This window comes from Melanostigma gelatinosum (genome assembly GCF_949748355.1).
Source record: "Melanostigma gelatinosum genome assembly, chromosome: 3".
Taxonomy (NCBI): Eukaryota; Metazoa; Chordata; class Actinopteri; order Perciformes; family Zoarcidae; genus Melanostigma; species Melanostigma gelatinosum.
The window spans coordinates 27,158,724-27,271,532 of NC_136636.1; the positions used below are offsets into that span (position 1 = coordinate 27,158,724).

General features: G+C 42.7%; 2 protein-coding genes and 1 long non-coding RNA gene across 5 annotated transcripts; 1 reads left to right on the forward strand and 2 right to left on the reverse strand.

The window, feature by feature from the left end:
- Positions 1 to 279: 279 nt before the first annotated feature.
- Positions 280 to 32,915, reverse strand: mtmr14 (myotubularin related protein 14). 3 transcript variants are annotated; one of them, XM_079297157.1, is made up of 19 exons: positions 32,100 to 32,915; positions 30,939 to 31,087; positions 29,818 to 29,926; positions 28,396 to 28,471; positions 22,734 to 22,788; positions 20,893 to 21,015; positions 18,965 to 19,038; positions 18,086 to 18,156; positions 17,925 to 17,999; positions 17,347 to 17,413; positions 16,776 to 16,861; positions 16,385 to 16,461; positions 13,795 to 13,831; positions 13,062 to 13,132; positions 12,765 to 12,820; positions 9,217 to 9,349; positions 7,424 to 7,600; positions 5,760 to 5,966; positions 280 to 4,206 (listed from the first exon to the last, which is right to left on the reverse strand). In XM_079297157.1, exons 1-19 carry the CDS (start codon positions 32,232 to 32,234, stop codon positions 4,026 to 4,028), a joined length of 1,959 nt encoding a protein of 652 aa, XP_079153283.1. In that variant the 5' UTR covers positions 32,235 to 32,915; the 3' UTR covers positions 280 to 4,025. The 3 variants fall into 3 exon arrangements, with proteins under 3 accessions (XP_079153283.1, XP_079153282.1, XP_079153284.1); XM_079297156.1 differs by having other exon boundaries at positions 12,765 to 12,823; XM_079297158.1 differs by lacking the exon at positions 20,893 to 21,015 and having other exon boundaries at positions 12,765 to 12,823.
- Positions 32,916 to 39,121: 6,206 nt separating this feature from the next.
- lhfpl4a (LHFPL tetraspan subfamily member 4a) lies at positions 39,122 to 90,939 on the forward strand (the record flags this gene model as incomplete). Its single annotated transcript, XM_079296281.1, has 4 exons — positions 39,122 to 39,527; positions 69,353 to 69,589; positions 73,626 to 73,642; positions 90,886 to 90,939. The coding sequence occupies 4 exons, from the start codon at positions 39,122 to 39,124 to the stop codon at positions 90,937 to 90,939; spliced, it is 714 nt and encodes a 237-aa protein (XP_079152407.1).
- On the reverse strand, positions 80,713 to 81,836 carry LOC306797670. The gene is made up of 2 exons (XR_013773139.1): positions 81,412 to 81,836; positions 80,713 to 81,312 (listed from the first exon to the last, which is right to left on the reverse strand). It is a non-coding gene; the product is annotated as an uncharacterized lncRNA (long non-coding RNA).
- Positions 90,940 to 112,809: the final 21,870 nt, after the last annotated feature.

Sequence of the window (112,809 nt, forward strand, 5' to 3'; positions counted from 1 at the left end):
CGTTGAATTTGAACATCTAGTTATATAACTGCATTATGCAATCACGCTATATTTTATATTATTGAATTCTCATTTGTCAAACCGTACTTCGAGGTCTTATCTGTGTTACGCCCACTTAGTCATCTTAGCTGCTAAGGGTAGTATATCATGTGGTGTAAATAGTTAATACATCTCCATGAATAACAAATGTATCAGAAGCTACAGAGATGATCTGCAAAAGCAAATTCATTGAGCAAGAAACAAATAAGCAAGGCACAAAAATGTTTTTTTGTTGTTTATTCACAATTGCCACCTGCTGCTCAGTTCACTTTTCATTTGTAGCGTGCCAACAATTAAGAGCAATTAATAACAAAAGAACTAAAAAGGTAGAATTACTTGAAAATGCTTCAACTGTACAAAGAAGAAACCTCTTCACACCGAGGAGATCAGGACGAGTGCAATGCAGCATTTTAAAAAGAGATTCTGAAATAAAAATGAAAGGATGTCATGCAAAACCGGTGAGTGAAAAAGTGACGACCAGTATTTAACTCCGGAGGAGATCTTCTTTCTGATAATGCCTGTTTTCAGCACTGTGAAAATGACAATGTTTTTGCAAGTGTCCTGTGACTGGCTGCTTAACAGCTGCAAGCGGACAGAAGACATGACGCCAACATAAAAACAAACTATATGAAACCTCGAGTGAATTAGAACTCCTTTTCAGGACCGATATGTTCAGAAGAAAGCTTCAAACTGGACAGGGAGATGAGGCCATGCCTGAAAGCCAGGCAGATTGTTCTACTGTCAGTTGGTGGAGGAATACAAAATGAAAACACTTCGACTGATACATGCGGCCATGTGAACCAAATGCTCACAAATTCCTTCATGCATCAAGAATAAAGGGATGAAACTCCTGTGGCTTAAAAACAACTCAGCAAATGTGTTTTGTGGTACACAGAAAGCAGAATTTGGTTCAGAATGTAGCAGAACAAGTTATAAGAACCCTTGAACATTTTGCAAAATACGTTTATTCTAATGCTTTCTAAATCAATTCCACCTTCATGTCTGAGCATTTAGTACAGAGCCGGAGTCAGAAAGTGGTTAGCCTAGCTTAGCATAAATACTCTCAACAGATACACCCAACAACAGCTGCCTGATGAGAAACATATCTAATTAGTTGAACCCACTTGGCTTCAGAAAGCGACATACCACATGGTGAAAAGCTTCTGAGGTGTTGGTGTGCACATTATTTACCTTGAAACAAAGCTAAGCTAGCCCTGTCTCTATGCAAATCTAAGGTAGATCGGTTCCGGCTCTAGCTCTGTATTCGTCGTGTTTCCATTTCATTTTGGAGCAAAATTTAAGCACACTTTTGAAATGCTGCAAAAAAAGAAAATGCTAATTAGGCGCAGTTTCCATCAACTGGTTTGGAGCCAATGAACTCGGCTACAGAGTAGTTTGGTCAGAAGCTGGAACTATCGGCCAGCTTTGTGCATGGAGGTAATCCACCAGTAACCACAGTAGAAGAAGTAAAAGTTGTGAACCAGAAACAAAACAAGTCGCCTTGGCCATCGAACCGTCTACGATTAAGAAAAAATGGGAGAGGGGTCTTTATAGAGGAGAATTAGTTTCAACTGTGCAAGTTTGAATTATTCTTTGAGTATGGGAACATCTGGGAAGACGACAGCAGAAACAGCTTATCGCTCATGCGAGTTAAATAGCCACTATGTCAGAATGTATTTGACAAAGGCGTTTCTATATCCAATTGAGCGCATCAACTTTCATTCGACGAAGGCAAAAAACATCTCAAATGACCTCAAAAACTTCTATACTTTCCACGATTAAGGAAGTTTTATCAAATTTTGCTGTTTTGATTCGGCTTTTCCAATAAGATCCTTCAAAATCCAAATTAAAATATGCAAAAAAAAGTCATTAACCTTATTAGAGATGCCCATAAGACTCGACAGCTTTACGTTACTATACAACAAAAAAGGGATACAGGGGAAACCCCCGAAAGCTACACCGCAAAGCTAACGCTGCTAATGCTCTACAGTCAAAACTTTCATTAAGAATCAGCCGCAAACACCCCAAGCTCTGAGAACCATTTAAGAAAAAGAACTACACCTGACACTGGACCAGAAGAAGTAGAGATCTGACCCAGTGGTACTGAAGATAAAAAAGGCACAACAAAAGGTCCTGAGGTACAGCAGCCGTCCAAACTGTTTTGGCAACACAGACAAGCTAGTTTCAAATTAAATCTCTCAACAGGATTCTCTTAAGAAAATTACTTAAAAAGTGTGAATTTACACAAAAGCAGCTCAGGTAGAAATGTCACGTTTTTTAACAAATTGCGTGATAACAGCTGGGCAGAAATCACAGGAATCACGTGGACCTCGCGTCACTGGAGTCCGACAGTTCACAGATCTGCTACCACGATGCTCAGTGCCTCTTGTGCTACCATGTCAGTGGTACTGAAGAAGAAGAAATGACTGGATATGGACTCAAGAAGAGGATATGGAGACATTAGACTGGCAATGGCGCAAACGATCGCTTGGGTACGTTCGTCACTTCATTTCCGGGGTTAGGCCAATCAGGAACAGTCCCTGTAAATGGAAGTGATCTAGTTAAATGATGGGATCAGATCTTTTTACAGACCATCTTCCTCATGTCAGATGTAATCATCCCTTCTGTGCATACTGGCTTTTCTCCCAGCCTTCAACCACTCTTACTGACCAGTCTCAACAGCCAGAAACTCTTTTGCCTTCAGACGTGTTCGGACAACCCTTCACACAAACTACTTTGCGTACTTCAGTTGAAGCGAACTGAGGCTTCATGGATTCGGTGCGCTTCAAACTAAATGCTTGACGGATCTCCAAACACAGCGCGGGAAACCACATCCTCCCACAGCGTTAGTGATTTGGAATCGGAGTGCTGCATCTGGCAATTTTGAAACTTTCTTGAAACCGTCAATGAGGCCACTTCACAAAGTGACTGACCGGGGTTGCCAACACACCATGCTAGCCTCCAACAAGAACCACCCTTACCCCTATCTGAACGTTTCCTCTCACCTTCTCTCTGACAGACAGGCTTCAAGTGTGGCATTTCGAAACTGGTTAAAACACTTTTGCTGTTAGACGACATGTGGTATGGACCAGTTTGTTACCTGAACGGTGAACCCTTAACCCCAAGAGGATCTTGCCATCCCTAATCAAAGTATGACGCAAGACCGGGACAAAATACTGGCACGAACTCAAACTGCTGAAGCCTCGTATTACAGACAGAAAAAGGACGATAGGTTGAGTCCCCTAACTTAATAAGGGATCCCTTCACTGCCAGTGCGGACAAAGGAACTATTACTGCAGCCAATGATTCTTTTAGCGTACACATGGCATGTGAGTATTGCATTAAGACAGATTTTAAAAACCCATCCTTATCCTTTGAGTCTCGACCCCAAAGCTGTGAGCTCTAAAACTAATGCCCTTATTCCTTATTCTAAATTTAATCAACAAATTACAAACCAAATGGTGCCATTTCTGTCGGAACACAATAAGTGCTGTATTTATCTAATCTTTAAAATCTGCAGTACACAAAACAACAATTTCAATCAGTAATGAATTTAGCAGCACAAAACATGATCAGGAGAAACACATCACGGCCTGTACATGGGACGGTCTCTGCAGGGACTCTTAGGAGCAGAGGGAAAAGGTTCGTATTGGGCCTGGAACAGGCACAGACCCCATGCTCTCAGCTATTTACATTTCAGCAGCTAGAACGCATTCTTAACATCCATTTTTGATACTGTGGCTGAAAAAACATTTCTCTCCCTGAATGCGACTGATGAACATGGAAGATTAAAAGTCCAGAGAAAAGTTGGAGCATGTAAATGGTCTGAAAAACAAAAATCAAAGGAAATTCAGGAAAATAAATGAATGCTTCACCCCTGGACTGAACAGAGACGTTTGGCACTTTATTGTACTGAGTCCAGGCATGTTGTGTCGACTGTGGATGGATGGAAGCGGAAGGAGGGTCTGAAATCACATTGGGAGGGTTCAGACGATGGCGTTGGTGCCCCGGAGGCCGACCCCGCGGGCAAACTGCTCCAGCAGGCCGGAGATGGCGCCGGAGGGGCTGGGCGCAGAGGACGTGAGGCCGACGGTGGAGCTGTAGGCTGCCAGGAAGACTTCCCGCACCGCCTCCAGGCGGGCCTGACGCTCAGAGGGGAAGGGACACCTGGAGAGGGGAGATGGAGGAGGGAGTGAGATGAGACAGGAAGAAAAAGGTTAGGGGGAGAAATCCCATTTTAAAAGTGCTCGTACAGGAGAAGCGAAGAAGAACAGAATGACGCAGACAGAAGCAGTTTAGATCAACCCCATAAGGTACTTCTGTAATAACCACAGAGCTCGTCATCATCATCTGTCTGCTTCTCTCTGAATAAAGATTGTTAGCGGTTATTAGCCTTTTCCCATTGCAAGTGGTGCTGGCGGGACATTTTGGCAGTCAGGACAAGCCAAAATGAAAGTGTTTTCCCCTGATGGGAGCAGAGAGTGGGAGGATGAGTCAGGGGGAGAACCTGGTGGAAATGGCTCGGTTCAGTGGGGGGACAGAGAGCAGCGACAAAAGGTTCAGACAGGAAACCATCTCTGCAGAACGATATTCATGTTTTACATGGACACATACACAAACATTTGTTTCTTAAAGAATACTCTTGTGTCAGTTTTTGCACATGTCAATTTCCTCTCACTACATTTTCAAAATAAACTTCTGTGTTGACAGGAAAGTACAGAGTCTGGGAAGAGACATGGAGGGGCTACAAAATATAAGGTTGATAAAAAGTAAAATAAAAAAAGATGTACTTTTGCGAGACTTTACTCTATTCCTGTCCATGTCCACTCCTGGGCTCGGAAGGAAAAACGTTGGTTCGCTTAAGGATAAGATCGTGGTTTGGGTTCAAATAAGTACGTTAAGTATGTTACATACATAACATTACGAATCCTTGTTAACTTGCGTACCTTACTTTTACAATGTCTGACCAAAATGTCATCCCTTCATTGTATACTATTGGACATTTTTGTGGAATTGTTATAATTAGCATATGCATTCTTGAGTTATGGCGAAAAATGTGTTTTGTGAGGTCACAGTGACATCATTCATCCTGGAGTCCAGGTGGATGTTTGTCGCTAAATTTAAAGTTACTCCCTCGAGGTGTTCCTGAGATATTACTACATTCACGAGAATGGACCGGACGGACAACCCGGAAACACAATGCCTCCAACCACGGCTATCGCCAGCGTGGAGGCATAAGGACAACTGTAAACGACATTGGAAATGTAGCTGCTGAAGCACAGACTTAAACTCGCCACTACAGAAGCACTTTCATATTGGGACTGTAAGAGAGCTGGATGCAGTGGACACCCAGGGTTCGGGTCTACTCAAGTCTGTGAGGCTGTACGTAAGCACAGGGAGCTTTCAGCTAAGTAATAACGTCAGCATGCTCACAATGAACATGCTCCACACAGTGAGTTCCGGGTTAGGGTTCAAAATAAAAGTAATGATTAACTTCTCTTCTATAGCACTCTAAAGCAGTTGACAAAGAGGTAACAGTACATACATACATAGTATGCTGGCTGATGCTGATGTGACAGAGCAGGGCGAGCTTCTTTTCCTCAGGAAGAACAACAGAGAAAGATGCAAAGGCTTTCCTCCAAAAACTGGTTGGAAAACACTGTCAAACCCAAACCTCACCTTAAAAGTTCCAACAGGAGGGGTGGTACGGTGTTACTTACATTCGGCCGCTGGGTCCTTCATCCTGAAAACTGAAGGGCAGGGGGGAGTCGTAGGCAGCAGCCACAGCAGAAGAGGTGGAGGAGGCCGAGGCCAGGGGTGGAGGGAAGTGGGCGTGGTCGTGGATGCTGCCACAACCCGAAACTATCTGCCAGCTCCCGTAATCCGTAGAGAGGGAGGAACCGGACCGGGTGTAGTCTGCTGCTAACCTGAGAGAGACAGGGGGGACAGAGAGAGGGCGGAGCCGTCAGAGAAGTAAAGACAGAAGACAAAGCACGACAGACAACCTGAATTAAAGACAAGTAGGGTCTTATGCCGTGTTCACACCAAACGCGCCGCGAATAATTTGCGTCATTCGCGCCGCCGGTCTCGCCGGGGACTATTTGTGTTCATTCGCGTGAATTGCACTTCATGGGCCGGAGAGGGGGCGTGGCTAATCACACTTCATGCGCCGGAGAGGGGCGTGGCTAATCACACTTGCTGCGCCGGTGAGGGGGCGTGGCTAATCACCCTGGAAGCCATCAACCATGGAAAAAATAACTTCTATTTCTGCTTAGTACGTGTTGTGGAAGTCACAGATATCCCCGGGAAACTAAACGCGGTCATGTCTGGTTCATAACATTGTCCAAAGGAGCTCCGTGGATTTTATCGAGCTGTATTCCCTGTGTATAGCAAGCCACACGTCGCTGTTTACTACAGCTGTATGAACACAAAATAAACAGATTTTGCTGTGATTCAACTGTAATAAACCGACAAAAAGGGACTCCGAAATAAATACGTAATGATGCCGATTTGTGTAAAAGTCTGAATTCATGTTTTGTTAGTTCTCTCCGCAAGACGACAAGCAAATAACTTTTAAAATACTTGTTTTCTCAATGGAGCTCGGATCGATCGGTGCTATTCTATGCTAACATTGTAGCAGCTCCATCAACACTCACAATAACGTCATCTAGACGTAAATAGGGCAGCGTATTTTTCATTGTTTGTACCATATGGTTTACACACACATTTATACACAGTTTGGTCCGGTCTCTACTAATATGAGGTATCTTAGAGCTCTGGGTGAACACAGACGGCGACAGCATTGGTTTCCTGATTCAACGGCAGGACATCAGTGATGACAGGAGAAACATCTCAACACTGATAGGCCATCGCGCCGCAGCGGCACAGCATTTTTTCGACGAAGTTGAAAAATTTCAACTCACGCGTTTAGGGTGTTTTGTATTTAATCTACTTGCGCGAATAATTCGCGCCGCATTTGGTGTGAACGCACCTTTAGGGAGGTCCGATCGATCGGCAAGCATTCCTTATTGGACGATTTTCGTTCAAAATTGTTTGATCGGTGGTCTCTATGAAGGCTGATCAGAGGACACATCTTAAGTGCAACCCCTACACACTGAAGAGTATGCTTTCTTCTTATTTCAGTAATTTCTGGGATAATGTACTGTATATACATAAAATGAGAAAATGGGTGAACACCACAGGAAGAGAATGTCATGCATGAGCTGCAGTTTCAGGCCACAGGCTCTGATGGTGGCTCCAGAGCTGAAGCGCTGTGCCTCCGGTGATCATCCAAGATCTACATCACCGAAGTTAAGCGCGTGTGTAAAAATAAGGTGGCACGAAAGCTCGGACTGGCTCGTGGGAGTTTCATCAATTCGCTCACCTTCTTCCGGGGACGGCCAATGGGCTGCTGCCGGTGCGCGTGACGCCGTGTTCCGACTGGTTGGAGGAGGAGGAGCTGGAAGACCTTGCCTCGCTGAGTAGGTGGGAGAGGTGCTCGTCCAGCGGGTTCTGTTTGTTCCAGACTACCATCTGAGGAGAGGAGGTGGGGCCTTTCCTCCTGAAGGGGGAGAGAACATGTGAGCTTCCACAGAGCAGCAGGACCACATGCAGCTTGTGATGCAAGTTGGCCTCACAGTTAGGATTAGGTCAGAGAAATAGCTTTGTTCTGATTGAAGTCTATTTGGATTATATAATATTGACTGAAATATTTGACAGTATTACATTTGAGTTCTCTTCAATTAATTCAATGTAACCCCCCCCCCCCCCCCCCCGCCTTTTTATTTTCAGCATTTGTTTTTTATTATACTATTATACCAATAGTATTTTGATTTAGATTTATTAAGTGCCAATGTAGTGTAATGAAGTGGTAATTATTTTATGGTTGTGTGTTTCTCTAATTTTGGAGGATTGAGTACGATTGTTTATGTTTATTGTTTATATGAGAAAATCATCACAAATATTTGAATATATTTCATCTGGCAATTTTTTTAATGTCTAGTAGTGCTCATCCTGGCTGATTTTGTGAAGTAAACATATCTGCTGCTAACCTCACAATCCTCGAGACTGAGCCTTTAAAAATATAAATAATAATAATAATAATAATGCCCACTAACGTCTCCTCTGAGCCAAATCCTGTGGATCATCCCTGTTAAGCATCATGGCTGTGTGAGCTTGTATACTTCAGACTGGTTAATGAACGGTTTGTTATTTGTGGATGTCCTGACCTATGTCAGCATCATAGAACTAGTAACATAGTTACTGTGATAACCGTCCCAAGTTGTAAGATACCGTCTAATAGAAAATGACATAAATAAACATAATAAATGACTGCAGTGTTTTCTTTCAAACTGAACTTCCTGGATCGTGTTTCATAGTCTCGCTGTTACCTGAAGCACGCCAGTTTTAACTGACGAAATATGAATGACTAATTGTAAGAAATTTGAGTAAAAAACTGTAGTTAGTAGATATAATAAAAGTGTTTAATAATTCATAATTAATAATTCATAGTTAGTCATAATCATAAGGGTTTTGAGAATGCATAATTAAGATAAACATAAGCATAAACAAACATGCAGAAGCATGAAACTTCTGCCAAGTGCAGAAGTATAACTTTTATTTTGAAGGATTATTATAGAAGGGTTTAAAACGTAACCGACAGTCATTGAATGTGATGATGAACTCAGAGCCAGACAAGTGAATACGCTCCTGGAAGTTAGCCAATAGCAATTGAGATAGACGGAAGGGGAGGTGTGTCAAACAGGGGTGGGAGGGGTAATTCAAAGTCTTTTTTTCCTCGCTCTCTCTCAGTGCCATGGCTCCCGGACGACAGACGTGTTTCCACCGGAGGAGCCGAGCGAGGTTTTTTGCAAATGGGGTTTTATTGTTTTAATATGTCATAGGAGTGTACACTCCAATGTATAACTGTAATCGTGCTTACATCAGTGGAATTAAATTCCTTATAATTGTAAACCAGTTTTGGTAGCATTATTGGTGCAGCGTGTCGACGGCACAAGGAAGCCGGCCACATGGCTGGCTCGGCCTCCCCTTTGTTATGAGGTAAAAAATACTATCTTAACATAACCTATATCAAAAGGTGCATCTATCAACTTTCCCAAATATACAATTAAAAAGATATATAAGAATTCTGTGAGCCTGTGTGTGTGCGACGCTGACCAGCTGGAGGCCTGGGGTTGGCTGGAGAACAGGTCCACGGTGTCGTTGGTGAGGCTGGAGGCGCCGCCCGCCTCCTCAGTGATGAGGGAGAAGTCACTGCTCAGGCTGGTCACGCTGCCGCGATCCCTCGACTCTGAAAGCAAACACGCAGCGGGACGGTTAGCTCAGCTCCCGACTCCATACACCTCATTTAGACATTAAAAATCCCAGACATTCTGTAACAATGCTGATAACTTCACACCATTATGTCGGACTCTGGATTTAGCTGTGAGGATAACACGAAACTTAGATTTGTTAGCATCACGACTGTGACTGCTCATAGGAAGGACCTGGTACTGTGCAGAGCCATTATTTATGTTATTAATTGCACCTATGCTTTTCCTGTTGTGGCAGGAGCCCCCTGTGCTGTGTTAGGAGCCTCTTAGAGACATATTTAGCAGCTTTTCTCTTCCATTCTTCCTCCAGTTGTGCCAGAAGTGTTTATACATTAAAATGTAAAATAGAAATTACAAGCCATTTATATCTGTGAAGTTGATCAACTATGACATAAGGCAGCATGCTCATGTGAATGCAAGACTCTACTGAAGGTTACGAGCCTGCAGAGCCTAAAGGTTTGTGACGCAAGATGTTCTGGAATCAAGCCCTGCAGATTTCTGAAGAGATGAAAGCTCCGTGTTATCACCCAGAGTCTCTCCGCTTCGTCTCTCAGCGCTCGGAACCTTTGTTATTCCTCATTGCATCAGCCCAGAGGCCAGTGACAGGAGCTCCCACAAGTACGTCACCCAAACATTTGTTATTTTAAGTCAGCACGTTTCCTGTATTTCAATTAACCAATGTATGGAACAGTCACTGTTATAACACCCCCTGGCTCCAGTACCCAGCACCATGAAGCATCCCACCAGTTAGTAGCTTTAACAAGAAGGTGAAATGTAGCTTTCACCAATCAAACATATCTGAGTGCTGCAGGGTTGAGTTCTAAAACATGACAATGAGTCAGCATTTCTTGCCCTTCTGGTTCCTTCGTCTTGAAGTAAACAGGTTCTTTTTTTGGAAGTGAGGCAAAACGCATAAATGCCAAAACCTGAAGTTCCTCAAATGACCACTTGAGGCTTGCTTCAAATCGACTCGATCCCATAGAGCAGCGGTCCCCAACCACCGGGCCGTGGGTCATTTTGTACCGGGCCGCACAGAAAGAATAAATATTATATTATTTCCGTTTTATTGATTATCAGAGTCTGAAAGAAGTTTTATTTTGAAAAATTACCAGATTCTCTCACAATTTCATCTGCCGGTGCCTCTTGACATGTCAAGACGCTTGTCTCGGTCATGCGATACGTTACCTCAAGCTAGCAAAAATGAGTAAATAACTTTTGGAGAGCTTCTTTGCAAAGGGGGAAAGGCCCACTATGGAGACAGAAGAAGAGCAGACAACTAAATGAAAGCTTCATTTAACAGACAATATCAGGAGTCTAATTAAATATCAGGAGTAATTCTGACGCGCCAAGCCCGCTCTGCAGAATATGTGGCGACAGAGGAAGATCAGCTGCTGGAAGTTGTAAATGACGGTGGCCTTAAAAGTATGTCTGAGACAACAACTCTGCTGGTGTTTAGGATTAAAATCAAGGCTGAATATCCTGAGATCGCCACTAAAGCACTGAAAACCCTGCTTCCATTTCAAACATCCTCTTTGTGAAGTGGGATGTTCTGCAGTGACGACATTCAAAACAAAATTACGGAGTAGACTGGATATAAGGAACAGACTTCGAGTGTAATTGTGTCCATTACCGCCAGATGGGACCGTCTCGTTGTAGAGAAACAAGCTCAGGGCTCCCACTGATTCAGCATTATTGTGAGCAGGGTAGGAAATTCACATATTTTTTTGGGGGCAATTTTTGCCCCCACTGACTGAAATCCAGGGGCATTTTCAAAAAATTGGGGGCACTATTTGAAACTTGTGAAATAACATTTAACTTTTGTTCAAAATAATAAATATACTTATTTAGGCTTACAATATATGAGCAATTGTCATCAAATGGCAATAAGACTATTAGGCAGTAGCCTACAGATTCAAAGTGTTTTCTTAGATTTATTTAACAAAAAACAAACATAAATCAGACAATCACATTCAATTTCATTCTTATTTCTTTGTGGTTATTTATTGTTGTTATTAAATGTTTTAAACAACTATTAACATTTATTAAGTCAACGATGCCTTGATGCCTATATACATAAGTCATAGTGTGGAATTTTTGCGAAAAACACTTTTACAGCACCTTAAAAATTAAAAAAATGTGCCATTTGAAGGTACAAATTCAGTTCAGTTTATATTGTAAAATATCTCAATTGACTGTTAGTCAGGTATTATTCATTTCCAGCAACCCTCAAATCAAAGACTAAAGACACGTGACACACAATTTAGGTGTATTTTCCCTTTAACTCACGAGATGCAGGTAGCATGTTTTATACTTAATGTGAATATAATTCATTTAATCTAATTTCCATTATGCAATATGTATACTTTGTTGGCATCTTATTCTGAAAACCGGATGTTCGTCTGAAGAAACCGGATGTTTGTCTGAAGAAACCGGATGTTGTCTCACGGTAATCTTTCTGTTAACTTTCAACGTCCTTCCCTCGCTCCTGATCTGCGTTACCGTGAATGTCAGGATATAGGTGCACTAACATGTAAGTGTCGTGTTTATCCGCCACACCTTGAAGGCCGGTCTGTGAAAATATTGTCTTACATGAAACCGGTCCGTGGTGCAAAAAAGGTCGGGGACCTCTGCCATAGAGTGGATACAAGAGGTGGACGTAGTTTTCGTGATGTCACCCATTGGTTTGTGAACCACGTTTATGAAGCCTTGAGTTTGGCGTTTTGGCTTTTTTGCAACCAGTGAGGGGTAAGTGACCATAGTCACGATGCGCAAGACACTGCGCATCGGCTTCACTTCATTTCAGAGCCTGAGATTGCTGCCTGCTCAATCCCAACAGACCTCCATGTTAAAATGCACAACTTTACAGCAGAAATAAACATGTTTACAGCCGGGTTGAAAAGAACGTTTTGGCGTGTATAGGTAATTTCCCTGTTCATAACGACTGTAAGGGGGGTGAATTTTGATATAAATTATATCAAGGCTTAAAGTTAGGCATAATAAAGGGCGTGGCGTCTTTGAGTGACAGGTGGGTTTTGTCTTAAGTTGCTAGCTGCTAGCCGTCTCCTCTGCTCCACCGAGGTCATGTGACTGTGGTGTAGTTTGTTTATAACCTGACTTTAGCTTTAACTGACACCTGCATTCACACTTTAATAATCACAACGTGATGTTCATTTGTGAAGATTATATTGCTGAACATTACGTGTCAGTGTCATAAACGTTTGTTTGCTGCAGTTTATTTTCTGCAATAATCCAAAATCCAATTAAAACCCCATTGTCTTTTTCTCGAGGGAAGCAGTGCGATGCCAACTACCCTGCAGCACTCTATAATGATGAAATATACTAAATGAATTTGTCTCCTGTATGTAGGCCTGTGTGGAGGGAAGGAGGACTTACTTAACTGGCAGAGATCTTCGACAGTGAAATCACCATCTTTGATGTGAGAGTTCTTCCTCCTGAGAGGAAAAGTAATGATGATGAAATAACAATCGGAGATCAAAAGAAGAGGAAGAATACAGGATTTGCCGAAGGAAGCTGGTTATTCACCGAGTTAGTTATTTACTGTCCAAGTGTTACTATAAACCTTTAGCAACAGACTCGTCTATAGCTTTATGATGAAGACATTCTTAAATACATCATAACAGAAATGCATAGAGCATAATGACACAAAAGAACGTACACGGAGGAACACACCTCTGTTTCTTAACAGCTGAGAACTTCTCTGAGACGATGTGCTTCAAAAAATTGAAACAAAAAAAGAAAATCTGAGGGAGACAGAAGAGTTTGATCAGAGGGGAAACAGTCCTGAAACTCATGGAGCAGTAGTCATATGTACTACAGTTGGCTGTGACCAGCAGGTACAGCACCGTGAGAGGAATGTGCCTGTAGGAACATGATCGCTGACTAGATTTCATTCTGTTGGTAGAAATTGGCTGTTTAAAAAAGAAGCCCTCTCTTTTAGAGTTTCTGGACTGACGACTAAATATGATGCTAATGTTGATATTTTAGACAACGGACACCTTTTCTCCAACCATGTGTATGACTGATAGTACATTCATGACAACAATACCATATCTCTATTATATTTAACCTTTGTTTAACCAGACAAGTCATGCATTGATTTGAATTATTTTTTATAAGATAATTTCATAGAGCATTTGTGACCATGACATGTATATGAGCAGGACATTTTACTTTCAGAGAATAAAATTGGAATCAGTTGTCTTTCTCTTGTGGTACTGTGATGTCTTTTGTCTTGGAATCAAATTAAAAATGTAAAATAATTGTGTCTGTGGTGTGATGAGGTTGATGCGATCTTGCAAAAGCGAAGCCATTTGGTCCCTTGACATAAAACAGATTTTTCGAGTTTTTTTCTCGGAAATTTGCGAAGCTGTGTCATCGTAGCCGTAGAAAGAATAAAACTTACCTCCTCCCCTTTGGAGAGTCGATCTGGCAGCATGTGACTAGAAATAGAAAAAAGAAGAATGCACCGCATCACATGCCAGCTGCCACTTGTTTATGCAAAAGAAACTACTCAACACAGAATCCCATGCTCTCCATGTTAGAAAGTCTTTCAACATGAATGAATCAATCGTGAATTCATCTTTTTTGATGCAAGTAGTTTTAGAGAAGTGGGATCCAAGGATGATTAAATAGCTGGCTAGATAGCAGTAGGGCTGAGAGAGAAAAGGCTTTTTGGAATTAGGACAAACTGGCCCTTTAATTCAGCCGATCAAAGTATGAGTCGAAGACTTCTCTGGGGATCGTGGTGGGTATCATAAAACAGCCATGAAAGAGTGCAGAAATCAAAAAGACTACTCCACAGCTGGAGTAATCTGGAGTCCAGATGTGATTCAGTTGTGATGGCAGCAGCTACAGCACCTCTGGCCACTCCCTCTGGCTCTCTGCTTCATCAGACTCCTTCCTCACTCCATGGCTCAACAACAAGGAATGCCCTGGGCAAGTCAAATGCCACCTCGGGCTGCTGAATCTCACCTGCCTGAATAAAGCACATTGTTTTTTTTCCTGGGATGATGATGGAAGTAGTGAAGCAGTGAGCCTTCTTATAGATTGGATTGTTTAACTTGTGTCGTTTTTATTGTGATCTACAAATAAACTGAACTTGAGCCATCTCGCTTCCTTCTCATCTTTGTTGAGAGTTGCACATGTGCAGTACCGATCGGGCACACGGGGAGAAAATGGCAGCGGGTAAAGGAGATGTTTACGAGCTGAAGCAGAAGCGAGCATTTTAGTTATCCTGGTTTCATTAGATAGAGGATGTGGCCAGAACTCCAATTATGTATCGTGCAGTTCAAAAGCAAGTTCCAGAGCAAAGCGGAAAAACACGACTGTTAACTTCAGTCTTTCGTCTTCTTAACCACAAATAAATAAAACAATCGGTATAGCGGCAAGTAAAAACTGACTTTGGGCAAGAAAGAAAAAAAAATATATATATATATATATATATATATATATATATATATATATATATATATATATATATATATATATATATATATATATATATATTTTAGGGGTGTAACGGTTCACAAAATTCACGGTTGGGTTCGGTACGATACAGTGGAGCCACGGTTCGGTACAGTAGAAAACTATAAATGCCAGAGAAATGTACTTGATTTTAAAATATATTTATTCATTACAACTAACATCATGAAGTTATTCTTTGACTTTGAACAATGATGGAACTATACCTGAGTGACTCATCTTCTGGGGTGTCTTCTTAGCAACACATAAGCATAAAAAACAAAAACTGCTCCTTCATGTTATGTAGTATTGTTACTTACATCTTGCTTACATCTTGTATTGTTACTTACATCTTGCAAAAGAGATTTTTAATCTCAATGGGACTACCTGGTTAAATAAAGGTTGTTTTTGTTTTCAAACGTATTGTTCGGTTCGTCATGCGTACCGAACCGTGAGCCTCGTACCGAACGGTTCAATACGAATACGCGTACCGTTACACCCCTAATATATATATATTAACGTTGAACCCAGCACACACAACCACCCTTCTCTTCTTCTGCTGCTTGGCCAATGTCCCGAGGGCTTGGGCAAGCCTGCTGATGTATAATTACATGGGCTAGCTTTCTATGAGATACCCTGCTGGTAATCATGAAAAGGAGAACCCCGGAAGCGAGAGCGAGAGAGAGATACAGTGATTGTGTGTGAGAGGAGAGTGGGAGGATACAAGATGTGGTCAAGAGCGACGCCAGAGTCGTACTACTCGTCTCATGTTGTCCCGGCCTTCCTCTCCCCTCTGCTTCATCAGCCGGTCACTTCTCAATTATGCGTCGCAGATAAACGGTGCGCCTCAAACCAGAGAGAAGCTGCGAGTGCACCTCTCAAGTATGTGATAGAAAATGTCATTATGCTGTATAATGTTCTACTGTGACTTGATTATATGCTTTATTCACTACTGTACTGAATGTCGGCCACATCTTCCTTCAAAGGAAGAATCTGGAAGGGAGTGCTGCGAGAATGTTTAGATTAGATTAGACTTAAATCTAAACTCTGGTGAGTGTTGTTGTTTAGAGTAGATCAGTGATCACTGAGTGTTTAGCTTAGAGGTAGTAAACCACAGGATCTATAGATTAGGATCTGTAGCAAATGGTTTATTACTATTGTAATACTATTGTAAAATGTGTAGATTAGAAACAATCCAGATGTCTTGGTGAAACACACCTCCCCCCCTCTCTTTTGATGCTCTGACCCTTTAAAAGTGTACTCAAACGGGACACAGGTCACTCTCTCCATCCCACAGACAACACAGGCACTCTGTGTGATGATTGAGTCTTCTCTGAGCAGAGAGTAAATACTTTAAGGACAAACTTCTTTTCTCAATGTTTCTTGTTTCAGTATTATAGGACTCACTCGGTACTATTGAATAGTTTTTTCCACCACAAGTATTCATGTCAGCTAATGCAGCGTGAGCTCATGACATGTTGACGGTGATGATGATGACGATGATGATGTGTGTGATTTTGTGTTTCTTTTACCCGAAGAGGAACCAGTCGTAAGCGATGGTCAGGTACAGGATCTCGGCCGGCTCCAGGCTGGCGTGCACGGCGCCGTCCTGAGAAAGAACACACGAGGAGAATGAGTCACAACAGCCCACGTTAAATGACACGGCGTGGGCCGATCGGCCACGGGATGTCACGCAGCCACGGACATTTCTATTCGGTCTGAAAAGATGTGTGTGTCAGGAGCTTCCAGCATGGAGAGAAAGATTACATATTCATAACATACGGCTTCCATTTTTAATAAAGGCAATGAACACGGAGGCTAATCCAAACGCGTGTTTGAAGAGGTAAATTGGATGTATGTGGAGGAGTCTAAAGTCACGAATGAATATGGGAGGGGGGTGGGGGAGAAAAAGTTGGAACTTACTGCCCACAGGGAGAGCCTGAGGAGAGACACAAAGAGAGGCGTGCGGTCCCAGCCTGATATGCAGTGCACCAGGAGGCCACTGTCATCTAAAACAACACACATCACCATCGAGGTCAACAGCAACTCTGGTTAGAATAAGGCCCACGCTCAGTAAATCATTGTTCAAATAAACATTTGGAATAGTGCAGCTTTAACATTCTGAACCCCAAAACATTCTTTAAAAAACAATCTTAAAAAATACAGCATTTATAATAGCCAGACGTTGTAAAAACAGACATTATGGTGGAGTCCTTAACTTTCTGACGGTCCGTCTGGAGAAGCAACCAAATCAAAACCAAAGCTTAAAGTTGAAGACTTTATATTTCATCAAAATGACTTTATTCGCAAAAATCAAAAGGATAATTTTGTGGGGGAAGTGTTCCTTTTCCATTTCATTGTCTACATGAACTATCAATGAAAGAAACCAATCAGATGAAGTAGTCATCAGCTGCAGAGCTCTGCTACATTCTAACTTTAACACCCAACAATACTTAACTAACATTATCTGCTGCTACTCTCACAAACAACCTACCATCACTGTTGATGATGTGCAGCAGCAGCTTCAGGTAGTTCTGGGTCTGCTCCACCAGGTCCCACGACTGAAACACACACAAGAGTAAATGCACTGTTGGTACAACAGAGAAATTAAATGACAGGGATTTTTTTTTTAACCAGACAATGTTCCTCTTAAAGCAGCACCAATCATCTTCCACCACATCTGTCAGTCAGTATCATACAGTCTATCCTGCACCAGCTTGTTCCAGCTTTTTGTTTAACCAAATTAAAAATCTTAGACAACTCTCCAGGTTTACGCCATCATGGAGACACCATCATTGCTCCAAAAGTCAGCCTTCCATGTGGTCTTTTTTGGATTAGAAAATGAAGGTATGTGGGTTTGAACACACGTTTGGAAGCACAGCCTGAGTCAGTGAGGTTTAAACCGCACTCAAACTATTACTGCATGTGTGCAAGTGCTCATCTGAATCGCGGCCGAAGCACTTTGCGGGGTCGAACAACAGATGGCACTGACGCACCACAAACATGACACAGAGAGAGAGTCCCGACTGAGAAGAGCAGAGCCAGGCATGAGGTGAGAAGAGAAGCGGTAACCTGGTATCGAGTCCAGTCGATGTTCAAGTTTTGAGTAAAGCACATGGGGATTGTCAAAGGAGCGTCCACGTAGTCCTGTCGGAGGAGACACAGTGACGTCAGAATGATACAACAGAGCGGAGCGACTCTTTAATGACGGACTGAACAGACAGTCTCCCTACCTGATTCCAGTTGAACACCAGACCCTCTGCTGTGTAGTCTCTGTCTTTGTAGTCCTTAAAAAACTCACACCCTAAAAAGGGAAAGAAAAAAACAAATTCACACACTTTTATTTTTTAAGCTGAAGCCACAGAATGTGACCCTTATCTTCAAAACTAAAGTCAGAAATAGTTACCGGTTCTGCTTTTTTTACTTTCCGGTCCCGCTACAGGCAAACTACTTGAACAAATCATAAAAGTCACGGGTTGGATCGTAACACAGGCTCGAGTCAAAGATCTCGGATCAGCACACATTTAGAAACAAAAAGGAGAAAACTGAACTTTTTGAGATCCACGATCACGCTGTTTTGTCACCGATACCAACAGCTGATCATATTAGCAGATACAGATTGTTTGGTTTTGTTACAGCAGCTGGTCTACAAGGCTCCACACTATTTGTTTTTCTCCACCATCCCCAAAATCCCTTCAACCGCTCTGAAGTCAGAGTAAACATCAAGAATTCTAAATGTTGTCCTCTTACTTTGTTAGTCATTTATAGCAGGGTTTATAGCAGGATTCAAATGAAAGGAAATCACGGATTATATTTGTATTGATATAACAAATCTTGTCTTTAGTAGTTTTAATGATGTATCATAAGCTGTTTAGAGCGAGTGCTAAACAGCTCACAATTCATCTCTAATATCGGTTTATATTGCTGAGTAAAGAACTTTACAAAAACAGTAAAAACAACAAAATGAAACACTGTTTAGCTGCTGTTTCAGGACAGCGCCGGTCGTTGTACATATCCACAGTGAGCCAATATCTGCCCATAAACCGCATCACTTCTATTTATGGGCCCAGCTCCAGTGGAGTGACTGAGAAGAGGTCACAGTGGGAGTGTACCTGGGTAAGGCACAGAGAGCAAGGTGAAGTCTGCATAGCGTTGGACCTTGTCCGCCTTCTCAGACGACGTCACGCTGCAGAGAAAGATGCAAAGAGACAGGTGAGACACACTGGGAGCATTCAGGGGACATTCAGCATTTTAATACACAACACTTTTACATAACAGAGGGCCATCTTATTGGCCTAAACTGCTGATCTCAGCTAAAGCAGGATCTATGTACGTTTTGGCACATTATGCAAAAAAAACTATGATTGGCAGTGAGACCTTATTTTGTGAAACACTGTCTAGAATTGCAGTTCACAATAGAAATACATTGTATTACTCTTTTTTTTTTTCTTTTTTTTTAATATATATATATATATATATATATATATATATATATATATATATATATAAATATATATATATATATATATATATATATATATATAAATAAAACTGCTCACCGTTTCCTGTCTTCTAGCATAAACATGATTCTATACCATTCCTTTCATCCTTCTTTAATTTGTCCTGTATGTTCACAGCTCTATTGATCATTCCCTGAGCACACTGTATACACCCAGTCTCCTAAACGGTGACCTAGATCAGTGATTTTCAACCGCTGTGCCGTGAGAGATCGTCAGGTGTGCCGTGGGAAAATGTCCAATTTCACTTAATGAGTCCAAAAAAAATATTATTGAGTTGTTGCAAATACGTTGCCATTGTTGAGCGTCTGAGCTGCAAGATAGTGGCTGGCTAAGTAATAAATACTCTTCCATGCCAGTCGGTGGCAGTAGGTAGCGCAGTAATGACGTGTTCATTTAGGACAGTAGAATGAAATGACGCGCGGGAGAGGTTGAGGTGACAAGACGAACAGCGATGGAGAAATATTTGAAAAGTAAAAATGCAGACTCTGAACTTGGCCCTGGACAAAATAACCCAGATGTAAAGCCTCGTAAGGATCAACACATGTAGAGACTTGTCATTAAATTGTCAGCATATATCCAGCCCTCGGTACAACGGCCCGCCAGAAAATATTATATGTTCATCATAACTGGCCCGCCACACCAGAGCTCCGGGACGAAAAGTGCCGATGTGAGCTGACTTATTGTGCAACATAACAAAGCATCTCACTGCACTGAACCTCCAGCTTCAGGGAAGTGTGATCACAGACACGTATGATGCAGTAAAAGTCTCCACCGCTGTGTTCCTGACTGCGCATTTTGCTGATAAACTGGGCGCACTTGGCACTCGGTGATTTACCGACTTTGCAGCTCAGCAATCCGTTTGCAGTTGACGTGGAAAGAGCACCTGTGGAGCTGATACACCTCCAGTGTAATGACACTGAAGGCAAAGTATGACTCTGAGGGCGCTGCACAGTTTCCAAGCTTCATCCCCGAAACGATGCCTTAACTCCACCTACATGCTGCTCAAATGCTCTGCATGTTTGGAAGCACATACCTGTGTGAAGCTTTTCTCTGTGATGATGATGAACAAAAACCCACACAGGAGTCGTCTCACTGATGCTCACCTTTACTCCATCTTGAGGGTTTCCACAGAACCTAACCCCAGATATTAATGAACTGGCAGCAAGAAAAGATGCCAAACATCTGGCTCTGGCACATATGCAGAAAATAATGTAGCCTAACTAAACATGTATTCTTTTTGCACTTTGTCGAATATCCTTTCTATCCTGGTTATTAAATGGTGACTCTATTTGGCCCTCAACATAGTCACAATTTTTAATTTTGTCCCTCCCTGAGGTTGAGTTTGACACCATGGCATATATGTTGTATTATGCTAAAAGGTGTCATTTTGTAACGTTGTTGGTGTGCCGTGGGATCTTTTCAATGTAAAAAATGTGCTGCGGCTCAGAAAAGGTTGAAAAACACTGACCTAGATAACAGAGAGACAGGATGTGGATAAACTAGTCTGTACTGTTCCTTACTTTAGGCCAAACTTAACCTTCTTGTTCTCCACCATCAGGTCACAGATGTAGCGAACCGAGAGGTAACGTAGCAGCTTAATGTCGAGGCCTCGAACCTTGTCAAAGAGCTGGGAGTCCCCGTTCCTGAGGAGGGGGGAGGGGGGGGGGGAATGATGGGTAGGTGTTTTACTAGTCAGTCACATATAACTTCTCAGCACTTCCATTGTTGCGTTTTCTTGTTGTCTAAAGGAATTCGTGTCACACAGTGTCTGATGCTTATTGTACACTATTCTATCTAAAGGTCGACTACATGAATGTTCTCTTCTGGGTTTTTCAAATAGAAATGCCCACTCAGCCGTTACTTGGTTACCGGCATAGACTAATCAATAAGGTTCGGAATATTTGTGAATGCTAGCACTAGCTGAGTCAACGTTAACTGTGCTGAATTTAGAAATAACTGAACGGGTTGGATTGGCTTTTTTTGAGTACCGGTATGTGTACTCAGGTGCTCTGCGAAGTAAAATGACTGTTTTTTGAATGGAGTCTTGGAGACACAACAGCTTCAGTTCCCCGTCAGAAAAGGCTGTAAGGAAGTAAAGACGTTATGGACCTTTCCGACTGGGAACTGAAGCTATATTGTTATTTTCAAAGCCACAAGACTCCATTAACAAAAATAGGAATTTGACCTCCAGTGCTATAACTTTCAGATCTGAACCACAGCAGTACCGGTACATGGCTAAGCTTCCGTGCTGGTACTAAGTTACTGTAGGTAGTACACTGGTCAAGGATATTTGTGTATATATGTAGCAGTGTCATCATGCAGAAACCTAGGTCAGGTCACATGGGAAAGTATTTATAGAAGCACTTGGGAAATAGTACCGGTATTTTGATGCTGAAACATGTGCTTTGACCAAAATTTGAATGTTATTGAATGATATAGAAAGCTAAAAATGTTTAAAAATAATAGTGCAAGGCAAGTTAATGCGTTATTATTGCGTTAACGCATTAATTAATTAACGCCGGCAATTATTTTATAGCACGTCAACGCATTTTTTTATTTTGAAAGTCTGGCAGCGGTGGAGGAATGGAGACTACTGGACATCGCTGTGGTAAAGTCAGCATACACTCAGATCTTCGTGGTCAACTCAGCACACTTACACTTTAGTGCACCTATATGCTGAAATTCACCGTAAACGCATTTAAACGGCACGGATCGGGAGCGAGCGAAGGACTTTGAAAGTTAGCGGAAACATTAACGTGAGACAACATCCGGTTTATTCAGACAAACATCCGGTTTTCAGAATAAGATGCCAACAAAGTATGAATTATATTCACATTAAGTATAAAACATGCTGCATCTCATGAGTTCAAGGGAAAATACACCTAAATTGTGCGTAAAGTGTCTTTATTCTTTGATCGCTGGGTAACCATCATTACCTCGGAGTTACAGCATTATGTTGATGAACAGTAGAGCTGCATTCATATGCTCTGACTGTCATGAAGACACAAGAAATACATTTAGATGAAACGTGCTGAAACATGTTATTCCTGTTGCACAGCAGTGGAACGTTTCACATAAAGTCAGCACACTGAGCACAGAGAGTGAAGAGATAGAACTGCTGCTGTGTGAAGAGAATACTGCTGTTAAAAATAACCTTATTTGTTTAAAGTGTTTACACCAAATGTTATTGACCTTTTGTTCATATAGCAGTACTTTTAAAATAAAAGTGCACAATACACTACTTTTGAATTCATTATTGAACTTTGCCATAACAATGCGATTAATCGAGATTAAAAATTTGAATCGTTGCCCAGCACTAAAAAATAAATGATGGACCTGCCCTTTAAAGTCCTTTGATTACCTGACTGCACTGTCATCCTCTGGAACCTCCTCAGACTCCGTGTCATCGGTGCCCCCTAGAAAAAGCAGAAGCATACAAGATGAACGTCTAATGACAAAGACTCAAACTCTGTTCATCATTCAATTTTACAGTTTGAGAAAAAGCAGGCAATCCTGTTGAAAATGAATTGAGTGTTTAACACAATACCATTCAGAGCAAACATTTTACACACATTTTAGGCAGATATAAGGGACGGAATTGTGCTGGAAACATAAAATACTACTACTACTAGTGCTGCTATTACTGTTATCTTGGACTCTTCTATACTAAGTCACATTCAGGTATTTAGTTATAAAGGTTATGACATTTATATATGATGGCCCAAAAGTTACAATTAGTAAGAAATCTAGTTTTAGATGCATTTTTGTCTAAAACATTTAAAAGAAAGAAATCTGCCGATATGTTAAACCAGTATGTGTGAGGCTCCAGCAGGACATAGTGAACGTTTTACTACATCCATAGATGAAGATCTACTCTTTTGTTCAGCATACAGGTGGTCACAGCATTAAAATATTACAGATACTCCTGTTTGTAACAGATGGATGTTGACAACTTATCCACGAAGCACGTTTCTAATCTCACTTTCACACTGATTCAAGCTAAATCTGCTGACGTATCATCACCCTCAGACTCACAGTTAGTGTGCGTGTGTGATTCAAAACAACTTGTGATCAATTAGAACAGTGTTTAGAAACACTCCAGAACATTTGCACTGCCTTCGACGTCGCCTGATATCATCATGAATAGCTAAACAGATATAGATTTGATGAATCCCTACTTTCTTTTGTGCATGCGTATATGTAATACTTTATAAATGAGACCAAATGAAATCATTGAGGAGTGAACATCTCATTCTTTTCACTTCCTCTCATCAGTAAAACATACAGAGGTGTGCTCTTGCCTTTCATATCAGACTCAACGTTATAAGAAGACTACAAGTATCAGAACTATGTGAACATTCAGGCTCCCTCGTGTGGCTCAAAGGTGTACTGCAGATCAAGATACAAACAATTAAAAAGATAATATTCTACTAATGCAGGGATTCCCAAAGTGAGCTGCCTCTAGGGCAGTGATTCTTAACCATAGGGCCGCGGCCCATGATTGGGCCGCGAGCGCCACCTAGAGGGCCGCGAAAAACGTTCAGTTTTGCACCTGTGGGCCGCGAGGGCCGCGGGACCGCATAGGTTATCAATTGAAGACACCAGAGATATCACTGTTATCCACGAGACGCTCAGTTACAATACAGCTTCCCACCACCAGGTGGCGGTAATGCGTCAGTCAGTTGTTTAACAAGCTGCAATAAGCAGAAGAAGACACTCAGCTAGCCGCTAGCCTGTAGCGAAAGTTATGGATAAGTTATTAAAAAGAAAAAATGAAGACGACAGTAGTGCCAAACCCCCAAAAGTCTAAATGTGTGCGCAAGTACAACCCTGACTTTCTTAAGTTTCTTAAGCTTTGTGAACGGAGGCAACGAGGCAGAGCCGAGTGCTCAGTGTGTGGAATGTGGGCTAATGCTATCAAACGAAGCACTGAAGCCTTCAGAAATAAAGAGACACGTAGCGACGAAACATCCAACGCTCGTGGGAAAGTCTGTTGGGCTTCTTGTTGTGTATGCAGGTTTACATACACATGATAATAAATGTCTTTGTGATCATCACATTGTATCATCTCATTTATTTAACAAGGGTTTTGCCTGTTCAACACCGGCGTCCTCCATCCCCTCCCCTTCCGTTCCTACGGCTTGTTTGCGCAAATACGTCACAAAACATGTCCGTGTTTGGTATCCCAGCATGCCCAAAATCCTCATCTTTGCAAAGAAATCATCGATTTTCTTTCATTTCTTATGGTTTCTCCACAAAAGGAGCCCACACACACACTGTCCAAAGTCGCCATAACCGCTGCAAGTCGTATCTTGCAGCATTTCGACGGAAAAAGACACATTACAGACCCGACAACGTGCTAGCGGATGTTACCATGGAGCTACTGCCTTCAGAAAACGCTAGTACTTATAGTACAAACCTTATCCTCCTCTTCCATAAGCCGTCAACCAACGTTTGCGTAACTGAGCTATTCTCATTCTCGTTCGTGCGCTCGGTCGCAGCCATTAAGCACAGCAAGTCCGCTACTCACACACCATGTCTTCCACCATATATACATAGTTTTTGCAATTTGTAAAGGCTAAAAATAAAAGGAAAATAATATAATATCACAATATAAAGGGAGAAACACCTTTAGTGTGTCAGAATATCATGTGGTTACCATGTGTCCATTTGGGTCTCCAAATGTCCTTTTAGAGCTCCGCCTGGATCTCTTCATGGAAGAAACTCTGTAGAATGGTCATACTTTGTCCAATCTTCTTCAAATTTGAGGCAGTTGTTCACTGATAGTGTAGTTGCAGCCCTATACTGTCCTTTACCTGTACAGATACAGCCACCGGCAGTTATTTATACTGAAAGATACTTTTTTATTTTATGCAGACAAAAATCTTAAATTTGTATTGACTCCAAAGGCCCACTGCTCTGTTTCTGTATGACCTACAGGTTGTCTGACACTTTTGATGCATATAGTCAGAGTGGGCCCCGGGACACTTTGTACTTGAAAAGTTGGGCCCCGAGGTCAAAAAGGTTAAGAACCCCTGCTCTAGGGGGTGCGCGAGAGGAAAAGTGTAATGGCGGTCTGATGGTGTAATAATATTAAATATTAAAAAAAATGTAATTTTAATTTAAAAACTGTCAGGTGGGACATCTGAAGCTATCAGTCGTAAAAGAGGAGAGGGACAGAGAGAGAGAGAGGAATCGGAGGCGAGGGGAACGGAGAGGTGCGTTGGGGAGAGACCGGGAGAAGAAATCGAGCCAGAGTCAGAGGAAGATGAGACGGAGGAGACCGAAAAGGAGGAAGGGATAGCACAGACAAATCGGGAGCACATCGGCCCATCGCGGCGTCAAGGTGAAAGAAGAGGAAACGAGAGAGAGCATCAGACTGGGAAAACAAGAGGAAATATGATGAAAAGTATCTGTGTCTGGGCTTCACTTGGATTGGCAACGCAGATTCCCCAAAGCCACAGTGCGTGGTGTGCAGTGAGGTTCTGGCTAACAGTCTGAAGCTCTTATTTACGTCGCCACCTGAACACCAAGCATGCCAGTGCAAGTCAAAAGCCCCTTACATTGTTTATATCGAAATCGGAGGAGTTACAAAACAGCCAAAATCAACTGGAGTCTCATTCATGTGTTGGGTCTATAAATGACGCACTACGGGTTCATATCTGGTTACAGAATAGCGAGAAAGGGGCTACCGCACACAATCGCCGAAGACGTGTGCTTGCCAGCTGCCAGAGAGATGGTGGAATGTATGAATGGGGAGAAAGAAGCAAAAAAGTTGGACATGATCCCGGTGTCCAACAACACTGTGTCGCCGCATCGATGCTTTGTCCGAAGACATCCTGGCTACATTAGTCGCTCATTAATTGTAAATTAAATGTGATAATCTGCCTCTGAGCCTGTGCGTGTGTCCTCGCATCCGTATTGCTCTTTAAAAGTGATGCCTTGTGTCACTGAAAGTTATTGAAACTTTGTTGCAGTGTTTCAGGGCGTTTTCACACCTTCAGTTCGTTTGCTTTGTTGCAGTTGCTCCTTTGTTCGGTTTGTGTTCACACTGCAACATTTAACAGCGGACTAAATCTTGTAAACAAATGCCACGCGCGAGCAAACTGTTCACTCATTGGTCCGATTCTTATGCGCTATAAAGGCTTAAAAGGCTCTGTTGCTTCTTTTTTTTTTTTTTTATTAAGGGGGGGGGGGGGGGGGGGTGCGCGAACCCGGTCGGGATGTAGAAGGGGGTGCGCGGCCTAAAAAGTTTGGGAACCGCTGTACTAATGTATCTCCTGTTGGTCCTGACCCTGCTTTGGAAATTAACTAGAATATACTACTTATCTTCAGTAGATGTGTAGAACATCCACAGAACCTCCTTCAGCAGAATGTTTTGAGTTTGTCACAATAAATACAGAAAAGACACTCTCTGGTTGGTTGTTTGGAGAAAGGATGCACTTACAATTCTGATGACATCTAGCTCTCGTTCTTATGGAGCTTGAATGAACTTATTGTAAGTGCTTTGAACAAAGGCATCTGCCAAATGAATGGAAGTACTGTAAAAGCCCAGCCAGCCTCTCCACCTCACTTCATTTGCTGATAGCTCACAAAAGGTGCTGCAGGCCGTGTCTTAGAGAAGAGATGCTGATTACTACAGGAGCAGATCGCCACTGCAACCTGACAGCAAGGAGCTGGACTTCTGATTTGAAGTGACAAATATTATAACAATAATATATAGATTATAATAATAACATATAGAGCAAATAGAATGACACTCAACAGGTGGATAATCAGGCGTAGCCCTCAATACAATCAGGAGTTTCGAGCCTTTTGATTGCTCACTGCTGTGTGCGAGCGACTGAATATCATTTCTGTAGTTCTGCCCGTCACTTCTATTGCTCATCAAACAAGCAATCAAAGCCATCATTTAAGTCAAATTAATGAACCGACAACTAGTTTGACTTGATTGATGATTTCAGACATTTGATATCTCCAGGTTCTGGCTGCTTTTATTGTTATTACATGTGAGGGAATTAAATATGTTGAACAATGCAATACGTTTAAAGGAATACTTCACCCCCAAAAATGATAATTTGTATATCAGTTACCCAACCCAAAGAAGACTTCTCTCTCATGCTGCCACTGTGAGTAAAACCGAGATCACTAGAGAACGCGTGCATCTCCCCAAAACCTCCCTTTCTAAAACACTTCTGCACAAAACAAGCTCACGCTCACGCCTGTGCAGGTGCGCTACTCGTCCGGACGAGTTCGAAGCGCTCTAAATAGTTTGTGAACAGATGTTTGGATTTAGTTTTACTTCCATTCATATGGTTATATTGGGGGTATCGCAGCATTCTGAGATGCAATAGTCGGAGAACTGATCCTACTGACGAGTAGTAACACAACGGTATTGTCCTTCAAAAGAACCGGAAACAGTGTTGCTGCATATTTTACTCCAGCTAACATTCTCAACGTACTTCTGAATGAGGCTAACCAGTCTCTTACAGGAACACTGTGACTCAATAGGAAAAGTTTGACAGCCGTTGACAACTGATGCAACTATTAACAAGTCAGAGAGGAAACAAGGAAGTGCAACCTCTCGTGGAAAATAAGTTGGCCGCAACTTCCCCTGGTTTAGGCTAAACTTAAGTTGTTGTGTGACGAGGGATGTCATGAGACCCGATACTTCTACGATAGAAGATGTCCATGATAATGCTGCACCGTGAACAACAAATCTGTGTAGAAATCAGCAGCAGGAGGGCAAGCTAACGTTAGCGGTTAGCAGCCGGTGAGCTGCTTGGGCTAACAGAGAAAACGGCTAAAGCTAACGGAGGTTACATTATGATGTGTTCAAGCTCTGTTCAATAAAAATAAAGGTAGCTATGACGGGCCCCAGTGCACGCTATTAACTAGTTATGAAGCACTGATGCACCATTAGGAATAGGTTATATATAGTTTACCAACAATGTGTTGGATGTTACAGTCAAATGAGAGTGTGTGTGTGTGTGTGTGTGTGTGTGTATGTGTGTGTGGGGTACCTGAGAAGATGTAGTTGTAGCCCGTGCGTCCATACAGCTCCCCCCATCCCGCCAGAGTGGACGACCGGCAAATATGCTGAGATGTGGGAGAAACAATACGGGATCAGACTGTTGTCTCACGGCTCATACGAGCAAGTTCTTCCAAGAATGATTAGTTGGTCACCTAACCAGCCTGAACAAACATGGAGGTATTTCTTACTTTGGCGTCAGCCCAGGTTGTAATGCTGATGTTATTTCAATTTCACATTCTCTGCAGCAGTGAGGTTTAAATGTAGAGAAAACTCATTTGTAAGTATTGAATGTGTTGATGGACTTGCCATCAGCTCTCAACATGTCTTCAGTTGCTGTTAAACACGTCTAGAGAAGGTGTCCTCACGCCAACAACAAAAGGTAATTTTCCTGACTGATGTTTGTGTGATTGTTCAACTAGAACTGGATTCTAAATGGTACACAACATGTAACTAGGTGGCGCTGCAGTTGTTACGAAACGCCTCCTCGTCAACCTCTCTCTGTCTCAAATACAACTTGTTTCGCGATTCACTGTTCAGTGATTTGGCGTGCGTCATCATGGCAAAATAACGACACCTACTGTCGCAGGAACTGCACATTATAGGCCTGTAGTTGAGATCAAAATGAAGGTGGGTGTGGTCTGAGCAGGGGCTCCAGAATAAGGGCTATAGGAAGGAGGTGGGCGTATTGTTAGGGACCCAAGCATGTGTCAAATTTGGTGCAGTTTGGACACGTTTATTATCAATAAACTTTCAAAAAACAAGTGTTGGCGCTCTGTGCAGGCGCGGGGCGGAGCTTTGGGACATGTGGTCTGCAGCGGGCCTTTCCAGGCCAAGGCTCATTGACCGCAATTCACTTTTACTGCTGGATTCATGACAACCAAACTCTTCTTCACTTACCTGGAGTCAACAAGCGATGAGCAGTTCTCGTCAACGCTGCAAGCAGCACTTCTTAATGCGATGCTCTAATCGGCCACGCCACAAACCGGCACTGTACTAGTTAACTAAAGCCAGCAGGGCTGCAAATATAGATTTTTTTTGTTGTTGTTCAATCTGTAGATGATTTCCTGGAATAATCGCAGAATTGGTTGGTCGATAAAATGTCAATTAGTGTTTCCGAAAGCCCAAGATGACATCCTCAAATGTCCTGTTTCCAGAGAATTTTGCCTTTTCTTTCTTAAAAAATTACTCAAACTGATTAAGCGCTTATCAAAGTAGTTGGAGATTAATTTAACAGATGACAACTAATCAATTCATGGAATATTCATCGCAGCTCTGGACACGGAAAGAAAACACAACGGAAACAGACACAAAAACAGCTTCTAGACATACTGGCATTTACACTGGTAATCTACAATATTACTAGTGCAGGGACTGACTGCAGACAAAGTGAAGTGAGGAGCAGCAGCAGTACCTTGCCATTGTAGAGGATGACCGGACAGACGAACCTCCCTCTGCAGCGAGCCAGCTTACTCCGGTTCACCAGGTCCTGCAGCTTACTGATCTGCACTGTGCTCTCAAACCTGCAAACACAAACCACCACACGTTCTGCGTCAGTCCACTTAGTCACTTCAACATGTGGAGAATACTATTATAAAGCACTAGGCTACCACTGCTGACACCTCTGTATAATCCACTGTTCTCATCTTCTGAGGTTACAGATAATTGGAGGACATTCAGACCTAACAACCACTGATTATTCTGTTACATTAACCAATACCGGTACATCTTAACGGCCAGCCTGCGGTTGACACTTCAATGATTATCTGAAGGCATGAATAAGGTGCAGTGTCCATTTAAAAAGACCTCATGATCGTCTAAGATAATCAACGCTTTTCTGTGAAAACGACGTATCGACGTATACGATGCAGAAAGCTTTCAAACACTACTACATACACTAATACATACTACATGTCATTACAAATAATAATACTGCCTAGAAAGCCCTTTGTAAATATGTATATCATTCTAAATTTTTCAATTGAACTCCACTCTGGTCAATTGACCAGAGTTTAAAAAGAAACTCTGGTGTTGCCATGAATAATTTAAATGTTATTTCAGCAGTTTATTACTTTGAATCGTGGGAAGCTGCAAGACAGACGTGAAAATATTTCGCTTCGAAGAAAAATGTCCCGAGCTCACGAGGGGTTTGCCCGACGAGAAATCTTTTTGAATACAGTCTATGAGAGCCTTTGTTGTGAATACCGGGTTTCCTATGTTAAAGCACATCATCTATTTTCAGCAGAATGGTGGAAAATAGCTCAACCTCATTAAACAGCAGTGAGAAATAAGGACTTATTGAATCACTGAAAAGCTTTTTCCATTTCCGGCTACAATGTGACCTCATGTGACGAAACAGTCACCTCATCCCCTCTGCTGCTTTGACGCTATCAGAGGGGCCGGTAGATGGAGGCTGAACGTTGCCCCCTGCCCCTCAGTAAGGTGTGCATGATTAGAGGAGCAATCCAAACAAACAAGAGGGTAATTGGTAACTGAGTGGACTGAACTTTGAATCGGAGAACGATGGTTGGGTACCTGTCTCTCTCGACATCTGTGCATTGGTACTCCAGGAAAACTATCTGCCGGGGGTAATGGCCACACACTTCTCCATTGGAGTTGTCGATGATACTGTACTTGTAGTCTCTGGCGAATAACTCCAAGCAGCGCTTCTCTATCGCATCCACCTGAGGAGAAGCAACAAGAAAAAGTTAAGCAACCAGTTTAAAAAGAAACGCGAAAAATGACAGAACTTGGATACGTGTCCTTTTAGATGATCAAACTAAGTGGATAACTAAACCTGATGAATCTCTATTGCGTTATTAAATTAGATACTGATAATCACAAATATTGAGGAATTTACAAGGGTACCTCAACAAATATAAATGACATCAGGCGGTATTTAAAACCAGTGTTCCCTTTACACTGGTAGCTTGATGGCTTTCTCATTACAATGACCAAATAGGATATTGTCAACAGCCATGGATCTGCTAAGCTCATCTAAAAACGTGATTCACACGTACTGTTCAGCCATTTAGAGGCAGATGGTGTCAAACTTATGCAGACTCCCACACCAGTGAAGTGTGTCCCTTAACCATCCAATGTGTTACTACACAGTGTGAAAGTGTTAACACTTTTCAAATGTGGCATTCTGGACCATAACAATTTGAAGACAGCTGGTGCTTACCTGATATAAGAAAGTTTGACAATATTTAGCTCAGTCGATTGAATCATTGTTGATTGAGCAACAGCATGTTAAAGCCATTTTTATGTAATTGATAACAGAATATGCAGACTAAAATTATATTCCATTGGGAAAAAACTTAGACACTTAACAATGCCGGGCTTCACTAAAATCTCATCCGTTTAGGATACGAATGAAGGATATGAGTAGAACAGAGGGGTCACACCACAAACATGCATCAACAGTGGTCTGGTAGAAAACAGTGTCTACATAGAAACACTGTACATGTATTACGGGCAGTTCAGTGGATCATATGTATGCCGAACTGAGCAGTGGCTCCTTAAAGTTGTTAAGAGGTAATAAATCACGACCTACAGTATATGTTCTTCTGGATATTTCCAACGTCACTTTAATTTCCTTCATTCCGAAAGGCAGTTCGGCTTATCGTTCACACAAGAGACGATGACGGGCTGTCAAGTAGCTGAAGCACACCGAATGTCGAACCCCAAACTTACCCGAGGAGTGGCTTCCTTTGCTCTGTACTGCATCTTGGAAAACACATCTATCAAATCCGCTATTTCCTCGCTCTTTCTGACCGACAGCCCGGAGGCCGGATAGCCGCCGGCCGAGGTGGGAGAGGCGGCCATCATAGCGCCACGACCCGCGGTGGTGGCCTCTAGCCGAACTCGACCTCCTTCAAACACCGCAGAGCCTTGTCCTTTGGAACGGGAAGACCGACCAGGCCATCCCTTTCCAGCCAGCTTCTTCCTGACTGCCCGCTTGAGGGGGCCAGAGCCGGGGACTCTTCCTGAATTCAGGGCACCGGCGAGCTGCTCCACTCTCCAAACACAACCCACGAGCCAGCCCGCACAGCACGGCGGCTGGTGCTGCTACCGGAGTTAGCACGACTAGCTAACAGGCTCGTTCAGCTTACCAGACGTAGGTTGGTGGTTTTCCACTAACTCAAAACCCCCCGTATACTCATTTGAGAGAATTAATTCAGACCTTTGTAGTCCTCCTCATCACTACTGTTTAGTTTGCGTTTGTGACATCAGGTGAATTGAATGCGCGACTCTTAGCAACTAACTGAACTCCGGTCAGCTGGAGTCAGGAAATCTCCAGGATCTTTCCCCGGCCTGCGCACGTTTCCTCAATGTCACGTCTTCATGTCTCCTCAGTAACCACGATCATAGTGATAAACGAATTAAAGTTATACAGTAGTCAACCCGGTGGCTGCAGGATCGCAATGGTGCATATGTAGTTGTGGATGAAAGCCCCAGCAGTGGAGAGTGGTGTTGCAATATGTGTAGCTACTACAGTACGAAGGTACATCAGGCGGTAAACAGGAAGCGGACATGACCACGTGACACGGCCATCTCCCCCTTTAAATGACGTTTGTTGTTGTTCAGAGCGGGGTCTGATGTTTTGGACTGCCTGCAGCCACAGTTTGTTTACTCAGAAATGGGAGATCTTCGCCTGTAGTTGGTTCTATCGTACTGTAAAATAGGAACAAAAATAGTTCAGGTTGTCCATAAAACTAGCGAGGAATTCAAACTTTCTTCTTTATTAATGAACGCAACGAACTCAATGTAACACAAATCTTACTTCCTCAGTAACCCACTATGTTTACCCAAAGGAAAGCCAAAAAGGAAAATAAATACAAAACGTTAAATTTAAATATTGTCCATTATTGACGATTGCATTAACGTTGCATATTACCATTCCAAATAATTAGAAATCACAGAAACAACAAACAAATACAAAATATTGTACACAAAGCTGAGGTCCAACAAACAAAGGTAAATACAAAATCTGGTATTTTTGGAAATCTAAGAACTGTTTTTGAAATCTTAAAGCATATGCTTATACAATTTCTCTGAAAAAACAATCCATATATGGAGTTAATAATTATAATAATAATAATTAGTGGGTTTGTTAAAAATAAAAGGATATACAGAAGCATGGACCAGATATTATATAATTGTTATTGATGTCTAAACAATTATTGTTGTATTGCCAATTATAGTTCCATTAAACATGCAATGTTGACAAAGGGCCCCACTGCCTTCTATCTAACTATCTCTTCAAAACCCGGTGGAATACGTATTGTTTCCATGGTGTGATTAGACTCCAGACAGAGATGAGTGTCCAAACCAATCGGTTTCTTGACTTTCTTTTTTTGTAAAGTCAACTTATTACAACTTACAGTATACAGCACAGCCCTACTCAGCTCTACTCACTCTTTTTTGGTTTTCCATCAGCAAAAGATGCAGATCGTAACGTGGTGACTGATTTATTTTTTTAGCATGAGGATCCAAGCCAGCTGAGCTGACACTAGAAGGTAAGGGTATGTTAGATCCTGGGGTACTTCTGGCCCGATACGGGGCTACTTACTGACTCAGCTCTCTATTAAAAGATTGTCGAGCTGGTGTTCTTGCGAGGGAACTCGCCTGGCTCCGCTAACTGCCGTTACTCCCAACGTCTACCCTGCTTCCTCCGGTCTGAGTGCACTCGGCCGAGGGGCCACCCTGACCCCGGGCGCTCCTACCAGTCGCGTCGGTTATGGCAGCTTCCCTCTTCTGGATCCGTGCTCTTGGTAAATGCCAGGTTTAGGTTTTAACGGCTAGGATTACTTCTAAAACCGTAAGGGATTGTTAAGTGGATTCGGTCTCTAGGATAACCTTACAGAACTCAGTTGTTAGACATACAATGGATTTAACTTTTTACTGCCACGAGGAACTTTTACTACTTGAGCAAATAAATGCACTTGAGAAATTTACTTTAAATGCAGATTAGATATTTATTGCAGGTTATATTTAGTTAGTTAGCAAGGGTTAAGCTACAGCTCACATAAAATGTTACTACACTTGATTCGTTACTTTAATTTTCTTCTTAGATTATACTCATTGGTTTTAGATGCCGAGACGGCTCGGTTGGAGCTGGATTTCCAAAGGTGCGATGAAAAGGTTCTTTTGGAGTTGTTAGGAGCGAAGGTCTGGCCAGACCCTCGGTCCTCCTGCTCCTGCAGCGGAGTCCGTTCAACAGTCCTCAAGGCTCAGTACAAAGTCTTTCTAGACCTGCCGCGTTCCTCCGTTGTTCAGTTGTTAAAGTCGAGCAGTGGGGAGAGGAAAATCTCCGTCTTTCAATTCTTTGTCCACGAACAGCGGTCTTCTTTCCGTGAACAGAGACGAAGTCCTTGAATACTTCAGTTGCAATCGTCCGTATCTTCTTCTCAGAGCGTCTGGACGGCCCGTGCAGAAATCCCGTCTTGCTGTTTGCAAGTTACTTCTTTTATAACACTTTTGGGCTGCCTCTCGCGTCTCTCCCCCCTCTTCCCCAACACGTCCTCCCTCAGCCCATGATTAACATGACATCATTGATTTGGTGCAAGTGCTTCGAAAAGTACCTACATTTTGTGTGTGTGTGCATGACGAAATCACCCCAACTTCCCTGTCTGGGCGCTTACTTAATCAAGCTCTGCACGTGTCTGGGTGTTCATCTGTTGCACTTCCACTTTTCCTACACTCACACATTTCTAACACAGATTAGTTATCATAATCACAGTTACAGTTGTTATAATCAGTTACAGTTGTTATAATCAGTTACAGTTATTATAATCAGTTACAGTTGTTAATCGCTTTATTCAGCACGCGCTTGCTTTTAAAACACTTATTCGATTTTTCTCTCCTTCTCTCTGCAGCCGTTATTTTCTTAAGGCTGCAGAGGCTATCTTAAGGCTATTTTCTCTGCACTCAGCTCACTTCCTCTTTCTCCGTACTTTCTACACCCAGACTGCACGATACTCAGATACACATATTATTATTATCAGGTTTATATTTGTTAGATCACTCTATGTATTAAACATTTGTTATGTAACGATCATACACTTTATCTTTCGATTACACTTTAACTATTGATTTCTGAGTATATGCTTTATGCTTTTTATATCCTGACCTTCCCGATCGTGTAGTATGTATCCAAGGCGGCTTTCTCTGTGAGCTCAACTCTTCTCGACAGGTATATAGGTTTACATATAGATGGTATGGACATGTCCCTACCAGTATTTTGGGAGACCGAATTGTCCCTACCAATATTTGACCAAACTTCTCAAATATTGTTTGCATTATCTTTGGAAAGATGCACACAAACAGAGAGAGAAAGAGAGAGGAGCAGAGTAGTGATGTTATGGTGTGATCATCATGGCCGTAGCCAGCTCACCGAGGTATTTATTTCCTAAAAAGTCCACCGTGATATTGAGCGGAATCTGATTTAAGATTTGAATTGGTTTATATTTTACATATCTTTTACAATTGAAAGGTTATTATGGAATAGTTATGGCTCACTAGCACAAGTACAAATAACTCAGAGTTTTGTCTCTGTTTGAATGTTTATGATTCAATCCGGCACTTCATCAGAGGTGGTGTAACTACTCGTAACATATTGTTAAATAACTGTCTCTGCATTTGATTATTGTTTATTCAAGTGTAAAAATATTGTACATGCAGTTATATAAATGTAAAAATATATTTAAGCACATTTCTATTATTACAAACTTTTAATTTAGGGTGAATAAACCCACATTACTCTATCAAAGATCAAACTATTAAAGAAAATAGCAAAGACAAATATCATCAAACACAAGTTATTACAATAACTTTGTTCAATGCTTAAAATCTTTTCAAGGGTGCGTTTGCACAATCCCACATGAAGTATTTCATGTGTTGTAAAGCCCTTGGTAAAGACCCTGCCTTTACCAAGTAAAGAAACCTATACCTGAATCTTGTCTCCGAGTTGTGCTTTTGGGTTCTAGTATCTGTAATCCTGACACCTAGTGCCTGAAGTTTGTGTTTTCCTTTACAGTAAATACATAAATATCGTCAGTTGTCATTATAGTGGATATAAGGTATATCAAGGTATTGTTTATGATGATGATGGTGGCAATAACTTAATATGAAACAAATAGACAGCACTTGTAGCCTCCTATTCACTAATGAGAAAAGGATCAATATCTATGCAGCAGAACCAGAGACGAGCTGCGCCTCCCCTGGAAAGTGGACAAGATCAGGCAGCAGCAGCATGATGGGGGGGGGGGGTGGTGACAAAAAGCTGCGGTCAGGTCGGACAGTTTCGAGCCACTGTCAAATAATACACAGGAAGTCAGCATCTTTCTGAAGTGGCAATTGTTGCCATGATCCACCCGCTGTTGAAAGAGAGCTGTACATGCAGCAGATGCTGCCTCCCCTGTCGTGCTGTTGTAGGTTAATCCAGAGGCCTGCCTCAAGAAGGATTTGTTTTTGTAAGAAGAACTATTCTGGCATTCTTGCTGCAGTTCATTTCTTTACCAATGGACCACGGTTGGGACCAGGAGATCGAGGTTCCTGTTTTTCCTATAATGCTTGGTCCATGCTATGTTCCTCTCTGTGGTGAGTCCTGCCTTTGGAATTCCAAGAAGCATTATGTAGAAAATGATCCACAGAGTAAGCAGGGAGATAAAGGCCAAACTCTCCACTGTACTTTGACTCCCATGGCCACATGAGCGATTCCTCAAGGCTTCAGTCAACTTGCTTGAGTTGAGTCTTGCTTTTACCCATGCTGCTAGTGCCATAGATGGACGCCACATTCGGATTAAAGCTCCAGGGATCCAGTGCTGGGCAGACCATGTGAACCACAAGTTTTTTCCATCCATACAAATGCAGGCCATGTGATGCAAGAGGCAGATTTCTAGATGCGTTTGTGGGCTATCCAGGCGTGGTGCACCGGCTGGCTATCGGTGCCTATTAGAGTGTTTTCCAACACCAGTATCAGAAAACCCTGTGATATAGCCTCAAATTCTAGATTGGGTATGGGAAAGTATACAAGTCTATATTATGCACTGATCTGATATCACGTTATCATATCTGTTATCTTATTTACACTACATAAGAACAACAGGTGTCACTACTCGATCCGTACATCCTGCCTGATTGGTGGTGTGCTGATGGAAGTAGCTAACGAGTGAGCCATCTTGCTTCTATCTCGTCTCTGTTGAGTTGCACATGCGCATTTACCAATCCAACAGGTGCTGCCGGAGAGAGTAACGTTAGCTGAGCTAACAAGATGTCAGCAATTTGGCAATATTTTACACTAAATTTGTCATACTAGATAATAAAAGAAAAGTTCTTAGCTTTGAACGCAGTGGTTGGTATCATATCGGTACTGGGTATCTGCAGATATGCAAGATCAGGTATCATAATTGGTAAAGGAAAGGACAAATGGCATCAGAACATCTCTTGAACCTTCTTGCCTGGAAACGCTCATTTGCATTCGAACATTGCACACGCATCCTTCTGCAAGGCCGGGTCCAGGAGAAACTCGTTCTGATGTTGAACGAGCTGTTGGAATTATGAAAAGACCTTCCCCTGCTGCAGCAACATGAAGAGTGGCGGATGTGAGTTAGCCAGGCTGCCTGCAAAAAAGATAAAAAATGAATATAGCAAATGGCACCAAATATTTCCGATGTGCCAAACTGAATCAGATTATGATTTGCAACGTTTGTAATTCCTTCATTGAAGGGTTCTGAGGGTCTAATAGCAGTTGGTCATTAATGTCTTTCTAAATGTATTGTTTAGTTTAGTAAGAAACTACTTTAGTAATTCCAGCACATATTTAATCAGTGAGCGTGTGTCGCTGTAGAGGACGGGGGTTTGCGAGAGAGGGGGTCGTTCACATTTCTGCAATATCAAAAATGAGTATGAGATGCTGGAGGATGCACGTGAGAGAGAGAGAGAGAGGGGGGGGGCACAGAGAGAGAGCGAGTGAGAGGTTGTCGGGCTGTGCAGAGTTCTAGGACTGCTGTAGATGCTTTCATACATTTTATCATGCATAGTCGGACCTTCATCGAGTCAAATGTTCCTTTTTTAAGTTAATTTTTTCCGCCTGAAGCATGTCAAACGTGAATCAGTGTCACCGCTCATTTCTTCTGGATCCTTTTTGTTCGTTTGCGGAGGATTCAACATCATCACTAGCGTCATCTCGGGGAAAGTCGACGGGGGCATCTCCTATCTTCTCTGAAGCCTCTCCGGTCTGAACGAGCGGACGCCGTTCAGCGGAGGTGAAGAGCTGACAGGAGACAATGCCGCTCGGCTCGACCGTCACTGGTCGCTGTGTTCTGGCTCCGTGAGCTCGGCTGTCGACTCTGCTGGACCGTTACGCACTGAGAGCAGCGGAGGAGAAGGAGGAAGGGCTTCCCCCCGTGTTTTGAATCACGCTTCGCCTCTGAGTTGATTGACTGATTTTCAGTGAGGGGTGGAGGACGGGGGGGGGGGGGGGGGGTGGATGCGAGACTACACCATAAGAGCGCAAGGTCTAGATAAGCGAAAGGGGGAGAGAGAGGGGGACCAGTCACTGGACCATTTGGACATTTGTTGCAGAGGTCTTCTTTTTTTCAACATATAATTGCATCCCTTTCCACACAGGGAGAGAACAGATCAGGAGAAGAGAGAACGCCAGGTTGAGGCTGCTGTGTGGCGGGGGTTGAGGGGGGTGGTGGGAGAGAAAAATGCTGCCTTCGCAAGAAGCCTCCAAAATCTACCATGACAACTACATGCGCAACTCGAGTGCCATCGGGGTCCTGTGGGCCATCTTCACCATCTGCTTGGCCATCATCAACGTGGTGGTCTTCAACCAGCCCTACTGGATCGGGGACAGCGTCAGCACCCCGCAAGCCGGCTACTTCGGCTTGTTCCACTACTGCGTGGGCATCGGGAACTCCCACCGGGAGCTCTCATGCCAGGGCAGCTTCTCCGAGTTCGGCTCCATCCCGTCGGGAGCCTTCAAGGCGGCCTCCGTCTTCGTGCTGATATCCATGGTGCTCATCCTCGGCTGCATCGGCTGCTTCGCCCTCTTCTTCTTCTGTAACACCGCCACGGTCTACAAGACGTGCGCCTGGATGCAGCTGTTATGCGGTAAGGATGGGAGACACTCAGTGTTTTTTATGTTTGTTAGTTTTCTGCGGGGGTGGGGCAGTTGAATAGGGGTGTCTTACCAAAACTTTTTGTTTGGGGGACACCTTGAGGAGAGGAGCATCAGTAGGGCCCCACCTCCCACTTCTCTTGTGTTGGGCCACATCTTATCTCCTTGTCAGAAATAGCGACTTGTTTTTCATCAGTAGCGCAAAGATTATAGATTAAAGTCCCCAAAACATATCTGAAGTCATGTGAGGCATTCAGGAACAGCCCTTGAGAGCATGACCTGCATGCTAAACTGAAAGAGTATCTCAGTTTCCACTGTGACATTTTGTAACATGACAAGGTTTTGAAGCCTTGTCGGAGAAGATCCTGTCTTTTAAAAAAATTCTGACATGTTGTTTTTCGTCCGGCTGGTTGAAATAACGTGTCAGAGTGTAATTGTATGGAGTTATGATAATGAAATGCCTTCAGCAGCGTTGCATCAAAGATCACAGCTTCTATTTTGGTTGCCATATCTGCCTACCAGATTCGCCTGCATCATGCATAATCTGCACATGCATTCCAGTAATGTATCCCCACTCAGCGCGTTCATTCATCCGTATGAAACTGGAACAAACTCCAAGGCTGCATTGTGTAGTAATAGTATTAGGAGGTGCAATAAATTGTCAGAATCCTGATATACTGTATGTACAAAATCAATCTCACCATTCTTTCCGCAGTGGTGAGTCTGTGAAAGGTCCAATCCAGCTGAGCCGATTAGAGAGGGATACAGTTTTTAAATTAAAAAAACTTTAAAAAAAAACATTTTTGTTTGCTTTAGACGCCTCATCTCCCTCTCTACAGTCATGAAAATGCTATACACATGGATACAAGTTTCAGAATTCCCCCAGGCCTTCACCTAAAAAATGTCACTCAACAGGTGACTCAAAATTACCACAATGAAACATAACATGACTACAAAGAGAGACAAAACAACTACAAGGCGAAGAAAAAGAGACTCAACGACTATTAAAAGGTGGAAAACGCTAAGAGGCACAAAATCACCACACAGAGACACAAATGACTGAAAAGACACTCAAAATAATTACAAAGAAACACAAAACAACTACAAAGAGACACAACATGACTACAAAGACACAAAATGACTACAAAGAAACAAACAAAGAGACATAAAATGACTAAAGAGACACAAAATGACTAAGAAGAGAGAAAACGACCACACAAAAAAAGGCAAAACAATGATGAAGACTGTCTTGCTCCTATGTAGGAAAGGTGAATGTCTGTGCCCAGGGGCCCATTGTCTCCTAATCCACAGGTAAACTCGGTTGTGACAGATTGGTGTAGTAGCAGTTACCTGCATGTATGTATTCATATAAAGGCTGGTGTTCTCCCGTCACTGAGCGTTGAAAACAGATTGTATCAGTTCAGGTGGAGCCTGAAAGTGTCTCCCGCAAGCCCATCGGCATCAAAGAATCCCTCTGGCGGATTCCCAATCACACAAACCTCTAATTAACTCGACGTGATGCGGATGAAACTGGTCTCAAATGTTTTTAAAATGGTGCCGAGTGTTTATGTCAGGTGGGAGATGGTTTTCATGTTAAAGATGAGGGTTGATGTGGCTTTTTGTTGAGTTTTCCCCTGTTGCCTACTCACAAATCATGGCACCATTGTTCTCACTGACAGGGTGCACAGTTGTGTGTTGAGGGAGGAGGGTTAATTGTGCATTGGTCTGGAAGGGCTGACATTATCTGGGAGGAGGTATTGATGGCTAGATTATTGCAGGCAGCAGGAGCCTGTGTGGATAGTGTGGGACCTTTAGAAATCATCGACTTTTTCCTGCACTCCCTTGCGCTGTGTCCTCAGAGAGAGAGGCAAGAAAACAAAGAGAAGTCAACACAAAGAGACACATGGGCACATTAAGAAATGAAGAGGAGGAGTGAAATTTATTTTTATAGCAGAACTGAAAAATACTGTTTAATTTAATCAATTACTCATCATTACAACAAACTGGTACCATCATAGCCTCCTTAAATAGCCGCATAACAATCGGACCAATGAGAGAACAGTTTGCTCGCGCGTGGCATTTGTTTACAAGATTTAGTCCGCTGTTAAATGTTGCAGTGTGAACACAAACCGAACAAAGGAGCAACTGCAACATTGTATCATATTAATCCCTGAATCGGAACAAAGCAAACGAACTGAAGGTGTGAAAACGCCCTGAAACACTGCAACAAAGTCACTTTTAAAGAGTAATACGGATGCGAGGACACACGCACAGGCTCAGAGGCAGATTATCACATTTAATTTACAATTAATGACCGACTAATGTAGCCAGGATGTCTTCGGACAAAGCATCGATGCAGGACATACAGGGACAGAATACAGGCCGTGATAAACAGGTCCGGGACTCCTACAGCCACCAATTAGCAAACAAGGAACGAGCTACTAACTATCTGAATAGCTTGCCGTGCAAATGACACAATATAACACTTATAACTACATTAGACTAACACCAAACTTTACATCTATTTACTGGTTGTTTGCACACACACAGTCTTGAGAGTCAAACTCCGAACAGCAACATAAACGAATCTATTTACAGACACGGCCGTCATTTCGCACCGCCTAGCTCGTTCAAGCCTTTTCACTTCCTTCACGCCGTTAATATTAGTCCGCGAGCAGCTGACTACCGTCCTCTTCCGCAACGGGCGTGGTGCGGTTCCTGCTCCGCTGCTTCTCCGAAACCCGTCTGAGGTCGTCCTTCGTCACAGCCGCCCCCAAATTTGTCTCAACTAATTTGCAACTCAAAGAAGGACTAACCGGATCAGTGTCTGGGATGGTAGGCAGGGTGACAAGGCGAGCGACTGGTCTGGTATAGGTCTTGCCCTTGATCTGAACAACTGCCGTCCGGACTCTCCCGTCTGTTCCTGGGATGACTTCAGTTACGTGACCTAATGGCCAGTGAGCTCTTGGCAACTGGTGATCCACCACCATGACTATGGTTCCCAGTTGCAGCTGTGCAGGGTCCTTATGCCACTTAGACCGGGTCTGAAGAGTCGGAAGGTAGCGTCTGATGAAATGTGTCCAAAACTGGTCAGCTAACATCTGAGTGTGTCTCCAACGTCGGCGACTGAGGAGCTCTGACTCAGCATACACAGCCTGTGGTAGTGAGGGGTCAAGCCGCCCCGTGAGAAGCAAATTGGGGGTGACTGGGTCAACATCCGCCACATCTGTTGACACGTAACCTAGTGGTTTGGAGTTTAAAATCCCTTCTACTTCAATCAGTACTGTCCGTAGGACCTCTTCTGGGACAGTTTGGGTCTGAATGGTGGCGTATAGCGCAGCTTTCACTGATCTCACTTCTCTCTCCCAGACACCTCCAAAGTGTGGTGCACCTGGGGGGTTGAACTGAAACTTGATCTGGTGTTTAGCCAGATGAGCTTGGAGTGTGGGGTGCATGGTTTTGAATGCCTCATCTAGTTCTCTCTCTCCTCCTTTGAAATTAGTGCCCTGGTCAGAGCGAAGCTCTGCTGGTTTGCCTCTTTGTGCAATAAAGCGGCGGAGAGCCATCAAAAAGGAGTCAGTGTCCATGCTAGACAAAACATCTAGGTGCACAGCCCGTGTTGTCAGGCACTTAAACAGTATGCCCCATCTCTTCTCGTGGCGACGGCCAACCTTCACTGTGAAGGGCCCAAAACAGTCTGTGCCTGTGGAGTAAAATGGGGGCTTCAGTAGCCTCAGTCTGGACTGAGGGAGGTCTGCCATCTTGGGCACCACTGGAGTGGCTCTCCACCTCTGGCAATCCGGGCAGGAGTACTGATGGCGTTTCACAGCTTCACGGCCATGCAGAATCCAGTATTATCCAGCGGAGTCCCAGGGCGAGCTCTTGTGGGTCCGTGCCTGACTCGTTGAGCCACAACTCACTGTTTTCGCATCTGGCTTCTCTGGGCAGGTGGCTAATGACCTCAGGGGTGTTACTGGCCCACTGGCGTAGTTCAAATCCACCTGTAGCCAGCAATGATGTCAGTTTGTCAACTAGGGGTCGGGCTTCTTCAACAGAGGAGAGACTCTGCAGGAGGTTGTCTACATAGAAGGACCTTTCTATGGAGATACGGACATACTCCCCTGGCTGACTGTGGTCAAATACATGTTTCTGCAATGTGAAAGTTGCACAGCAGGGACTGCAGGTGGTGCCAAACGGAAGGACTTGCCATGTGTAGATACTTGGTGGTTCCTCTGTCTTCAGGTCGCGCCACAAGAAGCATAGCAAATGCTTGTCCTCAGGGAGCAGCCTCACCTGGTGAAACATGCCCTTGATATCACTACTGACAGCAATGGTGTGCTCTCTGAATCGCAGCAGTACCCCTAGCAGACTGGAACTTAAAGTGGGGCCAGGCAGCAGCAGCTCATTGAGGTTGTCTCCCTTATATGCAAAAGAGCAATTGAAAACAATCCTGTTTTTTTCGTTGTGGCTTACCATGTGATGTGGTATGAACCAGGACTCGTCTGCTTCGCTAAGCTCCTTCTCTGGCACTTTCACTGCATAGCCTGCTTTTTCCAGCTTTCCAGCTTTCCAGCTTTTTCCAGCTTTCTGTGCAATAAGCGGCTGCTCTTTGCGGGTCTCGTAACAAGCGTCTCTCCGTGCTGCGGAGGTTGGCTAACACAGCCCCCTTACATGTCTGGAGCTGTGGCATGTTCTTCACCCTGAGGAGGGGAGTGGCGTAGCGCTGGATCCCATCGACGTCTACTCGTATGGTCTTTGCCTCCAACAGTTGGACTGCTTCCTGATCCTGCCTGGATCTTGTGGAAAGCTTCTCACTCCTGTAGGGAAGGACATCTAGCTGCCACAATCTCTCTACACTCTGCAGAAGCTCAGACTCAGGTGAGAGGGTGGATATGTTTAGACATTGTTGTGCTGTTGACTGCTGCTTGATGTGCTTGGTTGGTCCCTGAAGCGTCCAGCCCAACCTTGTCTTCACTGCCGCTGGCCCGCCTGGAGGTCCTAGACGCACCGGCTCTACTGGAGTGATGAGGTGGGGGTAGTCTGACCCTATTAACAACAGAGGTTGCACTCTGTCTAGTGCCTGGAGAGGAAGGCCTCTTAGGTGTTTGTGTTTCTTCAAAAGCGCATTTATTGGGTGTGTGTGCTCAGCCAGACCCAGTTGATCAGCAGTAAATGCTCTGTGTATCTTGAAGGACTTCTGTGGCTGGTCGGCTGGGGAGATGGAGAAAGACACAGCAGCGCCCTGCAGAAGCCTGACATCCTGCCGAACAGTTCTGAGAACCAAATCCTCTGGCTCACCAGATAGCTTAAGTCTCTGCGCGGCTGCTGGAAGGAGAATGGTCCGCTCCAACCCATCATCCAGGATGGCATGTGTCTCTAAGGTGTGCTCACCATTGCGCAGCAACACCTTACTTACTTTGAGTAGGACTTGGCTGCACCCGGACCGTCTGTCCAAGTACAGTACGTCATTGGTTGTGCTGACAAGGCAGGACGTATTCTCAGCTGCAGGTTTTATATTCACATCGTGCAGAACTTGCAGATGCTTCCCCTTACACTTCTGACACGTAAATTTCAGGCGGCACTGTGCAGCCTGGTGCGAGCGGCCGCATCTTTTGTTGATCTTGATCCAGGCTGTTTTTTGTTCCACTGTGAGCTGTGCAAAGCTTACGCACTGGTCGAGAAAGTGCTGCGTGTTTAAGCAGCAGTGGCAGTATGGCGTCCTATCTGGCTGCTTGGCACTTAGGGGTGGCTTCACTGCTGCTGGTGAGCTCTCAGGCTGGTCTGTAGTGTGCAGGATGCTGGTGCTCCTGCCACTCTTGCTCCTGTCGCAGTAATTCTCTGGCCGTGGTCCTGATTTGCTCTTATCCTCTCTGTACAGTGAATCGTACACAGTCTCTTGAATCTTTAGCTCATAGTCGAGCCAGTCTGAAAAGTGGAAGAGGTTGGGGATGGTAACACGCATGGGGTACAGGAACCTCTTGAACTCAGCACGCATATCCTGAGGCAGCTTGGACAACAGCCGTGTCACATGTGACCCACAGTGAAGCTCAGTATGTCCACTGTCCCCAAGCTGATCTAACATACCAACTAGTGCTCTCAATCGCAGTGCAAACTGCTTGAACCCACAGGTGTCTCCACGTGCGATGTTCGGGGCATCCATCAGGTCAGCGATTTTTCTGAGAGCTAACTGGTGCGGCTGGCCATAGTTTTCAATGCGGCGAGCCATCGTGTCGGTGTAGGGCTGCAACGAGTTGGTGTAGGAGTCCGCTATGAGCAGTGCCTCCTCATACTTCACGTGGTCCACCAGGATCTGATATTTAAAGCACTCTGTAGCATCCTCAGGCAGCAGGTTCTCCAGGGCAACCTTAAGCCGAGCAAACTCCCTAGGCTCTCCTTTAGTGAATACAGGGATTTTGGGCGTAGGACCGCGGTACACAGTCTCCTTGTGGTGGGAGGGTAAAGGCTTGCTGGGCAGTGACTCCCTCCTTGGTGGGGTATAAGGTTCACAATACTCTGGTGTATGCATCCGGGAAACAGGATAAACTGGCTCTGGGCCACAGAAAGACTGCACCTGACGTCTCATCCACATGTCTCTCAGCGGCATTGTGAGCTCTGACACAAGGTCCTGTGGTGGTGGTTGTGGCTGGTAAGCAACATATTCTGTTACAGGGGGTGGTGGCGGTGGCCAGTCATCATTATCCACTGGAGGCAGAGTGTGACTGCTAGCTTGCACAGGTGAGGGGAATGAGAGAGGGCGGTACGTGTTATCAGCCTGCACGACGTGCTGCTGAGGGGGCTCAGACGTCTGTGAAAGAGAGGGGGCTCTCTGTGGCGGCAGTGGTGGGTCAGGGAGTCGCCTGTGTATGACCGACATCTGTTGCTGCAACCTGTGATTGTCTTCCATCAGCCTGTGGAGGGCTTCAAGGATCTCTGGCACCGTTTCTGCTGCAGTCCTCCGTCGATGAGAGGCAGGTGTACTCTGGAAAATTGTGTCTGTATACTCAGGCTGGAAGGGATATTGAGCTGCCGCTCCCTGCGCAGCACTCCAGTCCTCATCTAGCCGGGTAGATGTGAGAGGCGTCATCCTGGTGTTTCTCTCCGGAAAATTCTCCTCGCTGTAGTAAGGCCGCTGCTGTGCTGGCATGGAGACAGCGTAATCTTCCATCCAGGCTGGTGGCCGTGTCTCTCGGCGGGGACGGGCGTCTGCAGGACGTGAAGTCCTCTGCTGATATGGAAACATCTTTAATCAATCCCACGGTGACCACTCTGATCCGGCTCGAAGGACCATTTGTTGTATTGACTGGGAAAGGACTGTATATTTTTACTGTGGTTCATTAAAAGTTGTGGCCACCAGGGGGCATCGATCAGAATGCACTCCAGACAAGATGTTCCTTTTGAGAGGTTTACTGACAATAGTCAAACAAGCAATTGTGTGTGGTTCTGAAACAGACATACATGAAATAATAATTAGTAAATACCTCTATACAGCATTGGTTTCTAATTAGGACATACAGGGACAGACTACAGGCAGTGATAAACAGGTCCGGGACTCCTACAGCCACCAATTAGCAAACAAGGAACGAGCTACTAACTATCAGAATAGCTTGCCGTGCAAATGACACAATATAACACTTATAACTACATTAGACTAACACCAAACTTTACATCTACTTACTGGTTGTTTGCGCGCACACAGTCTTGAGAGTCAAACTCCGAACAGCAACATAAACTAATCTATTTACAGACCAGTGATATTATTACACCATCATTTGGCGCCGCCTAGCTCGTTCAAGCCTTTTCACTTCCTTCACGCCGTTAATATTAGTCCGCGAGCAGCTGACTACCGTCCTCTTCCGCAACGGGCGTAGTGCGGTTCCTGCTCCGCTGCTTCTCCGAAACCCGTCTGAGGTCGTCCTTCGTCACACTATCCCTTCCTCCTTTTCGGTCTCCTCCGTCTCATCTTCCTCTGACTCTGGCTCGATTTCTTCTCCCGGTCTCTCCCCAACGCACCTCTCCATTCCCCTCGCCTCCGATTCCTCTGCCTCTCTCTCTCTCTCTCTCTCTCTGTCCCTCTCCTCTTTTAGACTGATAGCTTCAGATGTCCCACCTGAGAGTTTCCCCGATTTCAGCCAGTTTAGCATATTTAAATTAATGTTGCTGAATGCATGAAGTTCGCTGTTAGCTGACGTTAGCTGCACAAGCTAGGCTCGCTAGTGTGTACGACTGCCGGCAGGTGGCAAGACTGCCGGAAGGAGCTCAAGTGCATTTATTAAATTGTACGTTTTTAATTTAACGTTTGTACATTTTTTTTTTATATTTAATATTATTACACCATTAGACCGCCATTACACTTTTCCTCTCGCGCACCCCCAGGGGTGCATGCACCACACTTTGGGAATCCCTGGCATAGGGGGACGAGGCAAGGATGCGTCACTTTTCACCATTTTCATTGAACCGTTAGCTGCAGCCATTTGTCAGAACATCTACATAAAAGGAATTCAAACACTCAACACCCATCACAAGATCAGTCTCTATGCAGATGATATATTGCTCTTCCTATAAAACCCCTACTCATCACTACAGGAAACTATTAAAGTCATGGAATCATTCTCCAATATCTCCGACTACTCCATTAAGTGGAGTAAATCATCCATCCTTCTATAGTAACAGTTGGGATGGGGCAGCCCATACACCACCTATCCCTTTTTGCACAGGTGCCATCACATATTTGGAAATACATATTTCCCCCAGGCTGTCAGAGCTGTTCACACTCAACTTCACTCCATTACTTAAAACAATAAATGACGACCACCTCCGCTGGATGAACCTACCATTATCACTCATGGGCAGAATAGTTACAGTTAAAATGACAATACTTCCTAAAATAAATTACCTATTCATAATGATACCTTCTCAACCCACCCACTCCTGGTTCAAGTCGCTTGACTCAATCATTACTCAATTCTACTGGAAAAATAAAACACCAAGAATTAAACTGTCCACTCTACAAAAACCAAAAACACAAGGAGGACTTGAAGTTCCACATTTCTTTCACTACTCTCGAGCAAATAAACTTCAATACATTCTTAAATGGATCCACCCCAGCCAATCAGACAACACATGGTTAGATATAGAACAGACAGTTTGTAAGGACATTCAGATTTCCGACCTACCATTTTTAAGCCAATCTATCAAACGCCATCCTTGTTTCAATATACTAACAATAGCAGAAACTCTGACAGCCTGGTGGAAATTCCACAAAATCACGAACATCACTTTTGCACCTTCAAATTTTACTCCCGTATGGAACAATCCTGATTTTCTAAGTCACAAGACACCTCTTAACCTCCTTCCCTCCCCCCCTATTTTGGAGCAAAACCGCCTAAAATGATATACCCAAATTAAAATGTCTGTAGCTTCTGAACCACTCTGACTATATGCATCAATGAAGTCTTTCTAGAAAGAAAACCCTATAAAGTTCCTTGTGGAAGTGTGAGAAAACCTGTAGGTCATACAGAAACAGAGCAGTGGGCCTTTGAAGTCAGTACAAATTGAAGACTTTTGTCCGCCTAAAATAAAAAAGTATCTTTCAGTATAAATAACTACCTGTGGCTGTATCTGTACAGGTAAAGGACAGTATAGGGCTGTAACTACACTATCAGTGAACACCTGCCTCAAATTTGAAGAAGATTGGACAAAGTATGACCATTCTACAGTGTTTTTTTCCATGAAGAGATCCAGGCGGAGCTCTAAAAGGATATTTGGAGACCCAAATGGACACATGGTAACCAAATGATATTCTGACACACGAAAGGTGTTTCTTCCTTTATATTTTGATATTATATTATTTTCCTTTTATTCTTAGCCTTTGCAAATTCTGAAAACTATGTATATATGGTCGAAGACATGGTGTGTGAGTAGCGGAATTGCTGTGCGTAATCGCTGCAACAGAGCGCACGATCGAGTATGCCGGTAGCCAGTGGCGGCTGGTGGAAAATGTTCTAGGTAGGGCCATCCTATCAATTTCAGCAAACATCCCAGTATGATTTAATGCAAAAAAATGTAAGTATCAAACATGCATTGTTACTTGGCAGTTAAATATTTAACATGTATTCCAACACGAAAACAATCAGTAAATTGAGGGGGGGGCCTGATCGTTCTGGCCCCAAGCTGAATCTATTTGAGGACGCTGATTGGCTAAATTGTATGTCACTCATTTATATCTTGAATCAGCAATTGGCTAAACTGCTTCATAGACCCGCCTCTTTTGGGCCAAAACGATTAGGCCCCCCAAGCTGCGCGTTCTCAGAGTGTCGTGCACACAGACAGAGCACGAGCAGAGAGCACACAGGCGGAGAGGACGAGCAGGAAAAGCATATATTTTGCGCAGATATCATATTTTACACACATTACTGGGTACATTCCATCGTTCAAAAACACAAATATTGACAATTTGTATAATTTATGATTATTATAATTATTATTTTTTTTTTTTTGTGTGGCTCATGGTGGGGACATGCCCCATGGCCCTCTATTGACCAGCCGCCACTGCCGGTAGCTCATTTACGCAAAGGTTATACGTTGGTTTGCGGCTTACGTAAGAAACAGTCAAGGTTTGCACTATAGGTACTAGCGTTTTCTGAAGGCACTAGTTCCATGGTAAGATCCGCTAGCACAATGTCGGGTCTGTAATGTGTCTTTTTCCGTTGAAATGCTGCAAGATCCGACTTGCAGCGGTTATGGTGACTTTAGACAGTGTGTGTTTGGGCTCCATTTGTGACAAAATCCAAAAGAAATGAAAGAAAATAGATGTTTTCGTTGCAAAGATGAGCATTTGGGGCATGCTGGGATATCAAACACGGCCATGTTTTGTGACGTATTTTGTGGAAGCAAGCCGTAGGAACGGAAGGGGACCGGATCGCGGACGCCGGCGTCCTCGCGGGGTGGAGGAGGTTTCCCGTGAGATTAAAGAGTTTAATCTCACGGTTGTTCAGTACATCCATGCGTTTTAGTTCCAGTAAGAAGTCCTTCTCGATTCATGGCCGCCAGTGAAGACAGTCGAGCCTCCCCAGTTGTATTTCTTGAATACGTTTGAATGCGTTTTAGGGCTGAAAATGTCCGCTCGACAGAGGCAGCAGATATTGGGATTGTCACCGCCCAACATGTCAGGCTAGCCTACTGACCAATCACGTATGGCTAGGCCAGCTAGCAGGCTCTGGCACGTCAAAGAATACGGCCAACATGTCAAACTAAAGATATGATTGGTTGAAGACTGTGAAAAATAACAATCAACAATATTGTCCCCATTCACTGAAACTGCAAAGGGATTCACTTGTGAGTCTGCAGGCCTCGGGCCTCTCTTCTTACCTAGAGACGCAGAGGTGAAATCTGATTGGATAAAAGCTCTACTTAAAACAAGCTGCACTGGAAGCTGACGGCCCACCACTGCCATTGACACATGGAGCATCAGCAGTGGCACCGGAGCTGTGAAACAGCTTCTCCTCTGAAAAGACACACTTCTCCTCTGAAAAGACAAACATCTTTTTAACAGTCTTCAAAAAAGACATTTATAATACACGTGCCTCTTCTCTTGTCCTTACTTCGTGAATGAGAGGGTTCAGTGTTCCAGAAAGCCTCCCTTCACGCTCAGATAATTCAAAAGTAAGGAATCATTATGAATACTATTTTTCCTGTCTTGTCTTTTTACCCTTAACATGGCAAGCAAACCATGTCATGTTTGTGACTTTTCCTAAATGCTGCACGAACTCAGCTGTGTGCTCAGTGATCTATAAAAGATAAGTCCCATAGGTGGTTTGCTGGGTCAGTGCAAAATAGTGCGGTGCAGACAAGTTCTCTGAAAAATCTACTGTCTGCTCCAAAGGTGCCAGAGAATGCTCAAACTGACAAATGTATTTCCCCCAACAACAGCTTCTTTAGGTGTTGAGGAATGAGAATTTAAGGACTCTGAACTCCGACAGGTCATCAGAAGTGACAAATTGAAAAAGTATTGAATCTTTTTATTTGGAATGCGGAGGAGCGACGTAGAGACGCCGTATACGGCTCTGGTAGCAACCCGTCAATCACAGTAAGCCCGCCCTAAATCATACCTTTATGGTCTACTTGACTATAAACGCCATTTCTGTAAAAATGGTAAATGGACTGTACTTGTATAGCGCTTTTCTAGTCTTTCTGACCACTCAAATCACTTTAACACTTTTGTCATCATGTCATCATTGAATGTCATCATTCACCAATTCACACACTGATGGCAAGGGGCAAGGTGCCACCTGCCTATCAGACTGTCCACATTCATATAGGCACAGCTGTAGGCGCAGCTATGGGAGCAATTTTGGGGTTAAATGTCTTGCTCAAGGACACATCGACATGGGCTAGCGGAGCCGGGGATCGAACCGCCGATCCTCTGATTAAAGGAAGACTCTGCCACAGTCGCCCATCCACTGAGCCACAGTAGAATAAGATAATGATTCGTGATTAGTGAGGTCTCCTTCAGGTGCATTCGAGGCGCTACCAAATTCAACCTACGACTTCAACATTGAAACAAGAGTGTTTGATTTGTCCGTTCTGGGCTACTGTAGAAACATAGCAGTGCAACATGGCGGACTCCATGAAGAGGACCTGCTCCCTATGTAGATAGGAAGGGCTCATTCTACTGGTGAAAAGGAGGATGGTCTTCTCTGAAACTATGGAGAAGTATCCGCACACACCTGGGACACATATTGATGATGAAAAGCCATTGAAACAGTGCATTTTGCAGATGTCCCCTTTCATTTTTCATATAGTATAAAACAATCACCACGACAACATATAGTGCACCACAAATAAACAGAAAGAAACATACATACTCAGGAAGTACTGTAAGAAATTTGAGTAAAAAACTGTAGTTAGTAGATATAATAAAAGTGTTTAATAATTCATAATTAATAATTCATAGTTAGTCATAATCATAAGGGTTTTGAGAATGCATAATTAAGATAAACATAAGCATAAACATACATGCAGAAGCATGAAACTTCTGCCAAGTGCAGAAGTGTAGCTTTTATTTTGAAGGATTATTATAGATGGGATTAAGCAATAACTGACAATCATTGAATGGATTAGCTGCTCAGGAGAGACAGATGTGAAGACAGGCGTCTGCTGAGCTGAGGGTGGGTAGCCAATAGAAATTGAGATAGACGGAAGGGAGGAGTCGTGAATTAATATGTGGGAGGGGTAATTCAAAGTCTTTTTTTCCTGGCTCTCTCTCACCTGGAGGCTCCCGGACGACAGACGTGTTACACCGGAGGAGCCGAGCGAGGTTTTTTGCAAATGGGGTTTTATTGTTTTAATATGTCATAGGAGTGTACACTCCAATGTATAACTGTAATCGTGCTTACATCAGTGGAATTAAATTCCTTATAATTGTAAACCAGTTTGGGTAGCGTTATTATCGCAGCGTGTGTGTCGACGGCACAAAGCCGGCCACATGGCAGTCACATGTGCTCTGGCCTTCTCTCTTGTTGTGAGGTAAAATTCTTCCATAACAGTACCATTGTGTACCCCTCAAGTAACAGTAAGAGGGATCTCCTTGATCCATTTGAACAATACATTTTCTTACCAAAAGCAATAATTTATTCAGCAATTTAAATTTCACAGAGGGAAGTGACATCTTTAGATGTAGACTCAGCAGAAAAAGCCTAGGATCTTAAAAAAGAAAAGAAAATACCACTAAGCTCCTCGACTATGCAGTTAAAACAATGTGGCATATATTTACATCACAAAATATATATATATAACATATTAATTATATTAAATAACGTTGTATATCACTATAAATTCCCCTTTTCTGTATGCCATTTTCAACATCGAGGTGATAAACTATGATCCATTTGTTCTGAATAGAAAGCGTTGTGTAGTCTATGAAAACGTGAGTAAGAGTTATTCCGATCTGTCTCTTTTAATCAACCTGAGCTGAGGCCTCGCTTTTTAAACCAGCGTACAGCTCTAACAAGCCACAAAATCAATAGTCATAATAGCAGCTGTATGTTGACTCTCAATGGACCATCATTTACTAAATGAACATCATGCTGTATTGAAGAAGACTTGAAACTAGATATTGAGACCATAAACTCATGTTTACAATGTTTACAAGGTAATAAATCAAGAGAGAAGTAGAGTCATTTTCTCATAGACTTCTATACAACCAGAGGAGTCGCCCCCTGATGGACATTAGAGAGAATGCAAGTTTTAAGACTCTTCCGTATCGGCTTCTCTTAGCAGAACAGGAGGTTGCCGCCTGGCTGAGTATATGTAAAGAGGCGAAAGTCTCGCCCCTTCCTGTGTCCACCATTCAACCTTATTTTGGAAAAAAATATGTCCAGTAGTTAATGTTGCAAGACGAATATCTTTTTTTAACCTCGTTTTAATTGTGCCATGTGAATGCAATATGCTGCTGTAAGCAAGGGAGTGAATAAGCTCTTAAGCACAAGCAAATAGACAAAATAAAGGCAAATGAGGCAAACACATTCACCAAATTGACGGTGCATTCATGGCATAAAGAGGTGTGCTACTAATACAAAAAAATACAAGGAAATATGAAGTCAGATGAAGCTTCAATTCTGAACTGAAACGTTTTCAATACTCATTTGCCTGCTTTCTCGCCTGCTCTTTAATCGGCTCTGAGAGCAACACAGCTGAACAGACACGTTCCGCATCGCTGGTCTGAACAGCTCAGTTGGTTAACATGTTAAATGAACCCATTGACCGTTAATTAACCTATAGATGTAAATTAACCTATAGACTGTAAATTGACCAACAGACAGTAAATTAACCTTTAGATGTAAATCAATCGATAGACCATTAATGAACCTATAGATGTAAATTAACCTACCGTAAATTAACCTATATATATAGGTTAATTTACGGTAGGTTATAAATACAAATTAAATATAAATTAAATTTATACCCTCAGAATAATTTGAACCCAGGGATTTTTATGAAACAATAATCTGACATGGACTCTCAAGGACTGTGATACAGGTTGAACAACTGAGTCCTTCTATCTCCAGTCAGGTGGATCTTTTCTGAAGAATTACTTTTAGTGTTTGAGCCGCTCCACACTTCTTGGACCACTTTGACAAACTCAGCAAAAACTTCAGCTTCAAACAGAGCGGAGTGAAGCCCTGAGGCATAGATGGCTGGGAAGCAGTGAGTGCTGCTATGGCTGAAGCACACATTCGGTGTGTTACATTGAGCGGTATCCACAGCCACAGCTAACCCTCCTTCAGCTCACACTAGTATTTCTGTGCATTTTTCGTGTACATCGTATAGATTACTCGTTTCATGAAGGCATTTTCCCATTGTCCTACAACCACCTGAACGCAGCAATAAGAATGAGATTTCAAGGCAGGCGCATCGCTTACACCACAAACATTAATCTCCATCACGAATATCACCTCACATTGACACTGACTGTTGAGGTGAGCCAAAACTTCCTAAATGGCGAAATATAATGAGTAGGGATGAAAGTATTTTCAATATTTTTACAGAAAATATATAAATTATTTAATGATTTAGGAGAGCCATGTAGAAGAAAGAAAGTTGATGGATGCTAAAAGGACCAGATCAAACGTCGGGGGTAAAAGAAAGGTAATTAAAGAAATCAAGCAGATAATAAAAGATTGAAGTTATGCAAGGTGTGTGTGCGTGTGTGCCGAGACCCTGCAGACCTAATCTCCTATGAGAGGGGAGACTGCCTGGGGTTTCACATCACTGCAGCCCTCTCTGCACACCCATAATCCTCAGTTCTGTCCTTAGATGTTGAGCCTCTACCAATTATTCTCCATGCGTTGCAAAACCCCTCATCGCTGACAGATCGGACCATGAAGGCTTCCTCACTCCTTTTTTACCTCCCAGAGAGTGACAGGAGAAGTGAGGGATGCTGGGGTATGTGCAAGTCATTGTGAAATAGAGTTGGAAATTGTTTGTAACATCCAAAACATGAAATTCAAATTGACATTGCGATGACCGCAATCTTCAAATGATCTTCAGATGAAACCGTGATAAAAAAATGGTACACAATCTAACCGAGGGTTGGAAACACGTGGCACTGTGGGCTTGCACACATGCTGCCTTGCGCTCCATGTGACATATGGGAGTGAGAGAAGAAGTAGAAAACAATTTGCAAAACGCCACGTCACTTTATTTATTCTCTGAAAAAAGATGCAAACTCATAACATTAAATAAAAGCCCCTAAAATGAATCTGAAGACTTTTACCACCTGCAGTGAGAGTCCAAGGTGTTTCCTGCCTGACAGAAGTGCATTAATAACTTAAATAGTTTGTGAGTTGAAATTATCCAGGGGATATGGAGTCTGATGTGGTTGTGGCATCAATTGTGTGGCAATAAAAAGAGACAGAAACGTACAAAAGGTATTGGATAAATGGTCAGAGAGGCAGTCCCCAATAACGGCTTTAAAAATATTAAGATCATAACTAATATCCAACGTATGTCCTTGGGTGTGAGTTGGTCCTTTACCATGCTGCAGCAGACCAAACCTTTTCGAAAAACCAAATACAATGTACAATCATTTCAGATTTTATTTTATTTGTTAATTCAGATGATTATTTTGTTATGTCATCCTTTTTTTCTTTCCTTCTTCAATATAGCTTATCTGTCCCTGATACAATTATTTTCTCTATTGGATCACTTTGTAAGACAGAGGAAACGTTCATTCCGATTAAATGTTCAATATGTTGAATTGTGGGGATTTATTAGCAGAAATGGAATTCATACCTATGTTTTCATTAGTGTATAATCACTATAATCTGTTGTATTTTCTGTATCTTAGAATATATGATATTATAGTACATTCATTAAACACAATGTAAGTAATTGGATTGTACTTACAGTACACAATTAGTGTCACAATTATCGATGAAAGCATTTTTTCAATATAGAATAATTCCTACAAGCCAAGATTCCTTCCTCCATGAGCCCTCGCTCTCCCACAATGTTCTCCTTGTTTTCCTGAGAAACCACTGAACTCGCTCTGGGAATACCTTTTCCCTCTGATGACAGTGAACAATGTTAACAAAACACATCTCCCCTGAGACGCAAGACCGGGATCACAGCAATGCATCACTTACTTAAACACGTGATGTCACTTTCTTTGTTGTTCTCACCCTATTCCATGAATTAATGAACGAGTAATGAGAGAATGAAAGATGGAGAAATAAGGGAACACGTCCACTCCTGCAGCAGGCTGTAGTTATTGGTGTCCAATTAGCCTACATTCAGATAATTCTGAGAATATATTCCTTCAGGAATTCAGCAACGCTCTCTTTCTTCGCTTTCCATAACTATACTTATAAGCAGAAACTGACCTAGTTCGTAAACATTTGTTCATGTTAAAGTGAGCCGGGTTTGGCTGTGACCATGAAATCGTAATTGCAAAGGAGACAAACAAAAGAGATAGAAATGCATCTCCCTATTCTCTTGGTTTTCAGGCCCTGCTACCACACGTGTCTCATTTCATAAGCTAGTCTAATGCTACCCACTACAGCAGAAAGAACTAGCTGGTGACACAAGTTGAATATCTAGCAGCTAATGATATTTGTTCTCAGTTCATTGAGACCAAAGGACAGTGGACATTGGCATTAAAATGTGTAAATACGCGATTGTTTTAACGAGTAAGTCACAAAACTTTATATGTTGATGACATTTTAATGTTGTTTTTCAGCTTGTTCTGCTGCCACCAAGTGGCCAAAAATCAATGATTGTAGGTTAAGGTGCATATCAACAGATTTCAATTTAAAAAAAGAATGCAGTGCAATTCGTATGTTATGCACGCAATCATTAATGAGGAAGTATAAAGACTGCAAAGGCACGCACGGCGGGCGGTAGTGGAGGTGGATGGGTCCAACAAACTTTCAGCCAGGAGATCCCGTGTTCGTTCCCCGTGTGAAACGAGAAGCCAACATTGATCGATTTGTCACGTAACTTGGGTACTTGTGTAGTAATTTCAGCATAAACAACGACCTTTTCCAAAACCTAACAAAGTAGTTTTGTTGTCTAAACCTAACTGTTGTTTCCTGTGAAAACGGAACTTTATTTTTGAAAAGTTCTGATGATTGAAGCCAAGGCAGCCAAGGCGACTCCTCTGGTTGCAAAAAGAAGTCTGGTTGGATAGAAGTCTATGAGAAAATGACTCTACTTCTCGCTTGATTTATTACCTCAGTAAACATTGTAAACATGAGTTTATTATCTCAATCTCTAGTTTTAAGTCTTCTTCAATGCAGCAAGATGTTCATTTCGTAAATGATGGTCCATTGAGAGTCAACATACAGCTGCTATTATGACTATTGATTTTGTGGCTTGTTAGAGCTGTACGCTGGTTTAAAAAGCGAGGCCTCAGCTCAGGTTGATTAAAAGAGACAGATCGGAATAACTCTTACTCACGTTTTCATAGACTACACAACGCTTTCTATTCAGAACAAATGGATCATAGTTTATCACCTCGATGTTGAAAATGGCATACAGAAAAGGGGAATTTATAGTGATATACAACGTTATTTAATATAATTAATATGTTATATATATATATTTTGTGATGTAAATATATGCCACATTGTTTTAACTGCATAGTCGAGGAGCTTAGTGGTATTTTCTTTTCTTTTTTAAGATCCTAGGCTTTTTCTGCTGAGTCTACATCTAAAGATGTCACTTCCCTCTGTGAAATTTAAATTGCTGAATAAATTATTGCTTTTGGTAAGAAAATGTATTGTTCAAATGGATCAAGGAGATCCCTCTTACTGTTACTTGAGGGGTACACAATGGTACTTCCTGAGTATGTATGTTTCTTTCTGTTTATTTGTGGTGCACTATATGTTGTCGTGGTGATTGTTTTATACTATATGAAAAATGAAAGGGGACATCTGCAAAATGCACTGTTTCAATGGCTTTTCATCATCAATATGTGTCCCAGGTGTGTGCGGATACTTCTCCATAGTTTCAGAGAAGACCATCCTCCTTTTCACCAGTAGAATGAGCCCTTCCTATCTACATAGGGAGCAGGTCCTCTTCATGGAGTCCGCCATGTTGCACTGCTATGTTTCTACAGTAGCCCAGAACGGACAAATCAAACACTCTTGTTTCAATGTTGAAGTCGTAGGTTGAATTTGGTAGCGCCTCGAATGCACCTGAAGGAGACCTCACTAATCACGAATCATTATCTTATTCTACTGTGGCTCAGTGGATGGGCGACTGTGGCAGAGTCTTCCTTTAATCAGAGGATCGGCGGTTCGATCCCCGGCTCCGCTAGCCCATGTCGATGTGTCCTTGAGCAAGACATTTAACCCCAAAATTGCTCCCATAGCTGCGCCTACAGCTGTGCCTATATGAATGTGGACAGTCTGATAGGCAGGTGGCACCTTGCCCCTTGCCATCAGTGTGTGAATTGGTGAATGATGACATTCAATGATGACATGATGACAAAAGTGTTAAAGTGATTTGAGTGGTCAGAAAGACTAGAAAAGCGCTATACAAGTACAGTCCATTTACCATTTTTACAGAAATGGCGCATGAAAACACTTGCAAGAGTATCTGGGTACACTGTAACACTGAAAAAACTAATTATGCACAAATGTACATGAAACACAAAGCAACATTGATGCATAATTCAGACGAATAGAAAACAACTTTATCTAAATGCCTGAATAAAGAGCAGCTTCACTATCCACACACAGCAATGCTGAAGCAACTGGGAGCCGACTTGCAAATCAGGAGAAATAAATAACACAACAGATATGAGCTAAGCTAAGAACTTGTTCAAAATGGCTTCTCTGCTCTGATGAACATTCGCTGTTCATTTTCCAAAGTGACTTGAGACATTTGTGACATCGATTGTAATCTGGTGTTTGGTCCGAGGCAGATGATGATACATGAGCGAGCCCTTCTGTGTTTCTGCGGTCTTAGACACAGTTCACTGGACCCAGCGAATCCTAACATTACATAAAGACTATATACAGATTGAATAGCCTATTTTAGGATGCTTGCTACTCGGAGAGCATTTTGTGGGGTTTTTTACACCGCTGCACGCTTTGTTCTAACCCCCAGAAAATAACAATGTTAATAAACCCATTGATGTTCGGCTCATCTACTAAACAGATGGAAAGGAAGGTTATAAATATACAAATGTATAGTATGTGTGTGCATGTGTGCATGTCTATTGGCAGCTCCGTCCATCAGGCAGTATTGACACATTTGTATCACATTTTTCATTCGTTGTAGCTCTGTCCACATTCATTTGAGGAAAAAGTGCACAGCTGATATTAAGTCAATAAGACTTTAAATAGCACAAATAGGAATGTTTAAATCAGCTGGAAAAATCTACACAACAGCACTGACATCATCTTAGGAAGTCAGCCAAGTTAAGGGCTATAGATGAAGAAGAAATTGCGGTGTGAATGCTGGATGCTGAAAAGCCGCCGCTACACCGTAGTCACGATACCAGAGATTAGTAGTCGATACCAATACCAGTGAATTTCCTCGATTGTTAATAACCAATTTGATACCACGGTAAAAAACAAAAACATGACAGTAAACACTTAGAGCTAGTGTTAGGACGTTAAACAGGACATAATTCACTCTCTAATGTGAAAACATCTCCTTCAAACAACTGTACTTATTCAGGTTGCTCACCAAAAGCTAAACTTTAAAGATTACATTTGAACACATCCCGATAACATTATAAGTTACATTCTCCCAAGAAACATTTTGAACGAGCTCGGATTTGTAATATTATCAGGGGGAAAAAGGGTGCAAATCCATGGTAGCGCCTTGCTCGAATGCCATCCATACCATAATAACACTACTTGATAGGGGTTGAACCGTTCGGTACGAGGCTCACGGTTCGGTACGCATGACGAACCGAACAATACGTTTGAATAAAAAAAATTAAATTTTTTTATTTTTTTTTAAAAACCTTTATTTAACCAAGTAGTCCCATTGAGATTAAACATTTATTTTGCAAGATGTAAGTAACAATACTACATAACATTAAGGAGCAGTTTTTGTTTTTTATGCTTATGTGTTGCTAAGAAGACACCCCAGAAGATGAGTCACTCAGGTATAGTTCCATCATTGTTCAAAGTCAAAGAATAACTTCATGATGTTAGTTGTAATGAATAAATATTTAGGAGCAGCAGAAGTCAGATGGCAGCTGGCGCTACCACGGTTTTACTCTCTGAGGCTCACGTTACCGCAGTTTCACAAGAGGGTCGGAGAACCACGGTGGCCTTCAGGTAAGGTACATGAAAGTCCCCCTCTAGAGCCAGTGTTTGGTTTGTCCGTTCTGGGCTACCGTAGAAATATGGTGGTGCAAGATTGTTGACTCCGTGAAGAAGACCAGCTCCCTCTGCAGATATGAAGGGCTCATTTTAAGCTAATGAAAATACGATTCTTAGTTTCAGGTGATAATACACCAATGAAAACATAGTTATATAAATAGTCCATTTCTGCTGATAGATCCCCCGAAATGCTACACACTGGACCTTTTAAATGTGTAAGAAGACGGTGAAGCAGTAGGAATAGTTGTAAAAGTAGGAAACGGGTGTAATTAGTTTGAACGTCATTGAAAAGTTGATTAATAGCCAATAATAGATGAAATATGTCGAATATTTTAAGGTTTGTTGGAAAGCCAATGCTAAAACTGAATGCCGCTGGCTTTAAAAGTTGAACAATGTATGAAAGACGAGGAACGTTGTGAGGTTCGAATGGAGTTTCTTGCTGAACGTATGAATAAGTAGGAGAAGAGTTGATGCTGTTTGCTGTGTTTTAGCTCTCTCTCATTCATGTGACTCATCTTATCCTCACAACAAACACACAGAAAGACACCGGCTGTCCTGTTCAGTGTCTCCGTGTCTGCTCATTGTCTCGCCATCTCAGCAGGGTCTGACAACTGGAAGGCAGATATATAGTTTATATACTTCTCATTGGTCCAGCCAGTTGCCACGGCAACATCGCCCTACTTCCCTTCCTGCATTCGGATCCCTCTGTCTTCTCACCCTCGTCGCCTTCTCTCTCCGTCTCTCTTTTTCACCCTCCGTCCTTCATCTAGGCTCCCTCCTCACTCCTCCCTCACTCTTGCTCTTCCTCTTCCATCTGCTCATGCCTTCCCCTCTGTCTTCCTCCCCTCTTCGTACTCTTAATAGGATTGTGACTTGCATCTAATGTTAAGCAGATCAGGAGACTATATGGTATGCTGTGTCTGCGTGTGTGTCTATGCGTGTGCTCATTCATCTTGAAGTTGTGCTGTGCTGACGGTTGTAGGAGCACCGCTCAAGGGATAATTGGTTGTATCGACCAATGCAGCATGTGTCACAGTCGCACTAATTGAGAAGCCAAACATGCGTGTAAATCACACACACATACACGCACATACGCACACACACACACACACACACACACACACACACTCACACGGTATAATATGAAGGTGAATGTGCATGTGATCATTTATTAAAAGATCCACATGTGTATGTATGGGCATCTGTGTATGATTAGCACAACTCAGCAGATGCACGTGTGCGCGCTTCGACCGTTGCCATGGTAATCAACATACAAATTACACCAAAAATCCCAAATAGCCTAATGACATTAGGAATAGTAATCCCACATTTTAGATGATGCATCAATTGTAAAGGTTATGTTTGCGATTCTAATCCAATAGGCCGACACTCCAAATCAAATTCAGAAAATATCTGCGATCCTCAATTTGAATAAAGGGATTTATCGGATGAAATGAGTTATTGTTTTGATTTTCTTAATTAAAAGGTGCAGTGTGTAGGATTTGGTGGCTGATAGCGGTGAGATTGCAGATTCTCCCTTGTGCCAAGCGTGTAGAAGAGCCTCTGCAGCCATCGCAAAAATGTGAAAACGCAAATGTCCCTACCTAGTGCCAATGTTTGGTTTCTCTGTTCTAGGCCACCATAGTAACATGGCGGCCGGCTCCATGAAGAGGACCTGCTCCATATGCAGATATAAACGACTCATTCTAAGGGAACAAAAAAAATCTTAATTTCAGGCAATAATACACTTACTTACAAGATTAATAACATACTTAATAATATAACTTCTGCCAATATATGCCCACTTTTGCCCCATAAATGATACACACTGTTCTTTTAAATCAACATCAGCAAACCATAATTTGAGCGCAGTGACAATGTCGTTTTTGGAAGGTAAATTCTTTTTTTCCATAAATGTTCACTTTTGGATTTTACAACACACTTTTAAATGTTTGGATCACACGAGTTGGGAACAATCGAACACAGCTAATCTATCTAATTCTACACATATAATACTTTAGCCCGTTTGTAACCGGTACCGACAACATTATCTTCTCTTCACCTGTCGCTCCCCTGCTGTGTGTGGCAAGCCGACCACGTTTTTTAAAAGTATTTTCCAACTTTAACTGTTTTTTTTCGTGGTCCGCACACGTTATGTGTTCAATGAAGGGAATAGAAGGGAAACACGAACTAGAGTAGTCTGAACGATGCAGATGGAAGAAAATAAGCTGTGCAGCATTCAAATGTTGATTTAGAATGTCAATGTTGAATGTCAATGTTCTCAAAGATGATTTAAACTAGTCGGTACAACTCAACGACATAGCACCTTTTTTATTTTTTATTTTCTTTGAGCAAATTTGATTGATTTTCAAGATATGCATTGGAATCAACAACAAACTAAAAACAAATTAACAAAAATTGAAAGGAAAAAAATACATACATACATAAAAATATATATATATATATATATATATATATACCTGCATACACACATCTCGTACTACGGAACAGCAGTGCATACCTACGCATACACACATAATTACTTCCGCACCCCATTTGACACCGACCCCCCAGAAATTCTTGGATTTGAATTAAGACTCCAGGATAGGGTCGTTTATTTCTTCAGCACTGTGCATTCTAGCTACGACATAGCACCTTAAACCTTGAAGTCCATCTCTCATTAGACGATAATACAGCACAATATAACAGAGTGGGATTTAGACCTGCCCTTCCAGCCCAACCTCTTCCCTGTTCGCACTTTGTCACTCTTAATACTACATCATCTGTCCTGGCTCACAATTAAGTGGATTACATCATGAATTGGTTCGTGGGTTGTATATGATTTACAGTGCATTACTACAGTGTATGAGAACAGCCTGATCACATTCATATCACATTCATAATCCATAATCAGATTTGGATATACCTTGTATACAAATGCAACTTCTGTCCTGATAATGTTTCTAGTTCGGGGATATCCAAAACCATTAGGTTTCATCCTCTGGTGCCATGAATGTTCACATCAAATGTCATGGAAATTTCACAATTTGCATTTCAGACACCACTCATCAACTGAATGTAGTACTAAACTTGCCTTTAGTCGCTCTGGACTTTGGTCATCTATCCAACACTTTGGTGTTGGATAGATGGATTTATGGAGGGATGAAGCCATCGACGCACATTAACCCCCGCTCTCCCACCCTCTTTGTTACTACTTTGCGACAAAAACCACAGTGGATTATTTTTAGAGAAGAAATCCATCACTCTTACAAAACATCCCAAGCTCTACTTTTCATTCATCACCACCACTGGAGATTCCATTAAGATGGTTTAATAACAGTTCCTGAATCAAGTAAATGGCAAGTAAAATGTTTCCAAAGCAGCTCAAAGCACCCACAGCTAGAAATGATTCACAGAGATTACAACTTTTCCAATATGCAGTTTTTTTTAATCAAAGTGATAAAGGTTGATGGATTTGATTCAGAGATATCTGCCAGAGGGCACACTGACTCCTGCATGTCTTTGCTGGTACGACTCAAGTGAACTCTTGAGTCGGGTCTTGTGAAAGTGGAAATGTTTTCATAGATACAACTGGATATTTTCTGAAATTCAAATCAAAGTACAATTTGCTTATAAAATTGTCCATCACCTCTACCTTCTTTCTCACACGAGTGAACTAATTTGCAGACAATCCAAAATTCTTTCTTTCTAGCATGCATGAGCACAAACTCTTCACACCACATTAAAGATGCTCCCAAAGCACACTGGGAACTGGATGTCATGTTTTCAGGGTGCCCCTAAACACAGAGGCAACATTTCAAACTTGTAATATGTCTGTTGGCATCATAAAGACAAGTTCGGGAGCTTGAAACACTTACACGAACTCCACATAAATCAGTGCTGCAAGGAGTTTTGGAAATCTGAAACAAACAGCAACAACAGAAAACATGCGACCTGTGTGACTGCTCTGTTTTTCTTTAGAGTCTTTAACCATCGTGTCTTTTTTATTTTCTATTTAGGAAAACACAGAGTAGTTTGAATTTATCCCGTCTCATGACACACTACTACAAGGTCCTCAATTAGTGCCGGCACCAAGAACACAATGCCGATGGAAAATCATGGTGGACACACCAATTCCCAGGTTCAACACAAATGTTAATAAAAGGGAGGTCAGTGTGGGTGGGTTAAACAAAGGACTTTCACCCAGGAGACCAGCGTTTGTCTACCGTTTGAAACATAAAGTCAATGGTGACTTGTTTTAAATTACATAGGCTACATAATTAATTGTAACCCAACCCATGACCTTGTCTTTCCGAAACCTAACCAAGTAGTAGACCAGGGATTCCCAAAGTGGGGTGCGCGCACCCCTGGGGGTGCGCGAGCTGCCTCTAGGGGGTGCGCGAGAGGAAAAGTGTAATGGCGGTCTGATGGTGTAACAATATTAAATATTAAAAAAAAATGTAATTTTAATTTAAAAACTGTCAGGTGGGACATCTGAAGCTATCAGTCGTAAAAGAGGAGAGGGACAGAGAGAGAGAGAGGAATCGGAGGCGAGGGAAACGGAGAGGTGCGGCACAGACAAATCGGGAGCACATCGGCCCATCGCGGAGTCAAGGTGAAAAAGAGGAAACGAGAGAGAGCATCAGACTGGGAAAAAAAGAGGAAATATGATGAAAAGTATCTGTGTCTGGGCTTCACTTGGATTGGCAACGCAGATTCCCCAAAGCCACAGTGCGTGGTGTGCAGTGAGGTTCTGGCTAACAGTCTGAAGCTCTTATTTACGTCACCACCTGAACACCAAGCATGCCAGTGCAAGTCAAAAGCCCCTTACATCGTTTATATCGAAATTGGAGGAGTTACAAACAGCCCAAAACAACTGGAGTCTCATTCATGTGTTGGTCTATAAATGACGCACTACGGACTTCATATCTGGTTACAGAATAGCGAGAAAGGGGCTACCGCACACAATCGCCGAAGACGTGAGCTTGCCAGCTGCCAGAGAGATGGTGGAATGTATGATTGGAGAGAAAGAAGCAAAAAAGTTGTGCATGATCCCGGTGTCCAACATCACTGTGTCGCGCCGCATCGATGCTTTGTCCGAAGACATCCTGGCTACATTAGTCGCTCATTAATTGTAAATTAAATGTGATAATCTGCCTCTGAGCCTGTGCGTGTGTGCTCGCCATCCGTATTGCTCTTTAAAAGTGACGCCTTGTGTCACTGAAAGATATTGAAACTTTGTTGCAGTGTTTCAGGGCGTTTTCACACCTTCAGTTCATTTGCTTTGTTCCGATTCAGGGATTAATATGATACAATGTTGCAGTTGCTCCTTTGTTCGGTTTGTGTTCACACTGCAACATTTAACAGCGGACTAAATCTTGTAAACAAATGCCACGCGCGAGCAAACTGTTCTCTCATTGGTCCGATTCTTATGCGGCTATGAAGGCTTAAAAGGCTCTGTTGCTTCTTTTTTTTTTTTTATTAAGGGGGGGGGGGGGGGTGCGCGAACCCAGTCGGGATGTAGAAGGGGGTGCGCGGCCTAAAAAGTTTGGGAACCGCTGTAGTAGACTGTTTCCGTGGTGGTCACGGCAAGTCATTTTAACACATTACCTGCCACGTAATGTGCTGTTAAGAGGTCGTTTTCATCTCATATTTCTGTGAGGAGAATTATGGCCTGACTCCACAACACTACAGAGCATTGTATTGTCTTTCAGCTTTGTTGTTTTTGTTTTACGGCCCACAACTTTACTGTTTTGGTTCAGTCTCACGGCTCTCATTGGCCCTGTTTCCAGGCAGCTCTGATAAACCCTCTGTAACCTACCTCTCCGGCATCGTGCTGCAAAACGTTAGATGGTGAACGTGAAGCATTTAGGGGCTATTAACATAAATATGGTCTTATCAACATATAATGTTAATAAGCATCTCTCAAGGATGTATAAGGGCCCTATTACCTATTAACTAACGCTTATTACAAGGATCTTTATATAAAGCGTTATGAATTGTTTCATCGTATTTTACCCTTATTTTTACAGTATAAAGTGGAGACAGGAAACATGAGAAAGAAGGATGACATGCAGCAAAGCTCCACAGCCAAATTCAAACCAGGAATGTTGCAGTTATGGCCCAGACCACCATGTCACCAGAACGACCTCTTTGACTCTCTGTTATCTTTTTGTTTTATTTTTCTTAAAATATGAACATGAGTGCTTTAAGATAGGTGTCTGAATTAAGGCTGTGAATTAAAAACACCTCAAACATAGTTAAGATCAATAGATAAGTCATTAGAATGTGTCCCGTTACTTGATATCGGATCTTATTTTCCCGCTCGACATGCAAATAAGCACATCTCGGTTTGCAAAGACCAAATGCATTGACTTAATTGTGCCAAGTCAAAAAAACTGTTAGTTACAGACTGAGAATTATTTCATTCACAGTGCTGCTCAAAGGCTCCTGGCAACTTTTAAGGCGGAATGTTTTCTTGCATGTTACTCAATGCATGAGATGATGTCACGAATCAATCAACACACCTTAAATATCAATATGACAACTCTGACCATTTGTTTTTATTGGCTCACTTCCACGACATATGTCTTGGAATTGGATCTTCAAATGCTTAAAAAATGAATTTGATCCGGATTATGCAAACAGAGAATATTCAGTTTCCTTGCTTGGAGAAAACAAAGTGGCGCGGTGTCATTCTGGTGTGCTCCGGCAGCACTACACCTATGAACCCACACGTTAGCTATCCGTCAATGTGACCCAGGCCACATTCGCGTACACACTGATTGAAGAATGATGCCACATGCGACCCATGACTCTGAGTGTTGATCAGATGTCAATGCATCCTCAATGTGTCTTGGGTGCATCACACCTGTTCTTGGAGCAGACATGTGCCAGTTTGTGACCTACCAGATATTAAGCTTCAATTAACTGTAGCAACATGCAGATGTGATGATTATGCATTGTTACTGCTGTGCAAAAAAAGCTATTTTGTTGTCTTTAACACGTTGCCTTGAAGCATGTGATAAATAGAAAAAATGGTGTCCACTTCTAACTTGTTAGTGCATTGTGAATCATTTGTATATTTATGTATTCCATAGTTCAGTGGTTCTTAAACTGTGGGGCGCGCCCCTCTAGTGGAGCACGGTGGTATTACAGGTGGGGCGCAGGGGGAAATGCAGAATTTTTTTTTTTTCTTTTTTTTTTAAAGTAATTAATAAATACATGGCGAAATGTGTGGAAGCACGTTTCCGCTACTGTGAGGAAAAATACAGATCCTGTAAGTCATAATGAGATTCTATCTCAAAATAATGACTTAGCATCTCATAATAATGACTTTCTATCTCACAATAATGTTTTGTTTATTTTATTTGATATGGACATCACAGTAGCATTATAATTGTAACATACATTCATGCACAAAGCCCAGATGCACTGTGTTAAGTGTTTGAAGCGAAATGCTAATTTACAACACCTGTCCACAGGAGGCTTTTTGCCAAATTGTAGTTCCTTTTTGCACAGATATAACTTTATTTGCATTGTTCTAACAAAGTCATTGCACATTTTATTTGTTTTTGTCTGATGAAGTAATCTGGTTTACTTAAAAGTGATTGCTATTTTATTTATTCTATTATTTGAAAAAGCACAGACGTAGGACTCACAAAATGTTATTTCAATAACAGTTCAACATGGACCATTTTGTTACCATTATGGTCTCAATCTCAAGTCTTCTTCGATACAGTTATTGAGAGTCAAATAGACCATAAAGCAGAGTATGCTTTAGGGCGGGGCTACTTTGTGACTACCAGAGTCGTATAAGCCGGTGACTGCAGTCCAAATATGGTCACTTTCGTTTACTGGTTGCAACAAAGCAAGATTGGCGAAGGCCAAAATATCGAACTCAAGGCGTTAAACCAATGAGCGATGTCACGACGACTACTACACTTCTTATATACAGTCTGTGGTTCAAACACTGTTCTGATGAATGGAGGGACGGTAAGAGAGGGGAAGAGATTGAGCGATGAGGACTAACCCTTACAACCTAGAGTGAAATGGATAAATAATATTCTGTGTTCTCTCCCCTGCATCCCCTCTTTTCATTCACTTTCATTCATTTCATTCACCCTGTACCCACCTGCTGTTTTACACCTCAACCTATTTTCTCCCCCCACCTGCCTCACCCACCTGTTTCATTGCCCTGACATTCCATCTTGCTCTGTTCTACACCTCGACCCTCCTCCCGTATTGATTTTCTCTCCTGTGCTGCTTTTCAATGGAACATAACCCCGTCACCTTGACCCATCGCTCTGCACATTATTACACACACTTCCTGACTCAAACCAAATACCATTACACTGCACTGTGTGTGACCACCGTACCCATCACTGTCCTCAAACATTCATCAATCTTTCTACTTACTGCTCCCGTCCACTCCGTCCTCTTCGCTCCTCCATACTTCCTTTACTGTGCTCCAGCCGTGTGTCTGGTGATCGGCTGTATGGTCTTCCCAAACGGCTGGGACTCGGAGGTGATCCGGGACATGTGCGGGGAGGACACCGGGAGGTACGCCCTGGGCAAATGCTCGGTGCGCTGGGCCTACATCCTGGCCATCATCGGCATCTTGGACGCCCTCATCCTCTCCTTCCTGGCCTTCGTGCTCGGCAACCGGCAGAGCGACTTCCTGCAGGAGGAGCTGAAGGCTGACAACAAGGGTGAAAAGTGGAAAGCACTTTTAGTCAAATTATAGGGGACAGAAATGGACATGAAAGGGAAAAAAGTGTTTAGTGGTTAGAAAGTTAGTGCAATGAAAATGCTGTCATGCATTCAGTCTAGTCAACGATGATAGCGGTGCTGGCAAGCAGAAACCTTGTATGTTCGAAACAAACAAAAAGTAATATAATTAATTTGTTTTTAAACAAACTGAACACTATGTCATCAAAGGTTATTGTGTCTTTATTTATAGTCGGATTCTTGCAAATGGAGTTACAGGGACTTGCGTCACTAGCAAACAAACTCAGACTTTCACCAAGATGCCAGCTGTTCATGTCCTGTGTGAACCGTGGCTCACTGGGTTAAGATGGTTGTCTGGGAACCAGAAGGTCAACGGTTCGATCCTCGACTGGGACGTGTCACGTGTCGAAGTGTACCTGAGCAATACACTGAACCCCCGGGCGCATGTCATTGGCAGCCCACTGCTCCCTATACACAGGGATGGGTCAAATGCAGAAACAAATTTCCCCCTTCTAAAGAGATCAATATAATAATAAATAATTATTATATAATAATTTAAAAAAATGATTATACCTATGTGTATGTAACTTGCATACTTAATGGTCGTTAAGTCCATATGATATGTTAATGGCGGCTGTGGCCTCTGCATGTCATGGTGTCTTTTCTGTTTTTCTTTTGCTGCAAGAAAAACTAATTCAAACGACCAACAGCAATTAATTATGGTGATATTTATATATGCATGCAAATTTAACTTCTTTCAAAATGTCAACTTCAGTAAGTCATGCTGCATAACAATTTGTCTGATTCGGGTTTCTTCATGTTCCGTAAATTAGTTTGTCCTCCTTATAGTACGGCAGAATGGATTATTGGCACACTTTATGTATTTTCTTCTGCCTCCTCCTTAAAACTCCAAATAATGTACCCGACGTATTTATTGTAATTCCTCGACCCCACACCATTTCAGAAGTGTTTTTAAAGTTTTTGGACCTGCATCTCTGTGTGATCTACACAGACACTTTAAAAACATCACTTTCGCATGAATACAATGTATTCTCCTGCTGTGGGGTTATTCATAGCTGGTGTATTACAGTAGTTGTTGGTTGTAGTTTCTGTTTGTATGACCGGTGTCGTGATGAGAGATATCATCAGAGAAGATTGTGTCGAGCTTACGAGAAATATACGCCCCCAATTCCTCCGAGTGTGTGGATTTAGTTACCATGGTTACGTGTCAGATTCCAGAAGGATAATGCTCTCTCTCTCTCTCTCTCTCTCTCTCTCCCTCCCTCTCTGCCTCTCTCTCTCTATCCCTCTCTGCCTCTCTCGCTCTACCTCTCTGCCTCTCTCTCTGCCTCTCTCTCTCTCTCCCTCTCTGCTTCTCTCTCTCTCTACCTCTCTGCCTCTCTCTCTGCCTCTCTCTCTCTCTCCCTCTCTGCCTCTCTCTCTCGCTCTCTCTCTCGCTCTCTCTGTCTCTCGCCCTCTCTGCCTCTCTCTCTCCCTCTCTGCCTCTCTCTCTCTCCTCTCTCTCTCTGCCTCTCTCTCTCTGCCTCTCTGCCTCTCTCTCTGCTTCTCTCTCTCTGCCTCTCTGCCTCTCTCTCTGCCTCTCTATTGACAGCCCAGTCACCAGTAGTTTTGTTGTCTTAACGTATCCAACGTTTCACAACGTTACAGTAATGTTAAAGTCAATGAAAGTTTGATGAAAGTGTTGGGGTCTGGTGCCTCATTCACCAAAAGCCTGACCTCAAGTCAGAGCAACATCTTCCCAGATGACCACACCTCCCGGCTCCGGCCAAACCTGACACCAACTCTCCATTGGCCGAGAAAAGGCCCCCCACTGTTTGAGAGACTAGGTTTATAAGCTTGAACACAGCTATATCCTCCCTCTTCGCCCCGGACCTCCGTCCCGGCTACAGAAGATTCAGCTTTCCCCCTCCAGCGCCACGCTAGCGACGCTGGCCACGAGGAAGCAAAGGCCTTCTCCCCTCCTCAAACCCTGACAGGTCACGAGCCATTTCGCTGGACGAAACAGACAGTGCCCCACTCTGAGTAAGGCCCCTTACCCCGCCGAGACGAATCCCTCCAACGAGACCTGTCTCCGCTTTCCCTTTTTGTGTGCACACATACCGGCAGGAGGAAAGACGACTAAGCCTCAATCCTCCACCGATGATTCCCGGTAAGACGCACGGACCACGTCGCCTCAAACCGAAGTTAAATCATCCTCCTTGCAGCGAGGATAGATCACGTCTGCGTTTCGCTCCAGAGCGAGCTCACGCTACGACGGCCCGAAGCCGGCTGCAAAGCCGCGCCGACCAGCAAGATCCCCCTGCGCCCCTTCCTGACGAGGAAAAAGGACAACTTCCCCAAGAACACTTTTCCCTTGCTCCGAAGCATCTAAAAGTAAGGTTCATGGTATCTGGGCATAGCTTAGCTTAAATTAACTTCAGTTTAATTCAGGTCATTTTATGTGTTGATATTCCCGTATTTTGTTGTGAGAAGTTACTGTCGCGCGATATCAAGGTATTGCGTAATCCATCGCGGACCCGAAGCCCCGCTTGTGTATTCAACTGCTGTAACTGTCTGCATTCGACCCGTCACTACTGGTAGATTCAGAGTTTGTGTATTGTTGCTTGAGAGATGTGATAAGAAACATAAACGCTCATCTACAGATAGAGGTCTGTTTTATTTGGGATTATTTGATTTCATTTTGTTTTCTTGCTCTATTTCCTTGAATCGATTCTGTGAGTGAAGTGTGGGAACGCGACTATCGTGCACAAGTGTCGTCAGTTCGCGAAGCGACAACGGCAGCTGGTGCAAGATACGAACTGCAACCCTCACACTCACTACGACGCGACGCCGCACACAGAAACTCTGATTCCTCTCTCTGCCCTTTTATTTCTCTTGGTTTTCCGTAACTTGCATACACATAGTCTGCCCCTGGGTAACCCCGTTGCCTATTGTCCCAACTCACGCGATGCATCGGCACACGTGATTACATACACTCTGCCATTTTGTCTAAGTCACTCGACTACGCCATCTGGTGGTGGTTTAGCTGTAGTTCTTTAAGGCCCCTCCTCTTTTACACACGTGACTACACAGAGACTCCCCCTCCACCATCTTTGTAGTTTTCGACTGTAGTTTTAAGACCCCCCTTTCTTTTCACACACAGACCCACACACACACACATACTTGTATACTCATCCATTTTATTCATTTGACTTTAGGTTAGGCATATAAAATTGTATGATAGCGTTGTTGGTTGCAATATTAATTGATTTGATAATTTACTATTTTGATTTAATAAACTCTGTTATACTTTAAGGAGCAGTCGTCTGTGATTACTTGTGCATATGTGCGTAATGAAATTGTATGTAGTAGCCTGTGTACGAACTTAACCCTTCACTGTCACTGAATGCGTAGTCGCACCCGACTATTGACATTACGAGTGGCCACTAATTATGAGACTTAGTTTTATCGTTTGGTTATTGGTCCCTGTTCGCAGGGTGGTGCCCCGTTGTTGTTAATAATCATTAATGATTGTTACATACATCAATAATTCTATTGATGTCAAGAATTCAATTTCTTAAATGCTGATAACCCAAACACGCTCCTTTAGATTCCCAACAAAAGTTAAAGTTAATGTTAAAGCAAAGTTGTGCATTTCGGTAAGCGGGATATGAGGCTCTCCCCTATTGGCAGACATTCTTGTTTTCTGTACTATGTCAGTTGCTCTGAGTGTCTAGTAAAGGGTTATTACTGTATTGGAGTTAGTTGAAAGTCTTGTGTGTCTCATACAGACACTAAAGGGTGCCTTGGGGTGTCGGTATCAGATGCCAAGTGCCATAAACTACAGTATTCAACGAGTTGGGCGCGAGAATGGATTGAACAATGTGGCTATATTCATGCAGCCAATATAATACAATAAAAGTATTACTATGTGTGCACTGTATCCTTTGTAGTGATTCAAATGAAATCCACCTTCCAGGGAAAGTATTAATCTTACTCTTTTTGTCCTTTTTACAGATTTTGCTGTGTCAAGGGTAAGTTCACATTGATGTTGGTAGTGTTGTGCTTTGGGTGCGTGGTGTCATGGCTGTGAATGGTCTGTGTGTGGTGATGCATGGCACAGTGTGTATGTGAACATTCATTTCACAGTATATGTTCTGTTATCATGTAAGGAGAGTGTTAATGTGTCTCAGTCCATCACATGGCAGTTAAAGCAGCATGCAACTGCCAACTTTTGCCATTAAAAACATCACAGTGAGTGCAGCCTCCCCTCAGCTAAAGCAACCTGGTGTCAGGTCACATATCTTACACAACTCCTCATGAGACAGATGATGTTTGGTCACATTAGAGACCATTAGAGAAGTGATATATCCCATCCAGGGCTGCGTTGAGGCAGAGGGGTAGAAGAAGAGAAGGAATTAGCAGGAAAACAAAAGTTGGTGCCGTGTTGTAGGAAACGTCCTTGGGTGCAATGCTTTCCCAAAGGAGCAAGGCCTACTGCGAGAGGAGAGGAGACGTCAAGTCAAGGAAGGCCTTTCGCTGAGGAGTGAGTTTGCTGCGTTCACCAGGCCCTCCAGCTTCTCTGTGTGTGTACGTCAGCCAAGCTGATGTACAAAGATAAACTCCCACAAACACAAATGTGACATGAGCAGCCGGGTGCATGAAATATAAATAGGTAAAAGACCAGAGCACGAAGAAAACCATCTCTACCACTCAGTATTTTACAAGAAGTCCTCTTAATGTGCCTCAATGCTTTTCTGCTTACTCATGCGTCTCAGAATGAAAAATGTTTTTTAATATTATGACAAAAAAATATATATAATTTGCTGTTATTCTGCATGTATTTATTTTTAAGTAGATGGGGAGCTGAAAAACCAAAGAAACAAATACTTATAAAGTTATGTTTATGTACAGACAAAGAAGAAGACAATCAAGACAGTCACAAGTAATTATTGTTTTAGTAATTTCTCTCAAGACAAAACAGAATTAAAGGGTGCATTCATCATTTTCAGTTTTTTTTCACAGCGGATAGCAAAAACCAGTGACGCTGGGTACTAAAGTAAGCTAATAATGTGATAATAGTCTGAACGCTAGCGCCAGCTGAGTCACCGTTAGCTGTGCCTAGTTTGGGAATAACTGCTGTGTTAGTTTGGATTTTTTGAAGTGGGCTTGGAAGGCAGAATAACGTATTTTAGCCTCCTATTATAAGGCCGGCCTAATAAAATCAGTTTAAGTCTACGCTAAATTTTGAATATTTTCACTGCTTTATAACAATCAGACCGCCCTTTAGGACGAGGAACTGCAGCGGTGTTGTGCGTGGATGAGCGCATTTCTGCCGAAGACAGGCGGCGTGTTGTGGTAGTATTCTGACCGCGTAATAGGGAGAAGGAGAGGGAAAAATGTTAAAGAGATGGTGGAATGTATGATTGGAGAGAGAGAAGCGAAAAAGTTGGACGTGATCCCGGTGTCCAACAACACTGTCGCGCGCATCGATGCTTTGTCCGAAGACATCCTGGCTACATTAGTCGGTCGCGTGAAGAAGAGTGAGTTTTACTCTCTGCAAGTAGACGAGCCTACAGATGTGGCCAATCTGGCCAATCGTCCGTTACCTTCGTAACGTTACGTCCGTTACCTTTTCGAAGGCACGGTGCAGGAAGAGTTTTTGTGTTTTTTATCTTGTAAACAAACGCCACGCGCGAGCAAACTGTTCTCTCATTGGTCCGATTTTTATGCGGCTCTGTTGCTTTTTTTTTTTTAAGGTGTGTGTGTGTGGGGGGAGGGGGGTTGGGGGTGCGTGAACCCGGTCGGGATGTAGAAGGGGGTGCGTGGCCTAAAAAGTTTGGGAACCGCTGACCTAGAGCATTTGACCTGAGAGTGCGGGCGGGTGAAAAGGGGCGAAGTAGATCAGCTACATAAGTCGGAGCCTGACCGTGAAGTGCTCTGTAAGTGATGGTGAGAATTTTAAAGTGTATCCTAGATGCTACAGGAAGCCAGTGGAGAGATCGGAGTACGGGGGTGATGTGACACCGTCGGTTTGTCCTGGTGAGTAATCTGGCGGCAGCATTTTGGATGACCTGCAGACGGTTAAGAGCAGATACACTGAGTGATGTGAAAAGTGAGTTGCAGTAGTCAATGCGTGAAGAGATAAATGTGTGTATGATCATTTCTAATTCAGGTGTTGATACTACAGATCTCAGTTTACTGATATTTCTTAGATGGAAGAAACATGACCTGGACAGCTGCTTAACATGAGGGTCAAACGACATGGATCGATCAAAGAAAATCCCAAGATTGCGCAGGTTGCAATGGGCAGCAGAGGAGAGTGGACTAATAATCTGCCTGATCATGGGGACAAACTCCTCTGGAGCAATAACTAGGACCTCCATCTTAGAGTCGTTGAGTTGCAGGCAGTTTTCTGCCGTCCAGTCTCTGATGGCATTGACACAGTCCAGGAGCCTAGTTAATGTGAATGCCTCGCTGGGTTTAAATGACAGATGAAGTTGGATATCGTCTGCAGGATGTCATGGTCTACAGTGTCAAATGCAGAACTGAGATCCAGAAGAACTAACACAGAGCAGTCACCTGCATCAGCACACATGAGAATGTCATTTGAAACCCCCAGGAGAGCGGTTTCAGTAGAGTGTTGCTTACGAAACCCAGACTGGAACTTGTCGTACATGTTGTGCCTCTCCAGTGCAGCAGTAAGTTGTTTGGCCACCACTTTCTCTAAAATTTTGGACAGGAAAGGCAGTTTTGATATGGGCCTGTAGTTCATGGGCAAAGCTGGATCTAAGTTAGGTTTCTTTAATATGGGCTGGATAGTGGTATGTTTGAAATAGGAAGGGACAATTCCTGTAGATAATGAGGAATTGACAATAGATGTTACTGCAGGGCCAATAGTTAGCAGAACTTTCTTAAATAGAGAGGATGGAATTATATCCAGAGGGCAAGTTGATGGCTTTGTTTTGTTAATTAAGTCCATCAGGTCTTGAAGGCTGATCGGCTAGAAAGAGTCCAGAACAGCTTGCGAGGAGCTACAAGTAGACGAACAGATCCCAGGCCGAATGCCAGACCTAATACCTGTTACCTTATCATTAAAATAGATAAGGAATTTGTTGCAATCGTCAACAGAATAGCATGGTACAGTGGAGACAGACGGTGAAACAATTCCTCTAATTGTGTCAAACAGAATCTTGGGATTTCTCTTTGAAGAAGAGATTAGGTTGGCAAAATAAGCAGTTCTAGCTTCCTTTACTCCAGTATTAAAAGAAACTCTGAGGTCTTTGAGATATAAACGATGCACTTCTAGCCCAGTAGCTTTCCAGAGCCGCTCTGTCCTGCGACACTTCTGTCTCACGCTGCACACAGCGTCTGTCATCCACGGAGTAGTGTTATAGGCAGCCCTGGTCCTTTCCTTAAGAGGTGCCACTTTATCCAGAAAAGTTGCAATGTTCATTAAATGACTGTATCAAGTGTTCAACATCATCGAGATTTGTATTAATATCACAGCAGAAGTGCATAGAGAAATGATCAGCTGTACTCTGAGTAACAATGTGGGAGCGGAACGTTTGTTTCAGACACAAGGGGTCAGCATTGACAGAAAGATCAAAGAAAATACATTTATGGTCACTGATCAATAGGTCCTCACAACGGGTATTATCAATATCAAGACCCAGAGAAAACACAAGGTCCAAGGTGTGACCACCCCTGTGAGTGGTGCCAGAAACATGTTGCGTGAAATTAAAAGATTCAGTAATATTGAGAAACTCAGTAGCAATACAGTCTGTGGTATCATTGATGTGCAGATTAAAATCACCAACCAGAAGCACTTTGTCTAGCTTGATAATAGAGGTCAGAAAGTCTGTGAACTCTGATAAAAACTGACCTGCAGGACCTGGAGGTCGGTAAATTAAAAAACAGTAAAACGGCTTTAGCCGGCCCACTTTAGTCAGCTGTAGTTCAAAAGTAACATAGGATTCTGTGCTCCCCAAGTGGCAGGAAAACTGATTCTTCCAGACCACGGCGAGACCTCCACCGCGGCGTCCCAACATAAGAACAGTCCACAGGGCAGAGTTCATTGAAATGGATGCATTCCATATTCCGTTGCCAGGTCTCGGTCAGAAATAAAAAAGCCAAATTATGACTTGTGAACAAGTCATTCAAAATGTGAGCCTTGTTTGTTACAGAGCGTGCATTAATCAGACACATTTTGATGGCTCCTCTCTACGAATGGATGGAGTATGACCAACCAGTCTTCCCATTAGTTGATATGATGTGTCCATCCAGCTCTGCAGCATGTCACCCTTGCATGCGCTTGGATCAGTTCCCTCTTTGTGTGAAGCTGTTGGTTGTCCTCTCCCCTGCATTTCATAGGACAATGCACTATGAACCCATGACTACCTCTCCTTACCTCATCTATGTGTTGGATTTACTCCCTTGTAATAGAAGATGGTGTGCTTTATGCTACTGATGGCGCTAATTGAATATTGGTTACCAATGTTAATGAGCTGAACTGAGCTCAGAAAACATTGTGGAACAATGAACCTATATCAGCAGCCCAATCCATCAGCCATAAGAGCAGGGACAAGAGCTCAGACACCATCCACAACTTGCTTAAAGACACAAAGCACATCAGGCAACTTATGACAACCCTTCATTCACCAACATCAGACAGCATTGGCAGGCAGCTCGGAGGAAAGTGCAAAAGGCAATACGGCAGATGTGGAAAGAATACTAAAATGTTTTACTCAAGTACAAATGCATTGCATTTTACACTAGGGGAGGGGGGTTATGATGACATCACTGTTAAATTAAAGAATAGTCTACTAAATTAAAAATGCACAAATTCTCAGATATACGTACATCTGTCAATACATCTCAGTCATTCCATTTTTAAAATTGTATCTTGAATAGCATGTGCACAAGGCCAAATGTCTTAGTTATGTGGGTTTGGGATAGAAGATCTTGGAAAAAATGTATTGCTTGTGTTTCCTCTCCATCTATACAGTTGAGTACATATTATGTCGTTGGGAGTGTTTGCTGAGCATACAGTGTTGTGGACTGATGCATCTCCCTTATCGGTAAAAATGAAGGTTTTGAACGTTGCGCTTAACTTTTGATATTTGAAACTTCCTCAAGTCACAAACTGGGAGGGTAGCAGAAGTTTCAGAACCTCAAACACACGCAGTATAAACAGTAGGTATGTTCCAGGTGGTGTCCTTTTCCCTTTTGCCCTTCTCATAGTCCGGGAGCCAAAGCCTGATTTTTTGATGAACCTTGTTTTGTCGGATAAAGTTTTTTTTTTTTCTGTTTCTTGTAGCTTAGGGGTACCTCTTCAAAATCCAGGAGGGTGCTCGGTGATATCCCTTGAGCATTTTGAGATATTAACCCTTTCATGGCCAAATCACTAAAATCACACAAAAACCAAGATTCATGACATTTCATGCAATATATTGAAGTAACAAATCAAATTAGCTTTTTCTAGTGTTTATTCATACAAAGGGTGATGTAAAAATGTCTTGCACTACAAATCTATGAATATTAACCCTTTCAGGCCATGCCAGCAAAACCGTTTTGGTAGCAGGAGTTATTTTCAACATTACACAACTTGAATGAAACTTTAGTGACTTCCTTTTTTTTTTACAATGTTTATTTTGATTTTAGAAATTTAAGACATAACAAGACAATAAGGACAAAATACAATACCAATACCAAACAGAATAACACTCAAAAACAACAGCAGTAACTTCCTGGTTAGGACACATCTTGCAGTCTGGTATTAGGATCTTGAGCATCCTACCATGAAACATGCACAGAACATTGTGCATGGCAAACCATGCTCTTTACAGCTGCATTTCTTGGAGTTGCAAGGGGTGTTACTCTTGCAGCCACATCGGATCATCTTTAGAATATAGTCTGGCACAAGTTTGGTGTCCTCTGGTAGGTGGGTTGGAATTAGTGACCTGTTGCATTTGTCTTTCTTCCATCCAAATTCCTCCGGGTTCTGTACTATTGACTGATTCATATTGAGGTTTCGCCACAGGTATGCTTGGAAGTGGGCCCTCTTAACATTTTCAACGAATGCTTCCTTTGTTGGAGGTAGAGCAGCTAGATTAGGTGCAGACATGTGGCCTTTCCCATTCTTTTTTCCCCAGACAAGTAGCCTTGTGTGCGACATGTCTGTGCTCTCTGTTACGCCATAACAGGCTGAGATAAAGGCAGTGGCTTGATTAAGGACTTGCTGGAATGGTGCATCCAAATTGCCAATGGCCGATAGGTCGTAACCAGCTTTCAGGGCTTTGATGACAGAGCCTTTCCCCACCCCGTAGTAAGACGCTACAGTGTCACATCCCGAAATGGCATGGGCTGGTAAAAGATGTTCAACAATTTGTGTCTGCTTGGCCAGTGTTGACTTGATGTCCACTATTACTCTTTCCTTTCGTGGGGATTCCATGATGAGGGGTACATCCAGCCTTGCCTCATGGTAATGGTTAAGGAGTAGGACAAACACATCTGTATCATCTGAAACCACAGTGATTTGATGGGCTTCTCCAGCACACCTCAGGACCTGTTGGACAATGATGGTGTCAGCTTCTTCTTGTTGATTTTCTAGATCATATCGGGTCAACTTTTCTTCCATGCTGATCTCGATGGGACATGGGTCCTCACCTGTCACCACCAACTTGTGTTTTTTTGTGCTCTGTAGATGGAATAGCCTGTCTTTGCTCAGTTCATCACATAGTAATCTGTTCAGCTGTTTCTTGTTTTCAATGGAGGACAGGACAACCTTCTGAGCCGGTAGCTTGGTTGTTAGGAGAAGATGATGTTTCTTGATGACCAATGTCTCCCTGACATCTCTAGTGACGGACTTGATGCTGTAGTCGTAGTATCTGTCAAAGATAAGGTAGACATCACTCTCTAGCAGGTATGAAGTTAGCCGTGCCTTGACATTCTTGATGAAATCAGCTACAGTGCCATCAGCTGGCCAGTGAATGGTCCAAAGAAGCGCTGACCCATCAATGACAGTGATGTCTGCATCACCGGCTTTCCTCTTTGAGACTTCCACCTGGAGTGACTTCTTCAATGTGGACTTGCCTTTGCAAAGTCGGGAGTGACCGAAAAGAGAGAAATCTTTGTCGACAGTCAGCATGGTACCGGGCATCTGCAGCATGTAGGTCACTAATTGCCCCCTGAAGACGGTGTTGGACACTTTCCGCAACATCATCATTTCGTTTTCCACAAACTTCTAAGAGAGACTTTTTGGTTTCCACTTCTCTGAATAGGTATGCAGCCCTCCATCTGGAGGGGTTCTTCTTGTCGACATTAAGATTGCAAAACTCACCACAGAAAACACAGTGCTTTTGAAAATCAAAACATTCAGCTGACCCTCCTGACCGTGAGCGCCTGGTCACCTTGCAAGGAACATTTGATTCAGTTTCTCCGGGCCTCTGACGTTTGTGCCGTTCAATGTAAGTCTTTGAGGTGTAACTTGAAACACAACTTTTATGGCATTTCAATGTGGTTTCATTGTTGTTATCTAATGCTTCTTGAAGCTCAAAGTGTTTTTCATCCCCATATATCTTACTACACTGGATAATGTTTGTTATTCTGACTGGTCCTGAAGATATCAATGGTTCCGTCTTCGCTTGGCAGTTGAACTTCCAAGTGAAGTAACACTCCTCAGGCACTGGATCCATAACCAACTCTGTAAATAAAATGTTAAAATTTGTTAATATATAAAAAAGGGTTTATACATTTCCCTGTGTGATTTTCACTAAAATGTTGTCTCGATCAGCAGACTTACTCAATTGAACAGCTTGTTATTCTCTTCGCAGGTGAACCTCCAACAGAACACTTCTGAATCCATAACCAATCTCACTGCCAGCTTTTACAGTGTTTTTACCTTGTTTTTTGATGGCAGCTGTTGTAAGCAGTGACCAGTTGTAAACAAAAAATGGTCTTAAACGAAGCACATGGCTGTCTTGTAATTGGAAAAAAACAAAAATGTGACAATACAGGCATACACAGACACAATGCACTCACTATATGAATTAACTGAGTGTTTTTAGCTTGTAATAATCACTGTAGGCAACAAATTATATGCATTTAAATCAAGTATATTGCATGAAATATCATAAATCTAGTTTTTGCATGATTTTGGGCAAGAAGGGGTTAATATCTGAAAATGCTCAAGGGATATCACCGAGCACCCTCTTGTATTTTGAATACGTATCCCTAAGCCACAAGAAACAGCAAAGAAAAAAACTTTATCCGACAAAACAAGGTTCGACCCCACGGCTCCCGGACTATCAGTCTGAGAAGTGTATATTGATCATTGCCTGTGGTGTCAAGTTACATTGTATGGCAGCTGGATTCTCGCAATATCGCGAGATTAGGTGAGAATAGCAGGATCCCAAGATCACAGGAAAGTCCATCTCGTCTAACACACTAACAATCAATGGTTCAGAAGAATGGGAGACGGAGAGGCGACTGCTCGTTCTAAACAACAATGGTGGCTCATAAAGAGGTTAGCATCAGTTATATCACTACTGGAGAGCAAAAAACAACACGGAAGGCTTTTCTAGATCTTCACCCGACATAACAGATGGTTCATCCAATCATCCAAGTACTTTTCCAAATTTCTTTTTCAATGACTGCTTCTCAGAAGGTTCTGTGTCACAAACCATCAGGTTTGTGGACGTTTGAGTCTGTTCCACAGCGAGGAGGCCAGAGCACGTGTCCGGCTGCTTTGTACAGTCGACACGCTGCAACAATAAATCTACCAAAACTGGTTTACAATTAAAAGGAATTTAATCCCACTGATGCAAGTACGATTACAGTTACACAATGGAGTAAATTTTTAACAGGTTTAACAGGCTATTAGCTTCTCCAGACCCAAGCTCATCATGAATGCGACGCGAGTTTTTCACTTCCAGCAGTTACACAAACACTCCCCCAGTCCGTCTAGTTCCACCAAAAGCTCATAATTCTACTTATTCGAACCATCCACACGATCTCTTATTTTAATGCACAGCCAAACGCACGCGAGAGAGTGTTCCAGACCGGTGTATCACCCCTTGTGTCCCGCAGTCACAGAAGCTAACTCCCGCTAGCATTAGCTTCTCTAAACAGTTTTAGCAGCAAGACCCAAAATTCGTGGACAAAGCCCACAAAGGATTGCACCCCTAAGCCCCTCAAAGCCATGATATTTCAGTTCGCCAAGCTACATAACTGCTTTTGAACACGTTATCTGCAAGACCTGGCACTGCTCACGCTAGGCCAAGGAGACTCCCAGTATGCGCAATGCCAGTTTGCCCAGCAAATAACTGTTCAGATTCCAATGTGATGATATAATTACAGTGATGTCTGTCTTTAATTTCTTTATTCTCAGGATCCTCTGTATTCACTGGACTAGTCCCTTTAGTTCACCATACTTCAGACTGTAAATCGTAGCTTACCCTAGTTCAGGGATTCCCAAAGTGGGGTGCGCGAGCTGCCTCTAGGGGATGCGCGAGAGGAAAAGTGTAATGGCGGTCTGATGGTGTAATAATATTAAATATAAAAAAAAAATGTAATTTTAATTTTAAAACTGTCAGGTGGGACATCTGAAGCTATCAGTCGTAAAAGAGGAGAGGGACAGAGAGAGAGAGAGGAATCGGAGGCGAGGGGAACGGAGAGGTGCGTTGGGGAGAGACCGGGAGAAGAAATCGAGCCAGAGTCAGAGGAAGATGAGACGGAGGAGACCGAAAAGGAGGAAGGGATAGCACAGACAAATCGTGAGCACATCGGCCCATCGAGTCAAGGTGAAAAAATAGGAAACGAGAGAAAGCATCAGACTGGGAAAAAAAGAGGAAATATGATGAAAAGTATCTGTGTCTGGGCTTCACTTGGATTGGCAATGCAGATTCCCCAAAGCCACAGTGCGTGGTGTGCAGTGAGGTTCTGGCTAACAGTCTGAAGCTCTAATTTACGTCGCCACCTGAACACCAATCATGCCAGTGCAAGTCAAAAGCCCCTTACATTGTTTATATCGAAATTGGAGGAGTTACAAAACAGCCAAAAACAACTGGAGTCTCATTCATGTGTTGGGTCTATAAATGACGCACTACGGGCTTCATATCTGGTTACAGAATAGCGAGAAAGGGGCTACCGCACACAATCACTGAAGACGTGAGCTTGCCAGCTGCCAGAGAGATGGTGGAATGTATGATTGGGGAGAAAGAAGCAAAAAAGTTGGACATGATCCCGGTGTCCAACAACACTGTGTCGCGCCGCATCGATGCTTTGTCCGAAGACATCCTGGCTACATTAGTCGCTCATTAATTGTAAATTAAATGTGATAATCTGCCTCTGAGCCTTTGCGTGTGTCCTCGCATCCGTATTGCTCTTTAAAAGTGACGCCTTGTGTCACTGAAAGTTATTGAAACTTTGTTGCAGTGTTTCAGGGCGTTTTCACACCTTCAGTTCGTTTGCTTTGTTGCAGTTGCTCCTTTGTTCGGTTTGTGTTCACACTGCAACATTTAACAGCGGACTAAATCGTGTAAACAAATGCCACGCGCGAGCAAACTGTTCTCTCATTGGTCCGATTCTTATGCGGCTATGAAGGCTTAAAGGGCTCTGTTGCTTCTTTTTTCTTTTTTTTTATTAAGGGGGGGGGGGGTGCGCGAACCCGGTCGGGATGTAGAAGGGGGTGCGCGGCCTAAAAAGTTTGGGAACCGCTGCCCTAGTTGAACGTGGCCTCCTCGCGGATCGTTCCACACCGGCACCGCACAGCTAGCTCGTGGCGGCGCTAGTCAATCAGACTTCCCCTAAGTGTCCTAGGTCTACCTTACAGACTTCCTGAAAAGGCTCTGCGAACCAATGATTTGGGCCCAGGAAGCCTGATTGACCAACGCAGCCCCCAGCTGCCGCGAGCCCGGTGAGGGTGTCCCATCTGGGGTGCCATCTTGTGGAAGTTTGAGTCTGTTCCACAGCGAGGAGGCCAGAGCACGTGTCCGGCTGCTTTGTACAGTCGACACGCTGCAACAATAAATCTACCAAAACTGGTTTACAATTAAAAGGAATTTAATCCCACTGATGCAAGTACGATTACAGTTATACAATGGAGTAAATTACTCCTAAGAAATATTACAATATTAACCCACTTTGGAAAAAACTACCTCTGGTCCCAGGACACAGCCGTCCCAGGCAACCACACGCTAAAAAGAGGCAGAAAAACACTTTCTATCTCCCGCCCTCATATCCGTTCGCAACTCCTCCCCTTCCGTTTATCCCAATTCCTATTAGCTAACTTCCCTGTGCACTTCTGTAAATGCCTGTCTTCACGACTCTTTCCCTGAGCTCCTAACACATTCAAAGACTGTCAGTTATTGCTTAATCCCTTCTATAATAATCCTTCAGTATAAATGTTAAACTTCTGCAACTTTGCAACTTTGGCAAAAGCTTCATGTCTCAAATTCTACTTCTAGCTGCTTATCCTAAAACGCTTTATGCTTATCTTAATTATGCATTTCCAAAACACTTATGATTATGACTAATTATGAATTCTTAATTATGAATTATTAAACACTTTTATTATATCTACTGAACACAGTTCTTTGCTCAAATTTCTTACAGGTTGGACGTCAAGGCCGTCAGCGCACATTTGGCATCCACCCAGTCTGATGAAGCTAGATCTTAAATCAGATAGGTCATCCTAAACAGATTAATAATCATAATCCCCAACCTCTGTTGTGGAATATTTCCTTCAAAAGTTCAGGAGTGAAATTGGTTTTATCCAAAGTGTTTAACATAAAAACAGAGTCTTGATGAATGATCAAAGTTTCAAAAAGTCAATTTAATGTTTGCAAACAGAGAACACAAACACAACCACGTATTGCAGTGAAATGCTCTAGAGACGCAGAATCAAAACAAGGTATTTATACCGGCCGGTTTAGGTCTAACAAGAAGCAGTTGATTGCAGAAAGAACACGTCGGTCGTTTGTCCTGAATAAGATAGAAAAGTGACCTTTGTACGAGAACAAATATGTCAATGTGTTCAGACATCCAGACGCCCGTACAAATGAATTTTCTAACAGCAACATATCTCACAGAAAATATAATGAGGACATGTTAAAACATTTTTATCATTACAATCCACTCTTTTGGTTACAACATAACCACAATTAAACATCGTAAAAATGTAAATATACTGACTAGAGAACAAAGGGTAGACTGCCTTTGTCTCATCAGACCCCAGAGGATTATTCTGCCTCTGTCTTGAGAGGTCTGTTCCTAGCTAGATCATGAAAGAAACATAAAACAAATCAAACCGAAAAACATGAGTCAATTACACAGTTGATATTGCAAAAATCTGTTTTTGTGAGACAAAGTCTCTGGTTGTTTTAAGCAAGCAGTTCAATAACCACAAAACAAAAAGATAAAAGAAAATCAAAAACTGTCTCTACACCTGAGTATCGGAATCATCGGAGCAGTCAGTGTCAGTATCGAAGTCATCTGTGTACTCAGGAATAGGAATTAGTTCAGGTTGTGGTTGGTCGTTTTCAGGTACACGCGTATACATGGCCATTTGGAGCATAAACATCTGAGCAAATAGACGTTTGAACAGCGGGAAGATACAACAAGTGGAACACATCAGGAGTAACATGCAGATCCCCACAGGAAATGCCAATCGAATGAGCCACGCCAGCCACCCTCCCCCCTCCTTCTAAGAGGGCTCCATGGGCGCTGTCGTTCCATGGTAAGAGTTCAACAGTCATGTGAGACTGTTATCCTGCCACTCTTTTGTTACTGTCAACAGGCATATACCTAACAATAAAAATGCAGATAAACAAGAATATAATAAAAGATAAAAAAAAAACCCTGCTCCCAACACTGCTTCCTGATGAAGGGGCCCTGGGTGTGCTCCGTTACGAGCCCTACTTCTCAGGAACACGTTGAGGTTGTCATGGGTAATGGGTTGTTGTCCTTGTCTTTTCCCTCGTGGCATTGATGAGTTGTAGACAGTTAGCACAGATCACGACGTGTCTGTCGGCCACTGCCCGTTGTGATCCCGTCCGTGAATCACTGCTTGTCCTCCTGCGATGGCACCGTTGGTTCTTTCGGTGGTGCCGGTTGGCTGACACTTGATGCAGGTGTTTGCTCACCTGAAGCTTCTCCTGGGTCTGGAACCTTTTTGCAGTGTGACGCGTGGACCCAAGTTGCTCTCTCAGCTACCTTTACTGCTGTGTGGGTGATGAGGAGGATCTGGAACGGGCCCAACCAGCGTTGTGCTCTCCAGTTCTTTCGTCTGAAATCTTTCACCACTACGAAGTCACCGGGTTTCAGCTTGTGGAGCGGTCCCTCCGCTGGCCTCGGGAGGGCAGCTGCCACCTGTTGTCTTATGTTAGATAGAGCAGAGGACAGTTGTGCACAATATGTTAACATTTCATGTTCGCATAAGGCGGTTGATGGGAGCGGTGCCGTGGGTGCTTCCGTGCCTACATGAGGAGGAAAACCAAACAATATCTCAAAAGGACTCAGATTGCTGCGTGTTCGTTTCCTCATACGCATGTACATCACTAGAGGCAGGGCTTTTGTCCATGGTAACCCAGTGTCAGCACAACATTTGCTAACTTTGTTTTGAGGGTACCGTTCTCTCGTTCAACAGCGCCACCACTGGCAGGATGGTAAGCACAGTGTGTTCTTAAGTCGATACCCAAATAGGCCCTTAGTTCTGTAATGGCCTGGTTTACAAAATGAGAACCGTTGTCACTTGATATTTTAGTAGGAATGCCCCAACGAGGAATGATTTCAGAAATCAATGCCTTTGCCACTGTTGCAGCGGTCTGTTTGCTTGATGGAACAACTTCAACCCACTTTGACCACATGTCCACCATCATCAGACAGTGTTTCTTACCTTCAGGTGGAGAGAGCTCAACAAAGTCCATCATAATGTGTTCAAAAGGCCGTGTTGGAGGCGGATGTGCAGCTTGGCTGGACACCGCTACAGGCCTGTGAGTAGAACAGGTTACACATGCAGAACAAAATTTTTGTGCATATGAGGTGAACCCCTTTGTGAACCACGTTTCATTTGTTTCATCATCTGCCTTCTCTCCCTATATTCACACTCTTTTTCCCATATATTCAGGTAAGTCTGATTTTTCACAATCATATCTAAATCTTTAACTCAAACCTTTTTGCCACTCTTCATTCCTTTCGTTTTAATTTCTAAATCCCCTCGTAACATTTTAAGTTTAGCAGAACTTAATGATCCATTTTCTGGAAACCCAAATTCCCTTGACCAGTATGGGAGGCATTCCAGACATGACTCCCCGTGTTTCTGTCGCATTAAATCAACAATCGGACCTTCTGGTTCCGGTGATTTTGAATTTTTGCCACCCATGTTCATCTGGTGTGGACGTCGACGCTACTTAGTACAATGCAATCGTCACTGCAAAGTTGAGTTTCTTTATTCATAGGAGAATGCTCACAATACCCTCGTTTCTTTTATCCTTAGGTGAAAACTGTAAAACCCTTATGTTTTTTTATTCATAGGTAAAAAACTCTAGAAAAACCTCTTTGAGTTTCTTTATTCTTCGGAGAATGCTCACAATACCCTCGTTTCTTTCACGTATTACGTTATTACCGACGAATCTTATTCTATCAAGTTCATTAAAGGTAAATAACAACGAATCTTATCTCAACTTATTTGAGCAGAGACACGATCAATGTTACGATCTCAAAAAGCTCCATTATTTTGAGTTAAAATCGTTATCGTAAAATGTCACTTCGTTCTCTTCATAAAATCACATGAAACAAATGACGTGTTTGAAAGAAGAAAAGAAAAGTGTGGACACACGCGAGGACACTCCACACACACAAACACGCTCAAGTAATCCAGGATAGGCTGTGTGTATCCTGTTTGTGACGCCAAATTGTTGTGGAATATTTCCTTCAAAAGTTCAGGAGTGAAATTGGTTTTATCCAAAGTGTTTAACATAAAAACAGAGTCTTGATGAATGATCAAAGTTTCAAAAAGTCAATTTAATGTTTGCAAACAGAGAACACAAACACAACCACGTATTGCAGTGAAATGTGAAATGCTCTACAGACGCAGAATCAAAACAAGGTATTTATACCGGCCGGCACAGAGGAGACAGATAACACACAGGAGACTAAGGCAGAAATGTTTAGTCTAACAAGAAGCAGTTGATTGCAGAATGAATTTTCTAACAGCAACATATCTCATAGAAAATATAATGACATGTTAAAACATTTTTATCATTACACCTCTCCACCTTAATCCCTCCGACCCCATCCCCAACTTCTCTCCCCTCTCTTCACCCATTGATTTTTGGCAAATCTGATTTCATTAAATTGTATTCCTTGGAGGATGAACCATCTGAAAGTGCTACAGCTATTATTATCCTGCTCCACATGACGCCATCATCAACCCCATCCCTCCACCCAGCCCAATAAGAGGTTCATCCTGAATGGGGTTGTAATGGAGGGTTAGTGTTGAAGATCACATTGCTGTTTGTTAACTGAGCTAAAGGTTAAGTGAACCGGTCCTAGTTATTGACCTCGTTATTGAAAGGCATGAATAGTTCCCATTGGCATCAAGAGTGTTTATCTATTAGAGGAAAAGGCATTAATACAATTATTTATTTGATTATATTTTCAAGTCTTATTGAATTCTTAATATATAATTTGGATTTCTGGGATAATCCTGCGTCGAAAGGAGTTGTTGAAAGAAGAGTCTGGAAAATGTGGGAGAAAATGTATTAAAAGTTTGACCTTTCAAGCACCTTGCATTAGTATGTTTCTTTATGTTTGTTTTCCGTCTCGCCGGCTCACACTGACTCATATGTCAGAGCCCTTCTGTCGCCTCTCCCACTGCCATGTGCAGCCATAGAAAGGAGATGAAGCGCAGAGAGGACCATCCAAAATCATCAACAAACTGCACATGCTGCTGATGATGTGATAACGTGGCTGGTGCAAGTCAAACGTATTTTAGTGGTTCCAGAGCGATACATTGGGATGACACAGCTCAACTCAAATAATCAAAGACGTGGAACATGCATTTATTACTATTTTTGATATTAACATTGAATTAGATGTTGAGTGCCTAGCAAGCAAAAGAGACTTTCAGGAGTTGGTGGAGACCAAACCATAACTACACACTGACTACACATAACTACTACACTACATGTGCCAGCTGGCTATCACATGACCAGCAATCATGACTCCCATTGGCTCATGTTGCTCTGTGACAGCTGGATGTGAAAGTGGTAATTGTGTAAGGCAGTGATGGGGATCTGAGGATCTTTGTTTTGGTGTTTTTCTGCCTCCTAGTGGTCGAACATTGATTTATGCATCGTGAAACAAATGTCACATGACTTTCAAGTACCTCGAATGATCTGAAGAGCCATGACGTGACTCATCACAGTCAGTGGGGGCACAGAGGAAATCGGGTAAGTTTAGTCCATCCAAGACCCTTCATAGGATACTTAATAGGTTCTGAAACGCATATATTGACCAAAATAGGTGCATACAACTATACTTGCCTGAATGCACCACAGTTTAATCATACAAGCCTGATACGTCATCATCAGAGGTAATGTTAGCCACCAACATGAACATCAACATGTCACACAGCGGCCACATATTCACACACAGCTGACAACAGCATCATTAATCAAGCACATCAGCACCAGATGCCCAGTAATATTAAAAATGGCCGCCCTATAAACCACACACACACACACACACACATAAATAAAACCAACTCACAAAGACAACCAAACTAACCCAAAAAGAAAAGATTCTGAACATGAATCTATTGACAGAGAAACACAGAATAAAATGATTGTAACCAAAGTTGCAGCTGTTCCCTACAGAGCTGAAACATAAAGGTTGTTATGAATCTGATTCAGTCCCCAGTACAAAAAGGAATAAAAGCCTCGTGTAGTTCATACCATCAACTTATATTTTAACTCACTACTATTTATGTGTGTTTGTACTTTTCACTCCGAGAACTCAAACGTAGTTTTTCACCTTGAAGTCAGTGTATATTAAATAAGCATCCATGAAACAACTCAGTGTGAGTGGGTGTTGAAAGGAGCGTACAGTTCAGTGTAAAGCACACAGGGCATGAATGAGTTCCGGACCTTTCCTCCTGTGTCACCCCATCTTCTCTCTCTCTCCCCCGATCAGGCACATTTCTTCTGTTTGCTTCTAAGATGTTGCTGCAGCCGTCCTGACGCCGTCTCTCTTCTCTTCTCTGTTCCTCCTCCAGATTGAAATCCGGGACAGCAGGGATCCAAGATTTGGAGTCCAGCGGTTCCACTGAGAACCAAACTTTCTCTCCTCCTCTCCCAGCTCCCTCCATCCCTCCCTCCGTCCATCCAGCTGCTGCTCCTCCTCTTCGCTGCAAAGCTTTTCAGGTTAAACCCTCGATCATGGGCTTAGAGGCCAAACTCCTGCAGTTTGTAAAATAGAACTGAAGTGGGATCACCTGAAAACTCAGTCTGTTGGAAGAGGAATACATCCTGAGAAGAAGTGTGATGATCAGCTTTATCAAACTCTGGGATAAAATCATTCAGAACACACAGAGTCTCTGTCTCATAACGTTGTTATAAGAAAGCTTATGAAGTTATTGATAATGACGATGTGCAGTGGGCATTCTATGAAAATATACACGTTTTTATTTGGTGGGAAAAAATATCTCTTTCCAGCTTTAAAAGCAACATCATAAAGTGCGTATGTGAAAGCACGCAGGTGCTACTTCTGACAAAAGAGAAAAGGAAAAAAAAGATGATTTTGTACAGCCACAGAGTCATTTTCAGAAATATTTTTCAGGCCAATTTTCCACTGCTCTTTGTATAAGTCTGACCCAGGAACTAGGAAAATAAGACATGTATGTAAATGAGATGTTTTTATGTAAACGGGGTAAAAAGATACATGTCGAAGCATCGAACATGAGACATCCCTGTGAGCTGTGGAATAGTAAAACCTGTTTCATTGTCAAATCGTGATAAAAAAAGGTGTGTGTTGCACTTGTCCTTTAACCCCTGTGTGTAACCTTGAGCCAGCTGTCATCCTTCGCTCCACTCTGAGAAAGACACGGGCTGAGAGGCGGTCCTCAGCGGTTTCATTCATTCAAAGTTCAATACAATCTGGTTCTTTTTAGTTTTTTTCTTTACGTTTCCTCCCCCCCGCTCACTGGTCGTGTGCAGTTCTGCTTTAGTTGTGAAGTCGGTCACCAGGAAAGGCACTGCATGCTGCATACATCTCGGGCTTGCAAAGACGAGGCTTCAGCCCGGCTCAAGACTCCGGCAGCCTGCTGTACTATCCAGGCCCGCCAGCTGAAGAGCACACAGCTGAACCTCCATGTGGAGAGGACATATATAGGGTTGTGTTGTGTTATGTTATATATAGTGTTCTGGGTCCGTGCATGAAGTATAATTAATTTGCCATTGTTCACGTTGTATAATGAACAATGTCAGTTTCGGGGTATTACATAATCTCATTGGTATACTTGATTGTAAATTTGTTCTGCAACGTGTGAGTTTGTTGATCGATAGCCGATGCTCCCTAAAGGCGGTTAACGCGTTGTATGTGTTGTTGTCGCATTTAATGAACACATGCAATGCAATTCAGCGAACCAAAACACCAGCTTGTTCCATTATCCAACTTTAATGACAATTGAGTAAAATAAGTCGAGAGTCGCAAACAAAGACAGCTCACCTTCAAAATAAAAGTTGCACGTTTTCAAACGTGTTTGCTCCAGCAATCAATTTAAGGAGAGCTAAATTAAAGACGAATTATTTGTATGTAATGATTTATACTACATGCACGGTACGTCAGATGAGATTGCTGCTCTCTTTGTTGTGGAGCAGCGTGTCCAGACTGCTGGCTGGATTGGGGATAATAACAGAGATCATTAGTGATGTGCCTCGCAGTCCTCTCATACGCTCTCATTTTGTCATTTCTCTGTCTGTCTGTTTTCACAACTCTCAGACACTACTCAAGTGAGAGTCCAGGGGGCCAGGTGGGACTACACATACACACACACGCACACAGCTCAAAGGTCAAAATATGAAGACGACATCAGCATCTGAAAGGTTTTATATTTAGGTCACTTGTTATCTTTGAATACAAAATGTTTATAATTTGTCCACCCCGTTTACACCAATGAGGGTGGGCCAGAAAACAGAACGACCCCTCTGCATAATGCAATACATTTCAACAGCACCACAAACTACAGCCTCCAAAATGATCACACAGTTGAATCAGCTCCTCTCTTACTGTCAGAAGACTGTTTTTATAGTTGTACCTGGTGTCTTTTACATACAGCTTAATTCAGACACAACTATGTAAACTAAACATATAAATACATAGCTAATTGTGTAATTAATGCTTAAATAAATTAATACATTTAATATGTAATCAGTCACATTTGTAAATGCAATTTAGTGTATTTTATATACATACGTATACACATAAATATATATACGTATACAAATATACACACATATACATATGCACATCCATCACATAGTATGTAATCCAAATCTTCTCTGCCAAAACCAAACAGCTTATTCTGCCATTGACTCTTGTTTGGTGGATTGGATGATTGAAGTCTGAAGAAACAAGATATATTGGCAATTTAACAATGTATTAATTTAACAGTCAGGAGCCTCAGTAGCGTGTGGAAGAACCATACACGGCCACAACAGCCTGGCACCTCCTCCTCATGCTGGTCACCAGCCTGCTCACACACTGCTGTGGGGTGCATCCCATTCTTCAAAAAGCATTTGTCGCAAGTCAGCCAACGTCATTGTGTTGGTCACTCTAGCACGAACAGCAGTCAGGACTGCTGGCATACCATTCCATCTTCTCCACTCCCAGATTCTGGAGGTAGTCTCTGATAAACCCCGCTCTGTTGGTATTGGCAGAGAAGATTTTGTACATACATGCAGTTGTGTATAGTAACGAAGTAGAAATACTTCGTTACTGTACTTAAGTAGTTTTTTTTTGGTATCTGTACTTTACTACTTATATTTCTGTTGACTTTTAATTTTACTTCACTACATTTTTCAAAGAAAACTGATACTTTTACTCTGATACATTTCCCCTGAAACCTTCGTTACTCGCTACAAAATCAAATCTATCTTTAGAAAAAAATGAATCACGAGAGCAGCGTCGGGGACTGTGGTAGAACAGACTGCAAGCAAGCAGGTTTGGTGAATCAGTGGTCCTAGCAGCAAGTTAAATCATTGGTTAATCACGTTAATGCGCAATTGCAAACAAGTGCTCTCAAAGCCGCGGTGTTTTGATTCCCAGTGATGCCCAGGATGTTACATGCTATCAGCTAGTGGGCGACTACATGAGTATAATTCCACTCTACGATGACTGATTTCATGATGGAAGCAGAAATGGAAGCACCTGCTACTCCCGCAACAAACTACGGTGGTGACGAAGACCAACACCAGTGGATCGCTAGCGAGTTAGTGAGCTGAGGAAGTGTTGACAGTTGTGCAGCACTAGTTGGCTAACGTTAGCTATAGCTAGCCACCACACCATAGGATTGACGGGAGCCGAGAGAGCGCAGCATTAGCGTTAGCATTAAGGAAATCCTTCGCAGCTGTGCGCAAGCTGTCTGTGACGCTGAACACACCTCGCATCGCAGGACTAGTCTTCAGCCCAAGAAGAGCGAGACTGAATTCTCGCAATTTTCTTTCGCAAAACTTCTTTTGAAGATGAACAGGACATTTTTCAGTTTCAAGTAGTGACTGGGTTGCTGCTTTAGTATTGATCATGTTTTGATATTTGAGTAATTTTGTGGATGATCAGATGGAGTTATGATGGTAGCAGTCGCCCAATTGCAGATTCAGCTTGAGCAAAATCTTTGCCTATTGTACAAATCAGACCCATAGGAGTTTACAAGGCAGGTGTCCTTTCTCATAACACTGATCTGATGCATCAAGTGGATATGTTTTGCTGAACATAATATTATGCATTGGCCCTCTGCATCCTCTAGTCGGAATGAGCATACTTATAAATGCACTGTTACAACTCCTTCATAGTGTCATATTGCTTTTCGGAGAATTATGATGATAAGTTCATAGTAGATGCAAAAGTATACTTATGTACAATATATTATGTTGAACATTGTTGCTCCTGGATGGATCACAGCCAACCCAATTATGTTCAACACAGCTCCATGTCCTTGGTCATGGTGCCACAGCACTTAAAAGAATAAACTTCATAATTCTCAAAATTCTGACCCTTTGCTTTTTTATTAACAGCATTTACTTGTACTTTTACTTTCAATGAACAGGTTATGATGTTCATTTAATGTTCAGGTTATGATGTACATTTAATATCAGAAAATTACTTTTGATACTTAAGTACTTTTGTACTTAAGTACAATAAATATCAGATACTTTAAAACTTTTACTCAAGTAGTGTTCTAATAGGTGACTTTTTACTGGAGTAGTTTTCCAGCAAGGTATCTTTACTTTTACTCAAGTATGGCTTTTGAGTACTTTATACACCACTGCATACATGGTATACATGGTCACAGACATGTATGATGCAGTGAGAGCTTTCCAAGCCAAGCTGCGCCTGTGGAAGATGATATCAACCCAAAAGCCACTAACAGAGACAGAGAATAATCTCAGCAGTAGCGAACCTGTCTATCGCGATGCTTTCACATACTGAGGAACCAAGTGTCTTCAAGTCTTCTCTGCATTATTCCCCTGCAGCTCAATGGTTCTCTCTAGTGGAGGAAGACAATAGTGAGGCTCCTGTTGGACCGAGACAAAATCGGAATAAATAAATGTTGAGAAAAAAAGAAGAGCTCAGTCAGGAATGATCGATGAACAGGATAAGTGGAAAAAATATTGAAATGCTGTTACAGCGTATAGAAACTCATTGGGATGTTATTTCCCATTTATTAAATTTCCTGAAATAAACATGATAAATGAGAAGGCATGTTTGTCAATGACAGGACAGGATTAGAGAGGGCACTACCGACAGGGTTCTGTAGAATCTACTGGATTATATTCGTTCTCAATTAACAGGATTTCTGTGAGCACTAATAGGAAAAGTATCCAAAATCCAAACGCAGAAATGAATGAGTTATTGGTCATGTTAAGGGATGGAGGTCAATGCCTGACCTCAACCATTGGAGGTGTTAGATCCTGGGGTACTTCTGGCCCGATACGGGGCTACTTACTGACTCAGCTCTCTATTAAAAGATTGTCGAGCTGGTGTTATTGCGAGGGAACTCGCCTGGCTCTGCTAACTGCCGTTACTCCCGACGTCTACCCTGCTTCCTCCGGTCTGAGTGCACTCGGCCGAGGGGCCACCCTGACCCCGGGCGCTCCTACAAGTCGCGTCGGTTATGGCAGCTTCCCTCTTCTGGATCCGTGCTCTTGGTAAATGCCAGGTTAGGTTTTAACGGCTAGGTTTACTTCTAAAACCGTAAGGGATTGTTAAGTGGATTCGGTCTCTAGGATAACCTTACAGAACTCAGTTGTTAGACATACAATGGATTTAACTTTTTACTGCCACGAGGAACTTTTACTACTTGAGCAAATAAATGCACTTGAGAAATTTACTTTAAATGCAGATTAGATATTTATTGCAGGTTATATTTAGTTAGTTAGCAAGGGTTAAGCTACAGCTCACATAAAATGTTACTACACTTGATTCGTTACTTTAATTTTCTTCTTAGATTATACTCATTGGTTTTAGATGCCGAGACGGCTCGGTTGGAGCTGGATTTTCAATGGTGCGATGAAAAGGTTCTTTTGGAGTTGTTAGGAGCGAAGGTCTGGCCAGACCCTCGGTCCTCCTGCTCCCGCAGCGGAGTCCGTTCAACAGTCCTCAAGGCTCAGTACAAAGTCTTTCTAGACCTGCCGCGTTCCTCCGTTGTTCAGTTGTTAAAGTCGAGCAGTGGGGAGAGGAAAATCTCCGTCTTTCAATCTTTGTCCACGAACAGCGGTCTTCTTTCCGTGAACAGAGACGAAGTCCTCCGACGCGGCTGTCGAACGAGGTCCAGTGTTTCTCCATGGATGGCTCGGTCGGCGTCCCATCGTGAATAACACTTTTATAACACTTTTGGGCTGCCTCTCGCGTCTCTCCCCCCTCTTCCTCAACACGGCCTCCCTCAGCCCATGATTAACATGACATCATTGATTTGGTGCATGTGCTTCGAAAAGTACCTACATTTTGTCATCATGACGAAATCACCCCAAGTTCCCTGTCTGGGCGCTTACTTAATCAAGCTCTGCGCGTGTCTGGGTGTTCAACATCTGTTGCACTTCCCCTTTTCCTACACTCACACATTTCTAACACAGATTAGTTATAATCAGTTACAGTTGTTATAATCAGTTACAGTTGTTATAATCAGTTACAGTTGTTAATCGCTTTATTCAGCACGCGCTTGCTTTTAAAACACTTATTCGATTTTTCTCTCCTCTCTGCAGCCGTTATTTTCTTAAGGCCTGCATGCAGCTCACTTCCTCTTTCTCCGTACTTTCTACACACAGACTGCACTATACTCAGATACACATATTATTATCAGGTTTACATTTGTTAAATCACTCTATGTATTAAACATTCGTTATGTAACGATCATACACTTTATCTTTCGATTACACTTTAACTATTGATTTCTGAGTATATGCTTTATGCTTTTTATATCCTGACCTTCCCCTGATCGTGTAGTATGTATCCAAGGCGGCTTTCTCTGTGAGCTCAACTCTTCTCGACAGAGGTCAAACAGCATGGTCCACTGTAGAAGAGTCGTGCAATGTGTTTGCATTTTGATGGACTTGAATTGAATCTCACACTGGTCTTCAGCTCGCATGTCCGTCCTTAAAGTAAGAAATAATTATTTTTCTTATGGTTTAAGACCATAAAAAAGTGACAATGCCAGTAAAGTGCTGAAAGCTGCAGATATTCATGAAAATGACATCAGACTGTGAAATCAACTGTCCTGAGCCACTTTTCTGAAGAAAATCTTTGAAACTATGTTTACTTTCACAAAATCCACTTTTGGCCTCCTCTCTGCCTGAAACATCATTGAAGACCATAAAAAAGTGACAATGCATCTCGGGCCAGTAAAGTGCTGAAAGCTGCAGATATTCATGAAAATGACATCAGACTGTGAAATCAACTGTCCTAGCCACTTTTCTGAAGAAAATCTTTGAAACTATGTTTACTTTCACAAAATCCACTTTTGGCCTCCTCTCTGCCTGAAACGTCGTTTAAGAGCATACAAAAGTGACAAAGCCAGTAAAGTGCTGAAAGCTTCAGATATTCATGAATATGACACCAGACTGTGAAATCAACTGTCCTGAGCCATTTTTCTGAAGAAAATCTTTGAAACTATGTTTACTTTCACAAAATCCACTTTTGGCCTCCTCTCTGCCTGAAACGTCATTGAAGACCATAAAAAAGTGACAATGCATCTCTGGCCAGTAAAGTGCTGAAAGCTGCAGATATTCATGAAAATGACATCAGACTGTGAAATCAGCTGTCCTGAGCCACTTTTCTGAAGAAAATCTTTGAAACTATGTTTACTTTCACAAAATCCACTTTTGGCCTCCTCTCTGCCTGAAACGTCGTTTAAGACCATAAAAAAGTGACAATGCCAGTAAAGTGCTGAAAGCTGCAGATATTCATGAAATTGACATCAGACTGTGAAAGCAACTGTCCTGAGCCACTTTTCTGAAGAAAATCTTTGAAACTATGTTTACTTTCACAAAATCCACTTTTGGCCTCCTCTCTGCCTGAAATGTCGTTTAAGAGCATAAAAAAAGTGAAAATGCCAGGAAAGTGCTGAAAGTTGCAGATATTCATGAAAATGACATCAGACTGTGAAATCAACTGTCCTGAGCCACTTTTCTGAAGAAAATCTTTGAAACTATGTATACTTTCACAAAATCCACTTTTGGCCTCCTCTCTGGCTGAAACGTCGTTTAAGAGCATAAAAAGTGAAAATGCATCTCGAGGCAGTAAAGTGCTGAAAGCTGTAGATATTCATGAAAATGACATGAAACTGTGAAATCAACTGTCCTGAGGCACTTATTTGAAGAAAATCTTTGAAACTATGTTTACTTTCACAATATCCACTTTTGGCCTCTTCCAGGCCTGAAACGTATTTTCATTTTGTGAAACATTGTTTCAAAGATTTTCTTCAGAAAACTGGCTCAGCACAGTTGATTTCACTGTTTCATGATTTTTTTATTATAATCTGATGCTTTACACATGCACCTTTACTGGTTCAAGGTACATTCTCAGCTTTTTATCCTCTTAAGTGATTGTCTTTTAGAAATGTTTAACAGAGTGTAAAATTAATGTTTCAGAGATACCGTTAATACAGAGCTGCCATACCTCTAGATGAGTACAATGTTCAGTACAGCGAATAGAGGTGTTGAAGTTTGTGTAAAATATGTAAGAGCAAGCCTAGTTTAAGAATGTCATGTTTTATGTTCGTATTTCTTTAAAAATAAAAAAGGGCAATGTGATGTTCACGGTGGAACCACCCCACCTTGTGGGCGGTACACGATATAGACAGGCAGTCAGCAAGACCACATGTGTACGAGCATCCGAATAAAAGCCTGTTGCAAGTCGTTGTTCATCTGGTGCACGACAGAAACATTACACACCTCAATAGCATTATTTGTTCGTTATTTGTTTAGTTTAATTATGTTGTTGTTTCGTATATTGTTTTGGTTTGTTTGTTGATGAATTGGCTAAGACTGAGGACACCTGTGGTTACATGTATGAGTCGGCAGGTACAGGATCTCATAGACAATGTTGAAGCACTTTAACGTTTGCATGAACCTCATAAGTACAAAACATAAAGTGTGTTTGATAAAAACTAAATCGACCAGCTTTTTCTGAAGGAACTGAGCCTTTTTAAAAAGAAGGAAACTATATATTTGTGTTTTTAAAGAGATTTCTTTTACTAGATAAGTAGAATAAAATGATCCCTTCACATCACAGGACATGTTGTTTTAAGGTCTGCATGTTTTTCATGAAATCTGTTTTCGCAATAAAACCCTCACAAGTAAGAGAGGAAGCAGCAGCAATTTATCACAACATGTGACCAACAAGCAGAATATCAATCTGTTTGTGGAGCAGCCATCAGGTAGTGATGTCATACAGAGTTTGATCAGAAGAACAGGGTAATCAAAGAAAGATAATCACAGTGTACACAGATTGTTTAAATGCTTTCGACCAAAGCCTGATTGAACGAGATTTGTCAAAAATAGTCGGACTGCAAACCAGAACGCTGCAGGAACCAAAATCATGCATATGAATGCAGAATCTGTTCATGGAGATTACTAGTTGAAGCACACTCACACACACACCATTGGGCATATATATATATATTTTATAAACAATGTATTTGATTTTAGGGCTGCACAGTGGTGTGGTGGTTAGCCTCAAAGCAAGAGGGACCGGAGTTCGATCCGAGCTAGACGGGCCTTCTGTGTAGAGTTGGAATATTCTCCTTGTGTCAGCGTGGGTTCTCGCCGGGTTCTCCAGTGTCCTCCCACAGTCCAAAGACATGCAGCTTAGGTTTATTGAAGACTCTAAATTGCCTAATGTCAGCTGGGTTCATCTCCAGTCTCCCGCAACCCTGAACAGGATAAGTGGTTAAAGATAATAGCAGTTCATGGTATTGGATTTGTACTGGCCGTATTTCCATTTTCTGGTTACAGCAACTGACAAAGATGGCAGGTTTGGATTGGTTTACTGATTGTAGTACTTTTTCTTAAGGTTAAGGATGACACGACATCACAGACACAATGTCTATATTTTTTACAGTGTAGGATTGTTTGTAGACGAAGAAGTACCTGGGGCCTTGGTAGGAGGGCCATAAGCAGTCAGAGAGACCTACTGTATAGGCTACTGTATGTAACTCATAGTTAGACAGGTTGTGGCCCGTAGGTCAATAAACACAGCGTATCCATCGGAATGTTTATGAGATTTAGTCTTTATCAAATCGCAAAAATCTTGAAAAGGCCTTAACAAGTTGGACTAAATGGTATACTTTGTTACTGCCCAGCAAAAAGGGATGGCTGCATCATTCACGGGGTAAGAACATGGTTATTACTCTTTGTATGTCTTTATCATTGCCATTTCTGAAAGGTTGCAATAGTTTCACAAATCAAAAAAAGAGAAATAACATTGATTTCTTTTATTTGAAGTTGTAATTTCAAAATCTTTTTCTTAAAAGAAAGTCATCAGCAAAAAAGGCCTTACAATTTCCAAAAGGGGGCGCCCCAACATTCAAAAACCAGTATGCTCATCTTTCAGCAACCACCTATCAAGACTTTTTTTATTTTACAGACACACAATTCTGACTCTCAGTATAAAACTAATGATATCATACAATGTGGGCATAATGCTGGAGCCCTGTATCAAAATCTAGTTGTAAGACTGGAATTATTATATACTTTTGTAGGATATCATACATATGATTACGTATAGGATAGCATTGCATGATAACATTTAAATAAAAAGGTCCCATCCAAATCTCTGTCCTTGAGCCACCTATAGGATAACATCTGGCCAAATAAGAGGTTAATGAATGTGTATGAATGCAGTATGAGCCAGAACCATGACAATTGTTTATCTCACTTTGATGCCAGTGACCACTAAGCCATTATCGGATGACACATTTAAAATGGCGGGAGACTCCTTTTGGCATCGCTCAATGAGAAACAAAGTTCACATTTCCCTGTGGTGTTCTTCTCCACAGCAGGTCCAGGAGGTTGTTGGGGGCAGCAGGGTTCTGTCAGCGAGACTATTCATTGTGCTCTTTGGGGGCCTTGATTGAGGATATCCTCTAAACAATTGCTGTTGGTGTCGAAACCGGTTCAAAGTTTTCAGACGTATATTCTTCCTCCCATCCATCTCCCAGTAACAAGAGGCTCCGAGCAGTGAACAATTGCATTTATTGCTCTGAAGATTATTCTTCATGTCTTGTTAAAATGCAGATCCACAGGCTTCCTTTATATACAAGGGAGTCTTTCCCATACAGTGTCACAACTTAATGAATGTTGCTTTATGTGTGTTTTTCTGGATCGGGGGGACACTTATCTCCTATGAATCTCTCTGGCAAACAAAGGCTAACTGCGATTATTCTGCACCAAACTCAAGAGTTGAAGGGAAAAACCGGGATGGGAGCGTATACATCCTTCTGAAGAGTCAGCTTTGTTGTTGGTAAAGGGGGGTTTCAGTTAGTAGCTGCTCTAAAATGATTTTTTTTTTAAATCAGGATTATGTCTTTTTCTGAAGTAAAGTATTTCACTAAGCAAAGATAACACGAAGAAAACACCATGTGTCTGCTAAGAAAGCTTTTGTTGCTGCAATGGACGTTAGACTACTGCGGAAGTCTGCCTCTTTCCTCCTTCAGAGCAGTCTGTGCAGACATATTGTAGTATTATTTTGACAGGGAGAAATCACGCCTTAGATTAGTCACCTTTCACCTCTGCATTATGGACCGCCGCCCTAAGACGGAGGTAGAGAGCAGGAGCAGGAGCCAAGCGGAGAGCAATCAGAGCCCTGCCCCGGTGGACTGATATTGTCAGTACTAATGTTGCAGGTCATTCCACCGCTTCCTCCCGCCGCATGTTGGGAGGGAAACAATAGTCCCGAGAGTGTCCACTGCTGAGAGGAGAGTGGAACACTCGCCCACACACTCATCTGCTGTCAGTGATATTGGTTCAGCAGGCAGGGTCACCCAACTCTGATTTACAATAATGGAGGTTACTTTCTTGGAATGAAATGTTCAATATTTTCCATATTGTAAGGTTTGCTCTTGTTTAATTTCCATCATATGAAAAAGTTATCTTAAACCAAAGGTTTAACTACTTGCTTTTTTTTTTAGCTTTCAACCGCGTCTCCCAGCCTTCATCAGCAAATGATTAGGTGCCGTCACATCACCTAAATGTAGTGAATTAACGTTCCCAAGGTGAAGAATTAACTTCCATGCCGAAGTTTAATTATGTTATTTTTGTTAAGCTAAGGTTGGTAATCTTGAGAAACTAGTTCCGAGTAAACTAGATTTTCAAAATGATCCATCCTAAAAACCCAACCCAGAGTTTACATCTCTTTCCCAAAGAAAGTAGGTCGCAGCACTAGCTCCAAACGCTGCTAAATCTAGCAAGAAAGTCGCCAAGCAACGGCAACAGTGACAGCCACTCCCCCAAAAGTACCATTATGAACAAGGAACATGGCTATTGTTTGTACTCACAGCTGTCAACATGCCAAATGAAATAATTGGAACTAAAGGTTGCATTTACCTTACTTCATCATGTTTTCGATAAACCACGGATGCAGAAGAGGAAGTTTTAATTTCAGTGAGGTGGGTGAGGCCTTTCTGCTCTTTGTGACAATTCCTGATGTGACCGCAGAAGCTCATTCAGCTCTAAACATTTAGAATTTAAGGAGTGCAGTGGGACAGACAGGCTGAGTGGACTGGTTCATAGTGGGGGACAGACAGGCTGAGTGGAGTGGTTCATACTGGAGGACAGACAGGCTGAGTGGACTGGTTTATAGGGGGACAGACAGGCTGAGTGGCCTGGTTTATAGGGGGACAGACAGGCTGAGTGGACTCGTTTATAGTGGGGGACAGACAGGCTGAGTGGACTGGTTTACAGTGGGACAGACAGACTGAGTGGACTGGTTTATAGGGGGACAGACAGGCTGAGTGGACTGGTTTATAGGGGGACAGACAGGCTGAGTGGACTGGTTTATAATGGGGGACAGACAGGCTGAGTGGACTGGTTTATAGTGGGACAGACAGGCTGAGTGGACTGGTTTATAGGGGGACAGACAGACTGAATGGACTGGTTTATAGGGGGACAGACAGGCTGACTGGACTCGTTCATAGTGGGGGACAGACAGGCTGAGTGGAGTGGTTCATACTGGAGGACAGATGGGCTGAGTGGACTGGTTTATAGTGGGACAGACAGGCTGAGTGGACTGGTTTATAGGGGGACAGACAGGCTGAGTGGACTGGTTTATAGGGGGACAGACAGACTGAGTGGCCTGGTTTATAGGGGGACAGAGAGGCTGAGTGGACTGGTTTATAGTGGGGGACAGACAGACTGAGTGGCCTGGTTTATAGGGGGACAGACAGGCTGAGTGGACTGGTTTATAGTGGGGGACAGACAGGCTGAGTGGACTGGTTTATAGGGGGACAGACAGACTGAGTGGCCTGGTTTATAGGGGGACAGAGAGGCTGAGTGGACTGGTTTATAGTGGGGGACAGACAGGCTGAGTGGACTGGTTTATAGGGGGACAGACAGACTGAGTGGCCTGGTTTATAGGGGGACAGAGAGGCTGAGTGGACTGGTTTATAGTGGGGGACAGACAGACTGAGTGGCCTGGTTTATAGGGGAACAGACAGGCTGAGTGGACTGGTTTATAGTGGGGGACAGACAGGCTGAGTGGACTGGTTTATAGGGGGACAGACAGACTGAGTGGACTGGTTTATAGGGGGACAGACAGGCTGAGTGGACTGGTTTATAGTCTTTTTTACTCGGTCATTATACATTTGCATTTTCCTGCATCACGTAACCCACTCAGTAAATTGTGGCTTATAGACGCGACAGTGCATTAATGTTGCCATTGCCTAGCAGCCGTCTTCTTTTGACTTAACCACTTGAGCGCCAAGCACATTGTGTACACGGCTTCACATGTTGTAACAACGATCTCACAAGTTCCATTTGTAGTTATTGTCGGGTTTGTTTTATTGTCCGAATAAAATTTAAATAATTGATTTTCAGTGATATTCACAGGCTGCAAATAAAAAGGAATCGTTGGTTTGGACATCAGGGCTCTGTGGTGTGATGTTGTTCCACTACGCTGACATTTAATGCACATTAAATTGTAGCCTTTTTACATTAAACCCATTGAAAATAATTCTCATAGTAAGTGTACCATAACCTAAAATATATATATATATATATATTAATATCGGCCTACAAATAGACTTATCAGTCAAACTTTATGTACAAGCACACACACAGACACACACACACACACACACACATACACACACACACACACTACAGTGTCTGGCCAGTGCTTGTTTGGCTGCTGCAGAGGACTGAGGTTGTTCATTGCTCTCCCACTCCACCCATCAATGGAAAACAATCGTAAAAAATCGGAAGCAGCCTATCAAAGTCTGCTGTCCCATGAAAAGGGCCCGCAGTGCGTGTCCGATGGCGATTACTCCGAAACTGCAGGGTTGAACAAGAGGCAGTGAGGGGGCGGAAGGTGTCTACCCTGTCAAACAGTTGAGCTACAGCACCATAAGGCTCTGTTTAGGGCTAAGTGTGATGGAGGGGAACTGTATCGCAATCTTCCTATTTGCCCCATGGTATCCTACACTAATGCTCACCAGATGGGGATGAAGATCGGGAAAAGCGCAGCTGAGGACTTTGACGTATTCATTTACGTTCAGATGAAACTTTATACCGGCCTGTACGTTGATATCACTACTTTTAATAAGTAACCACACCAGTCAGAGGTGGTTGCTCCATACTTTCCTATATATCTCTTTTATATATAAAGGATTCCAATAATGTAAAAAAATGATGACAGCAATCAATGTTCCCTCTAATTTTTCATGTGTCTGGGCATACACACAAGCTCCCTGAGCACACTGAGGACCACTGTGAGCAACATCAGATGTGCACGCTGTGGCCACACACCAGTATCACACCTGTTCAAAACCTTGGATCATAGCAAGTTACATGGCTTATTAAAATAATCAAATTACAGCAGCAATTTTCACTAGTTTACTTTTAATATAAGTGATTTGACAAACTTTAAAGGAAAAAGACAAAAATCTTGTTGTTCATGAGATGTGTAGTATGTTTTATGTGAGAGTCCTGCTTTGGCCATGGGAAGAGTCTTGCTTTGGCCTGTGTGAGGTCCTGTTGTGGCCTGTGTGAGGGTCCTGTTCTGGAAGAAATGATACATATACACCTTTCAGACATAACATTTTGTTCACATTAAAACATTCACATTTTGCACAATGACGTGTGCTGTAGCTTGTGTGATACAGTGTAAATTCCTGTAACTCTGTCTGTAAAATATGTAATTACTCAGTTTTTTATTATCATTTCTACTACCCATAAATTATCTAGTAGTAACATAATTTAATGATTAATATCCATAAGTAAAAAATCTTAATAAATGTCACTAGAATATGCACAAATCTGACTTAAATTTTACCTTATTTTTCACGTCTGTCCTTCTCACTTCTCCAATGGTTGTACACTTTGTCCAGGTTGATGGCTTCGTCTGCTTCTTGCTTTGACTTTATGTCGCTGCCCGTTCGTTTCGCCATGATAAGGGGTTAGCATTTGCGTCTCGTAACTCCGCCGCACTGTTGTTAGCTAGCTAACCTGCACGGCGCGAATGGGCAGGGCAATAGTGTCAATGCTATGATTGGCTGCGTAGCGTAAGTGAACCGAATCGTATCATTGGCTGGACACCTGTCACTCACTGAGTTACGTTGCAAAATAGTACAGAAAACAAAATTATTATTATTATTATTGGTTTAATTGATTACATAAGATTAGGACTAATATTAGATATTAATTAATACGTTTATGTTGAATTTTATTTTATGCGCTGCATAGATTTTCTTGTGCGCTGAGAATGTGCGAGCAGTGCGCGATTGCTCAAGCGCGCAGCTTAGAGGGAACATTGACAGCAATGTTCCCTCTAAGCTGCGCGCTTGAGCAATCGCGCACTGCTCGCACATTCTCAGCGCACAAGAAAATCTATGCAGCGCATAAAATAAAATTCAACATAAACGTATTAATTAATATCTAATATTAGTCCTAATCTTATCTAATCAATTAAACCAATAATAATAATAATAATAATAATTTTGTTTTCTGTACTATTTTGCAACGTAACTCAGTGAGTGACAGGTGTCCAGCCAATGATACGATTCGGTTCACTTACGCTACGCAGCCAATCATAGCATTGACACTATTGCCCTGCCCATTCGCGCCGTGCAGGTTAGCAAGCTAACAACAGTGCGGCGGAGTTACGAGACGCAAATGCTAACCCCTTATCATGGCGAAACGAACGGGCAGCGACATAAAGTCAAAGCAAGAAGCAGACGAAGCCATCAACCAGGACAAAGTGTACAACCATTGGAGAAGTGAGAAGGACAGACGTGAAAAATAAGGTAAAATTTAAGTCAGATTTGTGCATATTCTAGTGACATTTATTAAGATTTTTTACTTATGGATATTAATCATTAAATTATGTTACTACTAGATAATTTATGGGTAGTAGAAATGATAATAAAAAACTGAGTAATTACATATTTTACAGACAGAGTTACAGGAATTTACACTGTATCACAAGCTACAGCACACGTCATTGTGCAAAATGTGAATGTTTTAATGTGAACAAAATGTTATGTCTGAAAGGTGTATATGTATAATTTCTTCCAGAACAGGACCCTCACACAGGCCACAACAGGACCTCACACAGGCCAAAGCAAGACTCTTCCCATGGCCAAAGCAGGACTCTTCCCATGGCCAAAGCAGGACTCTTCCCATGGCCAAAGCAGGACTCTTCCCATGGCCAAAGCAGGACTCTTCCCATGGCCAAAGCAGGACTCTTCCCATGGCCAAAGCAAGACTCTTCCCATGGCCAAAGCAGGACTCTTCCCATGGCCAAAGCAGGACTCTTCCCATGGCCAAAGCAAGACTCTTCCCATGGCCAAGCAGGACTCTCACATAAAACATACTACACATCTCATGAACAACAAGATTTTTGTCTTTTTCCTTTAAAGTTTGTCAAATCACTTATATTAAAAGTAAACTAGTGAAAATTGCTGCTGTAATTTGATTATTTTAATAAACCATGTAACTTGCTATGATCCAAGGTTTTGAACAGGTGTGATACTGGTGTGTGGCCACAGCATGCACATCTGATGTTGCTCACAGTGGTCCTCAGTGTGCTCAGGGCGCTTGTGTGTATGCCCAGACACATGAAAAATTAGAGGGAACATTGGATGACAGTTCTTTGATCGCAGACACTCTGCACCTACTGATCTATAGTCACTTATAGGCTGATTATGCCTATTTATGTAGAGATTCAGCCTTTTCCGTCCATGTAAGCATGGTTGTTGTTTTTTCGCGACATGGTTGTCCTTACATCCGAACCAGTGCCCTTGTACATTTTCAAAATGTCCTATATCCACAGATTGTTATGAATGGTCAAGAATTTACTTTATCTACATACGATTTTTGAATTGTTTTACATATTTGTTTAATGTTACTCTGAGATTGGTTCAGCAATGCTTTTCCCATACAGGAATGACAACAAGCATCAGCTGAGCACGGCGGGTCATCTGGGCCCCGATTGATAATAAAAGCTGGCACTGACCCGGAGCCCAAGGCCCCAGAGGGAGGGCATGGCAGGGTCGAGCGCTCTGACCTTTTTCCGTTCTGGTCCTCTATGACATCTTCCTGCCTGCGGGGGCCTCTGGGAGCCATTGAGCAGGACTCCGGCGGGCCCTCGGAGCTGCAGGATAAGCTCACACAGCAGCTTCTAATTAGGCTTCAGTACTGACAGGTGGAGGGACACTGGAGGGATTGGGAAGCTTTATGCAAGTGTGCAGTTATTTGTGCTGCCCCAGAGGACTGCTAGTGCAATAACTTTCTTCCAGAGGGGTGTACCCCCAAACGTCAGCTCAGGGGTGATTTAAAGGATTCAGTTTAGTCATAACTGTGTTGTCAAATCTGCGATAAATCTCCCGGCTGGCTGTGACTCGGCTGTTGCACCACACACTGGGATAAATAGTAACGTCTGAGTGCTTTTGTAAGGAATGGTTATGGCAGGAATACAGAGGCCCTGTAGGTATCGTAAAGTATTGTAGTGTACATGTATATGCTATTCTCAACATGAACACAAACAGAGACGTGTCGGATGCACAGATGATGCATAGCTTTGTATGTACGCGTATGTATGTATATATCAACATGTATGTTGCAGTGGTAGAAATCCAAAATCCAGAAATCCTAAATCAACCATTACACCTTTCAGCTGAATCTTGTTTTTGCATGTTTTGCCCACTAACCATGAATTGTAGACACTTAAAGGAGGCATATCATTTTAATCAGGAGAGACAAGTGAATGATTAGTAATTAACATTTATTATGACAGATGATGCATTAATGAGTTACACAGAAATCCTTTGGCGCTTGAACTCGATGAGATTTGTGATCGAGTTGTGATTGCCCTGAGTGGCAACAATATAAATCCCCCCGTGGAGTCCAGACACTGGTGGTGATGGTGGCTGATGAGGTTGATAGTGTCACGGGAGTTCACGGTTAGGACCCAATAGCAAGACCACAGGAGACAGAAGTTGATATAACAGGTTTTATTTGCCAGAATAAAGAGGACAGGAAGGTGTGGAGCCCGTGGGCCGACACCGGAGGGCAGGCAGATCCACGGTGTGAGTCCCATGGCTCGACACCGGAAGGCTGGCAGCTTGACGGTGTGAGTCCCGTGGCTCGACACCGGAGGGCAGGCAGAGCGGCGGTGTGGAGTCCGTTAACACAACGGAGAGCACGGGGCATTCCCGGACCGGAGGACACCGAAGGCAGAAGGTGATACGGGGTTGAAGCGGGTGAAAGACCGTACGACCTGACAACCCCAGACTGCAGGACCAGAGTTTATATAGTGCCAGGGGAATCGATAGTGGGACCTGAGTCTGGTGTGTCAGCCTGCAGGAGGTAATCGGCTGGAGTGTCCGCAGCTGTGCACAATCAGGGGTGTGGCCACGGGAGGTGTCTGGAGGCAGAGGACAAACACAGAGCACATAGCACACAATAACAAACAGGGGAATGACAGGACACATGAGGAGAGGAGATCAGGGGAAACAGAGGAAACACACAACGGGTCAGACAGGGATCCTGGATCCTGATAGATAGAACGATGAGTTGATGAAGTTGATGACGCTGATGAATCTGCGAATATTCGGAGGAGATGGGGAGGTGGAGGGTTGCGTAACAGCAGCATGAACGTACTGAAGGTAGCGAGAATCATATTTAGGAGAAGATAAGATGATAGGCCAACGATGTCATTGTTTCATTGTGTTATTGGATAGAAGAGACCAGCTGATATCATGATTGACAGCCCCAAACAATAAACAAGGAAATAATGAGTGAGCATGCATGAACAGTGATTGGTAGATGTTTGAGAAATAAACTACGGGCTTAGGCATGCAAGAGCATAGTCTTCCTGTCTGAACTTGCGCTAGAGCTTCATGCTCATTCATCACTGTAATCACAATCCTCATCATCGGGATCTGGTGAGATGTCCATTATTTCTGGAGTGATCTTCTTGAAGAATGAAGAATTCCTGACAATGAAGTGTCCACTTCTGGCTGCTGTGATCATGGAGCCTTTGAGTTTGGTCACCGTGTATGGCTTACTGTTCTACGGTGCAGTGAGCTTGTTGTGCTTGGGCTGACGATGAAGCACAGCGTCACCTGGAGTGAGAGTGTGTGGTGTAGCATTACGATGAGATTTCATCTTGGCTTTAGCCTTGTTGTCCCTTGCTCTGACTTCAGAGTCTGAACAGTTCCTTGCAGTGTGAGTGATTGAAGGAATCTTTGTGTACATTTTACATTGGAACAACAGCTCAGCAGGTGAGCTTTCCGTAGTGCTGTGAGGTGTGGATCGATACTCACGTAGAAAGATGTTCAGTCGTTGTTTCCAGGGAATGCCTTGTGTTTCGGCCACACAAATAGCTTTGCCTAGAGTGCGCATGAATCTTTCAGCTGTAGCATTAGCTTGAGGCCACAGTGGTGTGATCCAGCGGTGGTGGAATCCTAGATGCTCTGCAAACTGGGAGAACTGGTCACTGTTGAATGGGGGACCATTATCAGTTTTCACAACTCTGGGGATCCCAAACATGGAGAAAACTTTGTCCATGACCGGAATTACTGTGTTAGCCGAGGTTGACCTTATGCTCTCTACAACTGGGTAGCGTGTGTAATCATCCGTGATGACAAGCAAATACTCTCCAGTTGGAAGTGGTCCATAGAAGTCTGCACTAACACTATGCCAAGGAGCTTCTGGCAGAACGGACATTTTTAGTGGCTCAGTATGTGCAACTGGCATGTTGGCTTGACATGCAAGACAACTGCGTACTACTGCTTCTGCTTTGCGATCAATGTCTGGAAACCAAACCTTGGTTCTGAGTAGGGATTTGGTTTTGACAATGCCTTGATGTCCTTCATGGGCTAGCTGTAACACTCTATCTTGTAGGGCCGTGGGAATTACTATTCTAGTGCCCCGCAGTACAATGTCTGATGCATGTGATGTTGTTAGTTCACTGCTAACTTGTCTGAACTGCTTTACTATGTCAGCATGTCGTGACTTGTCACTCTGGTGCCATGTGTTGTGTCTGATGTGAGCACTAATCTCTTGAAGGATTGGGTCTGCGAGTGTCTCTCTCTTGATCTCCGTGAGTGTCATGGCTTTAGGTGTTGCATGACTTGCGATGAAGTTCACATACTCCTCTGCTACCTTTGCTGCACATGTACTGTCAGCTGTCTGAGACAAGATAGGATGACGAGACATATCGTCAGCTGGGTTGTCGGCTCCCTTTCGGTATTCCACCTTGAAGTTGTAGGGCTGAAGCCTCAGTCCCCATCTCTCAATCCTGGCGGGTGGTTTTGACCTGGGATTGTTCCATATGATTTCCAGTGCTTTGTGATCTGTCACTAGAGTTAAAGGATAACCATAGATGTACAGGTGGAAATGCTGACAGCTCCACACAATGGCCAGTGCCTCCTTTTCTGTTTGGGAGTATCTCCTCTCCACATCGCTGAAAGACGGACTAGCACCTAGAGGATTGCACCCAGTCCAACAGGGCTAGCATCCACAATCAGTTCTGTCTCTCTACCTGGGTAAAAGTATGACATAGTAGTGTCACTGGTCTTTCAGTGTCTGTAATGCAACTTGCTCTTCTGGTCCCCATACCCAGGGTGTGTCGTTTCTGGTGAGCTTGCGCAGTGGTTCTGAAATGGAGAAGTCTTCGATAAATCTGGAGCAATAGTTGGCCATTCCCAGCAGACTCCTGATTTCACGTGGATTCTGGGGGTCTGCAGCTTGCTGAACTGCAATGACTTTCTTGGTATCAGCTGAGACACCCTCTGCAGAGAAGATGAAACCAAAGAACTCGAGCCTGGACTTGTTCAACTCACATTTGTCACCATTTGCGTAGTCTTTTGATCCAACCAGTTGACTGTAGCTGTTGAGCCTCTTTCTATGCCAGTCGCTTGCATTTCAGACAGTTCCAGTGTTCTTCCATGATCAAGAAGCTCATCTAGGCTAAGGTCAGGCTCCCTTAGCGCTTTCCTTTGTAGCCTGGATGATGTACAGCTTTGTATGATTTGCGTTTTAATCTCTGCCTCGACACTTGCAAATTCACAGTTCTTAGCTAACATCCTCAGCCTAGTGTGATAACTGTCCAAATTTTCTCCTGGTTCCTGTACAGTTTTTCTGAAGATGTACACTTGATACTGTACGTTTTTCTTACGAGAGAAATATCCAGATAACTTCTGCTTTGTGTCTGCATAGTCGTCATCTTCTGCCGCTAATGTGTCATAAACATCATGCACTCGTTCTCCTGCTATATGTAGCAATAACGCTTTGAGCCTAGCATCTCCACCTATGTTCATTGCAGTGGTGTAATTTTCAAACCTTTGCACCCATTTATTCCAGCGAGGTCCGACAGAGACAGGGTCAGTTTCGGTGTCGAAAGGTGAGAGAGCAGCGGTGTTTCCTGCCATTCTTGCTGCGGTGTGCCGACTATCATCCACGTGTCTGTGTTAGCTTAGCTAGCTTGGCCTAGCCGCACTCATCCGCATGTCCGTCGTTCTCCCCTCCTTTTTTCTTTCTCTCTTTGAGTCCTTCCGTTTACTCCTCGTCGCCAATGTAATGTTTCTGTATTGTAATTATGACCCAGACAAACAACGACTTGATGCGCTGCAACAGGCTTTTATTCCGAGCTTCATATACACGCTGTTCATGCGGTCTTGCTGACTGACTGTGTATATCTTGTTCCGCCCACAAGGTGGCGTGGTTCTACTGTTCTACTGTTTGGGGAGTTTTTGGGGAGTTTTTCCTGT

Excerpts from the sequence above, each read along its gene's own strand:
- mtmr14 (XM_079297156.1), bottom strand. The coding sequence starts at position 32,234 with ATGATGGCCGCCTCTCCCACCTCGGCCGGCGGCTATCCGGCCTCCGGG. Across the intron at positions 17,414-17,924 it reads TCGACTGGACTCGATACCAG|TCGTGGGACCTGGTGGAGCA; the intron begins GTTACCGCTTCT and ends TGTGTGTTTCAG. Across the intron at positions 4,207-5,759 it reads GAAGGACCCAGCGGCCGAAT|GTGTCCCTTCCCCTCTGAGC; the intron begins GTAAGTAACACC and ends TCCCCTCTCCAG.